Source organism: Cupressus sempervirens, chromosome 5, assembly GCF_028749045.1.
Source record: "Cupressus sempervirens isolate cs-2001-9-10 chromosome 5, ASM2874904v1, whole genome shotgun sequence".
Classification (NCBI taxonomy): Eukaryota; Viridiplantae; Streptophyta; class Pinopsida; order Cupressales; family Cupressaceae; genus Cupressus; species Cupressus sempervirens.
The window spans coordinates 225,354,436-225,496,057 of NC_143122.1; the positions used below are offsets into that span (position 1 = coordinate 225,354,436).

At 35.0% G+C, this 141,622-nt stretch overlaps 1 protein-coding gene across 2 annotated transcripts; it reads right to left on the bottom strand.

Moving 5' to 3' along the window:
* Nucleotides 1-41,225: 41,225 nt before the first annotated feature.
* Nucleotides 41,226-119,998, bottom strand: LOC149555251 (uncharacterized). 2 transcript variants are annotated; one of them, XM_089829356.1, is made up of 2 exons: nt 119,558-119,998; nt 41,226-41,288 (listed from the first exon to the last, which is right to left on the bottom strand). In XM_089829356.1, exons 1-2 carry the CDS (start codon nt 119,904-119,906, stop codon nt 41,248-41,250), a joined length of 390 nt encoding a protein of 129 aa, XP_089685482.1. In that variant the 5' UTR covers nt 119,907-119,998; the 3' UTR covers nt 41,226-41,247. The 2 variants fall into 2 exon arrangements, with proteins under 2 accessions (XP_089685482.1, XP_089685481.1); XM_089829355.1 differs by lacking the exon at nt 41,226-41,288 and adding an exon at nt 92,041-95,160.
* Between the last annotated feature and the right edge of the window lie 21,624 nt (nt 119,999-141,622).

The following is a 141,622-nucleotide window of genomic DNA, read 5'->3' on the forward strand; positions in this document are numbered from 1 at the left end:
AGCTTGTATGCAAAAGTAGACAATTAGTGGTTTTTAACTTGATGAAAATCTCATCTCATTAGATCCTAAGGAGTTTGACACAATTGAAGACTATATCAACAAAGCACATCATCTACGGTCAATGGTTAAGGATTGTGGAATTACCATAGGGGATGAAAAATTGATCCATAATTTGATGAGAAAACTTCCTTCAGAGTAAGCATCATTCATTTCTAGCTTAAACACTCATAAGTTGACTTTAGGTTCTTCCTACACCATGCCTTTATTTGATTCCTTCATAGAGGTGTTGATGGTAGAATTATCAAACTTGATGAGCATAGGAGTTCTCGAATCTTTAAAGTCTAAAGCATTGGTGGCTAGTAAAGGGAATCAAGGAAAAGGGTCTAACAAGAAATTGAAATCATGGAAACACAAGTCACAACAAGAGAAAGAACACTCAACCTCCTCACCACAAGAAAAATTCAACAATAAATGAAAATCATCTAAGGAGTTGCTTACTTGTGTATATTGTAAGAAGAATGGACATGAAGAACATCATTGTTATAAGAAGGAGATAAAAGAACTCGAGAATCTTCTTAAGAATAATCAAATTGGTCTACCATCAAGAATGACTACTTCATCCTCTTCTTCACATTCAAATTTTGATAAAGGAAAGGATCACATGGGAAAATTTCAAGCCTTAGTAGCTACTTCAAGTAAAGATTCAGGGAGATGGCTTCTAGATTCAAGGGCTTCTTGTCATAAGAAGGAGATAAAAGAACTCGAGAATCTTCTTAAGAATAATCAAATTGGTCTACCATCAAGAATGACTACTTCATCCTCTTCTTCACATTCAAATTTTGATAAAGGAAAGGATCACATGGGAAAATTTCAAGCCTTAGTAGCTACTTCAAGTAAAGATTCAGGGAGATGGCTTCTAGATTCATAGTCTATGTTTTCATCATTTGATCATTTTCATACTCCTCGTATCTTGAGGGGAAATCATACTTGCATGAATATTATTGAGAAAGGAAATATTGATAAGGAGAGGGATACTTCAAAGATGTGTTTTGTGTACCTCACCTAAGTCATAATCATCTTTCCATCTATTAGCTCACTCATGGAGATAGAAGAAGGATTGTGGAATTCACACCTGCTTCAATTTTTATCAAAGACTTGGAGACTATACAAATCATTTGTACAAGGGTGGTTGATCATGAATATTGGCTATGCTACTTCTCTAACTTCTCTCATGATGATGACAAAGATTTCTCAACTGATTATTCAACATATTTTGATCACACTTCAAGTGTTGACTCAAAATTTGAGGATTTTTGCTACTTGAACTTGGGTGTTCTCACATGTGATCAATTTATTTAGCCATCCATTTCTTCTACTCTTATTTGGATGACATCTACTATTTTTCTTGATAATTCTTGTATTCATATAACTATGGGTTTAGCTGATTCAATGCAGTAGGACATTCATTGTCTTCTAGACTCGGTTCCATGGGATGATTACTTGATAGACATTTCTATTTTTTTGTGAACTCCTACATTGCATATCTAGGAGACATCATTGATGGCATTCATCTTCCCTTTGTTAAAGATGATCCTCCTTCAGTTTTTGTGAGGGAACACTCTGGTTATCATCTTCATTCTTTACTTGAACATTCTTTCGAGGTTGACATGATGGTTGATACTTTGACACAATAGTTAGAGGAGGTCACTTTCTCTTCAAAGGAAACACTTGAGTCTTTGATTCATGTTCTACATTCATTCTTAGTTCATCCTAACTCATCTTTTTTAGTAGAGTGACATAGTACACATGATTCAAAAGAGGCACTTTTTAGTATTGACACAGGGACACTTGAGAAGGTTTCAAAGATTCCATGTACAATTTGAGGTTTCTTCGTATAGATGGGGGAGGCTTCATTGATACACCTTTGGTTTTACTTCTTCCTAAGTGGAGGAATGTTGTTCTACACTCATTATATAGTTTCTACATTGATCTTGCAGCATCTACCATAGGTGTGCATTCTACATTGAGGGAAGACTACTTGTTCTCTCTTCCTCTTCTTCTCTCTTATGGAGGGGATCTTTTCCTCACATGGGGTCTTCTCTCTTATTTTATCTTACTATAGTTATCTCTATTTATGGATGGGGGTTTTCCCATGTGGTTTTCCCTCTTTCCCTACTTTATAAGAGATTGCATTGCATCTATCTTTTGCACTTGTATCTTGTACATGGGTACCTAACATGGCCTAGTAGTTGGCACCCATCTTGCATTATTATCTAGCTTTTGAGAGCTTAGGTGCATTCCCCTAAGTTACACTTAAAGGGGGGTGTTGGTGTAAATAACTACTTACTATTTACACTTTGCTTAAGTTTACATATGTCAATGCATTTTCATATTAGTTGTCATGTAGACACTTACAAGTTTGCATATTCATATGATTTTTCATGTAGATAACACAGTAATTTGCACTTTAGTTGATCACATGTTTTCTACTACATCTCTTTATGAGATACACATTTGTATTCTTATCCTCTCATTGTTTCACATACATTCATGCACAATGGAGGATAATCTACTCTTGGTCGATATGTGCTTAGTTATTTCTTATCTATTTGCATGATTCCTAGCTATCCTAATTGTCTTTATATGCAAGGCACTTCTATGACGTATTCATCCAATTATCTGATTAATCCATTCTCATTTGATCATATCTTGTCTCTCTTGTGCTATCCCTTGAGCTTCTATATCTTGGCATTTCATTCTTTCCTTAGGCAAATTCTTATGTTGTTTAAGTTCTTGAAGCAGATTCTTATATGGTATCAGAGCTATACCAAATTCTTACACATATCATGTAAACATGCAAACAGTTTTTAAAAGCTCATTTTATGGCTTAGAAGGCATTGAAAGAAAAGGTAGAAATTTTTGGAGGAAATACATATTATTTTGCATGCTTTTCACTCTAAAAGTCACATTTTAATTTCAAAGCATTTTTTACAATGGTTTTTCCATTATTTTAATATGTAAATGCCTTCTAAAAGTGCATCCAAGTATCAACAACCATTTAGGATATGCATTCACACAAGAAAGTCATGTTTTGATCACAAAAACAAAGCATTTTTAGGTATTTATGCAAAGTGGCAATTTTTGGAGTGATTGTATGTTATTTGTAACATGCGTTTGAACAAAAATAACTTGTCAAGGGAATGTTTTTTTTGCCAAAAATAGTTCATCTTTTAATCTTCTTGCTATTTAATCCTTTCAAAGAAGCTTTCTAGGGTATGTATTTTAATTTTTAGCTTGTTTCTCATCATTTCAAAGCTAAAATTGATGCTATAAACATCACTTTTTATAGCATTTTCGAATGGCTTTAATTTTGTCAAAGATTTTGATTTTTTCTTTTTGTGTATTTTATCTCTCTAACTTTGTACACTTGTCCAAATTCAAACTTTACTACTCTTGAGGATTAAATTTGAAATCTAGTAATTCTTGTTATCTTTATCAATTCTAAATCTAAAACCTCTTGGATTTTGTTTTTGGATTTTTCATAGATTTGAAAGAAACTTATTCTTTTGTTCTTGGTGAAGGGACATAAATTTTCCTTGTGTTTTTCTTAATAAAATTTGTATAGTAGGTCTGCAACTAGGTGGCTCTTGGTGGATGCATCTTTGGAAGTCATACTTGTTGTAGACCATTGTGGCTACTTTACATTTCTTTATGTGGTCTATTTCATTTTCCTTGAATTTTGTGTCCTTACTATGTGTCCTTGCCATCATTTTTTTGTATTCTTGCAAGTCTTTTTCGTTCTTTTTCTTCTTTCCTTGTGATATGTGTTTGAGTGATGGTTAGGGTTCTTGTAAATATTTTGGAGGAATCAAGTCCTCTTACCTCCCAACTGGATTCACTCATGCATAAAGAAGGAGTGAATAGTCATCATGATCCTAGGTCCGAAATGGAAATTGATCAAAGGGTTATGGATGATGATTGCAGCAACATCCCTGTTAAATCCTTACCAGTTAATGATAAAGGAGGGATTATGCCATTGTATAAAGTGGTTTTAGTTGTTCAATCTAAGCTAGAATGTCCACCTTTGGCATCTTTCAATGGATTTTTTTTAGGGAAGTAAATTTGAGAGGACCCTCATCCAATAGAAGTGGATTGGGTGGGAGACAACCCAAAAGAGTGGCAGATCGAGATAGTTAAGATAGTAAGTTTTCACCTAATAGCTCTCTCTCTCTCTCTCTCTCTCTCTCTCTCTCTCTCTCTCTCTCTCTCTCTCTCTCTCTCTCTCTCTCTCTCTCTCTCTCTCTCTCTCTCTCTCTCTCTCCTTCCCAATGAAGATATGGTCTTGGCTATTAGAAAGGAACAAATGAGATTCAAGGATAATGATATCTTCTTTGTTTGCCTTGATAAAGATTCTTTACCTTCTCATGAGTTTTTTGATGATTGAATTACTAACATTTGGGGGAGGAAGAGAGGAATCAAAATAGTTTCTGTAGAATGATTCAAAAGGGGTTTTTTGTGATTTTATTTAAGACTCATGGGATACAGGACAGAGTGCTTTAAAAAAAAATTGGAATGTAGGTAGGTAATTTTTTAGGTCCTTCCAATTATCAACTAAAGGATAGCTCAAGTTGGTTGTGGCCCATGCCACTCCTCACTGGATAGAAATTAGAAACCTTTAGCCTAAATTTTGGCCTTTTATTGCTCAAATTTTTTAGTCTCTTGGCTCTATTTTACAAGATGCTAGGTATACCCTTCTACACCTTAATGTTGGGACTTTGATAGCCCTAGCACCTGATATTGAATTTAAAGACTACATTTTGATATACCTAGAAGAGGATAAAATTGGGTGGGAAGTTTCCCTTCTAGGGAATCTAGGGTCTTGATTCCATTGTAAAAATAATAGACAAGCCAAAAAGGAGTGTTTGGCTCTCTGTAGCATGCAAAAGCCTAATTTTGATAGCAATTTTAAATCTAACCCTACAGAGGGAATGAATTTTGAGTGATTCTGGTAAGGAAGGAGGTACTGTGCAGAATTCTAAGGTTAATACCTCTAATATAACCAATCCACCTACAAAAAAAAGTTTAAATGGTAGGAAAAGATATCCCAAGAAAAAGAATAATGATTTCCATAATGAGGCTTTCAAAGAAACAATCAATAATGATAAGCTTATCAGCCTAAATAACCCTTTGTTTGAAAAAGATTTTGAAATAGTGCCCTCGGGCTCTGGTCTGTCCAATTCCCTAATAGATTGCCAACCATTTTTTGATTTTGATAAGGAGAGGATCGAGGATAATATTATAGCTTTACGCCAAACCAAGCTTAATACAAAATAACTAGCTCTTAATACCATTAATGAAAGAGAAAAAAAGTTTAGGAAAGCCCTTGATGAATCCCTAAATAGAGATTAGGATCTTGCTGAGACATTGAAATCAATAATATACCAGAAAAACATTGATAAGCACAATCGACATTGTCAATAAAGAGCCATTCACTAAAGTTAGCAATAAAAATGCAAAAAAAAGAGGAAAATGATTGAAAGATAGTCTCTTTCTAATGAGAATTGAAAATTAGGGAAATATCTTACAAATTGTTTTAATGGACTCTATAAAAATAGAAATTCTTTACAATATAAATGATGCACTTACACAGTTGGAATGTGAGAGGGCTTGAGATGTTTGATAGAAAGTACTTGGTTAGGAAATGGTGCAATAATCTTAGGGATAAGGATATCATATGCCTTCAAGAGATTAAGGTTGTAGGGTTTCAAGCTTATACCATGTTGAAATTCATATGGGATCAATCTATTGGATTTTACTCTAGTCATCTCAAAGGTAAGGGGGTACTGCAATTATACTAGGGCCACAATCGGCTAGTAAGATATCATCTAATGGTTCCTCCCCTTGTCATAGAGCCTTATGGGTTATTTTTCAACATAATTATTTTGTAATCAGGGTTTTTAATATCTATGTCCTTAATGACTATCGAGATCATGTTGTTTTGTGGGAATGATTATCCAATAATCTACCCTAGGCACACTATATTTTTGTTGGTGATTTTAATTCCATAGACAATAAGGAGGGAAAGTGTGTAGGAGTTCTTCATTATTGGAAATGCAATAAGCAATTTTTATGGGCTAACTTCAAGAGGAAGGCTAACTTCAAGAGGAAATTTAGAATTATTAAACCTTTGGCTCTCAAAAAAAAAGTCTTTATTTGATATTTGGTTTACATGGTGTAACAATCAATTTGGGCCCCAAAGAGTTTATTGTAGATTGGATAGGATTTATATTGAAGAGCATATATTCTATGTAGAAAAACAAGATGTGCATGCTCTTGTGATTGTCTCCCCCTCTTATATGTCAGATCATCATCCAAATTGTATGCCAAAGTGTGTGTGGATAGAATCCCTAATGACAAAAGAAAGAATAGTGTGGGGTTCAAACTTAATACTTCCTTGATTAAGAGAGGATAATGATGATGCCATTAGCATGCTAACTAGTCTTTGTAAGCTATGTAACCCTAAGTTGCAAACTAGAGATGGGTGGAATGTTCTTATAGATTATTAGAGGAAGCTTTGTCAAATAATAGGCAAAAAAATAAGCCATAGATAGAAATAGAGAAGAGAAGTGGCTTCAAAGAAATTTAAACCTTATTGAAAAAGAACTTAAATTGAAGGGATGTGATCCTCAGCTAGAAGTGAGATTCAAAAAACTAAATACCATTTGAGAAAGCATTAACAATATAAAATTAAAGGTCAAAAGATCAAAACCCGAATAAATTGGATGAACAATGGAGACAATGGGACTACATATTTCTTTAGCATCATTAGATCCAACTACAAAAGAGATATTATTGATGAAATTAATATTAATGGTGATGGTGATGTCAGTAATGATCCTACTGTTATTTAAGATGCTTTTTTTTCATTATATAAAGAGCTCTTTACTACAAAGTTTACCAAGGATAAGTACTCTAGGATTGAACAATGCCTCAAGTTGATTCCCAAGAAAATTTCTAATATTGAAGCTAGAAGGCTAGATATTCCCTTAACCCTTGAAGAAATTAAAGATATTATTCTCTCTGTTGCCAATGAAAAATCTCCCAGCCTTGATGGTCTTCTTTTTGAATTTTATAAGCACAATGTGGAATGGATTGCCTCCGAGCTCTTAGAAGTATATGAAGATGCCTTCAAAGTTGGGTCTCTAGGTACTGATATCAATGGAGGGTTCATTAAATTATTACCTAAAGGGGGAGTTAAATTCCAAGTCTATAATTAGAGGCCAATCACATTATTGAATCTTTCATATAAGATTATGGCTAAAGCTTCGGCTAAAAGAATTTGTAATGTATTAAATGAATTCATATCCCCAGAACAAATAGGATTTATTAAGTGATGCTTTATTCTTAGAATTTGATTACCATCTAGGAAGCTATGCACTGGGCTAGATATGATGATCATAATATAGTGATGGTTTTACTTTATTTTGAAAAATCATATGATTGTATTGAATAGCCCTTTGTGAAGGGTATGCTTTAGGGCTTTGGCTTTCCCTCTTATTTTTGTAAGTGGATTGATATTCTGCTAAAAGACTCCTCTATTATCATTGATGTTGATGGTGATACCACTAATACTATTACTCTACAAAGATTCATTAGATAAGGGTGTCAAATTGCACCTTCTCTATTTATTATAGTTGTTGATGCTTTGCATTATATTTTTAGGGCTACTCACCTAGGGGCCCTAGTTAAACATATCACTCTTCCTAATAAAAAGGATTCTCTTAATGGTCATTTGAAAATGATACAAAATTTTGTATGTTGAGATGTAATTGAAAAGATCATAGTTAAGAGAGATTGTTGAAAGAGGGAGATTGTTGAAGAAGACTATGTGTTTCAATCATTGTTTTGTCAGTGATGTCAAACTTGATATTTGCTGGTAAGACAACTACTTATAAGATTCAAGTACTATCACTTAGTTGATTGATGAAGAGGATTTCATCAATAAGAGGTAACAATAACACCTAGAGGAAAGGTTGATTTATGATTATGTAATGAAGTACACGGATCAATTAATATAGTGATGACATGATGTATTTATAATCTACTTAAGGTTACAAAATGTTGGCTGCACTTAGAAAGTTTAGAAAAAAAAGCTACACAAAGTTTGTCTACCAAGCTTGACCGAGTGGATAGTAGGTGTCAAGCAAAGTTAGTGCAAGCCAAGTAGAAAGTTAGTTGGAGCTAAGTGAAAGTGAATTCCAGTGAATACCGAGCAACACAATTGATGCCGAGTAAAGTTTAGTTGATGTAGAGCATTAGTAAAGTTTAGTTGATGCTGAGTGATTTTGTAGTTGATGCCAAGAAATGTAGTATGTGTTCAGTATCAAAAGGTTGATAATGTGAATTTGTTGCATTATATCAAACATTGAAGGTTTACCGAATATAAGTTGACAAGTTTATTTTCTTGAAACTTGTGAACCAGGAGAAAGATAAGGTTGATGAGCTAGTGGCACAGAATTTGACATAAACCATTTTAAGGTGAATTCAAATGAATTCAAAGAGAAGTTTCTAGAAAAGATAAGATATGGAGTAGATACATTGTATCGTACCTAATTCATCCAAAACCTAAAATTGGATGATGGAAAATGAGTGAAAAAATATCCTAATTTCCTATTTATAGGAATATCTAGTCATGAAGCAAAAGTTGTCATGTGCGAGAACCTAAGGAGGAGAAGGAATTAAGGTTTTCTTTTTCTTTTCTTCATCAAGTGACCCAAGAAGAGAAGAGTCTACAATGGCATGTTAAGCAAGAAGGTTTAAGGAGATGAATGTTTGAAGGGTGAACAAGCTATTAGAGCTACAAAGTATGAAGGCTAGGCAGAATTGAGCACTAAATAGAGATTTGTAATCTACAAGAGAAGTTGTAAGTTGTATCAGATCAAAGCTCTACTACTACTCTCTAACAATTGTATCAGTCTAGTGTAAATCCTTTGGATTAAGGTTGACCTAACTGTCATTTGTAAATCCTTTAATTGGGTGGCATTCCAAGTGAATGGCCTAAAGTCCTCTAACAAGGCTCACTTCTAATAGGGTGATTGAAATCCCTTAATCGGATCGCATTTAACAATGTGTATTGTAACCTTTAATAGGGCATCACTTCAGAAGAGTGAAAAGGAGTAGCATGTTATTGGTGGTTTTTTCAAAATTGGATTAGCATGTAAATCATTGTGTTAAGTATACTAATGAATCTATTGTGTTTCATGCTTTACATTTTTGCAATTTGATTCGATAGTAACATACAAGTTTTAGTAATTACATAATGGATGCATGCATGGGTATGAATGTTTTATGGGTTCACTAAGTTGTGAGAAGTTTCATTTATACATCTGGACCTTAGATAATTGATTCACCACAACCCCCCCCCCCCCCCCGCCTTCTTGCCCTCTTAGTTATTCTAAAGTATTCCAATAATTGGTATCAGAACCATATTCTTAAGAGGACTACTTTCAAGGTACTAGAAGCACAAAGATCAAGATGTATAAAAGAGAAGTACCCAAGCTCAATAGAGATAACTTTCTTGCATGGAAAATTTTGATGAAGCTACACCTTGGAGGACTTAGAGATCATGTACAATCTACCATTACAGTGGAACATGTTGATCCAAGTGGAGCCTTAACTGTTGAAGATATGAAGAAGAACAAAGAACACAATAAGGTGATGTTGGAGATTGCCTCTACCTAAGCTATGCTGAATTTGATGATATCAAAGGCTATGACACTGCAGAGAAAATGTGGGATGCCCTACACACTATCTATGGAGGAGACAAAACTATTTAAAGAGCCAAATCTAAGAGTCTCAGAGGTAAGTTTGATGATATGAGAATGGAAGAAGGTGAGAATATTGCTCAATATGTTGCTAGAATAAAAGAAGTTGTTAATGCAATAGGAGGAGCTATTGGTCATATAGATGATGATACTATGTTAAGTAAAGCTTTGAGAACATTACTATCTATTTATGCTATTAGAGTTTCTACAATTCAAGAACTGAGATACATTTCAAGAAAGATCTAACCCTTGAATGTTTGGTAGGTAGACTCACAAATTTTAAGCTATCTAACTTTGATAATGAAAAATCTAAGAGTCTTGAGTCTACTTTCAAAGCTAAGTTGTTATTGAAGGACTCTACTGAGGTGAAGCTGAAGAAGAAGAGAAAGACAAAATATGTATCTAGTGACAGTGATACAGATGAGGAAGATGTTGAACAATTGGAAGCACTACTGGCAAGAAGATTTCATAGATACAAAGGAAAGTTTAAAGGTAAGTTACCTATCATTTATTTCAATTGCAATGAGGTTGGTCATATTGCTACAAGATTTACATAGAAGAATAATTATAGAGATGGCAACAAGTACAAAAAAAGAAGAGAAGATGAGAGCAAATATTACAAAGACAAAGGCAAGAAATCATGCTACATTGTTGAAGAAGAAACTAGGGATGATTTTGATGAACATGATGATGAAGTGGTGTATGTTGCAATGAAAGATGAATCTAATGAAGATGAGGCAACTACACTTGTGACTTGTGTAAAAAAAAATGACAAATGGATCATTGACAGTGGATGCTCACATCACATCATTGGAGACAAAAGTTAGTTCATTACCTTAAATTTTTATGATGAAAATAATGTAAGATTTGGTAACGATGCACCATGTTTGATAAAAGAAAAAGGTTCTATCAAACTCATAGATAAGATTTCATGTGAAAATGCTTACTATGCTAAAGGACTAAATTATAACTTGTTGAGTGTGTCACAATTGAATAATTTAGGATACAAGGTTGAATTTGGAAACAAGACTGCTAAGATATATGACACAAATGGGAAACTGATTAGAAAAGGTAATCAAACTAGAAGTAATCTATTATATCTTAATATAGAGGATGCTACTTGTTTTTTTGCAAAATTTGATGATGTATGGCTTTGGCATAAGAGATTATGTCATGTTAACTTTGATAACTTGGTTAGTATCAGTAACATAAAAAAAGTTAGATTTTTTTCTAAGTTGAAGAAACGTGATAATGTAGTGTGCAAACAATGTCAGCTAGGCAAAATTATAAAATCAAGCTTTAAGAGTAAAGCTTATACCTCTATAGAAATACTAAAGATTGTTCATACTAACTTGTGTGGACCAATTGAAATACAAATTTATAGAGAAGATAAGTGCATAATGCTATTCGTTGATGATTATTCTAAGATGATGACAGTTATGTTTTTGAAATAGAAATTTGATGCCTTTCAAATGTTTAAGTGGTACTTGGCCAGAGTTGAGAAATAAATAGGTAAAAGTCTGAAATGCTTGAGATCAGATAGAGGAGGAGAATTCACATCATATGAGTTTGAAATTTTGTGTAATGATAGAGGAATCAAAAGATAGACATATGCTTTTAGGACCCCTCCACAAAATAGAATTGTTGAAAGGAGAAATAGATCTATAATGGACTGTGCAAGAACAATTATGATGAAGAAGAATGTTGCTTGGAAATACTGGAGAGAAGCTATAAGTACTATTGTATATACCTTGAACCAAGTGCAAATCAAGAAAGATACTCATTCAACACCTTTTACACTATGGTATAGATATCCACCCAATATAAAATACTTTAAGGTATTTAGAAGTAAGTGTTATAGTTTTAAAGATGTTAGGAATGGGAAGCTTGATGCAAAAAGTGAAGAAGGTATATTCCTTAGCTATTCCACAAGAAGTAAAGCTTATAAGTGTTTGAATACTAACACTAACAAAATTATGGATAGTGCAAATGTGAATTTTGATGAATTTACAAAAGTACATGAGGCTGAACCTATGAAAGAATTAGAAGAATAAAAATCATTTGTATACTTTTATGAAGGAATTCTTGCTAAAGAAGATTTTGCAAATAAAGTTATAAATCAACAACAAGTTTTAGTAACTGTCAAGTCACATCCTGTGAATGCTGAATTGCATTCAAGAATTGGGCTGCATTTAGATGCTAAGTTATAAAATGAAGAAGATGCACATTCTAACTCTGAGATTAGTACACATGAAAGAGATGTTGAGATATCTAATAGAGATGTACAAAGTGATTCTAAATCTGAAAGACAAAATGAAGAAACAAGAGTTAAGCCAAGATTGTCTCAATATGTCAAAAGATATCATCCTACTGATCAAATCATTGGAGATAAAAATTCTAGGCCAATGATAAGAAACTGATTGAGAATTGAATCATGTTTGCTAAGTATGAAGGAGCCCAAAATAGTGAAATATGTATTAGAAGATGTGGACTAGTACAAACCCATGGAAGAAGATATTAGATAGATAGAGAAGAAAAAAACATAGAATCTAGTTCCTAGACTAGAAGACAAAAATATGATTGGCACCAAGTGGGTATTCAGAAACAAGCTAGATGAAAATGGTGAAGTCACAAGAAACAAAGCAAGATTATTTTGCAAGAGATATGCACAAGAAGAAGGAATTGACTATGGGGAGACATTTTCCCCTCTTGCTAGAATGGAAGTAGTAAGAACTCTACTTTCTTATGTTGCATACAAAGGTTTCAAAGTTTTTCAGATGGATGTTAAATCTACATTTCTAAATGGTATACTAGAAGAAAAATTTTACATAGAATAGCTAGAAGGTTTTGTTGATGATAACAATAATAACATGGTATGTAGACTATACAAAGCTCGTTATGGTTTGAAAAAAACACCAAGAGCATGGTATAAGAGACTTCATACTTATCTTGTAAAGATTGGATTTGAAAGGACTGATGATAATAACAATCTATACATAAAGATAGAAAAAGGAAAAGGTGTTTTACTATCTAAAATATTTGTTGATGAAATCATATTTGGAGGACAAGATGCTTTATGTAAGGATTTTGTAAATCAGATGAAGCAAGAATTTGAAATTTCTATGTTTTGAGAAATCAATTTTTTTGTGGGATGGAAAGTATACCAGATCAAGTATGGTATATACATCACTCAGTCAAAGTATGTCAAAGAAATATTGAAAAATTTTGGATTAGAATATTTCAAACTAGTAAGTACACCTATGGCGATAGAACACAAGTTGTCAAAGAATGATGATTCAGCTAAGGTGAATCAAAGATTATATAGGTCTATGATTGGTAAACTACAATATGTAGTACATAGTAGATGTGATATTGCATTTTCTGTAGGGATAGTTGTAATATTATCTACTAATCCTAGGGAGAATTATTTAATGGCTATGAAGAGAATAATGAGATATCTGAAAGCAACAAAAGAGTTTGGTCTACACTACAAGAAGAATAAAAATTTTGAATTCAGAGCCTACATTGATGCTGATTGGGCTAGAAACATTGATGATAAAAAGAGCATCAGTGGTGGAACATTTTTATTAGGCAAAAGACTAGTTACATGGACTAGCAAGAAATAGAATTGCACTTCACAATCTACTACTAAAGCTGAATATGTTGTTGCTGCTATAAACTGCACAAACATTGTATAGTCAAATAGCTACTCAAAGGAATGAAGGAAGAAATTATAGAACCAATGATACTTTATTGTGATAATACAAGTGTTGTTAATATATCAAAGAATCCAGTGGTACACACAAAGACAAAGCACATTGCAATCAAGTATCATTACTTGAGAGAGTTAGTTCAAGACAAAGAAGTGAAGATGGAATATGTTAACTCAAAGGAGAAAATTGTTGATATCTTCATAAAACCATTACCTAAGGATGCTCATGAGTATCTAAGAGGTAAACTAGGGGTGATAACCCTATCAAATGCTATCTAAGTAACAAGAGGAGTTCTCTACATCAAACAAGCTGATATTCATATGATAGACATTGATGTAGAGGATCTTACTTTAGGAACTGCCTAAAGTAATTATAGATTTGAAACTTCAAATCAGTCACAAGAAATGTGACAAAAGGAGAAACTAATGAAATTGCAAAAGCTTATGTTTGCATATTTTAAGATGAAATTTTTTTGGTATTGTCTTTGGCATTGTTGTCAAAGAGAGAGAAAGGACATTAGACCGATCAATGTCAGAAAGGGAGATTTGTTGATTAGAAAGAGAGAAAGTGTAATCAAAGAAAGGAGAAATTGATCAGAGAGCTAAAATGTAGAATCATAGAGGGAGATATTACTTATAAATGTTGAGGGAGAAAGTGCAAGAGATTGTTGTCAAAGAAGCTGAACAAGACTAATCTTAGAGGGAGATCAGATAATTGTTGATGTTGCTAATTAGAAGAAGACACATGTATGTAAGAAAGATAGAGACATCCTAATCTATCTAGTAAGAGGGAGATACAAAAAGGAACTTAGGGGGAGTTATAAGAAAGAGTTTTGCAACCTAATCAGAAGATGGAAGTTGCTGATAAAGGGAGAAATTTTGATTCAATTTTTTTTTGATATTGTCCTATTGTTTTAACCTAGTCTATTTGCTTGAACAAGATGTTCATCATTTGATTGACTTGGTTGATTAGTTTAATTTTCTATCAATGTCAAAGAGGGAGATTGTTGAGATATGATTGAAAAGATCATTGTTAAGAGAGATTGTTGAAAGAGGGAGATTATTGAAGAAGACTATGTGTTTCAATCATTATTTTGTCACTAATGTCAAACATACTATTTCTAGTAAGACAACTACTTATAAGATTCAAGTACTATCACTTAGTTGATTGATGAAGAGAATTTGATTAGTAAGAGGTAACAATAGCACCTAGAAGAAAGTTTGAGTTATGATTATGTAATGAAGTACAAGGATCGGTTAAGATAGTGATGACATGATGTATTGATAATCTACTTAAGGTTACAAAATGTTGGCTACACTTAGAAAGTTTAGAAGACCAAGATACACAAATTTTTTCTGCCAAGCTTGAACAAGTGGATAGTAGGTGCTGAGTAGAAAGTCAGTTGGAGCTAAATGAAAGAAAATTCTAGTGGATGTCAAGCAAGATAGTTGATGCCTAGTAAAGTTTAGTTGATGTCGAGCATTAGTAAACTTTAGTTGATGTCAAGTGATTTTGTAGTTGATGTCGAGCAATGCAGTATGTGCCAAGCATCAAAAGGTTGATAATGTTGAGTTGTTGCATTATGTTAAAGATCAAAGATTTGTCAAATCTAAGCTAACAAGTGCTGGGATAAACCATGGACAGAAATAAAAAAACTACATGCAAATATAACCAATAATAGAAAATAATAGAACACACAGAAATGAACACAAGGCACCAAGATTTAACGTGGTTCACCCAATCCCTGGGCTATGTCCACCAAACAGCAAGTCCGATCTTATTACAATCCAGTGATTACAACCTGATTACAATCCGTAATCCCTTACAGCTCAATACCGCCGCAAGAACTAACTTCGTATCACCACATTATGAAAAATACCCAACCCTAAGCCCTTTTATACAAGTATTAAACCGCTTTAGGGTTATAACATGTCGGCCACATGTCGGCTACCATGAAGTATGTACAATACTTTCCTAATCAGTCACCACAATCTAACAACAAGTTTGTTTTCTTGAAACTTGTGAACTACGTGAAAGATAAGGTCGATGAGCTGGTGGCATAGAATTTGATGTAAACCATTTTGAGGTGAATTCAAATGGATTCTAGGAGAAGTTTTTAGAAAATACAAGATATAGGTTAGATACATTGTATCCTACCTAATCCATCTAAACCCTAAAATTGGATGATGGAAAATGAGCAGGAAAATATCCTAATTTCTTATTTATAGGAATGTATAGTCATGAAGAAAAAGTTGTCATGTGTGAGATCCGATTACTATCACTTATTTGATTAATGAAGAGGATTTGATCAACAAGGTGTAAGAAGAATACCTAAGGGAAAGGTTGAGTTATGATATTGTCTTGAAGTGCAAGGATCAATTAAGACAATGGTTAAATGATGTATTAATAACATACTTTAAGATACAGAGGTTGGCCACACTTAGAAACATTAGAGGAATAAGTTGTAACAAGCTTGACTACAAAGTTTAAACTAAGTTCATTAGTGGGTGCCGAGCAAGCTAGTTGAAGCCGAGAAAATTTTTAGTTGCAACCAAGAAAAATAACTTCAAGTGTCGAGTGAAATTCAAGTGCCGAGCAAAGTAATAGGTGCTAAGCATCAGAAAATCTTAGCAGGTGTCAAGTGAACTTCAAGTGATGAGCATCAATAAAACATAGTTGATGTCGAGTAACACAATATGTGTCAAGCATCAGGATTTCAATAGTGTCGAGCTACTATATTATTTTAAATGATGAAGATTCACAAAATCTAAGTCGATAAAGCTATTAAATTGAATTTTGTGAGCTAGTTGGAGGATAAGGATGATGAGCTGGTGGCATAGAATTCTATGTAAATCATTTTTGAGCGAATTCAAGAGGATTCTTCATGATGTTTCTAGAAGAAACATAATATGGGTTAGATATATTGAATCCTACCTAATCCATACGAATTGAAATTATAAAGGGGAAGAATTGAGGGAGAAAGAAACTCCAAGAGTTCTATTTAAGGAATCGAAGACCAAGAACCAAGAGTTGCTAGAGTGCAAAATTGTGAAGTGGTTAGAAGGGTGTCAAAGAGAAGACATCTAAGAGAAGGAAGAACATAGTATAGAGACTCTACTTCATCAAGTGGTTAGAGAGAGATGATTGCACTGGTACATTGAGCATGGAGACTCAAGGAGACTAAGCTTGAAAGGAGGGAAAGCTATCAAGAGTTGCATAGACTAAAACTCGGGCAATGATATTAGTTGAGAAGTGATCTGAGATCTGCAAGATAAGTTGTGAACTGTAATCAGGTCAAAACCCTTAATTGTTAATCTCTAGCAATTGTGTCTGTTAGGATAGAAGGAAAATTCTATGGACTTAGGTTGGCCTAATAGACATTTGTAAATCCTTTAATAGGGTGGCATTCTAAGTGAATGTTCTAAAGTCTTCTAACGAGGCCCACTTCTAATAGGGTGGTTAAATCCTTTGACTAGGTCACATTTAATAGTGTGTTGTAAGCCTTTAACAGGGTAGGCCTTTCACAGGGCATAACTTTAGAAGAGTGAGAATTAAGTAGCATGTTACTGGTGGTTTTTCCCAAATTGTGTTTCCACATAAATCACTATGTTATGTGTTGATATTTTGTGTGTTATGCTTGCATGTTAATTTATAGTAACTTGTTGAATAGGAAAGTTAAAGCTTTGAGGAATGAATAGTTCTATGGGCACACTTTACTTGATGAAAAAGTTTGAATCGGACATGTTGGACCTTGAATAACTAATTCACCCACCCCCCCCCCCCTCTTAGTTATTATAAATCATTTCTAACAATTGGTATTAGAGTCATCTACTGATTTAGTTTCAAGGTACTAGAAGTAGGAAGGTCAAGATGTCCAAGAGAGAAGTTCCCAAGCTCAACAAAGATAACTTTGCTGCATGGAAAAGTCTGATGAAATTGCACCTTGGATCAATAGGTGATTATGCAATAAGCTCAATTGGAATAGAACATGTAGACCCAACTGGACCACTTACTATAGATGATTTGAACAAAATGATGGAGCACAATTAGGTAATGTTGGAGATTGCCTCTGCACTCAGTTATGCTAAATTTGATGATATCAAAGAATGTGATACTACATTCAAGATGTGGAAATCCCTAACAAATATCTATGGAGGAGATTAGAATGTTCAGAGAGAAAAGAGAGAAAGACTCATAGGAAATTTTGATGACATGAAAATGGAGGAAGGTGAAAATGTTGCTCAATATGCTACTAGAATGAAAGAAGTGGTAAGTGCAATAAGAAGTCTAGGTGGTCAATTGGAAGAAGATACTATCAATAGAAAATACTTGAGAACCCTACTCCCCATCTATGCTATTAGAGTTTCAGCCATCCAAGAGCTAAGGTGTGTACAAGGAAACACACTAACCTTTGAAGGAATTGTGGGAAGACTTACTGCATTTGAATTGTCTAAATTTGACAATTCTTGACCTAAAAACCTTAAATCTTCTTTCAAGGCCAAGTTGAAAATAAAATATATTGAGGAGGTTACATCAAACAAGAAGATAAGAAAAGGAAAACATGCATCTAGTGATAGCAGCACAGATGAGGACGATGTGGAACAACTAGAAGCACTACTGGCTAGAAGATTCCATAGAGGCAAAGCTAAATTCAAAGGTAAGATGCCTACCATTTTTTTAATTATAATAAATTAGGTCATATTGCTATAAGGTGTACACAAAAGAAGAGTTACAAAGAAGGAAACAAGTATAAGAACAAAAGAGAAGATGATAGTAGAGATTACAAGGACAAAGGTAAGAGATGCTACATTGTTGAAGAAGATTTTGATGAGAATGATGATGTAGTAGTCTATGTGTCCATGAAGGATGAATCAAATAAAGATGAAGATGAAGCCATAGCACTGGTAACCTATGTGAACAAGAATGACAAGTGGATCATAGATAGTGGATGCTCACATCACATGACAGGAGAAAAAAGTAAGTTCATTATCTTTATCAATATGATGGATATAGTGCTAGATTTGGTAATGATGCTCCATGTCAAATCAAAGAAAAAGGCTCAATTAAACTTACTAAAAAAATCTCATGTGATAATGTATACTATGTTGAAGGATTGAACTACAATCTATTGAGTGTATCACAATTAGGAAATGTAGGTTGAAAAGTAGAATTTGGAAACAAATTTACCAAGATTTATGACACTGATGGAAATTTGATAGGAAAAGGTGAATAAAGTAGGAGTAAATTGTTCTATCTAGATATGGAAGATGCAACTTGTCTTGTTTTTAGACTTTATGATGTGTGGTTATGGCATAAAAGGTTGTGTCATGTTAACTTTGACAATTTGATTAGCATCAACAAAAAGAAGAAAGTCAGAGGTTTGCCTAAGCTGAAGAAGCCTGAAAATACAATGTGCAAACAATATCAACTAGGGAAGAGGACTAAATCTAGTTTCAAAAGCAAGACATACACTTCCAAAGAAGCACTAGAGTTAGTCCATATAGACTTATGTGGTCCAAGAGAAGTGCAAAGCTATCTAGGAGATAGATACATAATGCTATTTGTGGATGACTATTCTAGAATGATGACTGGTATATTTTTGAAGAAAAAATCTGATGCATTTCAAATGTTCAAGTGGTATTTGGCCAGAGTTGAGAAGGAAATAGGTAAGAGTCTGAAATGCCTAAGATTAGACAGAGGAGAAGAGTTTACATCAAAGAAATTTGAGATATTCTGCAACGACAAAGGCATCAAAAGGCAAACATTAGCACCAAGAACTCCACCTTAGAATGGTATTGTTGAAAGAAGGAATAGATCAGTGATAGACTGTGCTAGAACCTTGATGATGGAGAAAAATGTTGCTCTAAATTATTGGAGAGAAGCTATAAGTATTGTTGTTTACACCCTTAATAGAATCCAAGTTAAGAAAGGTACAAATGCAACACCTTTTGAACTATGGTATGGTCACTCACCTAATGTAAAACATTTCAAAGTATTTGGTTGTAAATTCTATATTCTTAGAGATACAAGAAATGGAAAGTTTGATGCAAAGAGTGATGAAGGAAGATTCCTTGGATACTCCACTAGAAGAAAAGCATATAAGTGTTTGAATACTAACACTAACAAGATTATGGAGAGTACAAATGTAAATTTTGATGAGCATGCAAAAGTCCAAATTGATGAGTCCAAGCAATCAGAGGATTATAGATCCTTTGTATACTTCTATGAAAGAATGACTGTTGAAGACAATGTTTCTAATCAAACTAGGAATCAACAACAAATCTCAGTAGTAGTTGAGTCACAGCCAGTGAATGTTGAGCTACATTCAGAAGCCTAGTTGCAGAATGTAGAAAATGCACATTCTGACTCTGAAAATAGTATGCATGAGATAAATGATGAAGTATCAGTGAAGAAGAATAGACTGACTTTGAAGCTAATGGATCAAACATGGAAAGAAGGACATAACTAAGGTTAGCTAAGTATGTGAGAAAACATCACCCTGTAGCTCAAATCATTGGTGACAAGGATGCCAGACCAATGACAAGAAATAGACTAAGGAATGAATCATGCCTATTAAGCAAGGTTGAACCTAAAACAATAAAAGATGCACTACATGATGATAACTGGTATAAAGCTATGGAAGAAGAAATAGACCAGATTGAAAAGAACAAAACTTGGACCATAGTTCCTAGACCAGCTGATAAGAATGTAATTGGTACCAAATGGTTGTTTAGGAACAAGCTTGATGAGAATGGTGAGATAACTAGAAACAAAGCCAGACTAGTTTGTAAAGGTTGTGCATAATAAGAAGGATTGGATTATGGGGAAACATTTTCCCTTGTTGCAAGAATGGAAGGAGTAAGAACATTACTTGCATATGTTGCTTACAAAGGTTTCAAAGTCTACTAAATGGATATGAAGTCTTCTTTTTCTGAATGGTATACTGGAAGAGGAAGTTTACATAGAACAAAAAGAGGGATTTTTTGATGAAAACAACAAGGATATGGTTTGCAAACTACATAAGGCACTTTATGATTTAAAGCAAGCACCTAGAGCATGGTATGAGAGACTGCACAAATATTTGGTGAAGATTGGATTTAGAGAATAGATGACAACAACAACCTGTATATCAAAGTTGAAAAAGGTAAAGACATTTTGATATCTAAAATCTTTGTTGATGATATAATATTTGGAGGAAAAGATGCTATATGCAAAGATTTTTCTAATCAAATGAAGCATGATTTTGAGATGTAAATGTTTGGAGAAATCAAATTCTTTGTTGGATTGCAAGTATATCAATTGAAGAATGGAATATTTGTGACCCAATCAAAATACATCAAGGAGATAATCAAAACATTTGGATTGGAAGATTCAAAACTAGTTAGCACACCAATGGCAATAGGACATAAGTTATCAAAGAATAATGAGTCAACTAAAGTGAATCAGACAATGTATAGATCCATGATTGGAAAGCTACAATATGTTGTACATACTAGACTAGACATTGCATTAGTTGTTGGAATAGTGGCAAGATTTTCTAAAAATCCAAGAGAAAATCATCTGATAGTAGTGAAAAGAATAATGAGATACTTAAATATGACTAATGACTTTGGTTTGTATTACAAGAGGAGTGAAAAATTTGAGCTAAGAGCCTACACTAATGTAGATGACAGAAAAAGCACCAGTGGAGGAGCATTTTTCTTGGGAAAAAGGTTGATTACATGGACTAGCAAAAAGCAAAGTTGTACCTCATAGTCCACTATAGAAGCTGAATATGTTGCAGCCGCTATCAATTGCACCAATATTGTATGGATCAAACATTTTTTGCAAGGTATGAAAGAAAAGGTAAATGAGCCTGTGATACTTTATTATGATAATACAAGTTCTTTCAACATATTAAAGAGCCTTGTAATGCATGCCAAAACCAAGCATATTGCAATCAAGTATCAGTATGTAAGAGAATTGGTGGAAGACAAACAAGTGAAGATGGAATAAGTTAGTTCAAAGGAACAGATTGCTGACATCTTCACAAAAGCACTACCTAAAGATGCTTTTGAGTATCTTAGAGGTAAGTTAGGGATGATACCCATAGCCAAGGCTACTTGAAGAAAAAGCAAGATTTCCCTACATCAAATGAGCTAATCTTTTATATATTACACATTGATGCAGAGGATACCTACTTCAGGATTCATGCCTAAAGTAATTGAAGTGATAAAGTTCCTAATAATTCACAAGCAAGGTGATAGAGGGAGAAATTGAATGAACCTACAAAATGTACACTTACATATTGAGATGCTAATAAGTCTTTGGCATTGTTTTCAAAGAGAGAGAAATGTCAAGAAATTGATCAACAACTGTTGAGAAGATAAAGAATAAAGATTGAGGGAGAAATAGTAGAACTAATCAATAGCATTTGATCAATAGTATGAGGGAGAAGTAGATAGAAGCTGATCAGAATAGAGAATAGCAAAAGATGAGCAATGCATACAGAAAGAGAAAATGTAAGAAAGGATATAGTAGCTAAGAGGGAGAAGCAAAAATGAAGCAATCGGGATAGTAGATCAAAAGAGGGAGATGTAAAAAATGATGGTAACACAATTACTTTTTAGCATTTGACTTATTGTTCTAACCTAATTAGCATGCTAATAATTTGGTTGAATAGTTTAGTCTGATGGTTGATCAGTTTGGTTTTCCATCAATGCCAAAGAGGGAGATTGTTGGAAATCTAATTGAAAAGATCATTGGTTAATATCAAAGAGGGAGATTGGTTGATAAAGAATGTTTTCAATAATTATTTTTTCATTCATGTCAAACCTACTATTTGTAGGAATGAAAATTTCTTATAAGATCCAAGTACTATCACTTAGTTGATTGATGAAGAGAATTTGATCAAAAAGATGTAACAAGAATACCTAAGGGAAAGGTTGAGTTATGATATTGTAATGAAGTGCAAGGATTAGTTAAGACAATGGTTGAATGATGTATTGTTAACATACTTCAAGATGCAAAGGTTGGCCACACTTAGAAACATTGGAGGAATAAGTTGTAACAAGGTTGACTACAAAGCTTAAACTAAGTTCATTAGTGGGTGCCGAGCAAGCTAGTTGAACCCGAGAAAATTTTCAATTGGAGCCGAGAAAAATGAAAATCTAGTGTGTGTCGAGTGAACGTTAGGTGTCAAGTGAAGTTCAAGTGCTGAGCAAAGTAACAAGTGCTAAGCATCAAAAAATCTTAGTAGGTACCGAGTGAACTTCAGGTGCCAAGCATCACCAAAACATAGTTGATGCCGAGTAACATAGTATGTGTTGAGCATCAGGATTTCAATAGTGTCAAGCTACTGCATTATTTTAAATAAAAAAGATTCACCAAATCTGAGCTGACAAAGTTATTACATTGAATTTTGTGAACTAGTTGGCAGATAAGGATGATGAGCTGGTGGCATAGAGTTCTATGTAAACCATTTTTGAGAAAATTCGAGAGGATTCTTCATGATGTTTCTAGAAGAAACATAATATGGGTTAGATAAAATGAATCCTACCTAATCCATACGAATTGAAATTAAAAAAGGGAAGAATCGAGCATGAAAGGAACTCCAAGACTTCTATTTAAGGAGTCACAGACCAAGAAGAAAGAGTTTTTGGGGTGCAAAATTGTGAAGTGGTTAGAAGGGTGTCAAAGAGAAGACATTTAGGAGAAGGAAGAATAGAGTACAGAGACTCTACTTCATGAAGTGGTCAGAGAGAGATGATTGCACTGGTACATTGAGCATGGAGGCTCAAGGAGACCAAGCTTGAAAGGAGGGAAAGTTGTCAAGAGTTGTAGAGACTAAAAGTCAGGCAATGATATGAGCTGAGAAGTGATCTAAGATCTACAAGATAGGTTGTGAATTGCAATCAGGTCAAAATCCCTAATTGTTGCTCTCTAGAAATTGTATCAATTAGGATAGAAGAAAAATCCTATGGACTTAGGTTGGCCTAATAGCCATTTGTAAATCCTTTAACAGGGTGGCATTCTAAGTGAATGTTCTAAAGTCCTCTAACTAGGCCCACTTCTAACAGGGTGGTTAAATCCTTTGACTAGGTCACATTTAACAGTGTGTTGTAAGCCTTTAACAGTGTAGGCCTTTCATAGGGCATCACTTTAGAAGAGTGAGAATTGAGTAGCATGTTACTGATGGTTTTTCCCAAATTGGGTTTCCACGTAAATCACTGTGTTATGTGTTGATCTTTTGTGTGTTATGCTTGCATGTTGATTTATAGTAACTTTTTGAATAGGAAAGTTAAATCTTTAATGAATGAATAGTTATATGGGAACACTTTACTTGATGAAAAAGTTTGAATTGGACATGTTGGACCTTGAATAATTGATTCACCACCCCCACCCCCCCACCCCCCCACAGTTATTCTAAAGCATTTCTAACAACTACTACTCTCTAACAATTGTATCAATCTAGGGTAAATCCTTTGGATTAAGGTTGACCAAACAGTCATTTGTAAATCCTTTAACTAGGTGGCATTCCAAGAGAATGGCCTAAAGTCCTCTAACAAGGCTCACTTCTAATAGGGTGATTGAAATCCCTTAATTGGGTCACATTTAACAGTGTGTATTGTAAACTTTAACAGGGTTGGCCTTTCATAGGGCATCACTTCAGAAGAGTGCAAAGGAGTAGCATGTTACTAGTGGTTTTTCCCAAATTGTGTTTTCACGTAAATCATTATGTCAAGTATGTTGATGAATCTATTGTGTTTCATGTTTTACATTTCTACAAGTTGATTTGATAGTAACATACAAGTTTTAGTAAATACATAATTGATGCATGCATGGGTATGAATGTTTTATAGGTTCACTAAGTTATGATTAGTTTCATTTATACATCTGGACCTTGGATAACTGATTCACCCCCCCCCCCCCAATTATTCTAAAGTATTCCAACAATTTATTGAGTTGGAGGAAGGTAACTTTGACAACATAATTAGAAAACTTCTATATTTTTGTGAGGTCTCTGGAGCCAAAAAGGCTCCACATAAATCATCCCTCATAGGATGGTTCCTCTCTCCCTTAGAATGGATAGTTAACAAAGGATGGAAATGGTTAGGGCCTTATTGTATTGTCAGATACCTAGATATACCTTTCTCTATTGATCCCTCTCTTAAAGACATGTGGAATTAAATCTTTTCTAAAATTGATTAAAAGAAAATAATTAAAATGGAAAACTCATATGCTTTCTTTAGCTGGTAGAGTTCAGGTGGCCCAAAAAGTTACTTTTCATCTTCCTAAATATTTTCCAATTATTAGAATGCTAGTCTAGAGAAAAATATGAGGGACTTCTTGGATCTGATGGTGTTGGGAACAAAAAAGGTATTGTGTAAAGTGGGAATGGTGTTGCCATCCCAAAGATAAAGGGTGTTTGGGTATCAAATACCTTAAGGAACATGGTATGGAAATGGCTTCCAAATGGATTGTGAATGCTCTATCAAAAGATGAACCATGGAAGGCATGGACCCAGGTTAGAAATCTTAAGAAAGGGTACATGTGGGGTTATCCTGCATATTGAATTTTGGATAGATCTATATAGTGGGGGTGGAGACTAATTACAAACCTCTGGCTCTTACTTAAATTTTCTCTACCAAGAATTGGTCTAAACATGGTATTTCTCTTGTTAAAGACATTATTTTTCACTATAGGTTAGGAAAATGCGAAGAGATTTCTTTTAAACACCACATTCCTAACAAATAGAAAAAAACTTACTCTATCATTACCAAAGTTGTGGACAAAATTTTTCCTAGTTATACTATGAATAGTTAATAGTTTGAGGTGGATCAAGTGGAAAGATGGTTCTAGTTTCAATACTATTTCTACCAAGAAGATTTATAATATGCTTAAAGATAATTGTTATATCTTTGACAAGGAGAATCTTGGTTGGGGGCTAAAACTTTCGGTATCTAGATGGCATTTTTTCTTTAACCTCATATGGCACTCTCCTTGTGAGCCTAAAAAGTCTTGCTTTAAATTGTTTTTATCTTTAAGTAAACTTGTTGTTGGTAATACTTTACCTCATGAGTTGGGTTTTCTTTTTGTTTGTGGTCATTTCTCTATTCCTAAATCTTTTGAACACTTATTTTTTATTGTGCTTTTTCCCGAGGTGTGTGATATATCTTCTGTAGGTCACCCATTGTGTGGAATGACAATCTTAGTCTGTCATGTGTTAAAGTTGTAGCTTTAGTCGGATTGATTCAATCTAATATATATTATTGTTATAGGTAAATCATCATTTCTTATATATAATTATCCATGTTAAATAATATATATTATTATATATAATACATATATATATATACATATATATATACATACATATATATATATAATACATATTACATAAGAATATATTAGATATGGTTATTTATATTACTAATATAATTAATATGTTAACTAGTGATGATCAACGGTAGAGACATGTCTCTTCCTCCCATATTTAATAAGCCTTCAAATTGAACTTGGAAAACAATCAATATAATGACAATTGTTAGTACATTTGTAGGAAACTTAGAAAACAATATGGTATCAAAGCCAAACTACAAATGATAGAAAACAAGAGATACTATAAAAATACATGCCTTGAGAAGTGGATTGAATCAAACACCCAAATTGGAGGAAAGACACTCTCAAAGCACTGATGAGAATATAGGAGCGCTACATCCATGACAACAACTTTATGACCTATTTGTGATTAGTAATAGTTGATAACTTGATAGTATATGCAATTTATAATATACCTTATGTAACAATTGAATAAGGCGATTGAAGAAATTATTTTTTGTCATACAATGACCTAAAATTGCAAGATGGTGTTTTGGTTCCTTAAGATATGTAGTGACTATACTAATGTTTGGAATGACCATTGTTTGATGTTAAAGAAATACCAATAATTGATGTAAATAATAATTAGAAAAGAAGTAAGAGTGATAATCATCAAGATGTAACATAGGATTATTGAGAATCTCCAACATAAGATATCTTAGTATTCCAAAAATTCTTAGTCATGGGGTACATAAATGACAAGACCTTCAACAAACTCTAGGTGGAAATATTTCATTAAAAGTAGAAGTCAGCGGATATATCAGAGAAAAAACTTGATTGACTACATGAGTTGTTTATGTCATTCAAGCAAAAAAAAAGACTACATACTTGGAGCAGTGCATATCCATGATGCCAAATGATAATTACAGAATAACATATTAGAGAAAATATTTGTAATAAAATTTGAATATGATAACACATGGCATCATGAAGATGTATACTCATAGATACATGAAAGAAGAAGTTGAACAACAGTTACAAGGAAACATATCATAATCCAACATCAAGAGCCCCACAGAGATTGTTCACTCAATAAATTTTCCAAATACAAAGACATCCACAAAAGCATATGAAAAATATGAATAGCATTTAGTAGAAGTATAGTCCAATGTAAAAAAATATCATTGATGAAGGGAAAATATTGAGCAATATATATGTCCCAGGTGGGACATTTGTCTTGAATTAAGATTTATGATTGTATGTTATCCAAAGTGCATGGCAACATTACTTAAATGGGGTGTAAGGAAATATTTCAACTATAATAACACAAAACCATATAAGGGAGTCATAAATCATGTAGATGGTGGTCCCCTATTAAAGGGTGATATTAAAAGAGAAGCATCAACATATACAAAGTGGTTTTCATAACTTGGACTTACAACTTAAAGGTCAAAGGGATCAGACATCAACTAGCCCTAAAGTGGGGGGAAGGAAAGTTGACATTTTAAAAGGAAACAAAATGCGTAAATATAATACAAAGACTAGTGGGAAGTTAATATCATGTGCAAGGTCATGTAGATCCCACCATTTAAGCCTTGGACAAGTGGAAGTTCATAGTCGATTAATTTCTTATTTGGAAGGGATGTGTCTATTGGGATACAGGACTAATCCTTTGTATCCATCAAAGACTAAAAGGTGAAAGGGTTAAAAAAATAGTAAGAAGATCCCTTACATTAAAAGAAGAAAATATATGCAATTTACATTTTGGAAGGAAGAGAGATAAAGTTCAAATGGAAGGATGTAAGAGGTAAGTATGAATTTATTTCATTTTTGTATGAATTTATGTTCATTTATATATAAAGATATAAATGTTCATACATAATTATTAAAGGTGATTTTTTACTATAAGAGCTATTTGTCTTGATCCTTTGAGAATGTTCTTGTAGGAAAGAGAGAGATTGAGATTCAAAGTGAGACTAACACTTCAAGAAACCTTAAAAGAGAGGTAGCAGATAAAGGATATGATTCAAGAAATCCTAGGTGATCTCGATCATATTGATCCAGAAGGAGTAAACCATATTGAGATGGACTCTCCAATTATCAATAAATTGTAGCAGTCAAGACAACCATGATTCATAAATTTATCTCAAGTCTACATAATATCAACATATGATATTCACCAATAATATATATAGATTGCAAGATGTGTGTAATATAGGTTTAATCAAAAGATCAAACAAATACATTTGCATGAACAAAGGAAATTTGAGTTACTGTGAGACATTAATGAAGTTTTTAAGAATTTTTTCAATTGTGTCTTATGAAAGGTGATGGTCTTTCATATGTGTAAGGTCACTATTGTAAGGTGACAATCTTATCAATAGTTGATCTATCTCCTAACACAAAAATGTGTTTGAAGTGTTATCATGGCTCTTCAAGCTAGATTTTGCCAAGCACCTTGATAATCAACTCATCATAGTTCTTTAGGCTAGAATTTTTCAGACACCATGAGAATCAAGTTTTATGGTTCTTTGGGTTGTATCTTGCTAGACACCATAACTTAAATTTGTCATATACCACACTTAAAGTGATGTTCAAATATTGTATTATAATTACTTTAGTTATCTTTTGCTAAAGAGGTGTTGAGAAATTTAGCCTTATAGTGAATTGAATATCATTCTTAGATGATGTCTCTTCATATACTTGAGGGCATCATGTGTTCTACAAATCCTCCCTAGCTAAGAGGCGGTGTTAAAGTTGTAGCTTTAGTTGGATTGATTCGATTTGATATGCATTATTGTTATTGGTAAATTATCATTTCCTATACATACTTATCCATGTTAAATAATTTACAATATTATATATATATATATATATATATATATATATATATATATATATATATATATATATATATATATATATATATATATATATATATATATATATATATATATATATATATATATATATATATATATATATATATATATATATATATATATATATATATATATATATATATATATATATATATTGTTAAACATATTACATAAGAATATATTATATATATGGTCATTTATATTACTAATATAAATAATGTGTTAACTAGTGATGATTACCTATGGAGACATGTCTCTTACTCTCATATTTAATAAGCTTTCAAATTGCACCTGGAAAACAATCAATATAATGCCAATTGTTAGTACATTTGCAATGGTCTTAGAAAACAACATCATGGAATGAAGTCTTAATTGGATTTTTTGAGTCCTCTAACCTTAAGTCTAACACTTTTTGGTATGTTCTTACTTGTGAGATTTTTTAGTTTCTTTGGAAGGAGAGAAATGGAGAGATTTTTCAAAAGAGAGGGAGGTAGCTTACTGAGTTTGGATGTAAACTCATTCATTTTTATATTATGGCATAGGTTGTTGCAGCCTTCGAGATTAACAAAGACAAGTTCATTGTGTTGATGAGGGAGAGGCAAGTCATGATCCACAAAAAAAGCATTGTCTCATGCCAGTAATTCTCCAATATTCACAAGGATATGCTCAACCAAAGAGAAATTGACAACCTAAATTAGTTCATTGAGAAGCTTAGTATTGAAGGAGGATCTAGTGTTGACTATAGGATGCATCATGATCAAGCATTACCAAGGCATGGAGATAGATAGGACATTTTTTGACACTTCTTCCATGCTTGCTTGGTGTCAAGAACACTTTTTTTGTATTAACAAGTCTTTATGTGAATGTTGATTACTCCAAATGTATGTGTTTAATGATTGCTAGCTACTGCATATGTGCACATGTTTATAGTAGTTCTATTTTTTAGAGAAAAGGCTAGTTAATATTTTGAACTCTTTTGAGGTACATGTTCTTCTAAGATGTGTATTATTGTAACCCAGAAGTTTTTACTATTGTAATCCATATTTTTGCTCTATGTTAATACAAAAAGAAAAGTTGTATAGTTTTTTCCTTGCTATGTGTTGTTTCAAATATTTTCATTTCCATTTTTATATTTGTATTGGTTTTTTATATGACAAGCTCATCCTTCTATTCTTCTATCCACTACACTAAGATGCATATGCAAGGTTTCATTCACTTGCATATGTAGTTAGGGTAAAATGATATTCTAAAAGAAAGGGCAAGATTTTCATTTCCCCTCATGTGAATGCAATTATAAATCCCACCATCATGCATTTCATGAACCTCCACATGACTACCCTATGGTTGAAAATATTTTTCCACATGTTTTTCGGATAAACTATTATGAGTTGCATCTATTAAGTATGATGTGCCACTCATTTTCTACTCATGTATCCCTCATTTTCATAACTTAAAGCTCATTTTTTGCACTTGGAAAGACCTATTTTTAGTTTTTCTAGTGATTCTTCATCCCTTATGATCTTAACACATTTACTCATTCACTATCAGCAATCACCCATAAGCTTTTCCTATTAATACATTGTCAATAGTTGTATTTTCACACTGAAAAGGAAAGAAATGGACCCATATATGATTGAATGAACATATTATGGATTTTTTTTAAATTAAATAACAAAAACATGCATAACCCTAGATATGCAAAGAAGAAAGAGGGATGTGAAGCAAGAGTGATCACATAATGGAGCCTACAATGAAATGAGAGAATGATTGGATGCATAAGATATTTTCAAGAGGGATATGAAAAGAAACAAATATTTTTTTCAAGAGACAACTACAATTATACTATAGAGAGAGTAAAGATGCAAGTTCATATTCCAAATCAAGAGCTTCCACCAAACATGAGTGTGTTCACCATTGAACATCCTATAACAGTATTAAGACAAAAAAAGGATGATATAATAGAATTTTCATCTTGTTAGGCACTTGGATTATTTTCATCATGTATCATGTATTTGTAATTGACATCTTACATGTAATGGAAAAACAAGATGTAATTGCATGTGGTAGTTGTAACATGTAATCAAGTTGCAACTACATTAGGCATGCAACTTTATATAAGTTAAATTAGTTAGTTGGAATTTTGTAAGAGAATTAGTCAAGGTGGTTGAATATTTCCTCTTTTCCCTCCACATTTCTCTCTCCTATTTTCCTATATAAAGGAGAGAACTCATTATAAATAATTATCTTTGTCTTTGTGTGAGAAAGACTATGAAAAAATTTCTTGTGTCTTGAAAACTTTGTGTTTCTTGGTTCAAATTTTCTATGTTGAATAAAAGGAAACAAAAGTTATCAAACTTGGTGTTGTGATTCTTGGAATTAATTAGTGTATTCTTATGTTGCCTTGATTGGTTCATCCTTATTTTAGGTTATAGCTTGTTATACAAATCTTTGGAGCAATTTAGCTAAGTTCTTGAATAAAGATCAAATCTTAGAAGTGGTTGTCATTCGTTAGTTTATAAGAAATTCAATAAATAGACTTTAAGCTATATTATCCTTTCTTATCGAGTTTTTTTTCATCCTAGTTACTAAATCATTTCTCAAATTAATCATCAAAGGCTTTGAATTTGAGTAGTAAATTTACCCAAATTATCATTACCAAATTGCTATATTAGGAGTTTTTCTTACATCAAACATTGAGCCACCAATATTATATTAGCAATAGAAAATTTTGTAGAGTTGTAAGTCATTATTACTTGTGCATCTTTCCTAAAAAAAGAGGAAAGAATTGAGAGAACCGCCCCTTTTGGAATTTTAGTTAATATCGTATTAGAGACACTTATGGTAAGAAGGGAGCCTCCCCTATTGTTAAGAGGGGAGATTTATCTCGTTATAGTGTTGCCTAAAATCACAATTCTATAAGTTTCAGTCTTAGTGACTTACAAAATATTTAGCCAATGCCACTAAAACACCAAAAAGTAGGAACCAATCAAAAGTTGTATAACTAGAAGTAAGGAAAAATGAATATGTAGAGAAATCCAACCCAAATATAGGGTATACCAACCACAAGTCAAGGTGGTTTGAAACAAATGTTCAAGGAGCTTTAATTCACCTCAAAACTAGTGTCCTCCCCAAGTGGAACATGTCATATATCTTGGTAGGACCTTCATAACTCATAAAACTGCCTAATGGGGGTTCCTTCTGACATCAACTTTTGGAATACCCTACACATAGGGAAAAATAGAGATTTGATCCATCACTTTCCAAATAAATTGTTGATTTTATTTTTTCAAGCAAGTGGTAAAAAAATACCCCACCTTACCACAAGCATAATAAATAATCAAATAATCTTCAAACTTGTTATGTTGCACACACTTACCAAATTTAGAGGCTATGGTAATGATAGAAAATGCCTAATTTTTCTCCACATTAAAAAAAGATTAAATAAAAATTACTCTATAAATTTGGACACCTTTTGTGTAGCAAAATATTGTCCAAAAGAATTAGCAATAATCATAAAATAAATCCCACAATTTGAAAGGTTGGTACTTCCAAATGAATCCAATCAAACAAACTTAAGAGCTTTGTTCAAAGGGTTGAAACTAGAATACCAACTTTGAATAAAAATATATTTGATGCCCAAAACCAAGGGTCACCATGCACTAAGCCTCCATATCTAAAGTGCCCATCTATGCATAGTATAGGTATTGGGGTGATTATGATAAAAACTCCTAACAAGACAAATCAACCAAGTGACCAACTAATGCATGTATGAATGGGAAAGTTAGGGCCCAAAGACACACCTAAAAATACAAACACCCTAAAAGTAAAAGCAATGGAAGAAAACACCAGAGAACAACACCAAGGATAGAAGAAACAATAATAATTGTATAGATTCATCATATTATCAAAAACCCTACCTAGTTGTAAGGCCTTCTAGATTATGGCCAAAAAAAAGATTATAAATCACAATCCACAATCTCTACAAATCTAATTCTAAACTCACTCCTCTAGGATCATCTTCTCTAAAACTCTCTAACTGATATTTAACCTAAGCCTAAACACCTCTACTTATACTTGGAAAAATGGCTTACAGAAGATTCTAGATCTTTACATAATGGAAGGTCAACCTCAAAATAGTGTGCACACATCCCAAGACAAGATCCTTACATTAAATTCACAACCTAAATTAAATACATAAGTCAGCTCAAAGTAGGAATTTTAATTACATTAAAACTCTATCAAAGAAGGAATCGAGCATCAACAAACATCAAGTTTACTCAGCACATGAAGAAACACTCAGCCACCAAAGCACTCAGTCAATACCAGGCAACTCGGCCAATACTGAGCAACTTGGTAGAAATTGTAGCTTGGCAACCATTGGAACTTGGCACTAACTGAAACTTGGCAATAAAAAGAAAAATGAACAAAGTTAGTGCTGAGTTCCTCATGCAAAGACTTCATAAAATTAGAAAACACTTCTCCTTCAACATTTCTCTTCTCTTCACCAGCAATATCCTTCAAATATGATGTACCTCTACGTTGCATTCTAGTAACAATCTCAAAAGGTGTTTTCCATTACTCCTATTCATAAAATTATTATATGTAAACTCATCTTCTGCCAAAACCATATCCCAATTAATCGACTTCTCTCCAACTAGACATCTCATAAACTGCCCAAGTTTCTATTCACAACCTCTATTTATGGATGGAAGGTAGAACTAAACTTCAACTTAATATCCATCTTCTTCCACAAAGTCCTCTAAAAGTAACCAACAAATTTTTTGTCTCTATCAGAGATAATACTCCTTAGTAATCCATGCAATCTAATAATCTCTTTGAGTATAAGCTCTGCAACATGCATTGCATTTGATGTCTTCTTGCATGGTATGAAACATGTCATCTTAAAAAATTGGTCCATAACAACAAATATGGAATCATACCCTCTTGTCTTAAGTAATTAAGACCAAAATCCATATCAATGTCATTCCAAGGCTTCTCTGGAATAGAAATAGATGTATACAATCCAATATTCTAACTTACTTTTGTAACTTGACAAATTCTATAATTCATCATAAACTTATGAGCATCCTTATACATTTGTGGCCAATAATACTTATCCTTAAGCAAACTTAATGTCTTATCAATTCCAAAATGTCCATCTAATCCATCACAATACTTTTCCTTAATCAAATTAACTCTAATGGAACTTCTTGGTATACACAACTGAATTCATTTGAATGACATACCTTCTTGAATGAAATATTCATCATACTTAGTTGATCTAATTGATTTGGTCCTCTGCACTCTCTCCATGCCTCATAAAAATTAGAGTTAGTATCATACAACTCTATCATCTCATCAAAACCAAGAACTTCAACCTTCATCTCAGTCAACAAAGAATGTCTTCTACTCGCTTAGTAACTCCACTTTTATGCTTTATTAATAATGTGAAACTCTGCTCATATTCAACCCACTTCATATGTCTCTAATTCAACTTATGTTGACTTCCCAAATACTATAAATCTTTATGATTAGTATATTGCACAAACTCCTTGGGAATCAAATAATGTCTCCACTTCTTCAAGGCTTGAACAATAGCTTAACACTCTTGATCACACACAGAATATTTCTTTTTAGCATCATTCAAATTTTCACTAAAGATAGCAATAGGTTTACCTTCTTGACTCAACATAGCTCATATTGCACTAACACTTGCATCACATTCAACTTGAAATACCTTATTGAAATCAAGTAAAGCCAATACAAGCAACTCAACAACCTTTTGTTTCAAAGTCTCAAGAATTTTATCAGCTCCATGTGTCCACTTGAAAAAAATTTCGTCTCCTCTCATAGTCTCAGTCATATAACTACAAACATGACTAAAACTCTTTATAAACTTCTTGTAGAATCTAACCAAACTATGAAATGATCTTACCTCATCGACATTCTCAAGTGTAGGTCACTCCACAATTGCTTTAACTCTCTTAGGATCCATCCTCAAACCATCAGCTAAAACCACAAATCTCAAATACACAATATCTTCTTGAATAAAGGAACACTTATTCAAATTAATCAAAAACTTCTCCTATTTCAATCTTTGTAATACTTTTCTAACATTCTCAAGATATTATTCCTTAGTCTTACTGAATATTAGAATATCATCCAAATAAACAATCACAAACTTATCCAAAAATCTCTTGAGAACTTCATTCGTCAACCTCGTGAAAGTACTTGGTGCATTAGTCAAAACCAAAAGGCATAACCAACTACTCATACAAACCATCTTTTATCTTGAAAGAAGTCTTCCACTCATCACCTTCTCTAATTCTAATCTAAGGATAACCACTCTTCAAATGAATCTTGGTAAAATACTTTTCTCTACTCAAACAATCCATTATGTCATCCATCCTTGGCATAAGAAACCTATATCTTATTGTGATCTTGTTAATAGCTCTAGAATTATTATAGATTCTCCATTCTCCATTTTTCTTAGGTTCCAAAATTATAGGTACACTACATGGACTCAAGCATTCTTTCATCAAATCTTTATGCAATAACTCCTGCACTTGTCTATTAATTTCTTCATTCTCCATAGGTGTCAATCTACGGGGTTCTTTATTTGAAAAACTAGCTCTAGGAATCATATCCATGCAATGACTTATGCTTCTTATTGGTAGTAAACCATCAAGTATATCCTCTACAAAAATCTCCTTGTACTCATTCAAAAAGTTTTCAATTTTTGTTGGAACTTGGCTAACACTATCAACTTCTGCTATCACTTGGCCTCCACTATCTTCTATCACTTGGCCTCTATTTGTCGCCTACTCATTATTATAGTTTGTATCTCATCCATTACTATTTTTTGTCACTCTAAAATTACTACCACAATGTGACCCTTTGGGAATTATAGAAAAAATAGACTTGGTTCCTTTTCATTTCCTTTTCAAAATGATTTCCACTAACCATGTGAATTCTCACATTAGTACAATTTATCTCATTAGGAGACTCAAGAAAACGCATCAATGTATCCTTAACTCCATTCATCCAAATATTATACTAACTCAACATTCCATCATACATAGCATGTCTTTCATATTGCCAAGGTCTACCTCTGCCACTCTGGATTCTACCACCTCTACCTCTTTGTCTTTGCCCATGTTTCTTTATCAAGATCTCCTCAAATTTCAAGGCATATTGATATGATTCCTCTACACTATCTAATTTTACAAAACTTATTTCATCGTGAATTCCAAATCTCAACCCATTCAAGTATCTTGCAACTTTCTCAACCTCGTCATCCACATGTCCAGATATGATGTCGAATCTATAGAATTCTTTAGTGTACTCCTTCGCATTCATGTCCTTTTTTCTCAAATTTTTCATCTTTCTCAACAAGCTAACTTGGTAATAAGTAGGAAGGAACTTCTTCTTCACTTTGTTCACCATTTTTAACTAGGTTCTGATCTTTTCTTTTCCTCTTCTATATCTATGAGTTTGCAAATGCTCCCACCATGGTGAGGCATGACCTTTCAACCTAATGACTACAATCTTCACCTTCCTATTATCAGGAGTACTTTCAAACTCAAAGAACTTCTTCATATTAGAGATCCAATCAAACATAATGTTGGTATACAATTTTACATCATAAGGAACAACTTCCACAACATGCTTTAAATGTGCCCTAGACAACAACACTCAATAGTCTTTCCTTATCTTGATCTTCCTCAAATTCAAGATTAGGATTTTGGTGGCATTGCTTCATCATCACTTACATCATCAAGATATGCTCATCTTCTCTGGGGTGTTACCACAACATCCAATCTAGCTACAATCTATCTCAGCATGTCCAATATGGCATTGTCAGCATTTCCTTTACCTTGAACCATTTTGACAAATCGGTTCCTGCAAGATCATGGCCCTCTACAAGTTATAGATCAAATCCACATATCTACCACCCTACGACCAACTCCAAATTAGGGCTCTACATGATCTAATCTCCTCAAGGATGAACCTCAATCTCTAATACCAACTAACACATGTATGGATGGGAAAGTTAGGGCCCAAAGGCACACCTAATAGTCTAAACACCCTATAGAGTAAACGCAAAGGAAGAAAACACTAGAGAACAGCACCAATGAGAGAAGAAACAACAATAACATTATAGATTCATCAAATTATCAGCAAACATGCCTAGTTGTAAGGCCTTCTTGGTTATGGCCAAAACAAAGATTACACAATCCATGATCTCTATAAATCTAATTCTAAACTCGCTCCTCTAAGATCATCTACTTCAAAATTTTCCAAGTGATACTTAACCTAAGCCTAGACACCTCTACTTATACTTGCCAAAACAATTTACAAAATATTCTAGATCTTTACATAATGGAAGGACAACCTCAAAATAGTCTACACACATCCCAAGACAAGATCCTTACATTAAATTCGCAAATTGAATTATATACATAAGTCAACTCACACTAGGAACCAATCATAGACAAACTCGGTCAAAGAAGGAACCGAGCATCAACAAACATCAAGTTCACTTGGCACATGAAGGAATTTTCAACCACCAAAGCACTTGGTCAGTACTAGGTGACTCAATCAATACTAAACAACTCTACAACAACATGCAGCTCAGCAATCACTTAAACTTGACACTAAATGAAACTCGGCAATAACAAACAAAATGAACAAAGATGAGCAGGATAGCAAGGCAACCTAGGATGCTCCTACATAACTAACATGTAAAGAAGAGTATCATGAATAATTAACTCAAGTTGTCCTTACATTACCTCAAAAGGCTCACAAAAATTAGAATAAAGATTTTGTTTAAGATAAAACCTGGTGGACAAAGCATCCATAGTTGTTGCAATAATTATTGTATTAACATTAGAGACTTCTATAAATGAACTCAAAGACAAGATATTTTGAAAACAAGCTTCCAATATGATGTTCAAAAGGAGCTCCTCTTCATCAAACACATCAACCCTATCACAATGGGAAAAACTAAGAGAAGATGGAGAAATTCTTCCTCTAGAAAATCTAGAGCCTCCTTATTACAAAAAGACTCAAGTGAATCCTCCAAATGTTTTTAAAAACTCAAAAAAGAGGAACCAAAAATAGATTGGCCACAACAAAAGCCTTAAAAATCCCCTCATTCAAAGGATCCTTACTATCGACATCTTTGCACATAACAATAAAAATATAGGAACTAAAAGATCATGAAGAAAATGAGTCGGAGATGTGCTAAACAAGATCACATGCAATAAAAGAAATCCTACCAAACAAACTATAAGATCTCTCATTACCAACATACACACTAGGAAATAGCCTGTCCACAGCATCTTTGAGCTTTTCATCATTAAAGCTACCCTCATCATCACTTGAGTGGTGGTAATAAGAATCTTTAGCACCTACACAAAATCCCATGCTTCCCTAGGTGAGATGGCATGCACTCTTGCAACCATTCCTTGCCCTAGGCATCTTGCCACCTTCACTTTTGTCTGCATTTGTTGCTTCTCTATTTTGAATTAGATATAGTGAGCCTGATAGTTGACAAAGGCAACTCCAAAAATATTAGGTCCCTTGGAGTAGATTGACCTTTATTCATATTGTGAAAGGATTCCTACCATTTATGATGTTTTTTATTAAGGAAAAAATAGGTTTTAAAGGGATCTAAAACCCTTTACAAATAGATTTTGAAAGGATCTCAAACACACTACCAAAAAATTGTCAAAATATAGGGGGAAAAATCACTAGATAATAATGGGAGTAAAAGGATCTCAATACCTAAAGCATGAGATTTACGAATAGGCTCCCACAATCTAAAACAAAAATTATAAGTAAACAACCAACAAGTACCCTAAAACCGTAGAAAAGACCACAGAAAACTCTAGCCCAAGCACCCCAACCTAGAGCCTTTAAGATTTACATTTTGCACTACCCTTGTCGGAGTGAAGAGTTATCAAAAGAGGGCTTTGACGTCTTAGATTTCTCTCGAGAGTTGTCCAACCCACCACCTATGATGCCAATAGTCATTTTTGAATTTGACTGGGTGTAAAAATATTGCATCAATGTTTTGGGCCACACTTTGTGATCCATCATCAATATGTTAGATAACTCCCCTTCTGCTGAACTCAATGTACCGAGTGGGAAGACAAACGATAAAGAAGAAAGGTCAAAGTTAAGTAGAGTCAGTAAAGAGACTATGCTTTACAAAGTAGCATTTAAAGAATATTTAGTAGAAACACCATTCACAAAACTATATCAATCACATATTTTGAGGAATACTAAGAATTGTTAAGAAACAACATACCTCCCCAATCTTCATACAAAAAGGTCAAACTGAAGGTCTTTAATATACCCAAGATTTTCAACAACCCATAGAGATTTCATCCTCAAAGCTCATTTTCTAAAATGTCAATAGCATGCCTAGCCACAAACAACTTATAGCTCAGAGGATACCCAACTTGGAAAAAGCTCATTGGAAACACCCTCGACAACACTATCTCAATACCAACATTAGCACCACATCTAGCCTCTGAAAATGCATAGGGACAATGAGTGCATAAACTATGACATGTTCCCCACATTACCCTAGCAAGGTAGGAGAGGAAAAGGCCTAATCAAATGGACTCTAAAGATGAAAGTAGAATTGAAAGTAATGCATAACACAACAATGGTGAAATAATAAACAAATAAGCATAAAAGATTAACATGGTTATTTGCAAGTCTTATTACATGAAAATTTGTGGGAGAGCTCTCATCATACAAAATATAATCAAATAAAGAGCAAGCACCTCAACCATAGTTCAATGTGTCGCATTCATTCTCAAATGTATATAAAACTAAAACAAGAACTAGAGGTTTAAATCTAATAGTCTAACATATTGATTAAGCTATTTAGCTTATAAAAAATCATGATACTACTTTGCACTTTGTACTCAAAGGGGTCATATTGTCATTCATGGCATAGATGGAGTATGAGAGGATGTAAATAATTTGTTTGAACAAACCATAGGGTCATGAGGGTAGTATTAACTTCAATAGGGAAAATTTCTTTCTAGTTAAAATATTTTTGATATGGACTCTAACATCATACTAATATTATGTAGCTTTACTTTTATAACGATGACTTGGAAGGCTTTGAAACCAAGTAAATTGGAAGAACCTATTCAACATGTACAATTATAAAAGTTATCAAATTGGAAATTTATTGTGAATTCAAATGAGAACTTTATTTTGATTACTACATTTTCAAATTTTAGGATACCAAGAGACCACAAATGTTTGTGTAACAAATGGAACACCAAATGTTTGGGAAATTCCAACTACATTAGCATTTTAAAAGAATAAAAAATGGAACGCCTTGATCTTGCAAACTAGTTGTCACACCTATGGCATTGCATTCAGCTAAGAAATTAAATTCTCCTAATCATTGGTTGTGAGCAATAGTATGATAATTCTATTGATATTTTAAAGAATTTGTTATGAATATTCTAATAAATCAAAGATTTGACATTTTGCAACAAAAATAACCTTCATTAGTAAAACAACATTTGAACTCTAAGAAAATCCAATCAGAAATCAATTATAAGCTCATGAACTTTTTTCCTAACAAAAAAAAGAGGGTACTCCAAATAATTTCATATCTAACAATGGATAAATTACATAATCATATTAATAATATCCTATATATCAAACATTTCCCTACTAAACCAAATTCCTACACCTAATTATAACTTCACATATATTAATTAATTCATACTAAATTTTAAAGTAAAAAAACTCATTCTCAAATATATCATGTCTCCTACTACAATACAATAAATAAAAATAGGGTCCTTTTGGATTGAAATTTATTTTTGATCCTTTCATAAACCGACTGCTCCCAGAACTTTCAAGTTATAAACTAGCTTTGAATCACATGCACATGAATTGAACACTTTAATCTAGATATTTCGGAACGTTAAAATTTGCAGCAAGCAATATTGGAAGGTTATATTTTCTAAGATGCAAACTGAAGTTCCGGATCTCTAAGAATAATGCAAAACACAGCATTAAAATAAATAAATAAATACTGTATTTCAAGAAGCAATATATGTCATTTTCACACATGCATATCCATTTTAATAGTAGGGGAAATGTATCAAGTTTACTGGACAATTCAAACTTATATCTTTGGAAGTTCCCTGTGATACATTTACAAGAATTTCAAAATAGAAACTAAACAGTCAGATTTAGAACACGGGCCTTCCTTAATTGTTCTAGTAAATAGAACTAATTAATCTGCCTGTTTAAACTTCCACCTCTCCATCATTAATTTGAGATACATGATGACATCTTATATCGCTTAAAGTAGCTATGCTCGAACATACTGGACACTGTCATCATTTATATGGAAGTTTAACCAAATTCAATTAGTATGCAATTGAATCAAACAAAACAATGAAAAGATAAATCAAATTAAGGATCAAATTTCACTTACACTGGAGAAACCATGACTTCCATTCCTTAGAATATGATCTGTTATGCATGATTTACCAAAGAAGTGGCCACAGGAAAGAGAACTGGAGTAGCACAATTAGCAATATTAGTGTTCTTTCTTATAAGTTGTTGATAATAAAGAACATATAGCATAAAATAAATCTATATGTTATAAAATATTATGTCTAAATTTTTAAAAGGATCAGAAGGCATTATGATAGACATCAATTAAACTTGGTGCAGTATAAGAAAGCAACTATTTAAAAATGAGATCATTAAAATAGTTAAAAGTTAAAAATATGAAAAGAAAACCATTCCTAAAAAAACATTTCTTGTACAACTATTCTATCCAACTAACAGATTTAATATTAATTTATTACAAACTACAAAAAGCATATCTTCTCCCTTACAAATCAAAAGTGTGGTAACAATATATCGTAGCTTTACTAAATTACCATCCAAATTTCAAAAGAAGAAAATAAACTAGCAATCACATCTTAATGTGCAATAGGTACACCAAACATGTAGGAAAGTGAACTAAGTACTTGTTTCGTTGTTCATCTTTTCCTCTCCTCATAAGTATATCTCCTTATCTCCCTCTCGATCTATTTGACTATCTATATATTTTTCTAATTCTTCCTCTTTATATTTCACTCTCTATGTCTCCCTATGTATCTTCCTGTATCTCTTTCTATCTTTACCTCATGATCTATCTCTATCTTTCTATCTATTGTTCACTTATTCCTCTTGCTCTATATTCATATTTATCTCAATCTTCTTGTCCTACCTCCATATCTAAGACATCATATTTTTTCCCATGTCTCTCCCTCTATCTTTATCTTGGTATCTCTCCATCCTTCTCTATCCCTATATATCCCTTCTCTATACCTCTCTCTCTATATAACTATTGATAATTGTCAGATGTGCTAGGTACATGTATACATTTAGTTGAATTTAACTAAATCTATTAAATTTCAATATGTTTATTGCTAAATTATTAATTTTCTTACCTTTACATTATAGTGCTTACTAGTTGTTAGTGCAATGTAAATTTAGTGCCCACCAAATTTTTGGCACATTGTATTGCATGCAAAGTCTTTTATGTAAAATTATTATCAGGGACTGTCAACATAAGTGGTATGTAGACGAAGCATCTAAAAAAAAATGATCTCTCTCTCTCTCTCTCTCTCTCTCTCTCTCTCTCTCTCTCTCTCTCTCTCTCTCTCTCTCTCTCTCTCTCTCTCTCTATGGAGCACAAACCCTTGATTATATCAAAAATATGTTACGTAGAAGTGCACAAAGCCACTTTCCACCAATACAACTGAGGGCTCTACAAATGGTTCCCACTACACACACTACCTATACTAGATTAAATTCAAAGTCTAGAACACCTCCTTGAGGCATAGCAAGACACAAACTCAAGACCAAATATTTTAAAGATGGAATATGGTCTTCTTCAACACTAAGATGCAATTCTCTAATGTTCGAAACACAAACTCCAAAATATTTACCTTGGAAAATCAAACTACCTACCCAAACCTCCAAATAGGGCTACAAGGAGAAATATTTGATTTGTGAAGGAAAACTTCTTGGAACTCCACCATAGAAATCCTCAACCACCTTCAGACACTTCAATCCATTAATCAACAACCCTCACTAAGTTAGGACCCTTGACCAATCCCCTAACTCAAGTTGCTTACAATTCTTTCCTAGGCCTAATATGGCTAATTAGGTCACTTTTACAAAGAAAGTACAAGGAATTCAATTCATCTTCCAACCAAACCTATTGGAACACTTTAGGGACATGCCAAAACATCTAAATCCAAGATCTTTGATTTCTATTCCACATCTGAGCCAAGTTGTGCCTTAGAAACCAAAACTGGATAGTCACATATAGATGTATGTCCAGAGGGTTTATTATTTAATCCTCACATCTCCTACCTCCTAATCTGAGACCCAAAATTTCTTAAATAACATCCTCCCCTCTTTCTTTCCACCAAGGCTTAGATTTTTCCCATGGTGGAATCTCTGGGAAAGAGGGATTTTCTCTCAAAACCCTAGTTAGGGCCTTCCTATGACCAACAAGCACACAAAAATGGATTTCTCTTAACCAGTCTAACTTGAAGACTTCAAACCACTTGCAAATCCTTCATATGAAATTCCTTCAACTCTTCCAATACTTCAGAGTTTCAATTGAATCCTTACAATTTTGTACAAATAGGTTTTCAAACAGTTTTAGTAGGAAAACAACATATTTTATTAATTTCAATGCAAAAGGTACATTAGATTCTTCTCCTCCATATTGAGAAAGGTTTCTCGACCTTATTTATCACATTCCCAATTAGTTCCAACCAATAAAGGTGGTCATGAATGTTGGAGTTCAAATCTTGCATTTTTTGCACAAAATTTGACAACTTTGACAACTTTTTGAAAAAGTTTCCAAATGTCTTCAAATTCTTCCAAACTTTAATCCTAGGAACTTAGAAAGGTTATGATCACAATATATTCATTATTCAACCTTCTAAACTACTTTTTCCTATTTCTACCTAGAAATTGCCAATAAAATGACTAAGGTAGACAACTAGGTTTATAATACACCTAATGTCTCCTTGCCTTACAACTTGGGCATTATTTCTAGCATTGGATTCTAGATCCAACTACTACCCTAACCCTTTGCCTTTTATCCTCCAGATGTGTTTGTAACATGGATGGAATTGAAGGTGCTCCAGCACCATACTCCTAGGGTGCATTGATCTCAAGTCCTCTAGAGATAAGTTCTTGCAAACTTGGGCCATGTTTTTGGAACTCCTGCTCATCCATCCATATAGACTCTTCTTCAGGACATCCTTGCCATTGAAACAAATACTTCTTGTGTACATTCTTCCTAGTTTGTTTGATGACCTTGGTATCCAAGATCTTATCAAGTCTCCTTGGTTCATGAGCTGGTATCCCTGCAACATCTTCTTCAAGCTCTTCAAGTTGCACTTGTGAACTTGCATTCACATCACCTTTATATGGGGTTAGATCACAACTATTAAATATGGGAGAGATACCAAGGTGTGAGGGCAACTCTATCTCATAAGCATTCATTCCATGCTTCTTCAATATCTGACAAGGTCTTACTTTCTTCATGAGTAGTTTGGTATGCTTGCCCTTTGGTAACCTCTCCTTTTTCAACTATGCCCAAACCAAGTCTCCAACCTGCAACTGAACATCTCTTCTATGTTTATCTTTTGACTACTTATTCTTCTATGAACTCTTCTCAAGTTCCAACCTCACTAAGTCATGAATCTCCTTCATACTTTCTACAAATTCCTCTCCATGAGCAATGACTGGAGTGTTGAAAGGTAGTTCCCTAAGTTCTAAGATACCTCTTGGATTCTGCTCATACACTATTTGAAAAGGGCTCTTTCCTGTACTCCTATTGACTAAGTCATTAAAAGAAAACTCTGCTTGGGGTAGGACTAATTCCCACTTGTCTCCATACTACTTTGTCAAGATTCCAAGAGACTTTGACCACCTCTGTCTGCTCATCTATTTGTGGATGGTAGGCAGAGCTAAAACTTTGATTAGTTCCCAATTTCTTCCACAAGGTCCTCAAAAAGTGACCAATAAACTTCACATATCTATCTAATAGTATGGTTAGAGCCAAACCATGTATCCTAACAATCTCCTTGAAGAATAAACTTGCAATTGTTGGTGCATCATTAGTACTCCTACAAGGGATGAAGTGGGCCATTTTACTAAATCTATCCACTGCAACATAACTGTTATCATTTCCCCTTTGTGATCTTGGCAATCCCATCACAAAGTCCATGCTACAACTCTCCCAAGGCCTTGTAGGAATAGGAAAAGGTTGGTATAGTCCTGCATTAGTGGATGTACCCTTGGCCCTCTAACAGATTGTACATGTCTCCACAATCTCCCTTACTTCAGTTTGAAGTCTTGGCCAATAATGGAACCTTCTCACCTATTCCAAGGTCTTGTCCAAGCCAAAATGTCCTCCCATGTTGCCTGCATGTTTCTCTCTAATGATGTTCTCCCTCATTGAACATTGTAGAATGCATAGTTGATGCCCCTTGAACAATAGGCTATTTTGAATCAAGTAGTCTGCATATTCAGTTTGATAGGTTTCAAAAAAGTCAGAACACACCTTATAGATGTCTTTGAAATCACTATCCTCTTTATACATATCTTTCAATGCATTGATCCCTACACTTAGGAGTTGGATTTATTGCACAACTAGGTTCCTCCTACTTAGTGCATCTACCACTTTATTGGCAACTCCTTTCTTATGTTTTATTGAAAAGGTGTAGGCTTGAATTGATTTGACCCATTTCATATGTTTGTGGCTTACTTTATCTTGGCTATTTAAGATACTTAAGACTTGGTTGTTTGTGAAAACATCAAATTCTTTCAGAAGGAGGTAGTACCTCCATTTTTTCAATGACTGGACTAAGGCATATAGTTCCAAATCATAAGAGGAGTATTTCATCTTGGCTTCATTCAAATTCTCACTGAAAAAGGCTATTGGCTTGCCTTCCTAAATCAAGACAACCTCTATAGCCAAGTTAGAAGCGTCACATTCAAAAACAAAAATCTTCTAAAAATCAAGGAACACCAAGATAGGTTTCTCAATTACCTTCTTCTTTAGCATTTGGAAGGCCTCTTTTGCATCCTTGTTCCACACAAATTTACATTTTTGCCCACCCATGATGGTCTTAGGGATAGGAGCACACAACTGACTGAAGCCTTTGATGAACCTTCTATAGAAGGAAGCAAGCCCATGAAAGCTTTTGACTTCAGTCATGGTCCTAGGAGAAGGCCAACTCAAGATGGCTTCCACCTTCTTAGGATCCATTTTTATGTTACCTTCTAAGATTAAAAATCCAAAATAAACAAGTTCTCCCTACATAAAAACACACTTGTCCAAGTTTATAAAAATCTTTTGTTCATGCAATCTTTTTAACACCAACTTAAGATGCTCTAAATGTTCCTCCTTATTCTTACTGAAAATAAGGATGTCATCAACGTATGCTACAACAAATTTCCCAAGAAATGGTTTTAGAACTTCATTCATGAGTCTCATGAATGTGCTTGGAGCATTTGACAAGCCAAAAGGCATCACCCTCCATTCATACAAGCCCTCATTGGTTTTAAATGTAGTCTTCCACTCATTACCATCCCTAATCCTTATTTGGTGATAGCCACTTTTCAAGTCTATATTGGAATAGTACCTTGATCCCCCTAGTTGATCCAATAGGTCTTCTATTCTAGGCATAGGGAACCTATACCTAATAGTGATTCTATTTATGGCTCTAGAATCAATGCACAATCTCCATGTGCCTTCCTTCTTAGGGGCTAAAAGGGTAGGTACTGCACAAGGACTAAGGCTTTCTGAAATCAAACCTTTATCTAGGAGTTCTTGTATTTGTCTTTTCATTTCTTGATTCTTCTTTGGAGTCAATTTATAACCTACCTTATTAGGCAATGTTGCTCCTAGGATCAGATCTATGTTATGGCTTATGTCTCTAATTGGGGGCAACTCACTTGGCAATTCTTTAGTGACAATGTCTTTATACTAGTCCAATAGGTCCGCAACCTCTTTAGGACCTACATGTTTCAAGGGCTTCATTTCTTTCACAACCTTCTTAGGTCTGTCATTTTTTGGCAAAATTACAAAGGCATAGCATGGAGCCTTTTCCTACTTCACAACTTTTAGAAATTCTTTTCCATCTAAAACAAAAACTTAGGATCTTTTTGTTCTTCTGTAGAATCTGGTAAGGGTAAGAGAGTTACCTTTTCACCTTTGTGGTTGATAGTATATGTGTTCAGCTTTCCATCATGGTGTGCCTCCATGTCATATTGCCAAGGCCTCCCTAGTAGCAAATGATAGGCATCCATTGGTACAATATCACAGAGAACTCTGTCTTTGTAAATTTCCAATCTGGAACTCTACCCAAGCTTTCTCATCTATGATAGTTTTTTGCTCCTTTGTGAGCCAAGACACCTTGTAAGGGTTTGGATGTGGCACCCTTCTCAATTTTAACTTCTTTACTACCTCCTCAAATACCAAGCTATCAATAGACCCACTGTCAATTAGCATCTTGCAGACCTTGTCTCCACACTTGCATGTGGTTCTGAACAAATTCTTCCTTTGAGGTGGTTCATGAGTGCTTGGGGCATTCAATAGTGTCATCCTCATCATAAGGGCTTCTCCCTTCTCAAGTGCAGCATAAGATACTTGTGTTTCCTCATCTTGATTGTCTTCTTCTCTGGCTAGGTTTTCTCTCCCATCAGTCTAATTCTTTTCCTTTTCATGACACTTATATGCTCAGTGCCCTGCTTGGTTACATATGTAACACCTTGGAGGTCCTAATAATCTCCCTTCAAATCTTCCCCTTGAGTCTCCTCTTCTTCTTCTATGGGATCCTCTAGAATTGCTCTCACTAAAGTAATAGTCCTGACTGGTTTTCCCATAGTCTCTAGGAGCCTGTCCTCTACCACCACTTGATCCTCTTCCTCTATTGCCAAAATATCTCTGGATGCTTCCTTTTCCCCCTTGGTCTTGTTTCCTCTTAAGCTTCTCCTCCACTTTCAATGCAAATTGAAAGCATTTCTAGACTATGTTAGGTTCATCTTGGATGTTCATCCTGAACCCTTGCATATACCTAGCAAGTTTGACACACTAGCTCCACCAATTTTGACTTCATAGTGAGTTTGTGGAATTCCTCAGTGTAACTAGAGATGTTCATCGCTTTTTGCCTCAAACTCTACCTCTTCTTATGGAGAAGAATCTCATAGTCCTCAGGTACATATGCTTCCTTTATCAAGGTCACCATTTTCTTCCATGTACCTATCAAATTTTTATACATCTTCACCCTCTCTGCTTGAGTGAAATTCTACCAAGTTAAGGTTGATCCCTTCAACTTGGATTTGGCTATCTTAACCTTCTAATGCTCTAGCATCTCCTTACAGTAAAAGAAACTAGTGAGTGCATCAATCCAATCCAACACTTCTTCTAGATTCATCCTCCCACTATAAAAAAGAAGATCAATTTTGGTATCCATGGTCCTTCTCTCCATGGATTTCAAAGTCTTTAGGAACAACCTCTGTTGTATAGGAATCTCTTCTTCTTCCTCCTACCAAGGGGTTTCCTCATGACTCCACTCCTTCTCATTCTCAGAGTTACCACTGAATCCTTTCTTGACTTGTTCTTTCAATTTTTTCATCTCTCTCTTCATTTTCTTCCTTTCAACATCATGCTCTTTCACCACCCTCAGTAATTCAACATTTGTCATTCTATGAGGAAGTTTATTATCATTTTCTTCTCCACCATCTAACATGGTTGAAACTTTGTCTTTCTCCAAAGATCTACTAGTTTCTCTGATATCACTTGGAGTAGAGACCCTTGATTATATCAAAAATGTGTTACTTAGAAGCGCACAAAGCCACCCTCCACCAATACAACCTAGGGCTCTACGAATGGTTCCCAATACCCACACTACCTAGACTAGATCAAATTCAAAGTCTAAAACACCTCCATGAGGCACAGCAACACACAAACTCAAGACAAAATGTTTCAAGGATGAAATATGCTCTTCCTCATCACTAAGATGCAATTCCCCAATGTTTGAAACACAAACTCCACAATATTTACTTTGGAAAATCAAACTACCTACCCAAACCTCCAAATACGACTACAAGGGGAAATATTTGATTTGTGAAGGCAACCCTCTTGGAACTCCACCATAGAAAGCGTTAACCACCTTCAGACACTTCAATTCATTAATCAACAACCCTCACCAAGTTAGGACCCTTGACCAATTCCCTAACTCAATTTTCTTACAATTCTCTCCTAGGCCTAATAGAGCTAATTAGGTCACTTTTACAAAGCAAGTACAAGGAATTGAATACATCTTCCAACCAAACCTATTGGAACACTTTAGGGACATGCCAAAACATCTAAATCCAAGATCTTAGATTTTTATTCCACCCTTGAGCCAAGTTGTGCCTCAAAAACACAAAATTGGACGATCACATGTAGATTCCTATCAAGAGGGTTCAGTATTTACTACCCACATCTCTTGCCTCCTGATCTAAGACCCAAAAAATTTTAAAGTACATCCTCCCCCTTTCTTTCCACCAAGGCTTAGATTTTTCCCATGGTGGAATCTTTGGGAAAGAGAGATTTTCTCTCGAAACCCTAGTTAGGGCCTTCCTACAACTAGCAAGCACCCAAAAATGGATTTCTCTTAACCAGTCTAACTTGAAGACTTCAAACCACTTGAAAATTCTTCATATGAAATTCCTTCAAATTTTCCAATCCTTCAGAGTTTCATGTGAATCCGTACAAATAGGTTTTCAGACATTTTTAGTGGGAAAACAATAGATTTTATTGATTTCAATGCAAAAGGTACATAGATTCTTCTCCTCCATATTGAGAAAGTTTTCTCAACCTTATTTATCTACCTATCTATCTACCTATCTACCTATCTATCTATCTATCTACCTATCTATCTATCTAGCTACCTACCTATCTATCTATCGTCTGAAGCTTGTTTTCCTCAAGGGAAAAAGAAAACCCAATCCTTGGTTAATTGCATTTTGATCAAGTTTTAGTTCTGAATAATTCTCTCATGGCCGTTTTAGAAATGAACATGTAGTGATGAATGGATGAATGAATGAATTCTTTTTAATGACATCCATGAGACCAGAGCAGTGTAAGGGACCGAAGAACAACCACACTAGATAATTTCTAAATTCCTTTCCATTTCTAATCCTTTGGTATGTATCTTAACCAAAATACCAGCAGTTTGCTTTATCTTATCCCCTTCAAATAAACTATGCATGTTGTCCGCCATCAAGATGACATCATAGAGAGATTGGATTTTTTCATATTCCACACATTCTGAGAGAAAATTTCATTCTGTTTCAACCCCTCCAAACCTACAATATGAAAATTCTCTGCTTCCAAATCCCTTTGGGCCTCTTCCATCTTCCTGTCTTGCACCTTAGTTGATGAGATCCCGTCCTTAGTTATGCCACTAATAACCTTGCCTTTCCTTTAATAGCAGCCCCAAGGTATTCTTTTTCGCTGAGTTCCTCAGTTGGATTAAATTCTTTAATATAATAGGTTTTTTTCTACTCATATTATTGTTCCACATGGCACTATGAAATTTCCCTCTAACAAACTTCCTTATGTCTGCATTTGTGTTTAGGCAATCTTGTAACTTGATGTTCCATTTAGCCAACCATTTAATGTTTTGCTTCATCCATGTTTTCTTCCTTTCGTTAAGAGCCTCTCCTTTTTCTATTTTCGACCAATGATGATCCTACATGTTTTCAATCTTCTTTAAGTAACTACGTAATTGGATTATCACTATAGCCTCTAACAAAAAAGCCCCAGTCTCAGCCATAAGAATTTCATAAGGCACAAAACTCTTGACTTTGAGATTGCTTATGATTAATTTTTTTTTAATTATCTCTATTTGTCTCCACCCCCTTTTTGACACACTGCCCCCCCACACCTCGCAACCATAAAGAACCACCGGTGTGACTAACAAACCAAAAAGAGTCTTCTTGGTTTTCCAATCCCACAGTTTCACTATCCTACATCTATTCTTAAGTAAAAATGAACTTTTCCAACCCCCTTGAATCTTTTTCACTCTACAAGTCTCCTAGCTAAGTTTATAATGGAAGTCAATCCCAATATATTTGTATTCTTTCACAATTTCCAATAGTTTTCTTTCAAATAGAAATGTGATATGCTTTTCTTCTCTCCTTAAAGAAAAGAACATGACTTTGGTTTTAGTAATATTCACCTACATCCCAACTTCTTGAGATAATTTCTCTAGGGCCCCTAAATGATCTCTTAGCCCCTGCATCATTTTTTATATCAGAATAAGATCATCAGCATATAGAAGAAGCTTCACCATGTACCCTACTAGGTGAACACCCTCCCCCTTAGTTTTATCTAACCAAGCTTCTAGATTATCAATGTACAAACCAAACAAGGTACGAGATAAAGGACATCCTTTTTTAATGCTAATGTCAGTCCCAAAACATTCTGACATACTACCGCTAGTTCTGGTTTTGGCTCTAACTCTGTCATATAATCTATGCACTTCTTCTCTATACTCATCTAGAATCCCCAAATCTTTCATTCCATTCCATAGCTTTTCTCTAGACACCTTGTCAAAAGCTTTCTTGAAGTCTACGAAGTAGCAGTAGGATTCTTCTCCTTGTTTGTCCCAAACTTTCTCTATTATGTGTTGAAGAGTGATGCAATGATCTGTTGTGGAGTGTCTGGATCTGAAACTAGCTTGCCCTCTTGCTCTCTTACCTTCCTTTTCTGCCCATTTTCTCATCCGACGTTCTACCATGCTCCCAAAAAGTTTTCACAAATGTGGGTTAACCATAATAGTGTGGTAATTTGATGGATTGTTGACATCTCCACAGTTAAAGAGGGGGATAACCACACTAGTTGTCCAATTTGCTTGCAACCCATCAATGTCCCTAATTTTACCATTTGCTAGAGTCTTTATCCCTATTTTGATATCCTCAACCCTAAAGATTTCCTTCATTGTATTCACAAATGGAGGGGTGTTCTCCTCTTGTGGGTGCTCATAAAGTTGCTTAGCATACTCAAGCCACTGAGCATCTATAGTGCTGTTATTTATTTGTTTTTTTGCCTATTGTAGCTCTCTCCAAAACTTCTTGGGGTCATTTTTTTTGAGGGATATTAACTTTTTCCTTCTAGCTGTGACATACTCTTCTTTCTTTGTGTGAATCAATTTTTTATACCATTTCTTGAGTTCTTTGTTTGTTTCATTTCCTTTCATAAATCTTTTTGCTGCTTTACATTCTTCATCATACCATAGGTTAGCCAGAAAGGTATTAGTAGCCTTCTTTTTGTTTTTTGATCTTTTACACGCGTCTAAAACCTTATGTCTAGTAGAGGGTATGAATTGGTTCACCTTTCTCATTGAAACTGCCATCCACCAAAAGATTATTACTTTCACAGAGTTTTTTTGATTAAGTAAAAACTAGTTTTGAAAGGACCCGAAACCTTGTGGGACAAAAAAGATATAACAATGAAAATCTTAAAACAACTGTGGAATACCACCCAACAAACTAGAGGGACACACCCAAGTTCCCCACAAGAGGGCAAACAGCCCAAGAAACCACAGACCATCAAGATTTACATTTTGGTCCAACTTTTTGAGAATGTAAAGACATATCAAATGAAGGTTAAGAGGATTTGCCTTTTTTTCTTTTAACTGATGTCCAACCATCCTCCACCTTCCCAGTAGCCTTCTGCCAATCCCCACTAACCCCCAAAACCCTTGTAGCAGGAGAAGCACCAGCAACAGTGTTTTGGACAAAGTCAACAGCAGAAAAAGGAATTGCATCAACATTTTGAATCAAAGCCGCCAAAGGGATAGAAATCAAAGCAACAGAATCAACAGCAGGAGAAGGGTCAACAACAACATTCTGAGTCAAAGCCATCATAGGGATAGCATTTGAATTATCAAAGACAGCAACAGAATCCTCATCCAAATAGAGATCAATATGAGAAGAGCTATCCAACCCATCCACGGAGTTGTTGCTCGAGCACCACCTTGAAAATAACTTTGTTCTCTTGATTTAAAATGATATTGCCTTTGCCTTTGCTAATTTTTGTCTTTTGTGCATGAGAGTCACGTTTATATTGTGGGTTATATGAGGCAAAGTCCATCTTAACAAAAAGAGGCATATGATTGGAGTTCAACTCTAAAGGACAAACACCAATTTTAAAATCAAGCACTTCAACTATAAGATTTTGTGAATAAATTACATAGTCAACTACACTTTGGCCATTATATGTTTTACATGTGATACATCCTGATTTTGGCCAGCTCTTCAACCCATTGCAAATCACCATATCAAACACACTACACAACCCAAGTAATTCAGCTCCAAAGTGTGAGACACATCCCTCGCTATCCTTGGAGGCTCTCTTCCAAAGCTAATCATTGTCTTCTTCTAGCCATATAAGATTGTTTGCCTCTTTGTCACTATCAATCAACTGCAAGGATTGATTGTCAATTGTCCTAGCATTGAAGTCACCCACTAACATTATGTCTTTGGTGTTGCTAAACTTTAAAATGTCTTTTTTTCAATTATGCATAAGGATCTATGTTGTCTAGTTTCTTCTTCTTGTAAAACTTAGAGTTTTGTGGAGCAAAGTAACATGAAACCAGCTTGAAATTTATTGTGTTCCTTGATATTTGCAACCAAATATATTGTTCATTTGGGTCCTTTTCCAATTTCACAATGCCACACCGCTCCTCTCGAATTAGTGTTGTAATCCCCCCATGTCCTTTACCTGTCTCATTCCCTTTGTTCCAAACTGAATTTTTTTTGTATCCTTCAAAATTTGGTACTTTGCAACCATCATGCTCATGTGTTTCTACAAGGATGATAATATCCCTCTTTTCCGCTATGGGCCCCACCCCCGGACATCTTCTCCATGGATAACCTTTGCAATTCCAAATTACAATACTTAGGTGGTCTTGTGGGGTCCCTAACTACTATTTCTCCCTTGAGAAACACTCGCTGATTTGAGCTTTCCCATTCTTCAACGAGGCCCATTTCCCTTGACTTCTTGTTGCTTTCACCTTTTCTCACTCCCTTCTTTGATCTTCTTGTTGGGAAAAGGTAAGATCTTCATCCAAATAAAAATGTGTGCCTCGGAGCAGACCTCTATTCCTAAGAATGTTGTTCTTATCTTCTATATTTTTCAAGGTAACCCGTATATTCCTATCCCTCCCTTTGTCTACCCATATACCAATTATGTTTGCTTGTTGAATGCTACCTATCCACTTCAGATGATCTCTAAGAAAATCTCTCATTAGTGTGTATGTTTTCTCATTTACTCCAAAATCTTTCACTCCTTTGACTATGATATTAGCCACTTTTCCCTGTCTATCTTGCTCTTCTTTCATTTGTATTTTGACTTGTCATTCAATAATCTCCTATTGTCTGTCCAATGTTCTACTAACTACCTGAGACCAAGATCTTGCTTCTTCTATTTGTGCTTTTAATTGACTCTTTGAATTCCATATCCATCATGGCTGTTTGAATTTCCTTTTTTTGTGTTATGTCAGCTCCATTTGTTAGACATGTCCCTTTGTTTCCAACTGAGCTCCATTGCTCCAGTTCTTGCTTAATGGTTTCTAGCTCTTGCTGTCCTATCTCCATTTTCTCCTACATGCCTAAGATTTGCTCCTTTAAACCCTTGTTTTCCCGCTCTATCTTACTTGTGTACTCTATTGCCTCATACACTTTGTCCTCTTCTTCCCAATTTCTTGTTTCCATAGCCTCAAGCCTCTTTTTTAAGTCCATGAGCTCCTATACATATAGTTATGGGCACCACATTAATGGTGTTCTAGTTGGGCTGTAATATATTTGATCTCCTTGTGAATCTAAAAAGCTGACTGCTTTAGCTCCTATGCCTGCCTCTCCTTGGTATGTAAATGATTCAAATTTCTCACTTGCTACTGCCTGCTTTTGATTCCCCCTATCCTCTTTCTCTTCTAACCCTGTTTGTTCCACATTGATGAGAAATTGGTTGCAGCAGGAAGGGGTGTTACAAAAGGATGGATGGATGTTAGTTATTGTATTTGGTTGTTTTGTTTGGAAAGTGGACCCAGATGCAAAGCCCCTATGGCATTGGTTTTTTTTTGTGCTATTTTATGCCTCTACTAAAACAAATGGCTACGATTCTTTCACTGGTAGTGCAACGCTCTCTTGCATTTTCAACCATAGATGTGAAACTTCAGCTCTTCCTTTTCAAATAAGGGAACACCTTTGGCATAAATATAATAGGATAGCTCCATTATCAAAAGTGAAGGTTCATTACACCATTGAAAAAGGTTTAAACTTCAATGTTGTTTGTGTTTTTTTTGTTATTTTCAATCACAAAATTTGCAGATCATGAAGAATAAATGCTAGATATTTCAGGAAAATCCATTGTGTTTTCAATTTTTTGAATTTTGATCAACTATGCATTTTGTATGAAGCTTTGCAACATCCCTAAAATTGTGCCTTGATAACTGTCAGTCATTAACTTTTAGTCTATGTTCCCCGGGGACGCGTCCACCCCAAAAAAGAAAGTGTTTCAGGGATGGGGATGTCCCTATCTCGGGGACTTCATTGGGGGCTTGCATCTGTCCCCAAAAAATTTTTAAAAAAAATAAAAATGTCAGCTTTTCCATCCCCCCCTCCCCAAAATCGGCAAAAAAGATTGTCCTCCCGAAAACCTGTCTCATTGTCCCCTGTCATCCCTGTCCCAAAAACTCGAGGGAACATAGCTTTTAGTAAAAAATATATCAACATCGACTTGTGCTCAGCAAAACCACAAGAAAATTCCACTCCAAATGCAAATTATGATGACCAAATATGGGAACAACGTGAATGTTCTTAAAAACTATGTTATAGAATAGGCTCCACAACATGATCAAGCAGCATGTCCTGTAGGAATTCTTCTGTGGTAGGGGTATAGATCAAATTAGAAGAAACCAATAGACATGCAACAAAACATCCATGGGAAGAGGGCAAATAAGCCATACGACATCCACCATAGTGACAAGAGTTGTGTTGAGCCAATACAGCAAAAAAATCACAAAACCATTCTTCTGCACAACATAGTGGAGTCCAATCATTGCCAAGGGAGAGTCCACGAATAGTGACAGAAGGCCATTCATTCAAACAAAACAACAAATCCCAAGCATAGAAAAGAAACTAATCACAAAAATGACTACAAATGCCAAAATGTTTGTTAAAACACTATCAAACTGCCTCCACCGGAAAGAAGAAGGCAATGCTCAAACCAGAGAGAACTTGTTAGAGGAGGATGGCAACAAAGGCACTAAGTTGGCCACATCAAAAATTGCACATGGGGAGTGAAGCACTTACATGGCATATGAAACCCTAAAACATATCCAACACGAATATGGAAACAAGTGAAACCAAAGAGTCAAACAACCACCATCACCACACCAAATAATGGCATCCCATGTAGAAGCAGCTATACTACAAGCAAAGATAGGGACAAACTTGGCCTCAGAACCAACACAAATGTCCCAATCCTGTCACAACCACAACTACCCAACCCATAAAGACATACTAAGGTCAGTATTTAGGAGCGTCCATCTCCATCCAAATGACCAAACCACACCGATCTGCATCATCAGAATTTGAAAGCCCACCTCCACTCCTATTCCTGCCCACCATGTTTTTAGGACTCAATATTCCATATGGATTGTTTCATATGGTGGCATCAAATAGCTGGTTGCTTTTCCAAATCTAAGAAATCTTTTTGGGGACAAGTATTGACATGAATGTTTAAATTATCCACTAAGGATTCATTTTGAAGGCCTTCTCTCCTACTCAGTGGTGGTTCCTCCAACCTCCCTTTAATCTAGGACTATTAAACATTAAATGTAAATAAAGAATCTATAATGGTTCCTCCAACCTCTTTTTTTACCTAGAAAAAATAATCATTGGACATTACATAAAAACTGAAAAAGATAACAGATTTTAGTATCAACAAAAAAGTAAATGGTTTCTATTATATCCTAAGGGGCACTTCTATATATCAAGGGGCTTCTTACCATGGATTGCAGAGATGGCGTGTGGGGAATTGTTGATTTGGATTTTGATCATGGTGCTTCTATGTATGTATGGAAATGATTGGTAGTACTATTTGATAAAAATTGTATGCAAGATGTGTACTAAAGTCTAATACACACAGGTAGTCAGAAATAAAGAGCTACCTTCAAAACCAAAATGTAAAATGGTTTTTGTTGTATCCTAAGGGGCACTTCTATATATCAAGGGGCTTCTTGCTATGGATCACAGAGATGGCGCGTGGTGAATTTGTTAATTTGGATTTTGATCATCGAACTTCTATGTATCTATAGAATGATTGGTAGTATTATCTGATAAAAGTTTAAGTCCAATACACTGGTAGTCAAAAATAAAAAAGCTACGTTCAAAACCAAAATGCAAAGATTTTTTATTTCTTGCAATACATGATGCTTAACCAGCATATAGTTTTATACACAAGATTGCATCTCACACAAGATCAATTTTCTTATTTAGCCTCCTACAACAAGAGGCTCTAAATCTAGCTAAAACTTGTCTAAAGGGAGTTTCCACTATGAAAAAGGGAAGTTGATAATGCCCAATTGACCTCTATAAGCTACTATCACATTAATTTGTTAAAACAACTTTTCAGCCTTTCAATTCGATAGAGTCCAAATTTTGGTAAATTCATGGCAATTTTAAGATTCACAGTCCTAAATTTGCTAAATGGTGTACATTGAGAGTATTCTTTGAAGTATGATACCTCATATGTAGTATGTACAAGGATGGCACTTACATAACTTACATTTGAGCTTACTATTTCAATAATCTACTGATAACTTGTCTATTTCGTAGGTATGTCAAGTAAGAAGACAATTTGGCTCTCTATAATAGTTATTCCTGATTTGCCTCCCTCTTAGCAATGCATAAGAACAGTACCAAAAGCTCTGCTCAAAGTAAATGGCAGTGGGGGGTTGTGGATGTGCATTACCATAGATGAGTAACAGAAGTCTACAAGTTTTAGTAGACATGTACACTATCAAAATTATAAGCTCTTTCACACTCTGTTATATACTTTCCTACTCCAATGCACTTTTATCATTTTTAGAACATTTGAATACTTCCAATAGCTCAAAAAAATAATGAATACATTATGGAACTAGGAGATGAGAAAAAATAATATTGATGTCCAGGAATGGCCAGAATATTTCAAAGTTGCTAAAAGATCCAACCAAGAAACATAGCAATGAGGATTGCCTAAGACAATCCTTGCAAAAGAAAGAAAAGATAGTTCACAAATATAATACTAAGCCTTAAGTAAGATTCATCTAAGATATGCACATTAGCTATAGAAATGTACGCAAAATCTGCAAGCATAGACAAGGCTTGTGAACTGAAAAGAGTCAGGACGATTGTTTGAGAAACATGTTTTATACATGATTTTGAGGAAACCAAAAATTGAGAGCTTTAGGTTGAGGCCAGACTGAAGCATGAGGAATAACCTATACAACTTATTGGATTTTCTATACACTTAACACCAAAATATGTTTTAGAAGGTTCTTTCTAAAATCAGTATAGAGGATGCCTCGACAAATGGGAGAGTCTGTTCAATTGTAACCATGTCTAGGAGGCATATACGTACATAATCTTGCAAAATAGGGATGGTTTAGTCTACAAACAAAAAGATACCTCTAGAACAGAAGCTAGAAATTGGACAAGAGATATATGATAAACAAAATTTTTAAATGAATAAGAGGAAAAATAGGTTGAACCTTTGAGCAGAGAACTGCAATACTTTTTGTACAAGATAAAAAACATTGTTTGAGAGATATAAGAAAGACCATTATTGAAAATATTACCAGAGATCTTAGAACTGGTGTGTTGTCGGTTAATAGATTTGTCACTACGACCACCTCTTTGAAACTAGTCCTATTTTCCCAAAGAGGAGTAGCAAATGTTCCAAGAGTTGGAGAGATCATCGTAAAATAACAATGTTCCTCTACATTTGACAAGGGCAGCTCCCTAGTATGATGGGGATTTTGAGAAATTGTGTACTTTTTAACTTGATGTACAAAAAAGAGAAAGAACAAAACTTAAAGAGGATGGATAATAGAAACCTTACTTGAAGACATACAAATACCAAATAGGACTTTATGAAAGACAAGAATTACAACAGGGACTTGAGACTACGATAAGTTTTGATATGAAATAGTGATAATGTAAGAAGGGAAACATAAGGACATACAAAGAAACAAGTTGCCATGGCACTTTCACACAAAGATACTTAGGTATGACTGTGTTTCATCATTTACATATATCAATTTTAACATACAAGAAATCTATAATAATTATTAATAACACATTCAAGACATACAAATCAAATGCATTCTGTGTTATCCTTCTGAAAATATTCAAGTTCAAAAACTCTTAGGTACAAGTATGAATATAAAAGGTCTCAAAAAAAACTTAGGTACAAGTACGAACATAAAAGGTCTAAAAAATTCCTCTATCAAATTCTCTAGTGTCCCCCGTTTACTTTACAAGTTACCTTATATTTATAGATTTATCATAATAACTTCATAGTAACTACCTTTCTATTTTCAAGTTAGAAACACTTCACTTTTGTGCAAAAAGGGTTCACTTAGAAACCACTCAACTTTCTCGCAAAAAGAGGTAATGTCCTAACTTTCGGTTGCAGTAAGTGACAAGTCACTTTTATGAAAAGGTAACTTGAAGCTTATAATATTTTATGAACTTTACTGAGATACTTGTCTATTTCTATCAAGTTCATTTGTACATGTAGTCATCTTGCCCTCTAGTTTTTTGAGGACACAAAATATATATCCAAAAAGAGAACACAAGTTGAAGTGGATCAAGAACGGAAAAAAATGCTCATTAGTTGATATATCACTCCTTATCACAAAGAATACACATTCAATACCAAATTTCCTTCAAGGGTTTTGTCTGATTGTATATCCTAAACCTTCATTCCTTAGAAGACTCCTTCACCTAATTGTTATTACTTGAATTTATTGAATCCTTCTATGAATTGGTGCTTCCCATCTTGGCATTGAACCATATAGATTTTGGATAAGTAGATCTAAATTATAATTTGTCTCGTAGGAACTAGACATAATTTTTTACATATCTCTAGAAAAATTGATGTAAAAAAAAACATACCCAATTAGTATACTAAATCCACTTTTGTCTATCCATAACTAGAGAATTTAAAACTATAGAAATATTTTACATCATATATCATATTTTAATAATAAAAGAAAATAGCTTCTTCTTTTTTTCTTTTTTTGATATATTGAATAAAACCTGTCAATTTTGTCGAATTTATTTGTCTGGATTAATGGGGAATAAATCACTTTTTCAAGGTCAACCTCAATGCCTCATTGAGAAACAATATAGCCTAGGATCTTTCCTAAGACAACTCTGAATACACACTTTTTGGGATTCAAGTGGAGCTTCTAACTTTCAGTTCTGTTGAATATTTTGTCTAGGGTGCCCATTGATCACTTCTTCTAGGGGATGTGCAAAGTAGGTCATCCACATAGTCTTCCATTAGGATGTGCATGTAATCATGGAAGATAGTAGTTGAATGAAGGACTAATGAGTGGTTTTACATTAAATGGTAAAATTTCAACATGTAGTGATAATTCTAAGGATGATTGGTGCTCTATTAATTATAATATTTGGAACAAGCTTGAATTTTTTCATAAAATTAAAACAAGTGTTCCTTTCATAAATCTCTTTCCAAAGCATTTCATTTTGTCATTAGGAATCTATTCAAGAATATGAGCACCTAGAAGAACTTTGTTGAGATCTTTGATCTTTAAAACCAGGCTAACATTAAGGGGATAAGACATTTTCTTCTCTATGTTTCTTGAATCAAAGTTTTCAGGGCTAGGATTATCGTTGTGATTTGATTCTTTCAGCATCTCCAATGATTGTCATATGTATTTTTATTTTCACTTAGTGTGAAATGAAACTCCTCCATCAACATCCTCATTTATAGATATCCATGATAACAACATCTACTATGAGCACGCAATAATTTGTGTGCTGAAATACAAGGCTCACATGAGGATCCATTCAAGCCCTACAGGAAAAAATAAACAAGTAGGAAAGAAGAGAGAATAAATTGACAAACAAGAGGTTAGAAGGGAACCTTAGACAGGTAATGAAGCCACTTCAGCAAGATGATCCAACTCTCATTCCTCCCATGCCTATTTCCAGTGCATCTATCGTGGGACTTGAAGGATTTGGACATACAGGACAAGAGGCAAGGAGATAGATGGCATCGATATTAGAAGAAGCAAACATGTTCATAAAGAGGTTCATCAAACTTATGGTACCATATTCTAAGCCATGAGATATAGAGGCAATCTTGTTAAATAATCAGACTTAATCTATTAGTGAAGAAAACTTTATCTCTTCTGATATTATATGCTTATTATAATGTGTGTGTGTGTGTGTGTGTGTGTGTGTGTGTGTGTGTGTGTGTGTGTGTGTGTGTGTGTGTTTATATTTATATTTATATTTATGTATACATATACATATATAGATATGTGTGTGTGTGTGTATTATAAATTGAAGATAGGAAATGTCTATAGTCAAAATGCTGATGGTATTTAGTTTAAAGGCAGATTGTTAAATATATCTAACAAAATTTGTAAGTGATGAAGTGGACCAAACTCCTATCGGTCAAGGCTGAAGATAGTATGCTGCAATTCCAAGGTCGAAGATGATTCTGGCATTGGTGTTTACCCCTCCACATGATCTGCCCCCATGTACATGCCTTGTAAACGACACATGTACGTTGACTTCCTCTCTACAATGATTGGTTTGACACTCTTCTACGCCACTTGTTTATTTCTGTGTAATGTTCCTTGCTTCACACCACTGTGTATGAATGTTTAGGCTTCTCCTTTATTGATGCAGATATGATGCCATTGTTCCACGTGGTTGTAGTCACTGATGGATATATAGTATACTTCTTGTTAGTCCGATTTTGTGTTGCAGATGAATCACATATACATAGGTTCTCCATAAAATGATTGATGGCTCTGAAAAGTGTGTTTTTGTCAATGTTGATTGGGAAGCAAAGACCAAATATATAAGGGTCATGTAGAGTCACCACCTGGTGGGATGACTCCAATGTGAAGTCATGTCCCATCGGGTCGTGACTCTCCACTTCACCCTTAGCAACACTTTAAAAGATATTTATATAATCGCTCCTGATCAATCTAAGGTGTTAGTCAGTAAGGATACATATTATTATTTTAATAATTTGAGTAAACAATTATAAAGATGCATATATATAATACAAATCAACCTATTGTGCAATAACAATATGTTGGAAATAATATATTATTTAGTTCTATATATTTTCACCATTATTTTATCCTGAGTGAACTATATCATTAACACTCCCTCTTAGTGAAGAAGGATAAACACATGAACCATTAGAGATGACACATATAAGGAAATATTTGATCAAAAGATTTCCAACATTTTGATATCACACTTGATATCATGAGTGTTGGTCTTCCAAAATATCAACACATGATATTCACCAAGTACTCAAAAACGGTTTGATATCACATTTGATATCATGAATATTGGTCTCCCATAATATAGGCAAAAGATATTGACCAATTACTCAATAATGTTTGATATTACATTTGATATCATGACTATTTGTCTCCCTATATATCGACACGTGATATTCACCAAGTACTCAATTAAGGTTTGATATCATATATGGTATCATGAGTATTAGTCTCCCAGAATATCGACATGTGATATTCACCCAAGTACTCAATTAAGGTTTGATATCACATCTGATATCATGAGTATTATTCTCCCAGAATATTGAAACATAATATTCACGAAGTATTCAAATAAAGTTTGATATCACATCTGGTATCATGAGTATTGGTCTCCCAAAATATTGACATATGATATTCACCAAGTACTCAAAAACGTTTATAATGTATGTGCACACGTGCATTCTCATAATGTGTACCATATAAACATCCACCATGCAAAGTATAATCTATCATGCTCTGAAAAGACATTGTAAGATATCCATCATAATAGAAAATTAAACTATTGTAAGATCGTCATCTTTCAATAACTTCTACAAATACAAGTTATAATCATTTGAAAGTTGTCACTTCATTATTATATACACAGGGAGTAGGCCCATTAAAATCATAGTCACTCACAAGGACTTTTGAACTCCCTCTGAATATCAATTATCTGAGCTCCTCATCCAAGATTGCCTTTGAAAAAGTGTCAAACTCTCTCTTCCTATAATAACATTCTCAGAGGAAAAGATCAAGGTACAAAACTCCTATAGTGTGTATTGAAAAATACAAACAAATAAATGATATTTTAAGGTTAGATTTATATTAAAAATATATATCACAATAATTTGGTATTCTAAGACACCATCTCAAAAATTGTTACCAAGCCAAATTCATTTTAAAAGTATTTCACACTTACTTTGCAATTTGATGAAGATGATAAGGAAATAGAGAACTCCCTCTTAACCCAATATTTCACACATGTTATGGATATTTGAAGCTCTTTAGAATGGATATCTCTCTGAATCTATATCCGAATTGCTAATTTTGGAAAAGGACGCTTGATGTTTCAATCTATCAGGATATTGAAATGTTGAGTGACCATAGTTGTCACATCTAAAGCACTGCATTTTAGAGTAATCTATTTGTTTCCTTTTCCCTTTGAATTTAGTTATCAGCTTGGGTTCTGAGAATCTAAATATCACCTCCAATAGAAGTATCATCTTGAGACATTAACATGCACTCCTCTTGTATGTAGTTAGCCTTTAGTCGAGCAAGTTTAGGAAGCTTGGATCGAGAACATGCTTAATGTCTAAAAGTTTTCCATGATGGTGCCAACCCTTTTAGTTCCATCATGGTGAATTCTTTTTCATCATAGATGTGATCAATTGTAGAAAGTTGGTTGCTTAATTCTATTATCCTCACAAAATATTAAGTGATGGATTCTCCTTTATTCATCTTAATGTTGGAGAGTTTGCCTTTTGATTTGAGAATTCTAGTTGTATTGTTTATCTCAAACATTTCTTAAGTGCTTTGGACATTTCATTTGTTATGTCTAGTTTTGTAATGATGAGAAGTAGATGATCCTTCACCTCGTCCACTAGTAATTTCATAGCTCTAGTACTGTATTTTTTCCATTTATTCAATTCATCAATCCCTTTCGAGTGGTGGGTCTAATTTTTCCATAAACTATTTTAAATCATGCTCCTTCAAGATTAACATTATTTGCAATTTCCAAGCCACAAAATTTGTGTCACCTTCGAGTCTGTCGTCTAGTCTCATACCATTCACTATTTTGAATGATATGGAATTTTAAAAATATTTGAGTACACTAGATAGATAAGTCTTATCAAGATCATCTCTTAGACCTACTCTAATACCATGTTAAATTATCGAACTTTATCTATTAGTGAAGAAAACTTTATTTCTTCTACTTCTATATGCTTATTATAATATATATATATATATATATATATATATATATATATATATATATATATATATATATATATATATATATATATATATATGTATGTATGTATGTATGTATGTATGTATGTATGTATGTATGTATGTATGTATGTATGTATGTATATGTACATATACATATATATGTATATACATATGTGTGTGTGTGTATTATAAATTGAACATAGAAAATGTCTATAAATTAAAGGAAAACTATTAAATATATCTACAAAAATTTGTAAGTAATGAAATGGACCAAACTCTGATTGGTCAAGGCTGAAGATAGTATGCTACAATTCCAATGCCGAAGAAGATTGGTTAGTGTTTACCCCTCCATGTGATTTCCACCCACATACTTGCCTTGTACACTACACGTGTACATTGACTTCCTTTCTGCAGTGATTGGTTTGATGCCCTTCCACACTACTGTTTGTTTATTTTTGTGTAATCCTCCTTGCTTCACATCGTTGCATACAAATGTTTAGGCTTCTCCTTTATTGATGCAGATGTGATGCCATTGTTCCATGTGCTTGCAGTCATTGATGGAAATATAGTATAGTTATTGTTCGTTCAATGTTGTCTTGCAGATGAGTCGCATGTACATATGTTCTCTGTAAACTGATTGACTTCTCTGATAAGTGTGTTTTCTTCAATGTTGATTGGGAGGCAGAGACTGAATGTATAAGGGTGATGTAGAGTCACCACCTAATAGGGTGACTCCAATGAGGAGTCATGTTCCATTGGGTTGTGACTCTCCATGTCGCCCTTAACAACACTTCAAACAAAACAAATATAATCGTTGAGGTGTTAGTTGGTCAAATTACATTAGTTAATCAAAATGATACTATCAGTCAGGATACATATTATTATTTGAATAGTTTAAGTAAACAATCATTATGATATATATAGTACAGATCAACCTATTGTGCAATAAAAATACATTGAAAATAATAGAGTATTTACTTCTATTTATTTTCACCATTATTTTATCTTGACTGAACTACATCATTAACAAATTTGAGGACTTTTCATCGAGTTAGGAGAAGATGCCATAAGGGAGGCCTTAAATATCCCAAAACATAAGGTGGATGTTCAAAAGAAAAAGAACGATGTTATGAAAGAATACAAGAGCATATCTAGTCACAACATTATCCTCATCAACAAGGAGTAGTTGTCAGGACCTATAACAAATCAGTCCTAGCTTCACAAGCTCACAAAGACTGTTCAGGGAGGACATAGGAGACCTCATTTGATGCTAAACAAGCTAATGGGCAGTCCACAAGAAGCACTTTTTGAATCTTGGATGTCTTACTACATGGAGGCTATATGTAATGGTAATGAGATGTTTGATTGGCATGGATGATCAGTAACAACATTGATGAACAATTGAGAATAGTAACACCCACTAAAGCTATCTACATGACCTTCTACGAAGTCTACAAGATAGCATAGATGCATAGGTATCTTTGATTGCAATGCGAACTCACAGTTTATGACTGTTACCCTCAGTTCCATTTGCAAAACAATGGTGATTTCAAGACTATTAATGATGCATTTTCCATGTGTAATGTGAAAGTGTTGCAAAAGAGTTCACTTGCAATATTTTCAAAAGAAGATGAGGATATAGTGAAGAGGCATGAGTCATGATTTATCCAATTTCCCAAATTTACTTACATCTAGATTTTGGGAAGCACAATTTGCCCAAATAAGATTCTCAAGTTCCAAACTAACAAGCTAATATTAATGGAGGTAGCAAGGCAGTTGTTAGCATGTGACAGTATTCACAAGCACAAACATAAGTCAGCAGTTTTCATTCCCCTAGAGTTGTTTGCCTCTTCAAGTAGCAAAGGGAGCTGAGGGAGAATTTGAATTCTAGTTTTCGGGATTGTATCATGGAAGAGCACACTTTGATCATCTCCATCAAATTAAGAGTACATATGTAGCACAACATAGGTATATAGCACACATAAAGGACCATTGAGCTAATATCAGTGATGACATGGAGATAAAGAGAAGATCGTTTTCCAAGATGTCAATTGATACAAAGAGGGACAAATTCCCAACCAGGTGGAAGACTATAGGTAATCCCTCCAACTCATTATGAGAAAGCAAAAAGGGATGGCATTTCTCACATTGATTGGGCAAATAAAAAAGAAAAGAGTTTGGATATGTTTAGGGGGGAAAGGGAGACACTTCAATAAGATTGCAGATCTCTCATTTTCTGAGCCACTAAGCCATTCAAACATGTATGTGAGGGAAAGAGAAAAATTCCCTGATATGGTTCTACTTATAATCCAAATTAGATTAGCAAGAAACCAAAGGAAGAAGGGTGTTAATACCAAATTTGAATTATGAAGGAGAATGCAGTACAAGGAAATACGATATTTGGCCCTTATAGGATAATGTGTATGTAAAATTGAACGAATTACTTAAAGAATGTAGATTTAGATGTTGTGTATACAATCATCCCAATTAGGTTATATATGTGAAAGGAAATAAAACATGATAGAATCACGTTGAAATATGTAGAGGAAGATGTATTTTAGCTCCAAAAATCATGGATCTGAGTATGTTTTTGAATATCCAATTGAGAAATCCCAAATAAAATAATGAAAGGAACAAAACCTAGAAATCATTCGGCAAGAAGGCAAAAAGGACTACGTTGACCTAAGGAAGGATGTCTTTCCATGAAGCTGACATAGTCTGACGTCACTATAACAAAATTGAACCTTCTCCAAAAAGCTTATGAGGAGTTAGATCTACATGTAAAATCCTGCTATCCTACTCCACACAAAATATAAAGAGTTTTTGTTATTGGTTTGGATGAGGGCTTGCCTTGGTTAAGGAATTAGCCATAAATGAGAAGTGTAAATATAAATGATTAAAAACAAGATAAATGTTAGGATTCACCTTGCTTAAAACCCTTGTCAATAAGGATTTTGTTTGTATTGTGTTATAGATCTTGAATTAGGTATAGGAATGTAGGATATCTCCCCAATTTGCAATGGATCTACCATAATCCCATCATGGCGCCATAGATGTAAGTGTGCATTGATATAGAAGGTAATGAATGCTTCAATGTAGATCTCCTCCCTTAATGGCCAACAATAAGCTAGATCTTGAAGAGGAAATGCCCATAAAGGATCCTTCAATGCTAGATAGAAATCTCCTTGCTTGAATGTTTGAAAATGAGTTTTTGGTAGGAAAACAATACAAGCCGATTGGAGAGCGCAATAAAACTAATTCAACCCTTAAGGCCTTTTGGTCCTTGAGGCCCAAAATCACTGAGGACTAGGTCAACCCTAGTCCAGAACAGGTTGACCTGAGTCGACTTGGTCCAATAGATCAGTTCAGAGGAGCCACACAAAGAGCATGTAGTTACCAGAAGATAAAGGAAGAAAATGGAAGAAGATAGAGAAAAGAGGACTCGTTCCATCCATGGTCCGAGAAACACATTATGGAATGGGTGTTAAAAGATTTTAGAAGGCAAGTGCGTCCATTTTAAGATGGTACAAGATGTCCCAATGGTGATAGTTAAATATTCATCGAGGTTTGGTTACCGAGGCAAGTGGCTTGCCTATAAGAAATGAGGCTTTTATTGACTTATGAGCTCATGAAGGACATTATTTATCATGAGGAGGAATCATCTGGACAACCGCAAGGCATTAGTATTGGCTTTGATCAAACACTAAATGAGTTGATAATAGACCTCCACAAGCATAGTTGGTCAAGAGAAACAACAAAAGACACAAATGCATCTAGTGATGGACATAAAACAAAGATAGACATTGAAGGAGATTCTGGTACCAATCTTTAATAAATTAGTAGGTAGTAAGAGCTCTAGCTATACCCCACTTGATCATGGTGAGAAAGAGATAGAATCTCCCCCTTAGTATAATAAATAACAACTAGGTGAAGAGAATCAAATTATTGATTTAGAGGCACTTTCAGGAGATAACGAAGTTCAACCAAACAAGGTGGAGGCAAATCAAGTGGTCAATCAAGAGATCCAAGAATAAAACCAAGAGGAGGAAAAAAGAAAGGATGAACTGGGAGAGATTACAACACCATCTCGACTACTAAATCGAATGGTGAAATAGACTACAATTGAATAACTAGTGGATAATGTGGAAGAAATAGTAAAAAGGACAAAGTGCTATCAAAGAAAAGTAAAAAGACATAGTGAAAAAGACAAAGTCTAGCTCAAGTTGCAGTCCCAAAGGTAGACAAGGCCAAGGGTGTATGACATAGAAGAATATAAGCTAGGATAAACCATCAAGAAATAGGAAATTGAGGAAGCCCACAAATCCATTCAAGCTCTAGAGGACAGAATAAACAAGGAAGTGGGAAAGAAAAGAAAGTATAAAGAGGAGAACAAGAGGTTGGAAGAGAGTCTTAGATAGGTAATTAACCCACCTCAGCAAGATGATTTAACTCTCATTCCTCCCATGCCTAGTTCCAATGTATCTATGATTGGATTTTAAGGAGATGGACTTACAAGACAAGAGGCAAGGAGATGGATGGCATCGGTATTGAAAGAAGCAAATGTGATGATCAAGAGGTTCATCATGATGTATGATACCATGCTCTGCCTTCAAGAAAGAGGCCAAGAGACATTGAGATAATGTGAAGACTATTCATCAAGCTAGAAGGAGATGCCAAAAGCCAAGCCTTAAATATCCCATTGCATAAGGTGGATGTTTGACATATAAAGAAAGATGCTATGATAGAATATGAGAGCATATACATTCATTACACAAGCCTCCTCAACAAGGAGTGGTTACCAAGACCCAAAAAAACTCGTTCCCAACTTCTCAAGCTGACAAAGAACATTTAGGGAGGACACAGGAAACCTCATTTTGATGTTAAACAGGGTAATGGGCAGTCCACAAGCAGCCCTTTATGAATCTTGGATGTGTTACTAGATGAAGGTAATACTTAATGCGAATGAGATGTTTGATTGAGCATAGATGATCTGTAACAACATTGATGAACAAGTGAGAATAGTAACACACACTAAGGCTATCTTCATGACCTACATAATCTACATGATGGAATGGGCACCAGTAGGCATCTTGGATTGCAGTGCCTTAGGACATGAGGGAACAAGAAGGGAGAAATCATGGTCTATGGCTCTTACCCTCAACTCATGTTCATGACAATGCTGATTTCAAGATTGTCAATTATGCATTTTTCATGTGTAATGTGAGAGTGTTGCAAAAGAGTCCACTTAGAAGGTTGAGAAAAGAAGCTAAGGATATTTTGAGAGGCATGGGTCATGGTTTGTCGAATTTCCCAAATTTACTTGTATCTGGATTTGGAGAGAACAGTTTTCCTAAATAGACCTCCCAAGTTCCCAACTAACAAGCTAGTGTTGATGGAGGTGGAAAAGCAGTTGTTAGCATATGACATATTCAAAACCACAAACATAAGCAAGGGGTTTTGTTTCCACTCAGTCTTGGGAGTGTGAATTATTTGACTCTTCTATTAGCAAAGGAAGCTAGGGGAGAATTTGAATTCTAGTCTTTGGGATTGTATCATGGAAGAGCACATTTCGATCATCTCCATCAAATTAAGAGAGCAAAGAAGCATAGTTCAGCCATATAGCACACATATGGGATTGTAAAACATCCACCTCCAAATATTTGTGGTAATTTCCTTTATGACATCTCTATAAAATAGAAGATCATTCTAAATGATACCAGAAAGGTGATTGAGATGTAATTCGACATGTGTATTTGCCTCTTCACCATAGGTAGTAGTATTTGCGGCTTAACCGAATGGAATGTCAAACATTCAAGTCCCTTCTAACTAATATATTTGGTGTAACAGCTTTGAGTAACCAATTTCAAACTCATGGCAATGTCTATTATGATGGAGCCCTAAATTGTGGCAAAATATTAAGGCCTCCAACTATCAAATAATATTGGGAATTCATTTTATGATAATAATGAAGATGGTTCATCTCAAACAAAAGGTTTGAAGTCTCCCACAATGCAAATGGCCTTGCTCCGTGTAATCCCCAATTCAAGGAATTGCAGTAGAATCCATCAGGCTTACTGAAGTAAACCACAAATCACAATTTCTATGCTTATATAATTTTTGGGTGGGTATTTTGCAACCGATGGTTTTGGGTAAAATCCAGTCACAAAATAGGTAGAGCAGCCACTGCGTATGAGACCAAGTCTCTCCTACTTTAGAGGGAAGGCTTCCCCTTGTCACCGTTCCTTGGATCAACTCAAGGTAAGCAAGAAGTTGAGAGATTTTGTAAGGGGTGTTACCAATATTTTTTCCTCTTAACTTTCATGAAAGAATCCACTTACTCGCAAAGCGAGTAATGGGCTAGATGAAATCTCTTACTACACTTCTATATAGTAGTTGGAAATGGTGATACTGATAAACCAGCACCAACTCAAAGGCTGATTGAAGCATAATGGTTTGGCTCTAAGTCCTATTTGTTTAATTTATAAGAAAAATCACTACCATAGGGATGCAAAGACTTCCAAAAGTAGATGATTTCTATTCTATTCTATAAGAAAAACCTCTACCATTGGGGTGCAAAGACTTCCAGAAGCAGGGAATTCTAACTATCTTTCATGAATTTGAGACGACAATACAAGCTATAGTCAAAGCACATAATCTATGTATCACCACAATCGCTCCCAACGAAAGCTTCGGCTCCGATTGCTTCTTGACTCACTAAGCTCTATTATTGAACACACAATAATAACATAAATCAAAGACAATAGGCACAAATTGCAGTCAAAGCTTCTTATTTTCTCTATCACAATTGCCTCCAGTCAAAGCTTTGAATCCAATTGCTTATTTTATTAACTTTTCTCCCAAATTGGTATTGCATAATCAAAGTTATGCTTGCACAAGTTTGGCAGAGCTTTCTTGCATACAACAAAAGATGGTTTTTACAATGAGGGGGCACTCCTTTAATAAGCAAAGGAGTTGAGAAAAAAGTGGAGGAAAGAGTGGGAGAAACTAAACCAACTTTGACCCAGTTTAACTAACAAGATAAATTTTTGGATTACATGTCATTACACATGTAAATCATATTACATGTAATTACACATTTTCATGTAATACATCCTCTTCAATTACAAACATGAAATAAGAAGAAGAAAGACAAAAGAGAAATGAAACAATCCTAGGGATTATTTTGAAGGGCCTTGTACTTGGCGATGCTATCTCAGATGATCACAGGATCAAGAGTTCCCATATTTTGTACTGCTGCATTCACCTTGATAACCATGGTGTTGCATCTTGTGATAGCGTCTGATTCTCTTTGATGACTTGTTCATTGTCATTTGAAAACTTGATGTGATCAATCTTTTCTTGTTCAAGTTGTCATGAATTCTCCTTTGTATATTGGCACATTTTAGAATTTCTGACACTTTCAAAAACCTTCTCGACATTGTCTGGATGTAAACTTGAAATAACTTTCCATCAACATCTTTTTTCCAAAGCAAAGTACTTGGCGCATTCCATCACAAACTCAAGTTCTCAAACAACCAATGGGAAAATGGAGACCAAATGAATTACCACTTCTTTGATTTGAAACTAGCCTTCTTTACTGGATGTCTTCATTCTTTATAGAAATCCTGGCATATCTTGACTTGCTGCAACATGAAAGTTTCTATGGGATTGAATCCATCATTGGAAGATATGGATTCTTACTCCATGACATTATTGGCAAAATAGATCTCTAAGGAATAGTAGATTCAGAGTATTGATTAGATACTCATAGAACATATGCAATGAATTGGATGCAATATGGAAAGTACATGTAGAGGGCTAAAATGGGACTTAGGAAGATGGATGACATGTAAATGTGTATGGGAAAAGGACAAGTTCTTACAAAGATGCCTTAAGGAATGAAGGCTAGGCACATGGGAATGCATACAAATGATAACTTTTGACTTTAAAAGTGTGACCTTTAGTCAAAAATGGGTTCTCTAGATGCCATTACACGTAAAGTGGATTACATGTAAAACACACATGCATTTAGGTTGGGAAGATGGGAATGCGTGTAAATGGGAACGAAGGATGAGGTTGCATTTAAATGTAGATGGAGAGTGAGATTACTTGTAATCGTATGTGGAGAATGAGATGCAATGTGCTATGGCATGTAATGATGGAGGTGGAAAGTGAAGTGAAGTGAAACGTTCTCAAGTTCTTGGGAAAGAACTTGCAATTTCTTCCAAAAGAAGAAAAATGAGAAAGCAAACAAACAACGAAAACAAACACATGCCTTTGCTCTTAAACTCAAACATATCAACAAGCAAGTTGCTTTCAAGTGCAAATTCGAATTTGGAGTTTGAGAAAAATCTTAAAAGTGTGAAGATGAGAGTTTTCATCATTTTTAAAGAAAAAATGCACTTTTCATGACATATATATGGACAAGTGTCCAACTTCAAGCTAAAATATGCATGGAAATAGATAAGCATGGATTGATGAGAAAGTTTGAATGTCCAATTGGAGATTAAAGAGCCAAAAATAGCAAGAATTATAGACTTGAAGACCAATTCTCCTCCAAATCTGGATTTACAAACAACTATTTGACTTCTTATACACTTGCAAGTAATGGACATTCAATGGTCAAATTTGACATGAGAATGCCAAAAATGTGGCCTTCAAAGGCAATAGCATGCATTAAAACTCAAGAACAACCCATATTGATCCAAAAGTATGGGCTGGAAAAAACATTTTTTGAGTTTTTTGAACAAAAGCGTGCCTTTTTCATGCAAAAATATGGGTCATTTTTGCAAAAATGTTGTCAAAAAATACATGTATTTGAGTCATTTTTTATTTGGGAATGCACAAAACGTCTTCCTCAAATGCATATACCCAAATGTAAAAAAGTGACTTCAAAATTCATAAAAGTGGTGGGATAAAAACCCCAATTTTCTAGGCGTTTTTAGCAAAAAAGTGATTCATAAAAGGCATGAAATGAAGCTTTTTTGACATCTTAAGGCAAAAACGTGTTCTTCAATAGTATATATATGGAGCAAAACCTTAAAACAACTTATATTTGAGCCAAAAAGTGATAAAAAATGCCCCAACTCTAGACGTTTTTCACAAAAACATGGCTCAAATAGGCACATATTTAAGTATTTTTTGTATTAGATATGCAAAATCATGACCTCCAAACACATGTATATGCATTAAAACTCAAAAACGCCCTTCTTCTAATGGATTTCAAGCCATTATATAGGCAGATCTAAGCATTTTTTATGAAAAACGTGTTCTTGGAGGAGGAAAACATCAAGATTTTTGCCCTTGAATCTTTAATTTCGGGTTTCTTGAAAACAAATGCATGCATTTGGGGACAAAACACACCTTTTGGGTGCCATTACATGTTTTTAAAAACTCAAAAATGGCTTCCTTATCAGAAACGCACCTTTTGGGTCCAAATGCATGTTTTAAAAACTTCAAAAAATGAGTCATTAGACAAAAATGCACCTTTTGCGTGCTATTGCATGTTTGAAATAGAAGTCACAAGAAAAATTGCACCATTTAGGTGCATATGCATGTTTTAAATTTTGCACAAAAATGTCTTTTAGGAAAAAATGCACCTTTTGGGTGCTATTGTATGTTTTAAAAAACACATGTAATATGCATGTCTCACCTTTTGGGAGTCATTGCACATTTTTAAAACACATGTAATAACATGTTTTATATGTTTTTAAATGGCATTTTCATTCAAAATCACACCGTTTAGGTGCAATTTCATATTTTTGATTAAAATGTGCTTGTAGATATGTTTGCACAACTTAAGTGATGAATTAAGCACATATCAATTTAATTTTTGATGAAATATTACTTAAATTTGTCATAAATATTATTTTACAATATATAGTTTTTGATTGAGAAAAATAGGTTTTACAAGGACCTGAAACCCGAAACTTTTGCAGCATAAAAGTTAAGACATTAAAGCCCAACAAAACACGAAACAACAACCAATAGCCAAAAAGAAACAAAAGGCCAGAGGCCAGGAGGCAAAAGCCAACCGCCAGACTGACAAGGAAAACCAAATCTAATGGTTCTCCTTATCCAGATCCTACAGAGTTTCTGCAACTTCATTATCCTTCTGGTTGTCTGCTCCTTCCTAGTTAATGTTCTAGGCTTCCTCCTGGTCCAAATGATCCACCTAGTCCCTGCCAGCATTCAAATCGGCCTCTTCCTTGCCAATATTCTGGCTGGTCAGCTTCCCTGTGTTCCCCTCGATGCCAACTCATAAGAGTATCCCCCAGGTTGACAATGTTCTCATTCAAAGTGTGCAGAGTGTCCACAATTTGATTAGTTAGAATCTGGATGATGTTGTCTAACCTCTGGACTTTCTATTCAACCAGAGAAAATCTATCCTCCTGATCATTTCCAGAGTCCTGGCCGCTGCAGTGCTTCTGGCTATTATCCTGGTCATTCATCCTTCCGATGTTCTCCTAGACTCTGCGGGGGCTCTGGCTGCTATCTTAGATAACCTTTTCCTTAAGAGCCTCGATTTCCTGAATCAACCATTTGATAGATTGAAATTTATCTATCAAGCCATTCTTCACATTATTCAGAAGGTCAAAGTTGGAATCTCGCGTGTTATCAAACAAGACTAGAAGAGCAGGGTCGATAAGCTCATCATAATGGGTTCTGCCATCAAGGTCCTCCATCACCTGGATGTTCATTGGCTCTCTAACAATTTCCAACCTAGCAGTATCCATGTTGAAATTCCTCCAATCCCTCCTCCTGTCCTTTCTTATCACCTCCCCACTTTTTTCCACAGTCTTCTCCTCAAGCAGGGAAGAGGGCGAGACAGGACCAGGGGTCTTGGAGGTCAGGGCAATGGGGTTTTCCTAAAGTAGGGCTTGGTCTGCTTTTTTTTTTCTCAGGTTATCCGGGGAAGCATCAAGGGTTTCGAGGGTTACTTCCTCCCTGTCTCTCTCCCATCCCTTTTCCTCATCCTTCATAGTGTCCTTCCCTTTCACGTTGTCCTCATCCTCAAACTCAGTCTCAGTCTCCTCTTCTTCTTAATATATAATGTGCAAACATCATTTTAAAAGTAATATTTACTAGGACATTTTGGTTTAAACCTCAAAAATTAAATCAAACTATATAGTTAACATAATCACTAAGTGAAAAATTTAAAAACAACTCAACTTAAAAATATAATATAAAGTGCACTACAGTTACTTTAAATGAAAAATTAAAAGGATAAAATAACTTTAAAACATAACATAAAGTGACTTTATGTTATATTATTAACAAAGTGAATGTCAACTTCAAAATATAACATGATATTTTTAATTCGTGCGGTTGCACCTAAAAGGTCCACTTTTTGGGCACTAAAATGGTCATATCTTTTGATTGCCAACTCTTATTAAGCCCTGAGATATACTGAATTTGAAGGGAAAATCGAAAGTAATAAGTTGAGAAAAATCAAAGGACCAAAAACCAACAAACACACTTAAAAATGAGGAAAAGGATGTTGGAGGCTTCAAAAATCAAGCATAGGCTCAACAAACAGAAAAACTAAAAAGACTTGACGAAAGTCTTTACTAAGGATTCATTATATCAATTGGCGTCGATTGGTTGATCAATACTAATCAATTAAATAATGAACTAAACTCAGAGAAATGAGAAACTAATTTGAAAAGTTTTATACTATTACCTACATTTTGTGGTGACAAAATGCAGGACAACAATAATGAAATTAATAAGATTGCAAATCCTAATTAACGTTGCTCAATTGAACAAAATACATATCTCCTATAGAAGTTTGTAATCTCTGCATGACAAAACATCTTGTTTTAAAGTGACAATGGAAGAATAAGTAATTATTAATAGATCATGTAAATGGATTTGAAGAGGGCACCTATCCAAGCCACTAAAGCTGCAGGTTCATTTTCCAATGTAATGAGTGGCATTGGGCCATGAAAGTAAAAGCATCATATAGTACCATCCTGTACATATCTGATAGTAGACAATTACTTGTGCAAGGAGTTATGATGATCATATCCAATAAGAAGTAACAAGCATATTGAATATATAAATAGCATGGTTACGGGGAGACTCGTCTCCCCCCTAAAAGTCACGTCTCGAAGACCAAGATGTGTCTTAGAGACTTTTCGCATCTTCAGAGACCTCAAAAAAGGTTGAAGAGCTCAAAAAAGGTTGGAGACTTCATGGCGAAGTCTCCTGAAATCTCCCAATCTCCTAATCCAAAAAGTGATGTCTCCTCGAAATATCCTGATAAAATATAAATGTAAAATACAATATTAAATAATTTTATATATTTTAGCCCTCAATTTAATGTTTTGAATGCAAAAATCAAGACCAATGAGATACAATATTGTCATATGTGAGTTTTGAAATATTTGACTCTATATTAATGTGACACTACTATTATTACTTACTCTAGTCTTTTAGTTTTACAATATTACCATTTTCAAATTTTGTATTTAGTATTAGCCTCTTTAAACTATTAAAAAAAAAATTGTAGTCTCCAAGTACCCCTGTCTCCTATTTTTGGAAAATTGCCATACCGGTACCAGTACCAGTACCAAAGACTTCCAAGTCTCCACGTCTCCCGGTGACCTTGATAAATAGAAATCACCTACAATTTTATATACAAATAATATGTATTGTGACAGAATTATTATTTGTTGGATAGCGTATTGGGCATGTTCCAAAATTCTATGTGATTATCTAACATTTTAGTCAACATTTGTGTATGAAGGAAATGTCCTATAAACTTAAAATCTCCATGACGGGATGGAAATTTCAAAGGTCAATTAGATAAAGTTTTGAGCGGCAATCTATATCTCATAAAATTCTACAATGAACATTATGTTTGTTATTATTTGAAAATTCTATTGTTGCACGATAATTTGCCTTTTTCTTGGATGGGCCAGTAATTATTGCAGTAGACATGAGAACCCCCTCGTTGTTGCCACACATGCCTCAGGCCCTCTTCCATCTAGTTACCATGTGCTGGGATTTGAGGGTGATCAATAAATAATATGAATGTTGGATACTAATTTTTGGTGTTGCTGGAGAAAGGAAGTCATAGAGAATGAGAATCTTTGGATGGACAAAGCATGATCATGACTAAGTTTGATGAGTGCACATGGAAATATTTATAAATGAAATTTGTTGGTTATCATCAAAATCGAAAGGATTTTGGCATTAGGGAGATGATGACTTGAATATGGTAAAGGACGTACCTCTATAGAGTATTTTGAAAACACTTGAACTATATTCGAAGTCATGACAAATACATAAAAGGAAAATGGCTGCCGACATTAAGGCATGGTAACAAGTTGCCTTAATAATGGTCAACTTCGTATTGTGTTGAGACAATAATATAAACTTATAAAATATTGTTGAATGATGATGATAAGATATGGTGAAGTACCATCAAAACAAACAACTTGCTCATAAATTGCTGATAAAACTCCAGATATATATAATAATCTCTATTCATGGCACCTTCATCATTGTTTTGGAAATCCTTGGTAAATCCTTAATGAACTATGGAAAATACATGATATTCGAGTATTTACAAGTTGTTGAAGAGAAAATCTCATGGCAATATAGGAAGTGACCAACATCTTATTCAATTCATCATCAACATGAAAGACTTGCCATTCTCAGCAAGTGTTGATAGCGATGGTCTATAGCACCAAGAGATTGTCGACCAAGTCAGTGTATGGAAACAATTTGTGGAAGCCAAATCCTTAGTAGTTGATGGGTGGAGTTTGTTCAAACAACAACTAAAGTTATCGACAATAAAATCATACAAATGGCATTGAGAGATTTATATGCCCAAATATCAAGCGGCATGAAGATAATATTGTGCTCATTCAAAGGGGAAGATATATTATGCCCTGAATTATTATTTTGGATCCCAGCCAGTGTGTGTCTTGTAGTCGATCATTGCTATTTCTCAAATAATCGAAGACCCAAGACGAGGTGCATGACAGAAACAAATGAACAAGAAATTCCTTCTATTTAAAAAGAAATGCATAGAATTGAGATGGTAAAGGATTCCACTGCATGATCAAGACCAGATGACAAAATTGGCCATTTTGAAGGCCAAAGTTTAAAGAAATATTGCAGATATACGCAAAGTTTCTAAATTAGCAAGGCAAAGAAACACTAGACTAAAAGGAACATGATAAACTTGAATGGAAAAATATTATAGATATCATGACGACAAACATATATGAACAAATATTATTGCATGTGGCAGCCAAGACATTTAGCATGTCATTTAGATATTCCCAATGGTGATCATGTTTGGTCAGGCTAGACTAATATCAAATAATAAACTTAACAACAGTAGAAAAGCTAAAATGTGATTAATAGAACATTTAAATAAAGGGACACATTTACTAATAATTGATGAGTCATGTCCCTTATATTTGAAGATGTAAAGATTGTATGCCAATGAAAACAATAAGAGATATTCTATTAGAAATAGATAATACTTTGGGGGAGGTGAATTAGTATATTACAAACTTTTGTCCACAATTGAATATTGTTAATTACTTTATAACTTGCATATGAAAGTACACAAACAATGTTGAACAAAAAATATAACCATGCACATAGAGAACTCATAACACCATTATTTGTTAACTAGGGAAACCCTGGCCAAGGGAAAACCCTGGTGGGGATGATACCCACTAGATGACTCACTAAACAATAGGATCTTGTTAAGGATATTGACCCTATTAGGAGTCTATCAAGTACATATACTGTCTCAAGTCCTTGTTAGAATCCTCAACCCTATTAGGAGTTGATAAAACAATTACAATGTATGTAAGAAGAGCCCACTGCCCTAACATGCAATTATACAATTCAATTCGTTCAGAAGATAGGTATACATACAATACTTGCTTTGTTGTTGTAACTTGCATGTTCTTTGATCTTACATCAGATTTGGCATCACATAAGGCTTGCAAATAGTTCTCACAATAGTCCGCATGTCACATCTAATCACACAACTTTCCCATTATCTACACAAGATAAGATATTTACATATACCTTGCACAATCATAAAACTCTGCACTATCGGCCTTCATGTCTTCACATGCTTGACATAATATAAAATAACTTATGGAATAATATCCACATAGTCTGCTCAAGATAACTTAGTAATTATTTTGTAACCAAAATAATTCCTAAATCCCTACAACTCTGTTTTCTACCATGCTATGTTCTCCATTGTTAACTGCCCACAATGTTAATCTTAGTATAACTTGCGTCGTACTGTCCGTACACACATGCGCACTAGTACACATCATCATCATGATGTTACAAACCTTTCCTCAACCGTACATAAGCTAACTATCTGCACATCGTCCATACTCTTAAGATATGTACTCTGTGCTGATGCAAATTGTCTAATACTTAGACATTTTCTATCTCTAAATGCATAAATGAAACGTTGAATTTATGTTGCCATAAATAACAATCATCAAGACATCTGACTAATCATATTGCCAATAATCTCCCCCTTTGGCATTGATGGCAACATCTGGAAAAAATTTGCTAAGTCCCAAAATGATGTCATACATAACAAAAACAAAATAAAAGTAACTACACAAAAATTGCCTTCAAAACATAGCAATTTTATTCATGTTTTGATGGATCATTAAATTCCTTATCACTCCTTTACATTGGTACATTCATAAGCTCCCCCTTACATATACATTTACATCTATACAAATTTTCCTTTACATAATACTCCCCCTTTGACATCAATGGCAAAGGTGCCAAAACTATATCACAAAAACTTCTTGTCTGTTGAAAATTAGCTCGTCATTTTGGATGTGCAATCTGCAAAATCAATCTTCAGTCTGTCAAAGTCTTTCTTCCAGTTTCCTTTGACTGTATCTGATATGCTAATGAGTACACAAAGTGCATAAGATGTCACTTCAACTGCGCTCAGTTTAGTATGGACAAATTTGTAATAGGAATTCTTTGTTGAAAGACATTCCTCCAATTGCCTTTGCAAAATTATGACTTTAAGTACCAAATATTCTTTGAGAATAGAGAATCTTCTTATTACCTTCTCCTTCTCACATTCAATGCTTCTGACAGCATTGTGGATCTTCTCAATGTCATTCTCAAAATCTTCAATTCTAATCTTAGGTTGTTGCAATCTTGTAGTGAGTGTTTAAAGGTAACTCATATAGCATTTGATCTTTGCATCAAAATCTGATAGGTAAGTGTAAGACATTGTGCACTGTCCATACAACTTCTTACCTTCAGCAATACATTTTATCAATTCCTTGATGTTTCTGGCAAGTGCCTTCAAATCATTGCACACATTGGTGCACACTATGATAAATAGAGTTGCTTCATGATTAGTCTGGGCTTGCGTTGTTGCTACTTCTGCCAAATTTGTGAATTCCCCATCAAAGGTCTTCACCAACTCTTTTACCTTGGCCTGCAAGTCTGGATTTGCTACAGTTGTGGAAACTGTCTTCTACATGTGCTCCACGACTTTAGCAAGAGTCTTTTCCAAAGACTTAACAATTTCATTCTTCTTTAATAACTTGCTCAAGGTGCCCATTAATTATTTCTGATCTTCATCATTAGATGGAATAGATGTTGTTGCAGATGTTCCAGCTGCTGACACTACTGAAAGTACAGTAGCCTTTCCCTTCTATTCCTCTACTCTCTTCTTTTCTTCAGCTTCTTTCTTTGCATCTTCTTCTTTCTTCTTCCTTTCTTCTTTTGCTTTCTTCCTCTTTTCATCTTCTTTTCTCTTCTTTACCTCTTATTCTCTCTTCTTCTTTTCTTTTCTTCTACTTCTTGTTCCGTCTTTTCTTGTTCTTCCTTCTTCTTTGTCTCTTATTCCTCATCATTAGAACTAGAATAATCAGTGATATTGCTGATATTGCCAACAATGTTTGCTCCATACCTTGCAAATGGGTTCTCGTTAGTGTCCACAGTTATGTGTGTACTATCCACTTGCATGGATTCAATAACCATAACAATATGAGGTGGTGATAGTGCTTGTTGTGTTTCCTCTGCTTCTACCTCTTCCCTAGAAGGTATATGGACTTCCACATACACTAGACTATCATCTTTAGCTTGCACACTCTCCTTAGGCACTGAGGACATGTTACTTTACTATTGCTTCTTTTGTTTCTTACCTAACCTCTTCATAGTTGCCTCCCATCAGAAGAATTTCTCTTCTTTTGTTCCTTAGCAAGGGCTCAATACCCTTCAAAATTTTGTCAGATTCTTCTTTTGACCCAACATCACATAACTTGTTTATGGATGTGATCCTCATGTTCAATTCTTCTTCTACTACTCTTCTCTTCCTATTAATCAACCTATTATATAGGTCTTCAAGAGTTTTATTTTGAATGCTTTCAAATCTCTTATTCCTTAGAATCATGTTTCTTATTATGGCATTCTCTAATTGACTCCTATCCATTTTGCTTACATGCTATAAAATTTATTTAACTATACAAAATTGTCATCATTTATAATCTGCATGTTTAGATTCTCTACCTTTGGTTTCCATGCCTTTTTTCCTATAGCTGTCATAGCTTCCTCTGCATCTTGTTCAGTAGGTCTATCTTTAGTATCATCTTTTGAGCTTTCAGAACTACTCACATGCATGGTTTTTCTTCTCTTTCTTGGTCCACTGGTGGTATTTTTGACCCTTTTCTTTATAGGTTCTTGTTTAACCTTTACCAGTCTTCCTGACTTCCTCTATGCAGAAGGTGCTTCCACCTCTAGCTGACTCCTTGATTGTTCATAGCTGGCTCTAACTAGTTGCATTTGCGCAACTGCTGCATATGGTGCAATAGGAGCTTGTGCACATGGTTGTGCCACTGTTACTTCTTTTGAGGGTCCTGCAACTGCAATAGGTGTTGCTACTAACAATTCAAACTGCCCACTAGCCTTCATTTCCAGCTCAATTCCCTTTAGCTTGTTGAATTCCTACCTTGACATGCCAGATTCCTTGAGGATAGAATCTATCTCTTTCTCTACTTTCTTCTTGCTCTCTTTACTATGGAGCTTGGATTCTACTATCCTTAACCTTTCATTGTATGTTCCCCATCTAGGACATTCTATGTCCTACTCAAATTGGAGTATGATCTGCACATACCCTTCTATCAATTTTGCACTCATCTCATAGCCCATAGGCTCAATGAACTTTACTCTAGGTATCACTGCTTCCATGCAGGTGTTATCAGTCTCCACCATGAAGCACAAATCATCCTTATATTTTTCCACCATAGAGGGAGGTATTCTATACCTCAGTTTCATCTCAGACTAAAAGTTCTTCATCATTTTGTCAATATCAATGTCTCTGACATTCTCAGGTTTGGATTTGTAGCATTGGGTTATCATCTTAATTGCGCACTCGCTGTTATCTCAATTAATTACTCCTAGAAACTTTCTTGTAACATAGAAGAACAAATGAGTCAATAAGGATCAAATCTAAACACTGCGCTCTTTGTTTTCTTTATCTTTACAATATTATACAATAGTTGCAATCTGATAATGTCACACAAATTCACTTTCCTCCTTTCAATAGCCATCACATATGTTGCATAAAGAAATCTAGGTGGTACAGAGTTAACCCTTGATCCATGGTTTAACTTGTACTCTAAGATCTTAGTCAATAGTTTGACTCCTTTATCTTGAATAGGATCAACCTTCATAGTCCTTCTGTCAAACTTGGTTTTCAGGTTTCTCTCCACCATTTTCCTAACACCTTTCATTAACAGGATTACAACCCTCATTACTTAATCCTATGACCTTGTAAATTAGGTCATTGTCAATGACAATCTACACATCACCTAACCAAAACATATCATCATGTATTCTGCTCAAAATAATTCAGGTCCACTCATGATTATTGAATTCCATGTAGAACATATACTTCACCAATTTCAAATCTTCCATGTGTGCATACTCAAACTTCAAGGATAAGTCATTGTTGTACATCTTTCCTAAATCTTTATGAATCTCCTCATCTCCTATGCTCTCAATTTTGCAATGTATATAACTCCTTATATCCTCTATTTGTAACACATTTTTCAGAACTTGTGAAAATGCGCCTATAGGATCATCTAATAAAGAAACAAATGGGTGTTTCTTGAACTCATACCTTGTTATGTCACTAACATCATGCATTCTTTGACTAGCTATTGATCAATAACTATTAATACTTTGATAAATTGGATTTAATACTCCATAAAATACGTCAAATTCACAATTTTAGGGCTTCTACAACTTCCAGCTTCACAAACTTTACTGCGCACTTCATTTGCTGTCAAATTGCCCTTCAATTCACTCAACACACTTTGCATGAACAAATGGTACACTAAATCTCACTTGCAATCCTTAAATCATTTCAAATTGCACTACACAATAAATGTGTATTTACTAAAAACTTAGAATGTTGTCTTTGTCTACCAATGACCTTGTTCTTACTATTTCCGCTTACTGCGATCATATCAAGACTTGTGCACTGAACCATAGCTTTCTCTCTATGTCTTCTACCTTTTATTAACTGCACAATCTCTAATTCACTCTCTAACATCACTTCTGACCATTGATGCTTTGTTGCTTCTCTAATAGCTTAATTCAAATAGGTTGAGCCGCATACAATCTGTGACTTCAACTTTCCATCATGTGCATCAAAGAATTGCTCTTCCAATACTGTATGTGAACTCTCTAGATTACAAGCCTTCACAAATGCTACTTTGAATTCCTCAACATGTTCTTTGACTGCTTCTTTCTAACTATTGTTACTTCCATTTACATTCCTTCTATCATTCATGTTGTTGTTCCTTCTAAGATTAGGGTTCCTGTTAAAGTGTTCTCTGTCCATTCTACAAAACCTTGCTATGTCCAAAGTTATTGCATAACTGACATAAGGGTGCATTTCTTCTCTAATTGTTTCCATTTTAATTTTCAGGTGCTCTGCAATTTCTTGCAATTGTCTAGGATTGTTACATTTGTAACAAACTGCTTTTTTCTCACCATTAGGTTTCTCTCCATCATTAGATCTGCTTAGAAATCTATTTCTTCCATTTCCTGTAGGGTTAATATTCCTAAACATTCTACTATTCTTTTTATCATCAATCAACTTAAGTTTCTTACATTCTACTGCCTTATGTCCATAACCATGACAATTATAACAATAGAAATTAGTAATAGGTTTAAAAGACTTACCTGTGCAATCTTTCTTCATGTGTCCAACTTCATTACATATGTAGCATCTACCTCTGAATTCATGTCTTATCTCTTTAGATAAACCATCTTACTTAGGTTCTTCAACTTGTTTTGTTGTACTAGGTTCATCAAACCACTTGAACTTTTCTTCAAGGATTTATGTTATAGAATCTGGTTCTATCCTAATCTCATCTTTCTTTGCTGAATTCTCTCCAAGAAGATATCCAAGGCCTATCTTGTCATAAGAAAGTCTTTGATGAAATATCTATTCATCAATTTTCTTAGAAGTTGTGTAAAGTTTCTCTAACTGTTGTTTTGCTTGTGTCAACTCTCCTTTCACAATGATGTATTTTTCCAACTCTACATGCTCTATCTTAATAGAATCTAATTCAAATGTCTCTTGAATCAACTAGGATCTGAGGTCTGCATTCTCAGATTTTAGATCAGGTTCACTCTTATTGCTATTAATCTTAAGGCTCAACTTTAGTTCAATAATTTTCAAGATCTCATTCTCTTCCTTGAGATTTTTTTTATCATCATTAACACTAATATGTGCAAAAGGTTCTTCACCAAGTTTAAGATCATCGATTTCATCTTTTAGTTTGCCAATGTAAACTTTTTCATCTTTGCATCTATCTTTCAAGATCTCTCTCTTCAGTAAGAAGGTCAATCTGTTCAAGGGCTTCTTCAAGATTCTTCTTCAACTATTCCATATTCACTGGGATCTTACTGAAGCTGCTAAGCCTCTTCAAAGTAACTATGCTCTGATAGCAATTGTTAGAAATAGATAATATTGAGAGGGGGGGTGAATTAGTACATTACAAACTTTCGCTCACAATTGAATATTGTTAATTACTTTATGACTTGTATATGAAAGTAAACCAACAATGCTAAATAGTAAATATAACTATGCACATAGAGAACTCATAACACCATTATTTGTTAACTACAGAAGCCCTGGCCAAGGGAAAACCCTGATGGGGATGATACCCACTAGATGATTCACTAAACAATAGGATCTTGTTAAGGATATTGACCTTGTTAGGAGTCTATCAAGTACATATACTACCTCGAGTCCTTGCTAGAGGACTAGACCTTGTTAGAAGCTTCAACCTTGTTAGGAGTTGCTACAACCCTATTAGGAGTTGGTAGAACAATCACAATGTATGCAAGAAGAACCCACTGCCCTAACATTCAATTAGACAATTCAATTCGTTCACAAGATATGTATACATGCAATACTTGCTTTGCTGTTGTAACTCGCACTTTTTCTGATCTTACATCAGATTTCACATCACATAAGGCTCACAAATAGTTCTCACAATAGTTCGCATGTCATATCTAATCATGCAACTTCCCCATTATTTGCACAAGATAAGATCTTTACATATACCTTCCACAATCATTAAACTCTGCATTGTCAACCTTCATGTCTTCACACACTTGACATAATATAAAATAACTTATGGAATAATATCCACATAGTCGGCTCAACATAATAGTAATTATTTTGTAACCAAAATAATTCCTAAAGCCGTACAACTCTGTTTGTTGACATGCTCTGTGCTGCACTATTAAATGCCCGCACTATTAATCTTAGTATAACTTGCACCGTACTGTCTATATACACATGCGCATTGGTACATGTCATCATAATTATGTCACAAACCTTTCCTCAACTGCACATAAGCTAACTCTCTATGCATCATTTGTACTCTATGCTGCAAACTGTCTAATACTTAGACATTTTTCTATCACTAAATGCATAAATGAAATGTTGAATGTATGTTGCTATAAATGTCAATCATCAAGACATCTAACAGACCATATTGCCAACATATTTGACAAGCAATTATAAAAACATATATAGATTTTGTCAGGAGTAATAAGGAGTGTAAAAAACGTGGCTTTGTAATATAAATTTATTTATTTTAATGATAAATAAAAGGCTTTTATGTTTTTTGTTTATTTAAAAGGCATAGAGAATTAAACTGCAATTGATTCGTCATTTATAATCATTTTCAAATTCTGTAAAAAATTTAAATGTTGGATAAGTGGATCATCATAGATATAGTGAAATATCGAATTGTTTTCGCATGTGTCCAGCTTGTCTCCCTACTATAGGAGTTAAAATTCATTCAAGACTAATTTAAGATTGCATATATATTTGATCTTTCGCATCTTGATTATTAAATTGTTAATAGTATAAGTGCATAGAACTTTACAAATTTTTTCGTAATAATCCTTGTTGTAGTTAACTTTGTTGCCCAAATAAGCAAAGGCATTGGTCCTTTGAATCATTGAAGTATTATTGGATTTATATTTAAAGTCAAAAAATCTATATCTTTCTTCTTACAAGCATCAAATCCATTATTGATAACATTATACAAAACATTTAATCAATTCAAACATTTAGCATTCAACCATTTTTAGCACTCAGCATTCAATTTCATTTTGATCGAGTTTGAGGACCTTGCCAACTGGAGAACTCACAAAGCTTATATTCACTATAGAAAAGCCCTGAATCAGACAGTCAGCATTTGAGGCAAAGGTATACCTGCCTAGGTGTAGCAAAGCCTGAAGTGTAGGGGAATTGAAGTAATTCTCGTTCATTGGCCAGAACTGATTGAGAAATCCTAATGGAGAAGTGGCAAGCTCTTGGTTTTCCAATATGTGGTTTTGGGAACCAGTTCAAATTGGCAACTCTGCTTAGGAGAGTTGCTCACAATAAATATTGTGAAGTTACACAAAGTTTCATATTTCGAAGATCAGAATCAGAGAGCAGCTATATCAGTTTGTGTGAAAGTGTACTCTTCTAGAAGCAAGAACCCTAAAGATCAATACAAATCAGCATATTCCTCGAAAGAGGTGGAAACTCTATTCAATTAAATTTAAATTGGTAGATTTGCTGATGGAGAAGACACAGAAGGAAATGATTTGATAATGTACTATGGAGAATATATATTATGAATAGGAAGGGGAATCAATGCTACAACATGAAGGAAGCATGGATACACCCCTTAGATGCATTTTTCAACTTGGAAAGATATGAACGTCAATCCATAGGACATCTATTCATAAGAATGGTGGATATTTATCAAGAAGTACCTTTAGACGCCATGCCTCCATGCAAGGAACTCATAAGAAAATTTCATGAGTTGGGAATCTCGCCAAATGACCCTGATTTGAAGCTTCTTTTTCAAATTAGAAAAAAGTGATGAAAGTCCAAGTTATATATCTCCTTTGGATGTATTTTTGAACTTAGAAAAACAAGAAGAATAATCCGCATTACAATTCTTCATGAAGATGTTTAATGCCTATCAAGAAATACCTTTAGAATGCAGACCTCCATCATCTGATCTTTTTAATAGAATGCAAGAACTTGGTCTCTTACATGATCATCAATTCCTAATCTTGCTCAAACATATAGATGGTGAATTGACTACAAAGAAGAATTAATGCATGACTGAAGTAATATATGAGTCAAGTGAGGTTTCCAATTTGAATGGAGAAGACTTTTTTGGACAATATGGGGAAAGATCTTTTCATGATGATACTTGTGTGGCATCAAATTTCAGTGAATGTGAAAATGAGGAAGAGAATTCTCTCAGCGTGAAAAAAATTTCAGCCTTGTTAGATCTGGAATATCGTAAACTTATTGAAAGAAATGATCCAAAAAAATCTCAATTCACCATGGGAGTAAGTTGATGGATCAATGCATTCTCAAGGGGTATTGGATAAAAGCTATGGTAATTCACAGGAATCATATAGTAAAGATGAAATAGAACTACATACAGTGTATGAAAAAGAGGAGGTTTCAAATGGAAGTTCTGATGGAGGTATGCCCGAGTTCTCTATATTCTTGAGTCCATTGTTTGAAGAGGAAGCAGATGAAGATAAGTTTGCATTTGTTGTGCTCTTGAATCCATTATTTGAAGAAGAATTTCTATGCAATCAGATCCATCAGCGTCATGACAAAGATAGCAATCCTAATTTTGAAGATGATAAAACTAGTAAAGTGTATTCAGAAGGCGAGACATTTTTTGGTTCATCATATGAAATGGAAGTACATCAAATATGTGAAGATGAGATGGAATAAACTAGAAATAATGAGGAGAATGTGTTGAAGGGTAGTTCAGAAATTTCTTCAAGTGTCCTATGTGATCAATTTCTTGATAAAAGAGTAGTATTTCCTAAACATGAGTTATCTTCAAATTCTTTTGGTGAGGAGAAATAGTATCTACTGTATGAAGATGGGCCAGATTGTGTGCATAGGGATACTCTATTCAGCAAAGATCACGGTGCACTTGATGACTTCTCAAAGGCTGAACAAAAGTCAAACTGTGTTAATAAAGCAATAAATGCTGTCCATGAGAATGATGTATGAATTCAGCAAGGTTCAAAGTGTTGCATGATCATAATTGGGTGTTTGATAGAGGAAAGAATCTATGTTCATTTTGGGAGGCCTGGGGTCACCCAATTTCACCGTGCATCATGTTGAGCATGGATGCTCCATCTGCTCCTCTAAAGATAGTTGAAATCTCATTATGCCCATAGGGGACATATGTCCCCAACAAGAGCCACTAATGGAGTCATAATTTTTGGAAAAATATTAAGGCCACCATTTGAAAAACCCCTTTAACCTTTTTACCTCACAATTGATGTTATCTATTTTGCACGATTGTATTCAAGCAAGATCTAATGACCTCTACAAATGATAATGCAAGATATGTATTTTCCTATATTTGTGAGTCATAGTTTCATGAGAGAGAGAGAGAGAGAGAGAGAGAGAGAGAGAGAGAGAGAGAGAGAGATCTTACCCACTACTTATGTTCAGACAATACAAAAAGCAATGAGCATAAGGATGTGAATAAAGGATTAGTTTTGGTTGTTGACATAATTTACTTCATCAATATAGAGTTATATGCAACATGTGCAAATAAGTGCATATTTGGCAATGGCAAAGGATTTACGAATGCAAATATTGCTATCAAAAGTACTAGTATTATAAGGAAAAATAGAAAGTCTCGATGTCATCACTGCTCAAGAAAATAGATTGTCATATTCATCCTATATACCCAAAACTAACAAATAAGACAATTATGAAGGAATCGGGCCAGCAACCAAGAAGAAGAAATACTAAGTCACATGGTGGCTGAGACAGACTTTAACCAAAAAACATTTGTGAAGAGCATCGGTAAAACAACTCATGTAGCATAAGTCTTATCTTTTATTTGTGAAATACATTGAGTTTTGGTTCAAAGTTGGTGGTTGGTCATCGACACGTATTGAAACTACTTGAAGCTAACACGTGACTCCAAGGACCAATTTTCAATAGGCTAAGAATGTATTGGAGTAAAACAGAGAGCACCCATGGATTTCCAATCCAGCAATGGAGAATCCAAGTGTCATTGGCAGTTGATTCAAAAGCCATCATGCATACAAAGACGGCAATAAAACCATGACTGTAGCACCAAGGATGTACTACAGGGTGTCCATGATCGCACTTGTCATTTGAAAATAACTCAGATATCACCATCGGATTGAACCACAATGAAATTAAATACCCATAGTCTTGGTAGCCTCTTCTAAGATATAAAGATAGTATTTGGATTCTAGCACTAAAGATGAAATACCCCTATACATGTATCATTGAAGAAAGCACTATGACATTATCATAGCGGTGAGAGCTATTTGTAGGAGAAATTCAATTTGTCTTTTGATATGTTGTTCTAGTCAATGAAATCATACACAACGTCTCAACAAATAAAAAGCTCCGCTTCAAAGACAAATACATAGGCCATCAAATGTGTTGTGGAGGTTTAATATTGTGTTTGCTTCAAGAGGAAAAGGCTTCTTATTGGCTGTGTACATTACCCTCAGAAAAAGTATTTTACATTCACTTGTAAAGAGGAATAAGGAGCAAAAATATGGCTTTGTAAGACAAAATTCAAAAATAATATTGTAATGACAAATAAAAGCCTTCTGTTTATATTTAAGGCATGGAGATTTTAACTGCAGTTGATTCGTCCTTTATAATCATCTTTAAATTCCGTAAACAACTTAAATCTTAGATAACTAAGACTAGGTCATTTGTGGCATTATAAATTTGATCATCCTAGATATAGTGAAATATTTAATTGTTTATGTATCAATGTCTAGTTTGTCTCCATAACTTAGGAGTTAAAAGCACAATCTAGACTAGTTTGAAATTGCATTTGATCCATCGCACCTTGATTATTAAATTGTTGACGGTATAAGTGCAAAGAGTTTTATAAATTTGTACATGAAAATCTTCATTGTAGATGACTTTGTTACCCAAATAAGAAAGGCGCTGGTCTTTAGAATCATTAAAGTATTATTATTGGATTTATATTTGAAGTCGGCTAATCTATATCTTCCTTCTTACAAACATCAAATCCATTATTGACAAATATTATATAAAACATTCATTTAGTTCGAACATTCAGCATTCAACTTTATTTGGATCGAGTTCAAAGACTTTGTTAGCCGAAGAACTCACAAAGTTAAATTCGCTATAGAAAAGCTTTGAACCAAGCAATCAACGTTTCAGGTGAAGGACTATCCGCTTGGATGTAGCTAAGCCTAAAGTGCATGGTAATCAAGGTGGTTCTCATTTGTTGGCCATAACTGATTGTGGAATCCTATTGGAGAATTGACAAGCTCTTAGATTTCCAATCTGTGGTTTCGGGAACCAACACATTAATCCAATATCGGTAACATTAATCTCCTCAATCATTTATTGAAAAATCATAAATTTATTCATCTCCAGTCGGCTATGAAAATACTTCTCTAGGCAATAAAAAAGATTCTTGAGTATTGAACTCCAAACTTAATAAATTTCAAAGTTTTGATGATGGAATATATGTTGTGATATTGCTATCAGGATTTAACTGTGTAGTTTTTTAGTCAAACTCATTGACCCATGTTTCATGAATAGTGATTCACACATGAATCCATCTCTCAGAATAATTGAAACACTTAGCACTCATTGGAATACATGTTTCTAGAACATGAATTATGAAAATCGACAATATTTACCAAATAATTTTAATATTTTCCAAAGTAGTGCGAATTATTTATGAAGCTTTGCCGCAATTAATGTTATATATATTAAGGTCTGACAGGCAACACTTTATATTGAAAGTCATAATAATTGCTCATTTGAAAGAGGAGCCCCACTATATATTTAAATGTTGAATTAAAACCTTTGACCCCAGTAATCGCAGCTCAAAAATATTTCAATGGAAACCAAATCTGATATTTGTAATCTAAGAAATGATTGGAGGCCAATTTGATAATATATTGTCGATAACCAATTCTCAGAAAAGAATCAACATAAAATGTAATATTCATCAAAACAACATAGATTAAACAATACTTTATGGACACAGGTATATATTTTCAAAATAAGTATTACCCAATTTGAATTAAAGGACTTCAGACCTGCAGATTTATTTCTAATTGAGACTTCAAAGTTTAAGTACAAATGTGAATTCTGTCATGAGTCTACTCCCAAGAAGAACCAAGTTTCAGTCCACCTCCTTTGTCAAACTGCTGAAGGTTTTTCATCTCCAGAAATTTCTATTAATGTCATAAACATCAACTTTTTTATCAAACTTCAATAAATCATTTGAACATGCTTTGAAAATCCTCCTCTTCATCTTTAGAAGCCTTCTTCAGGAAGACACTTTACCTTCCAGCTGCCTATCTCTTGACCTTCCAATTCTTTCTCTTCATATTTTCCCTATTTTAATTGTAGACTTGAACTTGGAGGAAAAATAATTGTGAAGTAACTTTCATTTTATAATTTCATGTTGACTTAAAAGCTACTAAATAATTAAATTAAATTGTCTTTAGATCTGATATAAATTGACAATTTGAAATTCAATTATTTTATTAGCAACTTATGTCACAAAAAGGGGACATTGCAGTCCTCCCTCCTCAAGATTGTTTGTCCTCAAGCAATCAAGAATCTGCATACCAATACCAGGAGCGCATATAAACCTGCAAACAGCTTCATTGCTTCTCTGGAACAACTGATCTCAAAATCAAACCAAGCCATGTTGTGAAACAATCTTCTCAAATGCAGCTCATTCAACATTAAGATCCAGTTCCCAAGGCCAACAAAAAATTCTATCAACTCCTGATGTTTTCTGCCAAATGTCTATTTCCAAACTGTATATTGCAGCATAGTGACTATCCTGTAAGAGCAAACTGGAAGTTCTACAAATTACAAATTCTTCTTCTGAATGATAAAGAATCACTTTCCATAGAGATGTATGTAATCCATTGCAACAATTATCCACTTGCGAACTAAAAATAAATTGATGAGCATATCTTACAAAGCAATCAATGTGGAATTCTCCATTGGAAATTCCATATAATTATCAAGTTCACATAACTTCCTATCCTCTTCATATAAATCAGCAGATGTGTCGCACATCAAATCATTAGAAGGTAATTTTATATAAAAAATAGAAGGTTTAACATCATGCAAATTCAGATTACCAAGGCCAACAATATGGCACTAATGATGCTTTCTCCAATAACTCTGACATTCCTCCCTGATAGTCAAGCTGCTGCAATCCTTGAGTAACTTCTCTTTAAGCTTCTTATTCCCACTATGCGCCCAATGCTCCACTCTGATACAACCAGACACTATAATTCTGTCATTAGATGAGGCAGACCTGAATATCATTTGTGTTCTAACCATGTATTTAGTTGTTATTGTTACTGCAACACCTAGAAACTTCATAATTATTTTCATAGGGTAACCTTCAAGCTCTGAAGTGTAAGATGAAGACAAATGAACCAAGTGTGAAAAAATGTCACAAATTGGAGCATATCATAATTAGGATGACCATTGCTTTTGACAATCCATGCATAATATTCCCTTTAGGAAACCTCTTAATTTTCATAATCAGCTCTATAATACCATGACTCCCATGCTCATTCAGACTTCTCGCTATTACCATGGTGGTAAGGAAATTACTTTCCATATGCTTTTTCCATGTGAAAGTCTTCAAGTTATAAGGGAATATCATGTTTTTTGGGAAATCTTTAACAAAAAACACATCATCAAGCTTGGGCAAACAATTTTGAACTAGGTGATTCCTTTATTTTGTTTGCATCGCTAAAGTGATCAATCAAATCAAATGTAGTCAAAGAATTGCTGTCCACCATCATTAAATTATTTTCTTCATACCTTTCATGGATGACACCAAGAGACTCGTGTGTTTCTTCTTCTGGATTCAGTTGACCAACTTTGGATGTTGATCTACCAAGTGTACAACTACAAATTTCACTTGGAAGATCTGATATAGCAACAATCCCATGGCTGCAACTTGCATCATCTAGTGTAGGTTGATCCTCCAAACTCCAAAGATTAGATTCCTGATGTAACTCCTAATCCCTATCAACATATTGGTTCTCTTTAGTATGCAAAAAGATGGAATCGCTGTGCTTTATGTCCTCCTGAAATGGTTCATCAATACCCTCCACTATTTAATTGATCTCCATCTCCCTTGTACCCACGTCTTGTTCCTTGGTGGTAGATAAACTGACATCTGATTTTCTGATTTATTTAGAGAGAAATAAGCCATACTTAGCTGAAAACAAAGATTATGAACCTTATCTTCCTTGTCTTCCGCAAATTTGATGACAAGATCTCTAACCCTTAACAGCTGCAAGTAGTCTAACTTTATTTGTTCATATGCTTCCTCGATTGTTTGCAATTGAATCCTAGTGATTCCCTTTGCAACACCTTTTTACCTTTCCTCAATTTAAATGTTCCACATGAGATCTTTAATGTGTTTGTGAGATGCATCCATCCTTGTTAACAATTGCACAACCTTCTCCTCTATGACCCATAACCTGTCCTTCGGATCTTGCAATGCTAAAGCCCTTTGTCCAAAATCATCTATGGTACATGTGCTGTCACATACCTCATTTGATCAAGCTCAACAAAGTGACTTGAGCTGCCACCCATCAAAATATTTGATTTGTCTTCACCTTCTTTTGATTCATCTTTGTCAAGCCTCACATCAGCAAGCTCTATGAGTACCTCTTGTGTAGATGCCTCATATGTTTCTTCTTTATTGGGTTGGTTTGATTGCATGGTCAAGGCTGTTGTTATGTCATCATGTTCAAGGGACTCTTTGTCACAAGAAGATGCATGTTCTTCATTAGAAGTATCCTGGAATTCTAACTCATTCTCAACTTGAAATAGATCATCTTTAATAGGAGCAACTTTAGCGATTCCGGAGGAGGAAGGGAAAATGGTGTCATTGAAGCTGCAAAACCGCCTAGTCTCTAGTCTTTTCACAAATCTGCAATCACTGCTAGTCATGTGATGGCATCAATCTGAGGCTTTGCTAAAACATTTCTCATGTTGTCTATGATTCCACAGTTGCATGCCTTTCTACCAATGCATTTTCCAACTAGTATCTCACAAAAAGCCTCCTCCATTATGATTTGATATTGTTGACACTCTGTTTTGGATACTCCAGTTTGGCAACTGCATGAGCATATTGAAAAGGTTGTAGAAAATCAAAAATCATATTTGCTTTCTTTCAGGTAGTTATAAAGTTGAAGTACAGGAGTATGGAATGATAGAGCATTTGAGGATCTCCAACTACTTTGGCGTACATGTGTACAAGATAGGTAAGCAGTTGATCATTTTTAACTTCACCGTACACGAGTAGTGATGAGTGAGTGTTTGAGCAATTATTGATTGTCTAAGCACGATAAAGGAGAGGAAAAGAAGAGTGAAAAAAATGAAAAGTATTTCCCTACCAAATGCCAAACTAAAGATTAAATGGGAAAATCTAATACTAGTGCTTGCACCTGGGCAGGGTGCAAGTGTGCAGCTGATAGGGTTGGGGGTCGATATGCGTCATTGGCTGATATAGTTATCTGCTACCTTACTTCGCAGCTTTCCTTGAGTAGTGTATACGATGAGAATTTGGAGAATAACTGGCAATACTCATTTGCAGATAGCTAAGAGAAAGAGGGCTTTTTTATGCTGAGAACTGCATGAAAGGCCTGGTTACACTTATATTACTACATGTACAAGGTGCTGGAAATGATGCTAATTTTTTCGAAGCATCATCAGACCTGCAGTACTCTTCATTATTGCCTTTTCAAGATATTTCATATCTGTGTATTGACTTGACAGACGTAGGTAGATGAAAGTGTAATGGAAAATGCTGGATCTATTTCTACTCTCTACGATTATCAAGAAATTTTTATTCAATATTTCCACATCTTTTATTGTGTCAACTGGACCGTCTCAAGAAATATTTATAGAGGAAGTGGAATTTTTAGTCTTCTGTGATATGCAATCCTAAGATTTTATTGCTATGTAACTATACCATCATGGTTTACCCCATTTATTAGGCTGATAAATTCTGTAGAATATATTTATGTAAAGGACTATATTTAACATGGAAGAAACATGGTCACACAGCTTCTAAAGGATCAGCATTTCTTATTATCAATATTTGGGAAAATTAGTAATTGATATTTTCCATGTAATGATGTGTAGGACAATGATAGATAGGTTGCAACATTTGTGTAAAGGAGAATAAGGAAACAAAACCTATCGTAAATCATAGATATTATGGTTAAAGAAGAGAAAACATAGTCAATGGAAGAGAACAAAAGTACAGGTCATGGGATGAAATAGGCTATATGACATGCAGATGAAGATAATGTTTATGTTATTGTCCCTTAAGAAATAAACTATATGTTACATCATTGGAATTATACAATTAAAGAGAGGATCACCTTACTCATACGAAAGCAACTGAAATATTGTGTAGTGCATCTCAAGCTATAGAGATAAATATTTATAATTGTAGTTGTTTACAGTAGCATCTCAGAAAACATGAGTGGAAATCTAATGTCCGAAAGAATGGAAAAGCTGTTTGGTTGCGAATCAGATATCATTGTATTTCTATGTGGCTTCTGAAAGCAAGCAGTGACTTTTGTCTGCTTAAAAGGTAGTTATAGAGAATTAATTGTGGGTTTTGATGTCCTTATTTAAATTCTTGAACTTTTGTGGATCTATAGATAGTCTTCTTGAGAAGTTGTAGTTCCAATTTGTATCAGTAGCTGTTGCAAGGCATTGGATGAGGATATGTTCTTTGGTGCAGCAAACCCTATACACCAAGCCTATATTTCTTTATCTCAGAGATATAAGGGAACAATCATCATTTGATTTCTGAAATGTATGGGCAGAAATATCCATACTCCAAGCTTGTGCTTCTTTATCTCAGAAATGTAAGAGGAAAACCATTAGGTTCATCAAAATTTCTGGGCAGAAATAAAGGGTCCTGGTACAAGTTTGTCCACATATACAATTTACCTCTGGTTTTTTTTCATTTTAAATTTTAAATTACAGCTTTATTGGAACATTTCTACAATTTGGTGACACGTATTGTGCTTTACCAATGAGGACATACCAACTTTTCCTTTGCTAGCTACCACATTGTATCATTGGACAGATTCGCCAGTTTGCTATTTTGTGTCTCCAAGCAAGTAATTTTTTAGGACTAATACTAGCCACTCTGTAATATCCTCCCCTGATTTGAACTTTGACTTGTAGAAATTTAACTTAAGGAATATTGTCAAACACTTTGTATGCAAACTCATAAAGCTGATTTCCTCAATAAATTGCTTTCCAATGAGTAGATTTACGAACAACTATGAAGTGACATTAAAATGCATAATACACATCATAACATTTTCACAAACACTTGGCACACATTCAACAGTATATGAAAAATCTGGAAACTCTTTCAATCTGCTGATAAAAGGGTGATTTTTAAATGTAGATGTGCACTTACAGCTGCCTTAAAGGCTGCAACAACTATTCAGACTTGTATTCAACAATTATTATGCAAAGTATCAAAATTTGACAGAAGAAACCTGGAATTAGTTGCCGTAGTATTTTGCAGATGTAGTCGGCAGCCCTCCAAACTTCTAATCAGCCGGAAAAACAAGTGAACTTGATACCAACACTGTTCACGCCGTACTGTAGCAAAATACTGTTCATGCCGACTGTAGCAAAATACTGTTCATGCGGCACTATAGCAATAACTAACTTCAGATCTGCACCTCAAACCCTTGTAAATTTCTTTATGCGAACGCCCCAAATGAAACCCAATGTGTTTCCTGAAGTGAAAACACCCTTGATCCTCCTGACTGTGTCTTCCAACAGCGAAGAGATTGCTAGCAAAGAGGGATTCCGTCCTCCAAGCCCGATAATCAGATATCCAGCAACATAACATTAATCTTCATCCAAGCATACAAAAACAAGCTCTTCCATTTCTTTTATACTGTTCTCACAAGAGCTCAATCCTTCGTTTTCTCAATGTGGGATAAAACATAACTCCCTTTATGTACCTTATGTCTCCAATGTGTTATAAAAATAAAGGGAACTCTTTTAATTTAAATATTTCCCACAAACTATAGTCTATGCATTAATAAAGTTAAATATTTAAATTTAACTTTATAAAATGGCTTTATCAGTGCATAACAAATCTTATCAATGATAAATAAGTTTTCCTGTCGATTTTAAACAATTACCATCGACATACCACTGTGACTGAATGTCCGGCCATGTCCAAGATGACTTACTATAAATAGTAAGTATGCCCAAAGTTGCCCCAGAACCCCTCAAAAAGACCTGCAACTAAAACTGTCTAGGCCAAATGGCCTCTAAGCCCCTTTAATGTCCTAGTTAGCCTACGGGACTGTGGGGAAATAGGCTAACGACAACATCATGCTATGAATGCTAGAAAGGGGACATTACAGTCCACCCTTCCCAAAATTGCTTGTCCTCAAGCAATTTCAGCTCTGGATGCTGCAATATCTGCTCATTTTCCCAAGTAGCATCCTCAACAGGTAGGTTCCTCCACTTCACTAGATACTCCCTGATAGTCCTCCTGCGAAGCACCCTCTCCCTGGAGTCAAGTATGGCCTCGGGAACCAAGATAAGCTTCCCTCATCATCAAGAGATGGCAATACTACTGAAGGCACCACATTGTGACCCAATGCCTTCTTAAGGCGTGACACATGGAACACATTATGCACTTTACTGTCTGCAGGCAACTCCAACTCATAAGCTACTTCGCCCACTCTCTTGATTACTTTGAACGGTCCATAGTAGCATGGTTTCAATTTCTCTGCTCCACTCTTCTTGAGAGAGGACTGTCTATACGGCTGTAACATGAGGTACACCATATCTCCCACCTCAAAAGACCTCTCAACCCTGTGCTAATTAGCATATTGCTTTTGCTGATTTTGTGCTTTTTGCAAATTCTCCTTCAAGGATCGCATAATGTCCTAGCACTCTTGCAAAGTATCCTTGGCCTTAGGTACCCTGCTGTCCCCAAATAACAAATCCAAAAAATTAGGAGCATCATACCCGTACAGTGCCATAAAAGGGGACATTTGAATAGACATATGGAAAGAGGTATTATAGCAGTACTCCCCTAGATGTAGCCACTTCACCCAAGCCTTCTGCTCTCCTGCAATGTAGTTTCGAAGGTACCCCTCAACCCATTTGTTCACTATCTCTGTCTGTCCATTAGTTTGGGGGTGGTAGCTGGTACTCGGAGTGAACTCTGTTCCACATAACCTGAACAACTCCTGCCAAAAGTGGCTCATAAATCTGTTGTCTCTGTCACTGACTATGCTCCGTGGTATCCCATGTAGTCTAAATACCTCTCGAAAAAATAGTTCTGCTGTTTGTGCTGCTGAATATGTAGACGAAATTGCAAAGAAATGTGCAAATTTCATCAATCTGTCTACCACAACAAAGATACAATCCTGACCTTGTGCCTTGGGGAGGCCTGTGATAAAATCCATGGAAATGCTATCCCACTTCTTCTCTGGTATGGGTAGGGGCTGTAGTAAACCGCCCGGAAAAGAATGTTCTTGTTTGTTCTGCTGACACACAGGGCATTCCCTCACAAACTGAAGCACCTCTGATTTGAGTCCTTTCCAAGTGAAGCGCTCTCTCACTTGCCGATATGTCTTAAAGAATCCGAGATGTCCTGCCATTGGTGAATCATGAAATGCCCTCAAAATCTTCTGCTTCATAGCAGACCCGGGTACTAAATAAATCCTTTCCTTGTAGATGATCAAATCATTTACGACAGTGTATCGACTATCTTGAATAGCTCCCTCAATAATGCTAGATGCCCAACTATCCTTAGCATATTCTGCCAAGATCATCTCTCTCCAATCATCCATGACTATCCCAACAGCAAGCAAATGAGGCCTTCTAGATAAAGCATCTGCAACAATATTTTTCTTCCCTTTGACATAGGCTATGTCGAAATCATAGGCCTGTAATTTACTCACCCATTTCTGTTGCTTGTCATTAAGGTCCTTCTATCCAAGGAAATGTTTCAAGCTATTATGATCTGTTTTTACTGTGAACCGGCTTCCCACTAAGTACTGCCTGAACTTAGCTAGCACGTGCATGATTGCTAGCATCTCTTTGTCGTAGATGCTGTAGGTTCTCTCCACACCTCGTAATTTTCTACTCTCATATGCGATGGGATGTTTGTCTTGCATGAGAACAGCTCCTATGCCCTCTCCCGAGGCATCACACTGCAGCTCAAAGGGCCTGGTGAAATCTGGAATGGCTAAAACAGGACATGTACTCATCAGCTCCTTAAACCTGTCAAAACAATCCTGAGCCCTCTCTGACTACTTGAAACTATCTTTCCGTGTCAAATCTGTAAGTGGTGTTGCTATCTGTGAAAATCCCTTCACAAATCTGCGGTAGAACCCACAAAGCTCGAGAAATCCCTTGAGTTGTGAAGTGTTCCTCGGTGGTGGCCAATCCAGAATGGCCCTGATCTTGTCTGGGTCAACCCGAACACTTCCTGCACTAATAATATGCCCTAGATAGAGCAACTCTGTCATCCCAAACTCACATTTACTCATCTTGGCATATAATGACTCCCTCTCTAGAATACTGAGCACTGTATCAATATGATTCAAATGTTCCTCCCAAGTACGGCTGTATATCAGTATATCATCAAAAAATATCAACACAAACTTCCTCAACTAATCTCTGAACACTGTATTCATACAAGACTGGAAAGTGGCAGGTGCATTTGTCAACCCAAAGGGCATGACTAAGAACTCAAAATGTCCATAGTGGCATCTAAAAGCTGTCTTCTCCACATCCACCTCTCTAACCCGTATCTCATGGTAGCCGGATCTCAAATCAATCTTGGAGAAGTAGCATGCACCATGCAATTCATCAATAAGCTCATCGATGCACGGGATAGGGTATTGGTTCTTGATTGTCTTCTTGTTTAGCTCCCTATAATCAATGCACATCCTCATTGTACCATCCTTCTTCTTCACCAATACTACTGAAGAAGCGAAAGGACTTTTGCTTGGCCGTATGTGCCCCATGTCAATCAACTCCTTAATTGCCTTTTCTATTTCATCCTTACATCTCTTCGGATGGCGGTAAGGTGTGATGATAACTGGCTTAGCCCCTTCCTCTAATTCAATAACATGCTCGATTCCCCTATCCGGGGGTCTCCCTGGAGGTATCTCACCAAACACCTTAGTATGTTTGGTTATTATTTTTTGTACATCAGGTGGACACTCTTGTTTATGCTGCTCTGTCATCTCAGGAATTACTCTAAACTCTGTTGCCCACTGCACCTGATCATGTCTAAAGAAACTCTGCATCCGCTTGAGTGACACCACTCGAAGTCTCCCATCTGACAAACCTCTGAGCACTATCTTCTTACCATTTGCCTCAAACCTCATTTCCATTTTCTCAAGGTTAAATGTAAACTCTACCAGAGACTTCATCCAGTTCATCCCAAGCACCATATCCTGATCACCAATGTTGACCACAAAGAAATCTCCTGTCATGTCATAATCTCCCAAATGAAGCTGCAAGTTGGAGATTTTCTTGGTACATTCAATTTTGAAGCCATCGGCAACCATCACCTTAAATCCCCTATGCTCCTCTGTATGTAGCCCTCTGCGTGTCACAAACTTCTCATCAATGAAGTTATGTGTCGCCCCTGTATCAATGAGTGCCACAACTCTCTGTCCATCCAAGGTTCCCCTAACTCTGAAAGTGACGGCCTCCTGTATACTTGACAACTGAGCTATCGTGCTATCACCGCGTGCTTCCTCCTGTGAAGAACCATCATCATCTCCATCTGATTCGGATGACTGCTCTGAATCTCCATCTACTGACTCTTCGGCTGAAAAGTACTCCATCTGCTTAGCTTTTGCTTTCAATGGACACTTATGTGACAAATCCCAAGGCTCCCTGCAATGAAAACAAAGCTTCTTCCTCCTGAGATCATTAAGTGTCTCATTGTCCAACCTCTTACTTTCCTCCTTAGCTGGCTGAACCTCTTTATGAAAAGGTTTCCTGTCCTTATCTTTCCTTGAAGGGAAACTCTTTGCCTAGAATTTATTTTTTGAAGATGAAGAGGAATCCATGTCACAAGCTTTCTTAATGGCTTCCTGCAAAGTGGGAGGGTTGAGAGCTTTAATCCACCCTCTCAACGGATCAGCTAACCCATCCATAAATAGAACTAGTATCCTCCATTCAGATACATCTGTTACTAAACTACAAGTTTCTGAAACTCTGAAATGTATGTTTCCAATGATCCCCATTGTTTAAGCTGAGCTAACTCCTTGAAATGGAGTTCTGGATCCTTCCTATCAAAACGTTCAATCAGCCTCTCTGTAAACTCCACATATGAGGTAATGTGTGCATGTCCCATAGTGACCATACCATGATGCCACCACTCGTGTGCTAACCCATCCAGATGAATTGCTGCGTACTTAATAGCTTCTTCCTCAAGCATAGGGTTCAATTGAAAGTATGTGTCAAGCTTTTGAACCCAAGCTCTTGCTGTAGACTTTCCTGAGCCATCATAATATGGTAACTCAAGTCTCCCTACTTTCTTCCGTATCTCATAGCTTTGATTCTTGTCATGTCCACGTGGCATATGTTTCATCCGCACATCCATATACTCCCGAAAGGTAATTGCAACAGTAAAATCTGGCCCTCCGGCTTCCCAATCTCTCCTCAACTGGTCCTGTATATCAGTAATCTGGCGCTCTGGTACGAGCTGCTCTAGAGCTCTAGGAGGAAATGTAGAAATCATGGGCCTTGAACTCACTGTCCTAGCTCACTGGGGTGCATGACCGAAATTGTTCCCAACTTGTTCATCTCCATTATGTGTCCCATCCTGATCATTTCCATTCTGATTGTTACCATTCTAATTATTTCCTCCACCCATGTTAGCATTCAACCCCATTTGACGAGCCATCATCTGCATCATAAGATCCAATCTCTGATTTTGTTCCTGTGCCCTTTGTTCTGTTACTCGCTGACCCTGTACCAAGGTCTCTAATAACTGTAAGAATCTTTCCTCTCCAGGCTCTGGACCGGCATTCCCGCCTCCACCTAATCTTGTATTCCTGTCATCTCGGTCACCCATATTGCTGTCTTGATCAAAGAATACCTCCGCTGTGTCTATATGACTGGATTCTATAACCCCCTGTACGGATGAACTAGACTGTTTGCTTTGCAGGTCTGAACTCCTACTTTGTCTTGCTCTGGTATTGCGGAAATTATAAGGCCCCTGTCGCATGCTCAAACATAAATGCTCTGATTTTAGTGTTTTGACATTTCATCAAACACTTTTCCCTCTATCCGCCAGTTCCAAATTTCCTATAAGACCTCCACAAGATGGCAGGACTTATAGCTCTGATACCACTGTAATATCCTCCCCTGATTTGAACTTTGACTTGTAGAAATTTAACTTAAGGAATATTGTCAAACACTTTGTATGCAAACTCATAAAGCTGATTTCCTCAATAAATTGCTTTCTAATGAGTAGATTTACGAACAACTATGAAGTGACATTAAAATGCATAATACACATCATAACATTTTCACAAACACTTGGCACACATTCAACAGTATATGAAAAATCTGGAAACTCTTTCAATCTGCTGATAAAAGGGTGATTTTTAAATGTAGATGTGCACTTACAGCTGCCTTAAAGGCTGCAACAACTATTCAGACTTGTATTCAACAATTATTATGCAAAGTATCAAAATTTGACAGAAGAAACCTGGAATTAGTTGCCGTAGTATTTTGCAGATGTAGTCGGCAGCCCTCCAAACTTCTAATCAGCCGGAAAAACAAGTGAACTTGATACCAACACTGTTCACGCCGTACTGTAGCAAAAAATTGTTCATGCCAACTATAGCAAAATACTGTTCATGCGGCACTATAGCAATAACTAACTTCAGATCTGCACCTCAAACCCTTGTAAATTTCTTTATGCGAACGCCCCAAATGAAACCCAGTGTGTTTCCTGAAGTGAAAACACCCTTGATCCTCCTGACTATGTCTTCCAACAGCGAAGAGAATGCTAGTAAAGAGGAATTCCGTCCTCCAAGCCCGATAATTAGATATCTAGCAACATAACATTAATCTTCATCCAAGCATACAAAAAAAAGCTCTTCCATTTCTTTTATACTGTTCTCACAAGAGCTCAATCCTTCGTTTTCTCAATGTGGGATAAAACATAACTCCCTTTATGTACCTTATGTCTCCAATGTGTTATAAAAATAAAAGGAACTCTTTTAATTTAAATATTTCCCACAAACTATAGTCTATGCATTAATAAAGTTAAATATTTAAATTTAACTTTATAGAATGGCTTTATAAATGCATAACAAATCTTATCAATGATAAATAAGTTTTTCTGTCGATTTTAAACAATTACCATCGACATACCACTGTGACTGAATGTTCGGCCATGTCCAAGATGACTTACTATAAATAGTAAGTATGCCCAAAGTTGCCCCAGAACCCCTCAGAAAGACCTGCAACTGAAACTGTCTAGGCCAAATGGCCTCTAAGCCCCTTTAATGTCCTAGTTAGCCTACGGGACTGTGGGGAAATAGGCTAACGACAACATCATGCTATGAATGCTAGAAAGGGGACATTACACACTCTATGAACACTATATCTAATGAAGCTTGAACTTTTAAAGTACAACATTCAAGCATAGATTATGCTCTAATGGAATGATTTCTCAGTCATTTGGTATTCTACATCTACTATTCAAATTTCATGCAACCTAGAAACTTGAAACATAAGCTCAAAATCTCAGAGCTCAAAGTCAAGAATGACAAGATTACCCATCATCCATCATCTAATATTGTGCCCCAATTTTCTCAAAATGTAGCACAAAAATTTCAAAAACAGATTTGCATGCAATACAAATACAAAATATAGAATGTTGCAAGTAACTCGTAGTTACTTTCAACAACGAGAAGTTTTTACACATGTAAACTGATCATACACATAACTCCCATCATCAGTTGAAAATAAGCTCAACACAACACAAATAAGTCATGACAAGGAATCCAAAGAGACACATGCATTACACAATAATGAACTATCCATATTTAAGACACAAGAATGATTCCAGCTTACAGTTCATATGCAATTGCAGACGGCGGTGACGGTGCAGATAAATGTGGGTGATCCACCATTTTCCCTAATGGCAGACTCAATACCCCTCCATCCATTTGGAAAACATTTGTCTGTCGGTCTGGGGTACTCAATCACTTGGCACAGTTGCAACCAAGTCTCTCGCACGGACATGCCAGCGGTGGTGAGAAAAGTTTGGCAGCAATCGACAAGCAGCAGTGTGAGGAATTCTCGGGGGGCTATCATCTAGGTGAAAGCCCATCGGTTAATTATTTTAATTATATTAAAATTTATTTTGAAAATAATTTAATATTCCTTTATGACTTGATCACATAGTTCACAAAAACTAGCATATCTTTTGATCTAGGTAGCAAGGTTCAAACCCTACTAGTCGAGTCTAGGTCCCCCTGGAGTTCGAACTCTTGTTGGGTTCATGGCAGGCCTAAGCAAGGTCCACGCCACAAACTATAGGTCCTTGTGGGTCCATGAATCGGCAAAGCCCCACAGTTTGTGACGCAAACCCTGCCTGGACCTGCCACAAACCCACAATGTGTAATGCAAACCCTGCCCGGACCTACTACAAACCCTCACTAAGACTGAACCCAACTTTGTGAATGTGGCATGACCATTTGGACTTAGATGTTCACAATGACTTTGATGATAGTACAAATGAGGGACACATTTTAACAACCAAGAATACAATTCATGAATGGATTTTTTAGATTATAACTACATATACACTCATTATAAGGACTCTTAGAGACTCAGACATTGAGTTTAACAAAGTTTAAAATTTTGAGTGTGCAAAAGTCTAGGCAACATGTCATGTCCCCTCCTTAGTTTGACTATCAGAGTCATGGGAATTAGCCTATCATGGGAGTCTCATAGGCTAGCAGTGTTGGATAGAGACTCACACAGGGGATTCAGTGGTCGGACATGGCATTTCAGACAGTTTTGGGCCAGTTTGCTGCTGTTCCTTGATTTTAGGAGGTTTCCCTAAAATTTAGGAGGATGTGGCAGTTTCTAGATATGAGGTTTCTCGGGACCAATTCTTGGTTTCAGTTTCAGGATGACAGGATGAGTTTCCTATTTTTTAGGAGCATCCCTACATTTTAGGGAAGGGACTGCCAGTTGACCCATTTTATCCGGCATCAATCATAGATAGGTGATAGGGTCAGATTCATGTTTGGTTGATTATTTTGGGCTATTATAGGCTATATGTGAAATATTTTAACATATTTAAATATTTCCTAAGTTAGCGATTAAATAAATTAAAATAAGGTTGTTTATATAGCCATTTCGAAGTAATAAGGGGATATTTGCTTCATTTGGTTAGGTATGCCTATGTGTTATAGCTCGTTGAAAAGGTCTCGAATTATTATACACATTTTCACTATCCGGAGACTTTTTGGTGCCTTGAACTGTGGAATTTTAATAAAGTAATATTTTTCCTATAGCATGGATGCCTTTATTTGGGGAAATGTTATTTTATTATATTTTATTTAAAAGTGCAAGGTCTGAATTTCATTTAGGGCTCGTTTTGCACTTGGAGGAGTTATAAGGAGATGGCAAGCTAATTGTTGATCGTCTTTTGACATTTGAACCTTATGATATTTGGAATTGCTCTGGGAGAGCAATCTTGTGGCTTGGGACAAAACCCTCAAGTCAAGATTGTTGGGACGCAAACCTCAACAAGTCTTTGGGTGATTGAATTCTGAGAGATTGGTAACAGTGAGATCAGAGGAGCAATCGATTTCCTCCTAGACGGCTTTGCAATTGTGGGAGACCCATTTTCAGCTAGGCAGCCATATTTGTAGTTGAGGCATGGTATTTGAGGCAGCAATCAACACTAGCAATCTTTCTATTTGAATGCAAAAATTTGATTATTATTCCTAGTACGATTTGAGGCATTTCCAATATTTTCAATAATGAATGTTGTTTATTATATGTAGTTCAGATTTGTTTGTTAGTTATCTTTTATTTTTGCATATATCTTCAAAAATTAAAAAACAATTGAAAAAATAGCAAGACAACAAAAAAATTCAGAATTGAGCAAAGTCTTCCAGAGATGTCAAATGCTAGCCAAAGACTCAAATTGTGAAACAAATAGCAATTTCCAAGACCTTTGGTATTGGGGATCTTTCAGTGGTATTAGAGCTTACATCCTGCCAACCTGTAGGGTTTGTGAGAAATTGTCACTATAGATTTTAGGAAAAGTTTTGATAATTCACTTTGGCATCTGAGCATTGGCTAAAAAGTTTCGATAATTTATTTTGGCATATGGGTACTGGCTAGAAAGTTTTGATAATTCATTTCGGCATCTAGGTACTGGCTAGAAAGTTTTGATAATTCATTTCGACATCTAGGTACTGGCTAAAAAGTTTTGATAATTCATTTTGGCATCTAGGTGTTGGCTAGAAAGTTTTGATAATTCATTTCAGCATCTAAGTGCTGGCTAGAAAGCTTTGATAATTCATTTTGGCATCTGGGTACTAGATCAAAAGTTTTGATAATTCATATTAGCATCTAGGTAGTCACTAATTGGTGGATTGAATACGTATTATATGCATCCGGGGAGAGCAGACTTTATAACACTTGTCAGAGAGCTTGGAACAATTTAGAAATTGGTACAGAACAAGAACCCACTATGGCAAATGAATAAAGACATGTCAAACAGAACCAGCAGGAGGAGGAAGAGAGGGAGATGATGCGAACTCTCATCACTACATAGCCCAAGATAATTTAGACCTTGGAAAGGTTGCAGGATACCTTGGAACGGATGGAGTTGGATAAACATAGAGGCAAGCATGAGAGATAGGGGCAAAGAAAATCAATTCCAATCACAAGAAGTCAGGATAGTCATAGATCCCACACATCAGTTGGGAGCTCCCTTCATTCCACCAGGTAGGCACACCCTCGCACACCAGTTAGGGATAGAACCCTACTTCTATGATTTTTTCTAGGTGAGTAACTGAAGTAGAGCCACCCGAGTTGGGATTCCAAGATTCAATTATGGCAGCCATGGATGAGTGGAGAGCCCTACCTTCAGAGGTTAGTGATGCTTCTCCTCTTCCCCAGTATTGTGCACAGCAAAGAGATGTTTTCAAGTTCAGAGGAGAAAGGGGCCATAGGCCACAGGAGAACAATGATCTTTGTAGACCAAATGGGAAGGTGGCTACATATGATGGTACTAGTGATACAAGTGCACAAGCTGGACATATATCTCTCTTTGAGGCCTATGCCTTAGTGTGATGCTATTCAGTTTGCAATCTTGCATTAGACGAGGTTGCCTGTGATTGGTGGCACCATGGATTAGTCACCCAAGATCATGCCTTGGTTCAATCCTATACAGAGTTCACAAAACACCTCATTACCAAGTTTGATCAGAAAGACACACAGCTTTACTATAGGGAGTTGGCACTTCTTAAACAGATAGGACACATGAAGACTTATATTAATGAGTTCTAGCATTTTGCAGTCATGGTACCTGATATGCCTCAGAAGTGTAGAGTGATGCTTTTTATAGAGGGATTGCAGGATAGGCTTAAGGGGTTGGTGCGAGCATTCAGGCCAAACACTCTCAAGGAGGCTATTGATGTGACATTGAAACTAGACACCACTCCTACTTCTTATCATGCAAATAAGAAGCCATTTAGGGACTCTCGGCCTACAAAAGACCAACACACGTCAGGGTAGAGGGGGACCACCATTCAGATCTCCCAAGTTGGACCAAGAGACTAGGAACGAGCTGAGAAGGAGAAAACTATGTTTCTCCTGTAAGGAGCCATGAGAGCCCGATCACCGTTGTCTTGGTAAAGGCAAGGTTCATTTGATTGAGGTAACATCTAAGAGGGGGGAGGAGGAGATATCTAACACTGATACTGAGGATAGTCCAAAGGGGGTTGAGTAGGAGCACCCGCAATTGGAGTTAGACACTCCTGAGCCTTTGGCCTCTGCCAAGGTGACTATGGCTACGCTCTCCAGTTATCCCAGGTTTCATGCCTTTCGATTGAAAGGTACGCTCTGAGGCCAGTGTGTTATGAGCTTGGTAAACACAGGTGCCATGCACAATTTTATTGATCAAACGTTAGTTGATAGATGTGGGTTGGAGCATGAGGAGTTTGTTAGGTTTGGAGTAAAGGTTGTTGATGGTGCAGTATTGGACTATACTAGGAGGATTCCTTAGCTTAGCATTCAGATGGGGGATTACACTTTGACAAATGATTTCTATGTGCTACCATTAGAGGATTATGATGTGGTTTTGGGTATGCAGTGGTTATAGGGTATTGGCTGATACATTATTGACCATCACCATATGCAGTTAGATTTCATTACTAGAGGGAAGAAGAAAGTTCTGAGAGAAGCTTCAGATGGTGGACCTATGGAGGCGTCTTCTCATAGGATGTAATCTATTATTAGACATGATGATGTGATTTGGGCCACACAATGTTATGTGAAGCCCAAAACTCCCACATGTTAGGATGACAAGGCATTTCATGTTGATATACAGTCAATGATGGACTAACATGGTAGAGTTTTTGGTGATATACCCCCTGGCATATCTCTAGATAGAGGTTTTGAGCATGTGATAGAGTTGGAGGATGATGTCTTATGTCATGTTTGTGAGTGTATGACTTGTCAATGGAACAAGTCAGAAGATACTTTCCTTGCCAGTTTGTTGCAACCATTACCTATATCGGAACAGAAGTGGATAGGGATCTCGATGGATTTTATACAGGTCTTCCTTAGGTTCAAGTGAAAGATTGTATCTATGTTGTGGTAGACAGGCTAACAATATATGCCCACTTCTTTCCAATTGCAGTTGATTTCATAGCATCTCAGGTAGTTGAGCTATTTTTCAGGGAGGTGTTTAGACTTCATGGTCTTCCCAAGACCATAGTGAGTGACAAGGAATTTTTTAGGCTTGCAAACACAAAATTGACCCCTAGTACCAACTACCACCCTCAAACCGATGGACAATCTGAGATAGTCAATAAGTGGATTGAGGGGTCTTTGCACCACTATGTGTCAGGATAGCAAAAGGCATGGGTGCGCTGGTTGTATTTAGGCGAGTATTGTTATAATACTATGCACCATATGTCTATTGATATGACTCCTTTCAAAGCTCTTTACGGCTATGAGGCATTGTCTTTTGTTGATTTGGCTTTGAGTGACAGCAGGGTTCCTTTGGCACAAGATTGGTTACAGGAGAACCAAGATATAATGAGGTCTCTCAGGGAGAATTTGCAACATACACAGAATCAGAAAAAGATCTATGTTGATCGGCATAGGATTGAGAGGACATTTGAGGTGGGTGATATGGTTTTCCTACGTTTACATCCTTATTGGTAGAGCACGCTAAAAATGGGAGGAGCTTAGAAGCTCAAGCCTCATTTTTACGGACCATAGAGAGTACTCAAATGAGCTAGAGAGGTTGCCTATAATGTTGAGTTACCACCTGATAGTCGGATTCATAATTCGTTCCATGTGTCATGCCTGAAAAAGGCCTTGTGACAGCATATTGTAGCATCACCCGATTTGCTGCCCTTGGATGAGGAGGGTAATTTGACATTGGTTCCTAAGGAGATTCTTGAGGTGAGGGAATGTTGACTGAGAAGCAAGGTGATTCGGGAATATTTGGTTCGCTGGAGGGGTCTCCCCATAGAGGATGCCACTTGGGAGGGTGAATCCATTTTACAGCACCTGGCATTGTAGTTGCTTGAGGGCAAGCATCTCCGAGAGGGGAGGACTGTCATGTCCCCTTCTTAGTTTGACTATCAGAGTCATGGGAGTCTCATAGGCCAGCAGTGTTGGACAGAGACTCGCATAGGGGATTCAATGGCAAAACATGGCATTTCAAACAGTGGGCCAATTTGGTGCAGTTCCTTGATTTTAGGAGGTTTCCCTAAAATTTAGGAGGATGTGGCAGTTTCCAAATATGAGGTTTCTTGGGACTAGATCCTGGTTTCAGTTTCAAGATGACAAGATGAGTTTCCTATTTCTAAGAGCATCCCTACATTTTAGGGAAGGGACTCGCAGTTGACCATTTTATCCAGCATCAGTCACAGACAGGTGACAGGGTCAGATTCATGTTTATTTGGTTATTTTGGGCTATTATAGGCTATATGAGAAATATTTTAACAAACTTAAATATATCGTAAGTTTATTATATGTAGTTCAGATTTGTTTGTTACTTATCTTTTATTTTTGCATATATCTTCAAAAATCTTAAACAATTGAAAAACCAACAAGAAAACAAAAAAATCAAAACTGAGCAAAGTCTTTCAAAGATGCCAAAGACTCAAGTTGTGAAACAAACAACAATTTCCAAGACCTCCAATATTGGGGATCTTTCACAACACATTCATGTTGGACAACAAAAACAAATGGGTTATGGAAGCTAAAATTGTTGTTTTTGTAAGATCATTTTCTGCAAATGTAATAACGCCGCCATCATATCAATATGTTCCAAATACAGATTTGAATGACTTATGAATATGAGAGAAGGAGACATTTCTCTATGATTAATCATTATTAGATTATAATATATTAACAATATATATAACCATGTATATATAATATAATGTATAGAGAGAGAGCTATTATATTTAATATACTCTATATAAGTAGAGTCGAAATGATGATTTACTAACCAAAAAGTATCTCATAATCGAATCAATTTGACTGAAGCTACAACCTTAACACTCCCTCTTAGCTAGGTAGGATTGTTATAGAACACATTAAGCTCTCAAGCATATGGAGAGATATCACCTCAGTATGATATTCCTGTAATGGCATATCAACATATATATCTATCAACTTAGATGTTATCTTTCAATATAATCTAAAGTATGATTCAACAAGAAATATCAATCATATGATATTCATCATACTTATATTCTTTTGGTATGTGCACTGGCATCAAATCCTTGATACCTACCAACTGAATGTAGTCTATCAAATAACAGAATAAGAACATAGGAACAACAAATATAGTATCATTATGTCATGAATCGATGCTTGATAGATGAGAGGAACTACCATAGCATATATATTAATATATACAGCCCGATCAAGGCATGATCATAAAGTATCAAATAGCATGAGATATCAGCATGTGAAGTAAATCAAAAATATTTATATATGTATTTACATATACATGTATATACATATGCTTACATATATGTATGTTCCATATACTAATATCATATCCAACGAAGCTATTACTTTAACACTCCCTCTTAGTGAGGGAGGATATAATCAATTTATTAATCTTAACATATAATCATGATTGAATCAATCCAACTGAAGCTACAACCTTAACATAAAATTGCTAGCAAATTACCCTTGCAACTTGCTAATAGTGGAAATTTCATCCCTATCATGTAATTCCAATTTCAAGACACACTCCTAGAGTATGCTATAGGATATGCACAAAATGGACTCTTTGACCTTGCTTGCCCTTGTTTCCCTGATTTTCTACATTCACAACAATCTTCATATCAAGAGCCATTAGAGCATCTCCAGCAGACTTCTATTTCTTAGGGCATTTAGTCTTCTTGAAAATTGATAGAAATGGAAAATGCTGAAGTGAAGGACTATGTCCTTCCACCTGCCTTGCAATCAAACAAGCATCAATTGAAGGGCTTGGAGGGAAATTCCACTCGATAGTTTCACCTTACTATCAGAAAGATGTGCACATGATCTAGCCATTTGCAGCACAGGTGTATCAAGAGATCATCCATTCCATGATTGTAAAACAGCTTGGGCTTTTCTCACAGATGTTCTCCCAGTTGCAGGATATCAGCACCACCTTATTTTATTCTTGCAGGTTCTTTTAATTTCCTTGTTTGAAGCAACTTCATATCAACATTTTTTTTTACAGAGTCTGCCCTTGTATGGTTTTGTTTTTCCTTTCAAATGTACTAATTTGGATTTTTGGAAAATTGATTAAGGTGGTTGATAATAGATGTTACTAATTGACAAACATAGTTGCATATGTGATGGATTTATCATTCATGTTCCATGTTTATGTATGTTAGCTTCTATTTGATGACGTTATAGTGTGTTTAAGTTATATTCAATGAAGGGTGCATGAAATTAGTTTTAAATTGTTAAAATCTCTAAATATTAAGGGTTTTTTTAATTTGCTGATTCGTGACTGATTCGCAATTCGATTCAGCCTTGCTGATTTTGATTCTCGTTACTTTGGTTTGAAATATATACCAAAAGTTCCATGTTTTGGTGGAAGCTTCTTGCCCCATCTCTGACATTGAGATGAATATAACATGTCAAACTTTTTGATCTCACGTCATCCCTTCTATGTTAAGCAGGTTATATGGAGCTAATCTCAATACTCATCATCTCCCTACACAATATGATGCCCATTTACATTACAGTGATGCTGCTCATGGCTGCAAATGGCAGTGTTTGCATTGCAGATATTATGGATGCCTGTATGCCAAACACAGTATTCACATGGCATTGGTATTCAGAGTTTATGTGGTGCAAGCTCATCAATTCGAGCACTTGCAGGTTTCTGAGAAAGTGATGGGGCAGTATATCTCCTTAGTGCTCAGTTTCAAAATTATATCGTTTTCTCCCCTAACAGACAGTTTTATTTCTTATCTCTTTGATAATCAGCAACCTGGTGCTGTAAATTTACTCAAAGTTATAATTATCTTTATTTAGGAACTCCGAAGCATGATGCGGAAATGGTAAAATAGTCTATAGACTCTATACCACCAGCTTTGGAGTTTAATTGATGGCTAGGGCCTTCGAGTAAAATAATATATTGTTCAAGATATTTTATTGCCATGCTTATAAACATTTGATACGACTTAAACATGTTTTCTGATAGGGAACATTAGGATTACTTTGCATCCCAGCTATAGTGATCCTTTTCCTTGGATTTATTTTATATGAACCTCGTCTTCATAACTATGCACACAATCAGGCAAGTTATTGAACTTCCTTCATGATATAGAGTTGTTCAATGTTAAATTGCTTACATTTGTGTACTGGGCATAACCACAGTTCTTGATCTGGTCTTCCAGAACTTGTAAGAGGCAACCTAGACTGTGTAAAGCTATAAATTGCCCTGAAGTAAGGTGACCACCTACATATTACTAGCTATGAGTTCAAATATCCAGGATGGTAAATTTTACTAGTATACAAATCCCAAAGAAGGTCCAGCATTCTCTGAGGTATGGTATGTTGAAGATTGTAGCTGCAATAGAGATCTATATCTCTGATTTTGCAATTGAGAAAATACCTTTATATTGTGTCAACAGCTGGAGAAGATATTTAATATTTGAGAGATAATATTATATGAGGAGACATGTGTCATGCGAAGAGTCGTGCATTTGGAAATATGAAGAGACTTGTTTTTGGAAATTGAAGGGGCCTTCAGTTGTGATATGAAGAGTCTCTCAATTCTATATACATATGTGATTGCTATGTGTGTCTATGCATTGTATCAAGTGAAAGCATTGTAATTGAACAATTTCGTATCAACAACAGAAATATTTTTCTAGTGTGGCTGGTTTTTCCTAGGATAAATGTCTTGTGTCTTTTGTACCTATTTTTATTTTATTTATTGTTGTTTATCATTATTTCTAGGTGTTACATTGACATATAGTTGTTTATTTACTTACATTTGTGCACTGGGGATAACATCAGTCTTGATCTGATCTTTCAGATCTTGAAAGTGTTAGTTTTGAGCCAAGAAATCAATGATGATAAACAGCAATAAGAAAAGAACAGAATAGATGCGAGAGACACTCATTATTATCCTAGGAAAACCCTTCTAGAATGAAGAGAAAAACCCAACCACACAACAAAAAAACATCATTTTATTAATCATGACAGTTCAAGTGTACAATGCCAATCGCTTGCTACGATATATATAACTTAAGAAGAGAGACTCTTCAAATAACAACGGAAGGTCTCTTCAAATTCTAAAACATGACTCTTAATATTCAAATACAACTCTTTGTATATCCATGCCTCAACGCACATTAAATGACACATGACTTTATATTTAATACAATTTTAAATATAAATGTCCTTTTCAGTTGAAGGTGACAATAACGATAATAATGTCCATATTTCTAGAGATAAAGATCTCTATCGCAGCTACAATCTTCAAATGTCTAAAGAAATATATTTCTAGTGTGGCTGGTTTTTCCTAGGATAAATATCTTGTGTCTTGTGTACCTATTTTTCTTTTATTTATTGTTGTTTATCATTATTTCTAGGCATTACATTAACATAGAATTGTTAATTTACTTACATTTGTGCACTAGGGATAACATCAGTTCTTGATCTGATCTTTCAGATCTTGTAAGAGGCAACTCAGACTATGTTGAGAGCTATTAAATGCCCTGAAGTATGGTCACCACCTACATATCACTAGCTATGAGTTTGAATATCCAAGGAGGTAAATTTTACTGATATACAAATCCCAAAGCAGGCCCAGCATTCTCTGAGGTGCGGTATTCTTTAACAGATAATGTCACCAGGGGTGTCCTTTCCATTTAACAAACCAACTGGGAAAAAAAAAAGAACTGTCCTAGTAATTGCTGCAAAAGACCCATCATTAGACTAGTTGCAAAAAATGTTGTACAACCAATGCTACCATTCTTAACTCCCAATTTTGATCTTTCATTTCACAGAGGACCTTTTCCATAGTACACTTTGCAACATATTCATGGACAAGAAACCTAACCATGTAGGACAACCATATCTATAGAATGCTGCAGTTAATATTGAAATATAACAAGTAGAATAGTAAAAATGCATAAAAATTGTTCCGCAAAATGGATAACGATAGCAGTTCTTAGTTTAACAAGGCGCATTCATGAAATGCTAAAGTTAACATGTTTGTGATGCTTAGTGCAACAAACTTATGCACAACAATGGAAACAATGTAACACAAATTGTGTTATATTGTTTCCGTTGTTTTGCATAAATCTGTATTGCATTTGTTTCCCTTGTGTGTATTTTTTTACAAATAATGTCACTAATCAGATTGGAAAAGGGGGAGACGGACAAAAAACCTAGTTGAAGCCATTTGCTCTCATGTGGATGCAGGCATGCCTGCAAAATGTGCAGGGATAGACCAGGCATGTTAAGTGTTTCACATATGCCACCTAAAAATAAAGAATTTTTTCAAACTAATACAAAATTCATAATCATCTAAGTCAATAGTTGTAGAAGAAAGAAAGAAATCTATAGAATTGTAACATTAGGGAATGTTTTATAATTTTCCCTTGCTTGTCATTCATATGTCAGGAGATTTCTATTATGAAGTAATTGGTAAATATTTGATTGATATTAACAGTGATCACGAGATCAATTTATACAAGAGACTGAATGATGTTTCCTTTGGAAACAATCATAAAGAATAGAAACATTCTATTCTAGAAACAAGAAACTAGATATTAGAAACTTTCTAATATATACAAGAGAATACAATAGATAACCATTATATACTAAACAGAGATAATAGAAACTATCTATTATCGTAATACCCTCCCTTAATGGTTAATCTATCCAAAACACGAAGCTATCAATAGGCATAAAAGGTAGATTATGTCTACTTAGTGTGCCCCATACTATTCGTTGTGGGCTGCGAACTAGATTGCTTAGATAGGGCTGCTAAGCGCTCCTGACATTCAACCTTCATGTGTCCATACTTGTGGCAATAGTTACATTGAATGTTCTTTTCCCTAGAGTCTTCTGAAGCTGGAGCAGAGGGCTTTTGTTGAGAAGACTGTTTTGAATGACACTTTTCCTTATCCTTCTAAAAGGATTCAACAATAAAGGCTTGCTATGTGGAGGGGGAGCTAGAACTGCTATTGAAATATTGTTTGCACCGATCTCGCTGAAGCAGAAGTGTGCAGAGATCTATGAACTTTAGATCAACACCAGTAGAAGTAATTTTGAGAGACTCGAAAAAATGCTTGAAGGACTTGGGCAAATTTTTGATGGTTATGAGCACAATGGCAAGCAACTAATCATGGATTTCCTAAACCCTATTCAGGTGTTCCTAGAGCGATTTCCCCTCATCCGTAATAATAGAAAACAGAGTGTTCTTGAGAAAGAAGGCTCTTGTTTTGTCTGATGTCTCATGAAGTTTCTTCAAATGCTCCCATATCTCGGCAGTTGTTTTTCCGGATGGAATCTAAGAGAGTCGATCATTAGCGATGGATAATTTGAGAAGCATCACCAACTCCTAAATATTTAGATCTCATGTATCCTGATCAGTACTAGTTGCAGTTGGACGTTGGCAACATCCAAAACAATCTAATCAGTATATTGATATTCAAAGATTGCTAGCATCCACTGCTTCCATTTGCTTTAATTCCGACTATTGAATTTTGAATTGCCCTTGAGCAAAATATTCGTCAAAGATGCCATAGCACATCTTTTAGTAAAGTGTGAAAATTTGTGAAGGCACGCACTTTGAGGCAAAAAATGGAGGACCCAGAAAAATTGAAGGGGTATCTAGAAGAGAGCTCAAAAAACCTAGAAAGAATATGTTGTCGATTTCTAGATCCACTAGCTTGAAAATCAAGGCACAAAAATTGAGGCACCTAGAAAAATCTGACAACAATCTAATTGAGCTCTCAAAAAACCCACCAAGAATTTGTATTCAGAAAAAAATTGGAGCCAAAAAATTTGGGTTTTCAAACAAAACCCTAGTCGATGGCCATGGAAGGAAGAATTTGCAGAAAAAATGGAGATTTGCTAGTAAAAATCATCCATTATGTTTTTAGAGATGGGTGCGCATGGATAGGTATTGCAAAAAAGATGGTAGATTTGACACCAAGAATGGTGTAACAGGTGCACAAATAGGAGTCTTGGGAGCAAGAGACGTTTGCGGAAAAACGTCTCTAAAAATTTCTGCAAAAAATGACTTCTGTTAACGCCCAATAACTAGACAAGATGGAGCCATGAATCGTGTCTAGAAATCATTGAAAATTGCGTTGGAAAAACACGAAAATCACAAGAAATCATTCAGGAAAAATGCAAAAAGAGGGCATAAATCACATCTAGATTTCATCAAGGAAGCTAAATATTAGAAACTTTCTAATAAATATAGGAGAATACGATAGAACCATTAGATACTAAGCAAAGATAACAGAAACTATCTATTATCATAAAAAATTCTTTCTAGAATCTCTTAAATGAAAGTTCAATACTCGACAAAACTATGAGCTGAAATGTTCCTGGGAATGATTGTGTACCACTTTTTGAATATCAACAATTTGGATCATGCTCCATGATCCATCATCAGGATGATAGAATGTATAAAGATGCAAAAAAAAAAAATGCATCCATATACGCTATCTCATCTTGAAGATGGATCATAGAGTATGATCCATTTTTTACATCCTTGTACACTCTCTTGTCCTCATGATGGATCATAGAGTATGATCCAAAACATTGATGTTTAAAAATTGGTAACAATCATTTCTAGAAGCATTTCAACACTGTCATGGAATATGGAAATCTGCTATCTCCAAAACTTTATACTGCCAATGAGAAAAAAGAAAAAATGGTAAAATTTTCATTTTGAAAAATGAGACCATGGGAGAAGCCTTTATTCTCTGCTGTCATCGTATCTAAGGAGGAAAGCACCTGTTTTAGTTAACCTGAAAACATTAGTTTTCAATTAAGTTCATCAGATTTCCACAATCCATATTAGATGTTATTTTCTTCAGGGATCAATTTTATGATAATTTTTTAGCATCAACATTTCGGACAATACCACATTATCCATCATCAAGATGCAGGAGAGCAAAAGAATTGAAAATCATGGATCATGTAGTATGATCTGAAACATTGATGCTAAAAAACTATCACACAATCAATCCCAAAAGAAATTAAACATTAGCCTTTGCCATATAGACGGGCAATTAAAGCAAATGATTGTCTTTGTATATCAAGAGGATTTCAGTTTATCTTTCAACACCAGAGCAAAGCAGAGCAGGGCAAGACACCCAAGACGCATAAAATCCTAGCAAATCTGTCACATTATAGGACCTCTGTTCGAAATGTACATCAAGAGATATTTTCATATACTTTTGGATAAACACAAAAGATACTAGAAGTGTTAAACTAGTTTAGTTATTGTATTGGTATGGTGATGAACAATTTTATAACTTGACATAGTAAGGCACAAAAAGAAATAGAAGTTACAGTAATTTATTTCTTTTTACGAGGCAGAAAAATAAATAGAAGTTACTGTAAATTTTTTCAAGGCAGAAAAAGAAATAGAAGTTACTAATTTAAGATTCATTTTCTACAAGATACTAGATATCATGTAGTCCTGATCGAGTCCATGGTTCCAAACAAATTATGCAATTGAAGTAGTCAATACCCTCATAAAACTTGACCACATATCTCTTCTTCTTAGAAAGTTGCGCAGCCCCTTCCGGAGACCCCGGTAAACCTCGTAATCTACGCAGTCTATAACTCGCTTCTTTCAATCCTGCCTCAATATATGTCCACAATTCCACCATCATATTTGTTTTTAGCTCAAGAATCTGTTTGCTACATTCTGCTTTTTCTTTGGCCCTCTTGACCTCCTCCTTTAGCTTCTTGTTTTTTTCAGCCAACTGCTTTATTTTGGATTTAGCTCTGATTAATTTGGCAGATTTCAAAGAGGACCGTAACGATTGAATTCTCCGACTTGCAAAAGGCATGACCACACTCTTGATCTCCTTCATCTTCTTCACTCTCTTCGCCCGTTTCTAATTACTCACGATTCCATGATTTTTATCTTTGGCTTCTCTCGACTAGTTGCTGTTGAAAATGCTTTCTTTTTTTAAAGATAGCAGAAAGAATGAATGTTATGTTTTATAAGAAATGCAGGCAATGGCGCGGGTTGCATGTATTCTTAAATTGGCAAGCATTGTATTTCTGTAACGGCTACTCCGCAGACATGGAATTTGATGGCGGTATTGGCCGTTTTTAACTTTTGACTCTAAAATCATTGGAGGCAATATACTATTTTATTTAATAATATAAATACATATATATATTTGTTATATGTTCATTAATTAATGTTGATAATTCTACAATGGCATCGCAGCAAGGGTGGGGTGGGATGGTGTGAGTGTAATAATGTTAACTTTTATCCTAGGTACCAGGGCAGCAGACACAATACCAGACAGGGTTCAGATCCTAGGTAGGCCTGTTTCCAAGGGTAAAACGAAGACTGGGGCCCAGCCCACAGCAAGATAGTGGCAGGCCTTAAGCCAGGGGTTTCAAGGTGCACTTTCCGGTTTTGTTTTATATATTTGCTCTTGTTAGCTTTTGTTTCGCCCTTCTTTCTTTTGATCAATGGAAAAACAAATTGAGGATACACAAATGAGAAAACAAACAGCGGATATGCAAACCATGGAAAAACAAACCCTCTCATTGGTAAAAAACGGTCAAGAAATTATGGTACACTTTGAAACTAACCATTTAGGGCAAGTCAAAATGGCATCACTTGGCAAGACAGGAAAATATATCTGGGTCAATGTTAAACAGTTCAAGGGCATTTTAAAACGTAGACTTGCTCGTATAAAAGGGTCACATGAAAAGCAGAAACACGGGCAGAGATTGCATAAACAAGTCAAAATGTGTCCTCCTCCACACTTAAGAGGTGACAGTCATCTGTATGGTAGCAATAACTTCGGTGAGTCTGTCAGTTACAGCCCTACCTCCACACCTCTCGCTTGGTGCCCAGATCTTTATGTGCAAGAACTTTTGAGGGCCAAGAGGAGGTTGGAGCTCCTAGAGGCTAAGGAGCAAGAAAGTTACCGCAATATACAGGTGCTAATTGCAGCAAATAAAACTCTTGCAGACAATAACAACACTTTAAAAGCTCAAATCTCAACGCTGCAAGAAACACTTTTAGTCGGGAAGCTTGAATGGCAGAATATGAAGGATGAATGGAAAAATCTGAATGTGACATTGGAAACAAACAAGGTCACAGCAAATACCGAGTCATCTCATAATAAGGAGAAAACGATTCTTCACACTAGTTCGTCAAGAAAGGCGGATGGTGAAGAGAAGAGAAGAAGTTTTGCAGAAGTCACCAAAACTTGGAACAAAAACAACAAACACCCTGATATGGCAAGAGAAGAGGCAAAGATTCGTGTGAACACGCAAGACAGAGAGGTCAAGGAAAGGCAACTTAGGGCATCCAATATAATTATCAAGGGGATAAAAGACTATGGGGAAGGCAAACATACCCTTGACCTAACGAGGGATTTCCTACAAGATGTGTTGTTGTGGCAAGGACAAATCTGCCAAGCTTGGAGGGTTGGCAAACCACACGTTGAGAGAAATAGGCCAATCAAGGTAGTCATGCTCAGCATTAGCGAAAAACAAAATCTACTTAACAAAAAACAGCTCTTGAGGGGTTCTCGCTTCGTTTTAGAGGAGGATTTAACTATGAGATAGCAAGTAGAAAGAAGGATGGAAATGGAAAAAATCAGAACAGCTAGAAATGAAGGCAAAAGAGCTTGGTAGTTCAAGGGAAAAGCAGTTATTGCTCATTTTGGCCACCGCTACAATGAAGGGCAGCAAGAAGACAACAAAGGTGCAACAACAAACACCTTAACAGGCAGCGATACAACAAGATCCATAATCACACCTAGCGATAATAACTCAACTTCGAGTCTTTCACATCAAAATAAATAGCAATCAAGCTTAACCCAGGCGTCCTTAAGTTTAGTTTGTTGGAATTGCAGAGGTTATCCGTGGAGGCGTGGGCCTGGGTTAGGGCCTATTGCGGAAGGCAAAGACATTATTTGTCTCATAGAGACACATGAGCATGAGGGATGTAAGACCCCATTGTTTGAAGGCTATTGGAAGATGGCAGTGTGGAATGAGGCAGCGGGAAATGGTAAAGGTCATGGAGGTATAATGGTTCTAGTAAAAGAAAGAGAAGGTCGTGTCATTCAGCTGGAAAAGACTGATTCTTATAAACAATTTATATGGCTCAAAATCGTGAAAAATAACACTCTTCTCAGGATTGCAGCTTGTTACTTTGCTCCACAAGTATCTAAAATTTATAAAAAGTGTGGTTTAAATCACAATGACCCTTATGCTACATTAAAGAAAGATGTTGTTGTTTTTTCACAACGTGGGGATGTCCTTCTTGTTGGAGATTTCAATGCTAGGATAGCAAATTGGCAAGCAAGTATTTTCAGCTCCGAAGTAAATGATAACCCTATTTGGCTCACAGAAGAGAGAAATCATCAATGGGATAGAATATCCGAAGATGCTAAAGGCTGCAATCATTTTGGGGAAGATTTGATCACTTTGTGTGGCACATTTGATCTAATAATTTGTAATGGTTTGGCTAGATGGGCTAAGTCAGGCAATTTCACTTGCAACCCATACAACGGGGCAAGTGTGGTAGATTATGTAATTTGTTCACAGCATTTGTATAGCAATATTAAAGAAGTTGAAATTGGAGAGCACATTTGGGATCTCAAAGCAGATCATAGACCGCTATACGTAAATTTGTATTGGGCAAAGGATAGGAGGATTGGGTCAAAAATTCAAGGCCCTCAACACCCACCTTCTCGGGGCAAAATTTTGTTAACTTCAGAAAATAGTAACACTTTCAGGGCTACTCTTGAGGAACTTTGTATGGGACACCCTATGTATAAGCATGGTGTTAACAGTCATGATTTATCAAATCTGATTCACGAGGCTCTTTCAAAATGCAAGAGAGCAAAAAATAGAAAATCTGAAACTAATTGTTTTCCAGCCAATGCATGGTTTGATAAGGAATGCAAGAGGGCTAGGAGAAATCTAAGGGAGTCAAATAAAACTAACCTTGACATTAAGACCTACAAACAGATCCTAAAGAAGAAGAAAAATCGATTTTATGTCCACAAGGAGAGAGGAGCTAATTTTCTTGGGCAGAAATAACCCCAAACGTTTTTGGAAAGAACTCCAACCAAGGAGGAAGCAAACTGAAAATAATATTACTGCCACCCAATGGTTTGATTATGCTAAGAAACTTTACGAACAAGAGGGTGGAGTGGGACAGCCACATTTGGTCAATGATACCACAAATATTTTTACTGTGCAAGAGATAGAGACAGGGATTAAGAAGTTGGGTGGAGGCAAAGCAAAAGACCTTGTTGCGCTTCAAGCTGAATATTTGAAGTGGGGTATGAAAACTCGTGCACCGCACATCACTGAAATCTTCAACAAAATCTGCCAAGAAGGGTTTCCGAAAGATTGGACAATCAACCTTGCAATACCACTTTTTAAGAGTGGTGATGTTAACAATCCCTCCAACTACAGGATTATAATGATCAATCCCCTCTTTGCTAAACTTTTTGGCAGTATGATAGAAACTAGGATCAGCAAATGGGTAGAAGAAAATCATAAACGTGCTAAAAGGCAAGCTGGTTTTAGGCCAAAGCACTCGACAATGGATCACTGTGTCACTCTAAGACACATTATTGAAAAAGAGTAGGAGAAAAAGGAAGAGGTTTTTTGTTGCTTTGTTGACTTCAAAAAGGCTTTTGATACCGTTCCGAGAGACAAGCTTTGGTTGAGGATGGAAGAATTGGGGATTCCTAGGCATCTCAGAGCTGCTGCTCATAGGATGTACGAAGAGGTGAAAGTCAAAATCAGAACTTCAGATGGCATTTCAGAATGTTTTAGGAGTGATATCGGGGTCAAACAGGGCTGCCCTTTATCCCCTACTTTATTTGGTTTATATATTGACAAACTGGAAGAGTGGTTAAACACACAAAAGCATGAAGGCATTCAGCTAGGGGAATTTGTTATAAAGCTACTCCTATATGCGGACGACCTCATTTTAATTGCCAAATCTGCTTGTGGTTTGCAAGACCATCTATCTTCTCTTGAGCGCTTTTGTAGAATGGTGGGGATGCAGGTCAATATCAGCAAAACCAAGGTTATGATTTTCTCTAATAATAAAAAATAGCATCAACATGAATTTTATTACAATGGAAGTGTTCTCGAAGAAGTTGCGGAATATAAATACCTTGGCATCGATTTCAACAAAAAACTAAGCTTGTCTAGCTGCAGGTATAAAAGGACATTAGGTGGATGGAAGGCTTTCTACGCTCTTCAGAATAGGTGCCGTGAAGCGGAGTTGTGGGATTGGAAAACTACTCAAACCTTGTTCGGTCTTCTTGTGCTGCCAGTTGTTCTTTATGGGTGTGAATTATGGGCCAGCAGCACTACTATAGCATAATGGAAACAAATCGAAGGAATCCAAAAGTGCTTGATTACAAGCAAGTTTAAAATTAAAAGCACTATTCCATATGACATCATGCTAAGTGAAATGGGGGCTGCGCCTATCGAGGCACTTGCTATGGTTCGCCTTTTAAGCTATCTAAAAAGAATCGAAAAAATGGAAGAGGATAGATGGCCGAAAGTTGTCTTTAGGGATACACTATGTAAGCGAAAAAGGACATGGATGCAACAAAACATCAAGTGGATGAGTAAATGGAATATTCATTTCAATATGTGCCCCACAAATAATAAAGAAATAAAGGTCTTTGTTATGGAGAAATTCTACAAGAGAAATTGGAGAAGCGAGATTGGGAGGAAGAAACTATATTATATAAATGAGTTCAACCCCACTTGTGATCAACTTGAAAAAGCGTACATAGGAGCCAACATTTCTTTGAGAGCTAAAATTCTTATTGCTTAGCTGAGAACCAACTCTCACCAACTTCGTTGTGAGACCGAGTGTTGGAAGAGGCCAAAGGAGGCTTGGGAAGAGAGAATTTGTAGATTTTGCAACTCTAGGAAAGTGGAAACTGAACAACACTTTATTCTAGAATGTGAGGCCTACAAGGATAGCAGGGATAAGTTTGCGGATACTATATGTGACAGTTCTTGGCATAACCTGTTCAACGAAGAGTACATTGAGCAATTGGGGGGGCTCATCATTAGTCTACACAAGAGGCGAACAGCGCTACTTAAGTCTGCTTGAGTTGTCTTGTTGTCCCATAGGCTATTTTTAGCCTCGTGGACGTTAAAATTTTATCTATCTATCTATCTATCCTTCAAGGTTAAATTTGACAGCTATCTGCACGTCAAAATCTTAAATTTTATTATAAATAGAATATATTTTTTTAAATAATTTAATAAAAATATTTGTTAAAATTATAACATATTTGTTGATATTTGTATTATTAATTTTATATTATTATATGTCATGATTAATTAATATTATTTATTAGGCAAGAGCCTATAACATAATGGTAAACTGTGAGCCTCTTATGTGGGAGGCCTTGTGTTCAAATCTACTCAATGTTAAGAAATAATAATCATTTATCACAATAGATAATAATTATAGTGAATCTTGGCTTCAGCCTCTTACCAATCAAAAAAACAAAAACAAAAACAAAAAAAATTATTATAATTTATTGACCCCACGACTTCCCAAATAAAGAGGTTCAAGATTTATCTAACATTGTATGTAATTATTGATTTTAAATCTTTTCAAACTTATTGTGTAAACTTTGATTTTTTAATATATTACTAATAAATACTTATTTTATAGTTGTACATTATTTTATCTATTTAATACATGTATTACTAATTATATTGATAAACTAGCTTTTATATACTTAGTGTATATCATTTATGTCAAGAGATATCCTTCTTGAAATGCCTATTGCACCTTGCAATTGGATAGAAATAAGTGCCAAGGATATCTATTGACTAATTTGTATATAATAAGTCTATAGAAGCTACTAGGGTGCAACATGGAAGACATTTTGTGAATTTTAATCTATAATTATATAGGGGTTAGTATTTGTGTTACAACTAATGTTAGTTTTATGGTTAGTGCTATTGTTGCAATCAAAACTAAGATGAGTACTTGGATTAGGGTTGTCATTATGATTAGGGTCAAGAGTGTAATTAGGGTTATGGTTAAGGTTAGTGATAGGGCTATTGTTGAGGTTAATGGTGTAATCAAGGTTGGTGTTAGGGTTAAGGTTTGTAGTACAATTAGGGTCAATGGAGTAATGAGGGTTACTATTATGGTCAATGGTGCAAAATGGGTTAGTGTTAGGGGTAGGGTTTTTCCTATGATTATGGTTACAATTAGAGTTATGGATAGGATTAATGGTCATGATTAGGTTGAGGGTTAGGGTAAGATTAAGGTCATGGTCAGGGATAGGATGTAAGGTTTATAATTAGGATTAAAATAACACTTGTTGTTATAAATATGGTTAAGGTTAGGGTAAGGGGCTAGGGTCATAATTAGTATTATGGTAAGGGTTTCATGGTTATGGTTAACAATGGGATGTAGGGTATAGAGTTAGGATTAGTGTTAGGGTTAGAATTACAACTACAATTAGGGTTAAGTTATCATGACAATTAGATTCAATAGTCCAATTAGGATCATGGTTAGGGTTGGAGTGTAGGGTTTAGAGTTACAACTAGTATCATACTTATTGTTACATTTCAGGTTAGGTTTTGAATTAGTATTAGGGTTAGGATTAGAGTAAGATTGGGGCAGTGGTTAGTGATTCAATGTACAGTGTAGAATTAGGGTTAGTATTAGGTTTAGAATAAGAGTTAAGGATAGCATGACGAATAGGGTCAATGTCAGGGTTCATATTAGAGTCAAGGTTGAAGTAAGATTAGGGGCATTGTTACCAATGGGATGTAGGGTTAATAGTTAGGAATAGTACTAGTTTTAGAATAAAACTCAAGGTTAGCATGATGAATAGGGTCAACAGTTACTATCAGGGATAAACTTAACATTATGATTATGGTCAATGATTTAATATGGTTAGTCTGAATATTAGTATTAGGTTTAGAGTCACTATTAAAGTTACAATTAGGATCAATGGTCTAAGTAGAGTTAGGGTTAGGGTAAATGATTTACAATAATGAGTAGTATTATGTTAATTATTATAGTTATAGTAAAGGTTAGGGATCTATTAGAAAGTAAAGTCCACCATTATAACTGAGAGGGGGGTGAATTGGTTATATGCTTTAAACAACTTTCTATCCAACAATGGATATCATTCACAAATCTTAAACTTGTGTATAACAGTAAACTGAAAAGTAAAACCATGCACAACATAAAGAAACTCATAACATCATGTTTTGTTAACTACGAAAAACCTCGGTGGGGATGGTACCCATAGAATGATCCACTAATCAAAAGTATCACGTGAAAGATATTGACCTTATTAGGAGTCTATTACATCTTTATAGTATATTAGTCCTTGTGAGAGGACTAGGCCTTGTTAGAAGCCTCAACTTTGTTAGGAGTTGTTATTACAATGCAAAATACAAGTTAAGGTCACTGCCCAAACATGCATACATAACTTTACAAGTTATATGAATAGATACAAAACCTTTGACAATGTGGATATCTTCAATATATGATTTGTCCTTGTAGTTTCACTTTACAACATATTCATACAAGTGCTCTTCTCTATTGATATCATCAATTTCACATCTATAGTGTACATACAAAGCACACATATAGCAATAATATCATTGCAACACAATTGGAAGTTTTGCTAAACAAAAGATCTTCCTCTATACCAAAACTTTGATATGTCAACCTTGTGTTGCCTTGCACGTCACTAAGTCTTTAGATTACCTTTTTCTTTGTGATGGTTAACATCAAGGATGTTGTCCCTACCTTATTAAGTAATCATTTTATCAAGCGAAAATAATTCCTTGGCCAAAAACTCAATACTCTGCTAGTTGCCATGTTCTGCATTATTATACTTATCTCTAGAAATTCTTCAAAAAATCATGCAAATCTTTAGTTGTCTTAATCATATAATCTATCATATTTGTACTATCTTCCTAAGCTTGCATATCCTGATATACTTCTCATGAAGCTTGTCACACAAAAATATGTAACAATTCTCTGTGAACCAATACTATACTTAGACAATTTTCTAAGTATACTTACCCCAAACTTCATTTTTTCTTCTTCCATCTCAAACTTAGTAATATGTTATCATTAATAACAACCCTAATAATTTTCTTTAGCCAAATTTCCAACAATCTCCTTTTGACATTGATAGCAACATATGGGAAAAATTGGTTAAGTATGACAAAATTGCAAATTTATGTCCTTGTGAAAATTTCCAAAAATGTGGATCATCTTATACTCATTTCATCATCCATACAACTATATTATCCTTATGATCATACTCTTATATCTATCTTGTTGGTAAACTCCCCCTTACTTTATACATAATAAATTATACATAATACTTACAATTTTTCTCTTTCTCTCTCCCTTTGACATCAATAACAAACATGACTAAAATATTATTTACATGTCAAAATGTGGTGTTAGTCTCTAATGCTTCCTTAGGTTGAATGAGTGCTCAAAATTTTCATACACTCAGAAAATTTTGTCTTCAAATGTGCAAATTCTTCATCCCATGAAGTCTTGACTGCATCTGAAATGTTGATAACTCTACACAATCCATAGGCTGCTAACTCAGTTGTATTAAGGTCAATATAAAAAAAATTCTCATATGATGACTTAGCCTCCATAAGTGTATCCAATTTCCTTTGCAACAAATCTAACTTTGGTGTCAAATGGTCTTTAAGAAAATTTAATCTCTTTAATATTATTTCCTTGTCATGCTCTAGCATCCTTAACTTGTCATTTTCTTTTCTTATCCTCTAATATATTTGTAATGTTTCCATATCATTGTTCTTCATTTCGTCAACCATCTTCTTGATCTCATTTTATTTATTCTTAATTGCTTTGGTGATGGCAAGGGTGTGCTTGTGTGCCTTAGTACATTCAACATACAATTTATTACCCTTAGAGATACATCTTATCATCTCTTTGATGAAAACATCAAGTATTGTTGAATCACTTTTGTTATTATCACATACTGTATTGAAAACTTTGGCATAATGTTCTATTTAAATTTTGATTTTTGTTGCCTCCTCAAGATTTGAAAAGTGTTGGATTTACAATAGGAAAGGTGAACTTCTAGGGGGGATGAATTAGTAGTTCAAAGTTGGTCCCATAAAAATTTCAACATTCATTCATCACATGCATTAACAAATAACTTGAAATAACATGTAAAGCATATGCATCTAAAATATATTACCATGTAAGCATTCACACACATAACACCAAATATGATTACCTAGAAACCCTCCAAGTGAGAAGTAAAACTGGGGTGGGGATGACACCCACAAATATTCACTACTACAGTAATAAAGTGCATCCAATGAAGGTTACAATGATTTGACCATGAAACATGATCTACACTATGAAAGGTCTACCCTATTAAAAGCTTACAAAGACTATTAGGTCTCACCTTGTTAGAGGATTTCAACACCCTGTTAGAAGTGTGCCTCATTAGAGGACTTAAACTTACAACTAAGTAAGCACCTTATTAAAGGATTTCATACAGCCTATTAGGACTACTATGCTTAAGAGATTTAACTAAAATCACCTGTTAAAATGTCTCAACATAGATCCTATGATTGGCACTTGCTTGCCTGATAACAAATCACCTCTAAACAATGTCTTATTGATCTTTCTTGATTAGATGTCTCAATGATGTATCCTTTTCTCTATCATTTGTTCTTCTCTAACTAATTCTGCAATTCACTCTTTCTGCTAAATCACCTTGAATGCTTTGCAAACTATCTTGTTCACTCCTTCAACTCTCCATACCATTCACTCCTCTGTCCTTTCTTTTTTTATATAGAGTTTAGGGTTTCATCCTCCTTAAGAAGACTTTGGTGGCTTAGAGTTAGGTATGAAGGGATGAGATTCATCTATTTTGCCGCTTAATCCTTCTTATTTTTTGATTGGTTGCATGTAATTACATAGGGAATCCAAATATAGATTCGTCCTTATCTCCAAAATATCAAAATATATCTTTAAGTTCACTCAAAAATGGTTTGTATTGCAAGCTCAGCAACAAGGTGTACTAGACCATCTGAGGTAGAAAGATTGGGGTATTTCTTCATTAAGGTCTCAGCATAGCCTAGTTCCTTGTGCAATAGTTCCATGTGGGGAGTAAGGGTAGCCTGTATGCTTATTAGTTTGGCTCTAATGTTAGCCTCATCTATTGTTAAGACAGCTAACAAACTTTGTGTCTATAGCAATGTCCTAAAATGCTGCTCACTCTGAGCTAGATTTGATAGTAGTCTTGCACCTTATGCAAATATTTGATTTTCCAAATTTAGAATGTGGCTTCGGGTCTCTTGGGTGAAGAGTGTAGGATTGCATAGTTTTGTGTACATTGATAATATATTCTCAAGTACCTTCTTCACATCCTCAACCTTTGTTGCTAATGCAACTTGTTGCAATGCTATTTCACTAGATATTTTCTCATTTGCGTTGCCTTGAAATTTCTTTTCAAACCATTCTAAGAGTTTTGCATTTGTGTCAAGGTCTTCATTGCTGACCTTTTCCACTATATCTGGAAATTGTTCTATTAGTGGTTTGGTCTCTTCAGAAGTTGGTAGGCTAAATGCATCTAAAAAGATGTCCTTTATATCTTGAAGTGCTTGCTTCTACCTATGTTCTCTCCTAAGCATTTCTTGATGCTTTTTCCTTTCTAAGACTTGCTACAAAATGTCTATTTGCTCCAATGTCATAGTATCATAGTCATGCTTTCGAATAACAATTTCTTCATCAAGGCTTATGTCTCCATAATGTATTAGCTTGTCTACCTTTGATGAGTTGGGGCTTGGCACTACGATTTGCAATGGAATGACTTCTGTGCTTGGCTTCTGAAGAGTTTGAGTGGAAGGAGTGCCAAATGTTGGTAAGGCTATCAAAGCTTGGATGGCCACTTGTTCCTTCACCTTTGGTTTTGTCTCTTCAGGATTGCCCTAATCTATCACTATGACTTGGCTAGCACCTTGTTCTTGTGTTGTAGGTACAGATGAGTCTATCTGTCCTATTTTTTGTCCTACAATTGTACCTTTCTCTTTTGCTTTCTTCTCAACAATATCAATTTTGAAACTTGTATCAATCTTGGTGGATGTAATTTCTAGTATTTGACCAAAGATTTTACATTAGTAGCTAAAGGGATGATTGAAGGTGGTTCTTGTGGATTCACCTTCTCCCTTGTGATATCAGTTACTGCCTTTTGTTGCTCATCTATACTAACCAAAACTAGATTGCCACATAATTTGGCTTGAAGTGTGGAGTGATCCAATATCTTCTTTAGATCTTCTACAGTAAGTGGATTGATGTTCTAAGTTGATGAATCGGAAATATCCTTAACAATTATGGTTTTAGTGGTTTTAGTTGTTTCATGGGGAGGTCTAACACTCAGCACTTGTGTTTCCTACACACTCTATTCATCTTGTTGCTCAAGCTCAATTGTTGCCATGTCATCATCTTGCTTTTTTGTCTCTTTACAAACTATATTACCTTTATCATCTTCTTCCTTGTCATCATCATTATCATCATCTTTACCCTCTAAAGGGTCAGCTTCTCCTTGTTTGATAGTAGTCAACCCATAAATGAGTTTGTATATTTCTGTTGACTTTTTCACAACATCTTCAATATTATTTCGGAGAATGTTGAAGGCTCTATATTTTGTGAATTTAGGTACATATTTCTTCACAGCCTTAGCAATCTGTCCTTTGGTCAGTTTTGGCATTACTTGGGCTAAAGTGGTTTCCCTTATTTGTCTTTCCAAATTTAGACAATAATGCCATTTTTGCTCAACTAAGTCATATAGACTCTTGGGTACAGAGTTGGAAAATTCTAATGGAGTTGTCTTAAATTTTGGCATCATTGCATATAGGGCTTCTTCCACTTGCTTTTTTTCCTCTTTTCCCAAATTATCAAAATTTACATGACTAAAGCCTGAAAAATCTACACTATTCTTGACATTTTCACACAAATTCTCAAGATCAGAGAGAGGATTGTGACTTTCCACTTTAAATTGGCCGATATCATCTAACTCAGTCTTTTCTTCATTAGAATTTGGTTGTGCCACATATTTCCTTCTCTATCTTTTTGGTTGATGTCCTCCTTGCTTTGTCTATTTGGATTTTTCTTTAGCCTTTTGAGTAGTTGCTCGTGTAGTGGCTCTGGTGGTAGGTTTTGTGGGCTTGGCTTTGCTAGGTTTAATAATTTTCTTTTCCTTAGCCATTGGTTGTGCCTTTGCCTTCCTCTTCTTTGACTCGGAAGGAGTTGGTGCTTCCTCGACTTCTTTCCCCTTGACACCTTTAGTCTTTTCCTCTTCTTCTTCCCCTTCCTCCTTGGCACCTTCTCCAAATTTGGCTTTTAGTTTCTTCACCAGCCTATCCTTCTTGATTGTAGAGGCAGTCTTCAATTCCATGGAAATCTTTAATTTCATCATCTCATAATTCCCAAAGACTCTAGCAGTCTTATCTACTTCTTCTGCAAGCAGAGTTGTGATGTCTGTTGAGGCTTCATCTATGTTTATCTCATATTCTAATGGTCTCAACCATCTTACCCTCTGTGTGGTAGCTTGCACATATGTGCAATCAACATCAACAAGAAAAAATATATCATTATAATGTTTCTCCACTAAGGAAACTAGAATCCTAAGTCTTTGCTTCATTGACTTCTTAAAGTCTTCAAAATAACTTGTCATGATAGTTTCAAAATTGTCTCCCATATGCTCAATGAATTCACCAATTTGCACTGCAACTGATCTGTTGGTCTTCCATCCAACTATTCCAAATGATGGAAATATGTTTTGTACATAAAAGAATATGCAAACTATTATAGAACCAAACTTACATTGTGCACTCTTGGTTTTCCTTATAGCTCCAAGGTTCTCCATGATTTTTTGTAATTGGAGTTCTACTAGATCATATAAATGATCTTTCTTTACAATTTTGTAACCAACATGCACAACTATGTAGGGTACACTATTCAATCTACTAGATTGATAGAATTTATGTGAGATTACCCTTATAGAAAAGTTTAGTAGTGGATCAATGATGATATCTATAGTCATACCTCTCTCTTTCCAGACTGCTCTAGTATTCTTCTCAATTACTTCCTTTGAATCACTTCTGAGTGTCTTTGGCCGATCTAGGGTTGGATAACGAGTAACCCTATGAATTATCCTCTTGGTAATCTTGATTGATCCTCCTTCCACCCACAAGGAACTATCATGAATTTGACTTAGTACAATACGTATCCACTCAATTTTGAAAACATTTGGAAAATCTAGGGCTCGTGTTAAACCCTTTTGCTTGACAATTTTATATTCCTCCTTTAAAACACAATCTATTATATACACCTCTTATTTCCATATCACCTATGCTTCCTATCTTACAATTATAACATTTCCTCACATCCTGCACCATTATCACATTTGGCGGGATCATAGACAATGCGCCTAACATGTCTTTTTTATAAGCGATGTCAGGAATGGCCTTAAATATAGGTTGTTTAACTTCATTACTGATTAGCTAAACATTCAAAACTTCCTTTCCTTCAACATTTTTCAAACTAGATGTCATCTTGTCAAACTAGGGTTTGTGAAAACTAAAACTGTGTAGCTTAGCTTCTGATAAATACCTTTGAAAATATTTCAAACTCATGATGAATTACTACACAAATCCTTAGCAATCATTTTTGACAAATTTTTAGGTTTCTTCTAGCTCTTCTCGCTCTTTCTTGATTTTGAAATGGTGAAAAATGAGCTCAAATCAATCATATACCCTTTAAAAACCTTGCATTTAATGTTGAGTGCTTACATAGCTGTAAGCTCGATAATAACTAATTTCTGACTCACTTGAGATCAATTGATATTTCCACCACTTAGCAGCTACTATGATTTTGACATCCACTTAATTAATCTGACATCTTGCATCAACTAAAATTCCACTCGGCACATAAAGGAAACTTTTCATACTTGGAAACAACATGAAAAACTTGAAGATTTGTCTTGAATTTCTAACAACTTCTTGCATCTTTTATTCATGCTAATGTAATCTTTTTAGTACTATCTTCTTTTTGGAACTGATGCATGTTATAACCTTTAAATGTTGGTCCCACATACCTCTTGTTTGCCTAGTTTGTTGAGGTGTGATCACTTGACCCATTGGTGAAGTGATCCCTTCTTTGTTTGATGTACTGCAAACATCTTTCTTTTTCCATGTCTTGTTCATCTCATCTTTGATGTGTTCAATATTTGTCTTGCCTTTACTTTGGTCTAATTCACAACTTGGTGTCTTTGACTTTGTTGGACAATGCCTACTAATATGACTAGTTTTCAAATAGCTGAAACATGTGATTTGACTTAACCATCTTTGGTAGTTACCTCTGAAGTGTGTCCTAATACAATTCTCAGGGATATGTCCATATTCATAACAATAATGATAGCTATATCTTGTGTTATAATCCCAATTATAAGAATTGCCATTGTTCTTACCTTTGTTGGCTTATTTAATGACCACATGGACTTTGATCTGCATTCAAAAGCTTTATGTCCATACTTCTGACAATTGTAGCAATATCCTTCAATCCTTTGTGTATGCATGGTCCTAGTTCTGCATTCATGTGTCTGATGACAATGAGTCATGTTCTTAGGCTTGCCATTCTAATTTGTAAACTCGTTCCTACACATATTAGCAGTATGTCCTTTCTTACCACAATTATGACAAGTAGGTTTGGAGTTCTTACCTTTAGTGTTCCTTTATTTTGCAACTTTAGATGATTCTCCTTTTTCAGTACTTGTGTAGCCCAATCTTCACATATCATTTTTGGATTTAGGGATTCTCAATGATTGCTCAAAATATTTGATGGCTTCATTTGGCTTGTTGAAAGTTTCAACAAATTTGTTTTCCTTCTTTAGGTCATTCTACAATTTCAATGTAGTTATCTCAATGTCCTTGACATTTAACTCATGATGGGCATTCATCATTTGGCTTAGAGTATCTAATTGCATGTTAGAAATCTTGGTTAGCTCTGTTGACTTCTCTTCTAGTATATTGGCCAAAATTCTTTTGTCTTCTTCAATCATGGCCTTGTCTTTCATAGCTTTCTTCTTTTATTCAGTCACCTCAAATAGCATCATAGTTTAAGATTCTTGCTCTAGCTTGAGATTTATGATTTCCTCAGCTTGTACTCTATTCTTTTCCATCAGAGCTACAATTGCTGCATCAAATTCATTGGAGTCACCATTGGCAAATAGCTTGGTAGTGTTGATCTCTCTATATTGTGTGTTGTTCTTTGCAATAGCAATTTTTTTCCTTCTCTTCAAGGACTTCTTTAATTCTTCTCTTACTTCATCCAATTGATGTAGAATGAGTTGTATCTCAATTCCTTGATTCTCAATAATCTTTCCCAATTTGCAGACTTCTATTTCAAGAGCTTTTCCTCAAAGTTGCAAAAATTCTTCTTTTGAGAGCTTAGGTGAATCAGTAGTTCAAACTTGGTCCCATAAAACTTTCACCATTCATTCATCACATGCATTAACAAATAAGCTAAAATAACATGTAAATCATATGCATCTGAAACATATTACCATGTAAGCATTCACACACATAACACCATATATGATTACCCAAAAGCCCTCCAAGTGAGAAGGTAAAATTGGGGTGGGGATGAGACCCACAAATCTTCACTACTATAGTAATAAAGTGTATCCAATGAAGGTTACAATGATTTGACCATGAAACATGATCTACCTTGTGAAAGGTTTGCCTTGTTAAAGGCTTACAAAGATTGTTAGGTCTCACCTTGTTAGAGGATTTCAACACCCTATTAGAAGTGTGCCTTGTTAGAGGACTTTAACTTACAACTAATTAAGGAACTTGTTAAAGGATTTCATATGGCCTATTAGGACTACTCTGCTTAAGAGATTTAATTGAAATCACCTGTTAAAATATCTCAGCATAGATCCTACAATTAGCACTTGCTTGCCTAATAACAGATAACCTCTAAACAATTTATTATTGATCCTTCTTTATCAGATGTCTCAATGTTGCATCCTTTTCTCTATCCTCTATTTGTCTCTAACTAATTCTACAATTCACTTTTTCTTCTGAGTCACCTTGAATGCTCTGTAAACTATCTTTTTTTCTCCTTCAACTCTCCATACCATTCACTCCTCTATCTTTTCTTTCTTTTTTATATAGAGTTTAGGGTTTCATCCTCCTTAAGAAGACTTTGGTGGCTTAGAGTTGGGTATGAATCTAAGACTGAGATTCATCCATTTTTCCACTTAATCCTTCTCATTTTATGATTGGTTGCATGTAATTACATAGGGAATCCAAATATAGATTCTTCCTTATCTCCAAACTATTGAAATCTATCTTTAAGTCAGCTCAAAAATGGTTTACATAGTCGTTTGTGCAATTAGAAACAAATATGTCAAAACTGTGTCACTCAACATATGAAGTATTTGATGCTTGACATGCACTATTTTGTATATTGTGACTTGGCACATACATTACTCGACATCTATTGTTTACTCGGTTCTAAAATCACTTGGCATGGTCTATCTGCTCAACATTTGAGCGACTCAGCACATGAGTGACTTGACACTCATTACAACTCAACATGGTGTTATATTTGCATGTTGTGCTTGGCATGTATTACTAGTTTGGCACGAACTAAGTAAATGGATTAAGTATGTTGACACTCACTTGTCAAAACCAATCTAAGATCAACAAAAAGTAATTATCAAACTCTTCTATCACTTTTTCTACCTTCTTCTCTACATCCTGCTCAGTCAATTGTACTGGTAATGGAAGTGTACTCTCTCACTTTTCAACAATTAACTCCAACATCTTTTGAGTATTCTTAATCAATTTCCCTGATATCTCTGTTGTTTTAGTAATTGAAAAAGTTGATAACTAAATATATTTTTGTATGCCCATGTCTTGTGTGATCAAACTTGTAACATTCTCTTTCATATTTGCAATTAGAGCTTTGAATGAATATTTTGAAGTACTAATTGTGTCCTTACTAGTATCTTTTGTAGGGGTTTACAAAATTGTAATCTGGGTTTCCTCGCTTGCCTCCTTTATTCTCTAACATTTTTCTTGAATATGATTTATGGCCTTCTCTATCCTATTTTTTTCTTCTTTCTTCTCATCCACTTCTTTATGCTTTTTTTCTACAATAGAAACTGTTGTAATTTTTTGCTCGCTACCTTGCCTCTATTATGTCAAATTTGTGTTTGTGGCCTCTAAACTAGGTGGCAAAGTATTGGTACTTAGTTGTGACCATCAATAAGGGTATCATAGGTGTCTTCTCACCCTAGAGAATTTTTTTTCTTGATTACCATCCTTATCTATCTCCTTTTCCTCTACCATGTAGTCTTGATCTTTGCTTCTATAATCTTCTACATTGTCGATAACCAGATTGCCAACATTAGAGTCTGATTGATCTTTGAATGGGTCCTATGATGTGCCAATTGTTATTGGCACCCCAACAATGTACACATCTAGTTGTGTCATAGTGTTGACATATTTTTTAGTATCAATGTCCTCATTGGTCAAAATAGTAGGACCTTCACTTGGTGCATTTTCAATTGTAGACTGCAAATTTTCAAGTTTGTTAAGTACTTTAAGTATTGCTTCTTCTATCTATTTTATGACTTCCTTATAAATTCCTCCCATGATCTAGAAATGTCTAGTTTTCTTCCTTAGAAGTGGTTCCAATTTCTTCAAAATGTCTTGTAATTCTCATCATTTCTTTCTATACATAATTTGTGTACAACATTCTCTCTTATCTTTTTCTCTTCCTTCATTGCTCTTTTCTTATTAGCCTCTAATATACTATAAAGCTCCAGTAGAATATCATCATGATTATGAGTAAAATATCTTGCCTCTATTATGTCAAACTAGGATTTGTGGCCTCCAGACTAGGTGGCAAAGTATTGGTACTTATTTGTGACCAAGTTAATAAGGGTATCATAGGTGTCTTCTCACTCTGGAGAATGTTTAGTCTTCATGACCATCCTTATCTATCTCGTTTTCCTCTACCATGTAGTCTTGATCTTCACTTCTATAATCTTCTACATTATCGATAACCAAATTGCCAACATTATAGTCTGATTGGTCTTTCAATGGGTCCTATGATGTGTCAATGGTTATTGGCACCCCAACAATGTACACATCTAGTTGGGTCACAGTGTTGACATATTTTCTAGTATCAATGTCCTCACTAGTCAAAATAGTAGGACCTTCACTTGGTACATTTTCAATTGTATACTGAAAATTTTCAAGTTTGTTGAGTACTTTAAGTATTGCTTCTTTTGTCTATTTTATGATGTCCTTATAAAGTCCTCCCATGATTTGAAAATGTTTGGTTTTCTTCCTTAAAAGTGGTTTCAATTTCTTCTAAATGTCTTGTAATTCCAATCATTCTTTTCTATACATAATTTGTGCACAACATTCTCTTTTATCTTTTTCTCTTACCCCATTGGTCTTTTCTTCTTAGCCTCTAATCTACTATAAAGCTCCAGAGGAATATTGTCATGATTATGAATAAAATATTGCTTAAATTTTATCATATACTTAACTATTGCATTTTTAAGTTGTCTATTTTTATTGGGATCGAATGCAAATCATGATATTTGTTCAATTGCTCCAAGTTTTCATCATCTATAATCATATTATTCATTCTTCCAATGTCATGTTTCCAACCTTTCCTCTTCTTTCTACTACTAGATTCTAGTTCATTGTGAGATTTGATAATCTGCCTCTAATTTTAGGTTTCTCTGTTGTTTCATCTCTTACCTCTTCTTGATTATTTTGACCTTTATAAATAATTTTTAGTTTAGGCCTCTTAGGTCTTAGTCTTGAGCCATCTCATTGATTCTCTTAGTCATCTTAGGTGTTTCTTCTATCTTTTCTTCTTTCATCTCTACCACCAAACTCATTGTATATTTTCTTGCTATCAAATATGGTGAACTTCTTGTAGGTCTCCTTGTTGATACCGACTAATAGTAGATTGAATATGAGTAATCTTTATCTCATCTTCCAATGGTGTTACTATGGTGGTTGCTAATTTTGGTGCTTTATCTGATGAAGTGGTTGTAGTTGCAAAATTAGTGGTACTTGCCTCAATTATAAGTGGCTTAACCTAAAGTAAGTTTGACTAACCATTAGCTCTCATTTGTACTACTATTTTCTTACATCAGTCCACTCTTCCTTGGTCATTCCAGAGTATTTAGCCATTTTCTCAATCTTCTTGTCCACTTTCTTCTTAGTTTCTCTACTATATAGCTGATCTTTGACTTGATTGTACTTCTCATCATAAGTTCCCAATCTAGGGAACTCTTCATCTCTCTTTGCTTTTAGAATTGCATGTGCATAATTATCCAACATTTATTTTTTCAACCCATATCCCATGGGTTCAGTGTAAAGTTGTCTAGTCTCTACAGCCTCCATGTATATATGGTCAATTTCTACCATAAAAAAGATTTCATCTTTGTATTTCTCTACTATTGATTTAGGTTTTTTAACCTCTTCCTCATCTCAATCTGAAAAGACTTCATCATTTTTTATATCATTCGTTATCCTTTTAGTAGGCTTATTTATGAAGTAATAAGTAACCAATTCCATAGTGCATTTATCAATAGTCCATTCATAGTTAGGCATACCTATAAATCTTCCCATAGCTTGAAAGAATAAATGGATTAACAAGGATTCATATTTGAAAGGTATGTATAGTTCTCCTTAATCCTCTCAATGTTTTCAATCAATTATTGTCATAATATCTCACACATATTCAATTTTTCTTTTTCTACAGTCACCTTATATGTAGCATACATAAATCTAGTTGATACTAAATTAGTCCTTGAACTATAATTCATCTTGTAAGCAATGGTTTTTCTTACCAGTCTTGCATCAATTAGATTAATTTGATCCAACCTCATGCCTCTTTCATCCCAACTAGATCCTATGTTATCTTCAACTAATTTATTAACCTTCTTCTCAGAAATTTGTATACTAACCTCATTGATTAAACCATTTAGTTTATGGATTATCTTGTTGGTTATCATAACTAGAATATCTCCTACCAAAAATATGTCATCATGAACTCTGCTAAGTATAATTCTTTTCCATTATAGTTGTTCAAAACCTTTATAAAACATGTGTTGTGTTGTGTTGTGTTCACCTAAATGCTCATAGCTTTGCTTGAATTTTATGTCATTGTCATAAACCTCACTTGTATGTTTATGAATATCACTATCACCAATTGAATCAAATTTGCAATGTATATACACACAGATATCTTCAACATGCAAAACCCTATCAAGAATTTGCAAAAATACTCCTGCATAATCATCTCCCAGCAACACGAAAGGGTGCTTTTTAAATTGATATATAGGTCTTTCTCTTACATCACAAACAACTTGTGTAGCCATATATTTAAATATATTTCAAATACAAATAAATTTATGATCTTATAGATAAAATAAATACCTTTACTTCACATTTTAGGGTTTCACAAAAAATCACCTCAAATGCTCTAAATTCATTCTAATTCACTATGCTATCTCTCTACACTTCTTTATAATTCAAATGGTGATCAAGCTATACAATTTTAACCCTTAAATCCTCCCAAAATTAGATCTACCATTAATGCATACAAGCAAACGAAAAGTTGCTCTATGTAATAGCAACCTTCAAATCTTTAGTGACCTCTCATATGATCATAAAAATTTGTGTGGTGTTACATGTAGATTCCATACCATCATGCCATGCTACTGGTAGCCTTGCAAAAATTTATTCTATCATCCAAGGATGTGATAGATTTTAAGTGCAATGTCCCCTATTTATATTTAAACAGAGATAGTTTAGTTGATGTGGAGGGTTTAGTACTTGGTATTGTTCCCATCTTGTCTTCTAATGAATCTTTTGTCTTTTCCACCCACACTTTAGTGTTTGTCGGTGTTCCTTCTCTTACCTATGTCTTATATATAATTTTTTCTTTCTTCTTGTTTCCATTCTGATCATTTCTTGCATTTTTCATATTCCTTCTTGTATTAGATGTTCTCATATTCATCTTAGGTTTCATCAAGTTGTTCTTAAAACTTTTCAATCTACAAAATCTTGCTATATATCCCAAGTTATTACAAATTTGACATAACTCTATTTAAATATCTTGGTCCAAAATGATTTGTTTGTAGTATACAATCTCTTGCAATGTGTCTAAAGTTGTTGCAATTATAACACACAATTCCATTGGTATTGATGTTATTCATTTCCAAAGTTCTACTAGTTGTATTATTAGTTCTTTTATGTATTCTTATATTTAATATATGATTAGGTTTTCTACATTATCTAGATCCATGTCCATAGATAGAGAAATTATAACAATAACTTGAAAAGGGTTTAGAATACTTACCTATGTAGTCTTTCTTCATGTGTCTAGGTTGGTTGCATGCAAAACATCTTCCATTGAATTGTTTCCTTGGATCTCTAGGTTGTTCAAGTTAATTTCATTCTTTATTGT

Coding starts and splice junctions, on each gene's coding strand:
- LOC149555251 (XM_089829355.1), bottom strand. CDS start 119,906: ATGAAGGAGATCAAGAGTGTGGTCATGCCTTTTGCAAGTCGGAGAATT. Junction 95,161..119,557: donor TGTGGTCAAGTTTTATGAGG/GTATTGACTACT, acceptor ATGCTCATGCAG/TTGCCAAACTGGAGTATCCA.